Here is a 144,179-nt window from a genome sequence, read left to right as displayed (position 1 = left end):
AGTAAAGGAATCAGCTAGATGGAGTATGGAGTATGGTATTTTGGATGTCAAGAAGGAGAGAATTTCAAGACAAAAAAAAATGTGATCTCTAAAAAAAATCACAGTGAATTTAGGCAACACAATTTTCCATGATATCAAGTGTGAATAAGAAATAGAAATGTTGATTTGTGTCTTGACTAAAGGAGAATTTGCTTACAGGCTTACATGTTCTGAGAAGAATTTAGTTCCTTAAAATGGTTCTTACATTTCCTTACATGAACAGTAATAAGAAAAGTATTATTAATGTGGTTTGGGAAGAAGCCTGATTAGACTATGTAGGAAGTAAAAGAGTATAAAAACATATGAAGACCAAATCCAATGATGATTTTTATAAAGCCTTTTTCAGCACATGACCTTATTTACAACTAAATTTCAGGTAATTAATTTCAGGCCAATTGCATTCACATAATAGAGTTTCAGCTAATTTTCCATTATTATTTAAAACTATCTCAACTGTTATATTTTATTATATTCAGATATTATGTAATTTTAAAAGATTATTCTTATGACAAATGAAGTGGTAGTTATTATGATAGGAATATATTACCCAAGTGATAGTATAAACAAAATAAAATCCCTTGCTGTACACTGACACACACACAGACACACACACACAGACACACACACACACACACAAACTCACTGGAAAACAGCAAACAGATTAAGACAATTGATTATGTGACACCATGTAAACAGAGAGATAATGGTAATTTTATTGAATTAAACCAATGATACTGACCACATCAATTAGTCAAGAATTACATTACACAAAAAATGGTGGTGTGCTACTAGGTCCGGCATGAATCAAAATTCCAGATGCGCCTCTAATTTGGTTATTTCTTAGGTAGTGGAGTCACAAAATGCACTTAGGTAATAAAGAGTGAGATATAATCATAAAATCACAAAATGTACACTGTTCATTGGTCCAGAATTCAATTTCAATGGGACTGAAAGAAATAAATTAAGTTTGTGAGATAGTAAAATGAGCAACTGATTTTGAAGGAAATATACAAATTATTTGAAGGGTGAAAGGGCTTAATTGTTTTTATTAAATACATATCAGATATTTGAATATTTGTATTTCATAATAGTACACTTAGGTTATGAGAGGGATATAAGTTATTGATTGAAAGTATCTGGATTTATTATAAACAATATTTGTTCTGTTCATGCTATCAAAAATAAGAAAAACAAGAAAAAAGTCCTTCATCATTCAATGGCTTTTTCTGAATATATTTGACTTATTTCATCTAGAAAGCTATTCCTTTATACTAAAATTCATTGCAGACACAAAAAGATTTAAGATTAAGGAATCCATAGAGATGGAGAGAAATAAGAATTTTCAAACAAGCATCTTCTAAAAAGTTGAATGACCTTTTGACATGGTATTTGCCAGCAATTTTTCCACAGTAATATGGCAAGCTGAGAAATAGCAATAGCTTTGAGAACTTTCATCCTGCTTTTTAAAGCCTGCTCTGATGTTCAAGTAAATTAAATTTCTCTTTGGTGGTTTCTCTGCTGTCATTTTTCTTCATTGATAAAATATGTAAGAACTGAGCACTGGACATTAAACAGCATCCATTTATAAAATGATGTTCCCATTATTCTTTGAGGTTTGGGGGCATGCATTAAGGGGAGGGGAATTTTTATTTCCTGCACTAAACTCGACTGTTACTTTTAAATACTTTTATCTGATATGATGTAGTAACTCATCTGACTTTTCTTAGACATGGTATGTTAAGCCAGACTCATATATCACAAATGATGCTATCAGAGAATCTGGGATTTTAGTGGGAAAATATGTACCATGTGATTGTATTAAAAGTCAGAACACAACTACAGAGGTACAAAAATAAGACTGGAAACAACAAAAAGTACAATAAAGACTATTTTCTGAAAATTGATTTGGGATAAACAAGATTCAACTGAAAAGTTTACCCCACACTGTGTGGTAGTCTGTTCTTTGAGATCCACAGGTTAACATTAAGCATCTGGCTTAAAGAAGGAACCTTTTTGATAGTCAAAGGTAAGCCTAGGATGAACCAGAGTTCAGTTTTCTGGGTATTTATGCTTTAGAGTAATAAGTTTAAGCAGAGATGGAGACTTCTTCAGTGAGATCCAAAACTATAGATCAAGGTGTTGGGGGTAATCTAATCAAGATTTGTTAAATTATTCAGATTTATACATATCTATGAATTTCAAAGGCAATAGGCAACAGGGTAACTCACTGTATAGTCTCTGAGATATACACTTAAGGTGAAAACCCCAGTTACATGTAGATTGGTAAGAGTTGCTGAGTTCCAGACACCATCTGAAGCCCTCTTATACATCATAAAGCTTAAGTCCCACTACCATTGACATTGTTTCAATATTTGGGTTTATTTCTTCCTAAGTCAGGCCATGTCCTTCATAAAATAACAATTAGAAATATCATCAGCTTCCAAACTCATCATGGCTTGGGCTGTAGGTTTTGTTTGTGTGGAAGTGAAATCTATTTAGAAGATATAAGTAGTTGTATGGATTGTAAGATATAAGTGGTACCTTAATTCTGTGGCCAATCTTGATAACTTATTTAAAATGATGAATTTAAAATTGGAAGCTCCTCAAGCACTTTATCTCTGCCACTTTGATGGCAACAATATAGATTAATAATTAAGGAATATAAGGACAGCACTCCCTATTCTCTCAAAAATCAATGATATACAAAGTGTACCCAGCATTAGCTTGAATAATTGGGAAAATTCTATTTCTTAATCCACACATATTTAAGCCAAACCCTATAGAAGTTTCCCTGCAATGCCTTTAATCACCTTATGTTCTCCAAACACACCAACCTGGGCTCACTCTTAAGTACATAAACAGAAATATGCGTATATATGTATATGCATATATATGTGCACGTGTATATATATACACACACAGAGAAAGACACTGACACACATCCTAAAATTATTCTCTAGTTAGCATAGAAGTTACTCTGTTTAAATTCAACTCAACTTTATAATTATTAGAATGTTTGTGTGGAGTACAGTTGCCTTAAAGAACTGGAAAAAATGTCAGTATTTCAAAGTTTTAAAAACTGAGTTTAGTGAATACTTTCAATGCATTTTGCTCGCTCCATACCAGTAAGAAAACAGACCATTCATAATTCTTCTCCTATGATGGAAATAGGTTTTAATTCTGTCTTCTCATTCAAAAACGAAGGCAAACCCTCTTGTGTTCACACTGGCAAGTTGACTTCAATTTTCTTGGCATTGGGCTACTACTTTATCAGGGAGTCAGTGCAGATTATACCTATATGTATATTTATATCAACCTATAGATATCTGATATCAAAATCGTCATATAACACACCTAAAACAGTACCAAAGTGTTTCCTCTGATTGGCAGGCTACTCTGTAGTCCCTTTCTCTGTTACATATTTTAAGCAGAAAGATCAATCATAATGATTAGTCACAGAAAAGAGGACAGGCCTAATCAGTACTATGGATATTTATATAAGACCCAAAATACTGGTTGAAAATGAAACAAAAAAATGAAAGAATGGAAGAATAGAATAATCAAAGTGACAATGACTGGTAGAAAGAAATTAATGAGAGTAAAAGAATGAGGAAGAAAAAAGGAGAGAAAGGGAAGCCCAACCATTTATAAATTTGTTTCAACAAAAGTTATTATGGTGACTAGAACACAATAAAAGGAAGAAGAAAAAATAGATTCAAAGCCACATTTTCAAATACCAGAATATTAAGAGTTTTAGTGCTTATTTATGAATAGCAAAAAATCAATGGAAGAAGGCAACTTCAATCTATAAAAATAAACTCAAACTCAATTGAAAGGCAAGGGATGCTTACATGGAAAAGTTAGGATTGGGGTATGCAAAGAATATACTGTATGTACAATTACTTGAAATTAGAGAGGATATGTATAAACAATAATCTCTTTAATATTGTTAATATTTAGTGCCTAAAAGTTAAAGCAATGGGATTGCCTTTTAAAATTCTTTTTAAGAGAGAGTGAGAGAGGGGAGAGAGAGAGAGAGAGAGAGAGAGAGAGAGAGAGAGAGAGAGAGAGAGAGAGAGAATTTTTTTTAAGAGAGAGTGAGAGAGGAGAGAGAGAGAGAGAATTTTTTTTAATATTTATTTTTTTTAGTTCTCGGTGGACACAACATCTTTGTTGGTATGTGGTGTTGAGGATCGAACCCGGGCCGCATGCATGTGAGGCGAGCGCGCTACCGCTTGAGCCACATCCCCAGCCCCGCCCTTTAAAAATTTTATTGTGGGATTTCCATATTCTGCAGAGACAACTAAAGTTCAACTTCTGGGAATAGCAAGGAGAGGATGCAACTAATAGCTATATTTAATATCACCTTAGTTTGGGTTCCCCTAAATGTGGTTTAATAAGGATTTCAGTGTGAGTGGCTTATTTGGGACCTAAACTAAGGAAATATGGTGATAAATATGGGGATAAAGCCAAGAAGAAGAAAGGAAATCTAAAGGATGCATTATTGAGCAGTTTAAAGCCAAGGAAGAATAAACCTTCGAATCTTTGCACTGTGGAGTTAGGAAGTTGAAATACATATACACCAACTCACATGTCCTGCTGGTTGAAGATTGCATCTGGGGCATTCATTTCTCTCCATGGCGTTTCCAGACTCCTGGATCCATAGAATTAACACAGGAATCTATAAATTTGCACGGGAAGTTGAAATTGCAACAGCTTCTTTTCCCTTATATGTAAAATGTTGAAGTTTTATAATTTAGAGTTCATCTATGCCCTGAGATTGACTTTGCACCATGAGTTTTTAAAAATCAGAATTAGAAATGTTTAGGTAGAATGATTCCACTACAATGTAATACAATGTGATTTGCATGAAGGCAGATGTTTTTGTTTTTTCCTACTATTCATGTCACCTAACTCATAGAATATTTAACTCATATTGTTTGTCAGCAAATTTTTGAAGAAATGCATCAAAAGTCAAAGTCAATATAACTTAACCATGGGAAATGCATTATTACACATAAGAAATGTTCAAAAATAACAACTAATTTTGATTCCTTTCCCCAAAATTTCCCTGATTAGTCTGTACTAATGGTTGGCTTCACTGACAGATTTGGAACAAGAGAGCATACTCAAATCCAGGCCTCATATCTAAAAAAGACCAGAGAAAAAGAGAAGAGCAACTTCTGGAAAAAACTTCAAAAGGTTATAAAAGAGCTTTTCCCAAACCTCCCAGCAAAACTCTTCTTTGTGTCTCAGTGTTATAAAAGTAACACTGGCAAATATGAGGTTGCTCTTTCAACAATCAGCTTGGGAATTGTGGTCAAAATCTCCCAAAGCATATGGGATGCATGCTCCTCACTTGATACCTGAAGAGAATTGAAGCTTTCCTAAAAATAAGGGAGGGGAAATGGAGACTTAGTAAGCATACATTTATTGTATAAGCAACCAAGAACACATTATACTTTTAGATATTCTTGTTGCTAAATGGTGGCAGGATGTAAATCTATGCAAAATAAAAGAAAACCTTGATGGTTGTTATTATTTATTTGTAGCTCTTAGTCTAAGTTTCATGGGGTAAGTTAGGGTAATTTGCTATCATTTCACAATGTAGCACATGTGTGTATAAGTGCGTGCTGGAGATGGGCTTTTCCTTTTTGGCCATATGGAAAAGTGAAAATGGACTGAAAATTACTATCTTTCCCTTGACAAGTTAATTAAGCCTCATAATCAGTCACAGTCATTTTAACAGCATGGTTGCTGGAATGAGAATTAGTAGGATACCACAATGGACAAATGGGAAACACTTTATAGAAGGAAATCTCTTTGATGAATACATAAATGTTGTAAAAATATGATGAAAGAAAAACTATGTTTTAAAAGAGAAAAGACAACTGAGTTAGGCAATTGGGCAGATGTTAAGGAAATTTATTTATGTATCCAAAGAATAGAATTGTGTATACATTAATCTTATTCCACTCATTATATATTTATATCTATTTTCCCACTTGACAATGAATTTATTTATTTTTTGTTCCTTTTTTTTTTCACTAGTGTGGATTGAAATTAAGGGCATTCTACCACTAGTCTACATTCCCAGTCCGTTTTATTTTTTATTTTGAGACAAATTCTCACTAAGTTCCTAAGGCTGCCCTCAAACTTGTGATCCTCTTCTCAGCTTCTCACTTAGTTGGAATTACAGGCATGCACTACCTTGCCAGCTTTGACTACAAATTTCTTGAATTTAAGGACTGTTTTATCTTTTTCTCTAGTTCTAAGCATATTGTTTGTCATACAAATATATGTTGCAGTAAATTAAATTAAATAATGTACTTAATGTACTTTTATAAACCACACACTAAATTACTTTATTGGATTCTTCAGATTTATTTTTTTTTTCAAAAGTTCAGCTGCTGGTAATGACTAACATTAATATTTCCCTAATAATTCTCACTATTTATCTTCATAATATTGTTTTCTGGGTAATGAAACTGTGGAAGATTAAAATGTTCTGGTATTTTTCCCAAGATCATGTTTTACATATATTTGCATATAATAAATTCACTCATGCTCCGAATTTTTTTATAGGTAAATATAATATTATTGGTAGAAATGACTAATTTTATAACTCTTTCCAGACATTCCATAAGCTAAAACAAAATGGTTAACAAGAGACCTGATTCTTTCCATAATTATCCATGCAAATATAAATTTTATTAGTGTGCTATATCTTTGTTATGTAGTTTCAAAACAATTATTTTCCATGCCTTCACAAAGTGTAATAGAATTGCTAGACTATGATTTAAGAACTACTTCCCTGCTGTTCTATGTTGAGGATTTTCTCCCCAGTGTTTTTGTTTCTATAACCCAATGAACATGTTCTCACATGTGAGTTTCCACTGGGAAAATTCCTTGGTATGAATATAGTGTGTGATTGCATAGGTATACATTTATTTAGAAGGACCTCAATAGGGGCCTGAAGAGTGGATAAATCTTCTAGACACATGATTTGGGGGAAGAGCCCTTGGCCTCCATTTCCTCATTTATTGAAAAGAGAGAATAATAGATTCTGAGCTTTCTTATGATAAATCTCTTCGTTTGCAAAAAAGCAAAACAAAATCCCAGTAAACCACTCAAGTTAAAATTAACTTAAAAATCATGGGAATTTTAAGAAAAATCAAAATCAAACACAAGCTTACCTACAACTCAAACCAGAATGTGAAGTTTTTGTGACCAAATTCTCTTCATCTCACCATCTATTATTAAAATGTCTTTTCTTCTATTTGTATCTGTGTTGCTACACTCTCTGCATGCTGCCTTCCTTTTCTATTCTTGAACACAATCCATCATGGTGAAATGCAAATTAGGTCACTCTCAGTCCCTGGGGTTATATGACCTTCTGTGACTAACACTCACACATAACTTATAAGCAGTTCTGTCTCTAAATTCCCAGAGAATGGGGACTATGCATTCTGGTTGAGATCAGATATCTGTTCAGCCACAACCAGAAGAAGGAGTTACATGATGTTTAAGCTTTGCAGATTTCCACTCTTCTTTGTGTTAAAGAAGGAAATCCTCTGAAAAAGATATTCAGGTTGCAGGCATCCCAAAATGTATTATTTATAGTCTTATCACATCTGGTAAAGTGAATAAATTAACTTTTCTTTCTCTAGTATTATTCATCAATAATATTATCAATATTATGGATTTCATCCTTTCATAATCTTTTACTATGTCTAATTTGCAGGACACAGTGTTATATATTGTAGAAACAAACAAAAAATAGGGCATACTCTCCTAAATCATTGTTCGGTTAACTTGAGAGCTTGTTAGAAATGTGGAATCTACTGTATAAGAATCTGCATTTTGTCCAGATTCTCAATAAGTTCTGTAAGTACTGTGCTTGCATTATGTATTATTCCACTGGAGGTCAGAACATATGAGGCATTTAATTCCTGGCTCTGTTTCTAACCTAATTTGTTCAGTTCTATATCTATTTCTAGTCAATAACAAACTGATTGCTCTCAGTGTTGCTAGACCATGGAACAATTTTCTTCTCTGTGTATAAAGTAAGGGCGTTTGTCTTGATTACATAAAGTTCATCAATTTTATTTTGCATATGTGTTCCTATTGAAATCTCTGATTTGCAATTGCTCTGGTAGAAGTCAATGCAGTATAATAATGTCTAGAAATCTAGTTCAACTGTATACAACCCTTAAGTAACTTCCAGTAAAGATGTTATAAAGCTTCCATGTTTTCAGATGGACTGAAAATATATTTCGAACTAAATGATTACTAGCATGGATTTTTGTTGTTGTTGTTCGTAGTTAAACCAACTTTTTCTTCATGGAATTTGCATGATTTTTACTACAAATAAGAAAAATACGTATCTTTTTCCCTATCTGCTTGCTATAGTTAGACATTTACTATTTAATTCCTTTTAAGCTACCACATACATAAATTAATAGTCTACAGAAAAATAGGTTTTTTGGACCTTATATTTGTTGATTTTTGTCAATGTGTTCATTTCAATCATGATGACTTAATAGAAACAAATATATTTATGAAGCTACTTTGTGTAATAAGGGGTTTGAATTACATAATAAACGAATTAATTTCAACTATGACATTCATTTATTTATTACTTTTTTTGCTATAGCATTGAGTACCACTATCAGGGTGCAATGCCACTGGTTCTGGGAGTGCAGAAAATACACATCATAGTCTACAAGCAACTTTACCTGCCAAGGCAAAATGATTATCCTGGAATGACATTAACAGGAACAGCAAGGACATTCCTTTTGCCTTCTTCTTATCTTCTAATCTTTTCTGATGTCTTTTCTGGCAAAAGGTAAGTGATTTTGCTTAGTTCCATCTTAACTGTCACTTAGATGATTATTAAAGGGTAAATTTGAAGTGAGGTATACTAGATAAATGACTAGCATGGTTCTTCCATTTGGTTACGTGACATTAAATTACAAGCCTCACCACACATTACCACATATTTGAACTTCTATGCAACAGGAGTAATGACTTCTTCATGCTTCTGCTAACAATATGTGTCAATGCTTTGTACAAAAACACTCACCTCCTCTTTCCTAAAAGAGGAGTTACAAAGTCCCAATGGATGTAGTATATGTCAGTGTACAACATTAAATCCTTTTTTGATTTCAGTCACAATCTTATCTGAATGCTTGGATGAGAACATTCAGACTAAGTAGTAAAGTTAACTATACTCCAAATCCTCATAAATCATAGTACTTGAAAAGATAAAGAATGAAAAATAAACTAAATGACATGTTCATGTATACATATTTAAGAAGAAAAAAGTATGCATATCTCTTGTATTTGCTATTTTTTTAGATTATCGTAAATCCAGAATTGATATTTATAATTTTCTTCTACAACATTCCATATAATCTTTGTCCTTAACAGGTACTTTAATTAATTTGCATCCTTTATGACCCAAAACTATGTAACTAAAAGATATGTCTTCATTTTTGTAAATATATGCAACTTCACTATTTTTGTTTGTTTTGTTTGTAATCTGGAACAACAACTTCAGCCAGTGTGGTACCCAACCCCTTTATTTGTTCACTGGCTCAGAGGCATATCACAAAAATGTCCATGCATTTTATCAAAATGTATCTTCTTAATTCCTATTCATCAGGTCCAGTCAGTCTGATTTTATCAATACATAGTGGAATACTTAGTGGGTTCTCTCAGGCACATCATTATGAGCATCTCTTTCAATCTATTTATGCCAGAAAGTAGGTACATTGACATAGCCCTGCAACAATGCAATGAAAACGAACTTCTGCTACTGTTCCTTGCAAATTGGTATAGAGATAAAAGCATTTGCCAGATCAATAATTATGTACCCTTGCTGGGGCTGTGTTGATTTGTTCCAGTAAAGATACCACAGCTGTAACAGCTGCTGTAATTAAATCACCATCTCATTAAGTTTACAATAATTCACAGTCAGTCTCCAAGATATGCACAGGCCAAACAAGTGAGTTAAATTGAATGTATATTTCTCAAGTCTTTGATGACAGGACTCATCTCAGCATTTTCCTTTGGGAATCAAAAGTGCTTTTGGTTTATTTTCCTGGTGGGGAAAGGAGTCAAGATGCATGTATTTAGTTATTTTCTATCTTAACTGTCATTCATGGTTCAGGGAGGCAATTATACACTAAAGTACTGGAAAAAATACCACAAGGTAAGGTTTTGCTCTAGTAGCCCTAAGGGAGAATGACTTAGGCCAATTCTAATTTTATCACCTTACTATCATGTTTGCACAACATTTTTGTTTCCCAGAAATTATTGGCAATTCATATCTGTGTCTAGTAATCGTCATAACATCTGAACATTTCTCTTTCTTTGGTATGTAATGACATTTGTAAGTGAATATGGACCATCTTCGTAAGGCTCAAAGAGGGATTCATAGGACTTAATGTTGTATACTGACATACACTACATCTGTTGGTATAAAAGGTGCAGTTGCTAAAATTAGTCTTTATTCTGCCTTTCACATTTTATGTAAGATGTATTACATATTCAAAATATATTAAAACTAAATTTAAAATTACATTGCATCGAAGCTTTCACAAGTCTAAATTGCAATCAATCAATCAATCAATCAACCAGATAAAATTGTAGAAACATTTCCCCTTAACATGTATAATCCCTTGCTTTGGTAGGTGTATTCATATCAATAAATTCAGCTTGTCCCAATAATTTATATCATTGTAGCCTTAGATCTATCTATATAGAATCATATATATATAATCTGCCCCAATTTCATCTTTTGGGGGTTCAAACTAGAACATTCTGAAGTGTGATCTGGTCAAATAGTGGGTATATTTATATTAATATTCATTTACATATTCATGTGTATAATCATGCATATATATACAATCATTCATGTACATGTAACTGTGTACATTCATATTCCTATCCATGCACTTTTTCTTGTACACGAACATAGGCATATTCATGCACATTTATACATGAATATTTATGTATATGAATATGAAATATTTATGTGTATGAATATGAACGTGTACACCTTCATATTCATGTACACGTTCATATTCATGTACATGTATTGCCATTCATGCACATATTCATGTTCATTTACATGTAATGCTCACACACATTCATATTTATGTATATGTAAATATTCATATTCATATTCACACACATGCACATATTCATATCATACCTATCTTCATATTCATAGTGAGGCATATGCATATATTACTCATATTTATATTCATGCATGTGTACTTGTACACATTGATATTCATGTACATGCACGTATTAATATTCATGCACACATATCTATATATGATATTAATGTTCATGTACATATACATACTATTTCATGTATACATGCACATTCATGTAAATGTACTGGTCATTTTTATGTACATCATATTCATATTGATATTCATAAACATTCATGCAATACATGTATTCATACAAATACATTGCATATATATTAATATACATATTCTTGTACATATTCATGCCCTTATTCACATTCATATCCACCTATATATTCATGTACATGTACATGTACATTTTCACATTCATATTAATAGACATTCATATGCATATCTATATATGCACATTCATACACTCATTCATATTCCATATGTATGGTCACATTCATGTTCATGCATATTCATATTAATATTCATGTGCAAATATACATATTCATATGTGTGTACATACATATTTATATATTCACATAAATATTTATGTACACATCCTCTTTAATATTCATATTAATGTTTACGTTTATATACATATTCATATTCATACACATAAATATTCATATACACATGAATGCCTTCCTATTCATACTTTGAGGGTAGAATGGAAAAACTCTGGAATGAGAAAATATTAGAAGGGTTGTATAGAAATTAACACACCAGATTATGTGGATTATACATATTGTTCCCTCCCTCACCAGGTGGAGGGTATGGTAAATTATACTTTCCCAGGCATGAAGGATGTGGGGACCAACCATAACTACTCCTCTCACTTGTTGGAGGACATGCAATTTTATGCCAAAATCTAGGGCAGGTACTAGGGTATATTTCATAGATTCATCTAAATAGATTCATCTATATAGATACATCTTTTGAGAGTGTAAGTCTTTGATAACTTTTCTTATTTATTTTATAGAAATGGTCTATTTCTATTTTTATGTCTCTTCTGGGGTCTGACTTAGTAAATTTGTTTTTCAGAGTTACTCATTTATTCTGTGTTCTAAAGTGAATTTGCATAGAGTTATGGAAATTAGTTTACACTGATCTTGATAACTCCATTTTGTGTTTAATTCTTCTTATTTCTGTATTTGTATATTAGTGCTCCCCTGTTTTCCTTGATTAACTTAAGTAGTGATTTGTCTATTTAATTTTTTCTAATAATTAGATTAAAATTTATTTCTAGCAAACCCCATATCAGCAAGTACAGTTAACTCTCAAAATTTATTTTCTAATACAATTTGCTAATACACAGAGATGGGACTTATTGCAGAAATGGTTGACTCTAGGCCTGGGGCATTAACTATATAAAATATACCTGAGGCATCTTGTGGTGTCAGAAAGTAAGAAAGTTCTTAAAAAAAAGGAAGCAAAACCAAGTTGACTGGTGCATTTCAGGAGTAAATTGAAAGAGCTCCATATGGCCACAGTTGGAACAATTTGAGATACAAAGTAAATAAATTATTAGATTACAACTGAAACTATAGAGGTAAATATTAATGAGTTCATACTGATACAAAGAAATGATTGAGTGAAAAACTAAATGGAGGAAGAGACAAATCTCCCATGTAGAAGAATTTCAAATATAGTATGGAGATACTTCTTCCTTAAAGAGACAGAATATAATTCTGTACTATTTCCAAAGAGTCCAATATGGAAAGAAAAAAAAAGCCATTTTGTAGTTGATAAACTTGATTGTACCTTAGCCCGGAGATCAAGGCAAGCGAATATCAACAATAGTAAATCATACTAATAGTATACACCATTGATGTTTGTGATGATAATGATAATTTCCTTACCTGAGCTTCCTCCTCTGCATTAGTCAGGGTCCAATGAGAGTTAGAATCAATAGGACAGCTTTTAGATGATAGATAAACAGATAGATAATTTTAAGGAATTGTTTCCTCATTATTATAGAGCTTTAGAAGTTTCCATGATCCACAGGGTGAGTTTGAAAGCTGGAGACCCAAGAGAGCTGATAGAATATTTTTAGTTCATATGCAATGGTCTGAGAACTGGAAGAACTGATGGTATTTCTCCAGTGCAAAGACCGGCAGGATGAAAACCCAGAAAGTTCTGATATTTCAGTCAGAGTCCAAAAGCAGGAAAAATAATATGTTCTCAGTTTTAAGGCCAAGAATTCACAGGCAGTAAGAATTCTCCTTTACTTTGGGGAAGGTCAGGCATTTTGTTTTATTTATGGCTTCAGGTAATTGGATGAAGTCCACCAACATTAGGGCTGGCACTCTGCTTCACATGGTTGTCAATTTAAATTGAAATTTTACACAAAACTCCTTCATGATAAACACTCAGAATAATGTTTGACCAAATATCTGGGCATCTGTAGCCCAGACAAGTTGATATATAAAATTAACTATCATATCCATCAAAATCACAGTGTCAGCCTAATCATATAAAAAATATTAGACAAATTTCAAGTGGGCTACCCTAAAAAATACTGGAGTAATACAGGTAAAATCTTTGAAAGTGATTAAAGATGAGGAATGCCTGAGGAACTGTCACATCCTAGAGGAACCTAGGGAGACATGATAATTAATTATAATAGGGTATCCTGGATAATATTATTGACTAGAAAAGGAGCATTAGGGAAAACTAAGGAACTTTGAATATAGACCTTAGTTTGTAAAAATGTATCCAATTTGTTCATTAAGTATAACAAAGACACCATACCAAGGTAAGATGTTAATAATGGGGGAAACTGGTTGCATGGTATGAGAAGTTTCTATGTCTAATATTGCCAAATATGTTATAAATCTGATATTTCTAAAAATTAAAACCTCTTTAAATTTTTAAATATTGGACGGAGACAGTGGAAAGGGGAGTTCAAGTGAAATTCCCATCTTCTAAGGAAGGAATCATTAAATACTTTTAAAGATGATAAATTATGTTTTAGAATATTAGAAGCAGCACCAAAATATCTAAAAATAGAAGTGATCAAAAGGATTTCTTCTGAGAAGTGTGACTTCAAGTATTCCTTGGGGTGTCTTCCTATAATGTTTGAAATTATAAATAATAAAAGTTGGAATTAGCAACAACCATAATATTTCAAATTTTTATTTTGTAATTATTTACTTATTTATTTATTGGTAACGGCCATTGAATTCAGCGGTACTCGACCACTGAGCCACATTTGCAGCCCTATTTTGCATTTTATGTAGAGACAGGGTCTCAGTGATTTGCTTATTAACACCTCACGATTATTGAAGCTGGCTTTGAACTTTTGATACTCCTGTTTCAGCCTCCCAAGCCACTGGGATTACAAGTGTATCCAGCTCTATTACTAATGCTTATTTTATTGTGTTTTCTTCTCATCTAGTTACTTTTGTCTATTTTTTAATCTAAATTTTTGGGCCAGAGTATCAATTTGTTTCAATTTCAATTTTTATATTTATTACGTACTAAGCTCATGCATTTTCCTCTCAGCACTGACTTAGTCAGATATTGATTTTGAAAACTGACTTAGTCAGATATTGATTTTGAAAAATACTATTTGCATTATTATTGTTTGCTTGCCATTCTAAAATTCTAGTTTTATTTCTCTCATTACCTAGAGTAACTTACAATGTAGATTTGTAATTTCTTTGTGTTCAGGCCTACTTTCTTCTGACTTTGTTGTTTTATCCTAATTTTAATATATATTTTATATGAATTATTTTTGAAAAATTTTAGTGCATTTACAGCCTATTATGTGGCCAAGTAAAAATGGTCCATGGATCCTTCAATGATATGTGAATTCTCAGTCATAAAATAAGGGATATAACATATGGCCAAATATTTATATTAAAATAATATATATTTATATCTTCCATATATTTATTTTTGATCATTTGATTCTTTTTCATCTATAGATTATCTATAGATCTCCTTTCCTCTTCCTGCATCCCTTTGTGGTTTCTACTTTTTGGATACTGGAGCTGTGTAATCATTTGCTAGGATATTTTTACTGGGTATAACATACCAATTTTTGATAGGTAGAATCCTAAAATACATATGTGTACATGTATAACTTATGGAATATACATATATTTATATTTACCTAATTCTCTATGTGTAGAGACAATAATCTATTGTTGTTTCAGGATTATATCCAGATATAATTTTAAATTTCCCTTATTCTTTCACTAATTTGATTTTATTATTTGTGAATTTAATTGCCTGCATTTTGTGTATCCATTAATTTCCCTTGAATTCTTATTTCTTTGCTTTTCACATTTATATTCTCTATATTCTTCATTTTTCCTTTAAATCTTAGTTTTTGTTTCTGAAACAATTGTCTTTTTCTTTGTGAATTTTTCATAATTTTCATTCATTTAGTCTTACACCTTTTACCCAACTATCTAGCAATCATTTCCTTTCATCCAAGAATACTTTCTATGATTTTTTTTCTTTTTCTGTTTTATTTTACTCTTTCACAGATGTAGTTGTTGCTTACATGTTTTTTCATTTTATTTTGAAGTGTTAATTTACACGATTGTTTTCAATATCTTATCACTTGTGATTAACCAACATTTATAAGAAATCTGTGTGATCCATTTTCATATTTTTTTGTATGTTGTCTGAAGAGTTAAACTGAATTTTTATCCAATCTCTCATATTTGAAAGAGATGACAGTAGATATGTGGGTTTACTTTTCATGGATTTGCATTCTGTTCCATTGGTTTTTGTGTACATTTCTGTGCCAGTATGTGGTGTTTTGGTTATTACTGACTTGTAGCATAGTTTGAAGTCAGGAAGTATGATGATTATTATTTTTTCGGTTTGTTCAAGATGGGTTTGATTATTCAGGGATTTGGGAGGTTCCATGTACATTTAGGGATCATTTTTCTAGTTCTTTTTTTTTAATATTTATTATTTTTTTTAGTTTTCAGCAGACACAACATCTTTGTTTGTATGCGGTGCTGAGGATCGAACTTGGACCGCATGCATGCCAGGCGAGCGCGCTACCGCTTGAGCTACATCCCCAGCCCGTTTTTTCTAGTTCTTTACATAATTTCATTGCTTTGCATAGGGATTGCATTGAATCTGTAAATTGCTTTGGATATCTCGGGAATTAAAAAAATATTGAATTTTTCCAATCCATTGAAGATGGGATGTTTTTCATTTTTGTGACATCTTCAATTTCTTTCATCAATTTTATTAATTTTATTATAGAGATCTTCCTCATCTTTGGTTAAATTTTTCCTAGGCAGTTTTTTCTTATAGCTCCTATAAAGGCAATTACTTTTCCCAACAGTTTTTGTGTTGAAATCTATATCTCCCTTTCAGTCTTTTATTTTATTTGTATATATGGATGCTATGATATGAGGGATATATAATATATGTTATATATTAATATATTACACATAATATACTTTTATATATATTTGCAATTTGTAATTCCTCTTGTTGAATGGATCATATTGTTATTATGGCAATCTGCTTTACATGGTTGTCAAATTAAATTGAAATTTTACACAAAACTTCTTCATGAGAAACACTCAGAATAATAACAACCTTCCTTCCTACTTTTGATTTAAAGTCCATTTTACTTTTATTGTTATGTAAGGGTCCGGCGAAGCATCAGTCGGAGAAAGAGACCACACAAGAGACTGGCTTCATGCAATGAGCAGGAGGGAGTTTTATTGAACCAGCATGCTGGGGCTCCATGCCCACTCAAGAAAGGAGAGCAGCCCAGAGCCCAGAGCAGAGGTCAAGCAGAGCTTAAGTACACTTTTTGGGGAGGGCGGGGGGGCTTTGCATACATCAGAACAATTCATCATGAGGTGCAGGAAAATTGAACAACAACTCTGAGACATGATTAGCACATTCATTGGCGGGAACAGGTCGGGTAGGGGTGATTGGTCACTCCTAAGCGGGGTACACATTCAAACTGATTGGTTCGGGCCCTGTGACAAACTGCACAGGGCCCTAGGCTAAATGGCCAGTAGGGCGTTTTCTTAACTATCTCAGGAATTTCAGGTTCTGGCTGTAGCAGAGGAACTTAACAATACCTAGTATTTTACATTTTAATTCAGGCTTTGCAGCTTAGAAACTTTACAATGCCCGGTCTTTTACATTTTAATTCAGGGTTTGTGGCTTAGAAACAGCTTAGAAATTTTACCTTTACAGTTAAAAGTATAGCTACTCCTGCTTTCTTTTGGATTCCCTTGGTATGACTATTGTATTTCACCCCTTAACTTTTACTCTGTGCATGTCCTTATGAAGCCAAATTTAAAGATAGGTAGTTAGTGTAGTTAGGTAAATCTGGTGAGTAAGATAAAGAAAATGGAGACCATTATGGAGAATGGAGTCCAGGAAACCATAAAAATACCTGGGGAAATTGAAATGTTAATGTCCCCAAGTCCAGATCCCATCCTAAAGAACTGCTAATGAAATAGCTTCCAGCAAACTGGGAGGTGTTTATCAAACCATCCCAGGCCCTTTCTACCCAGATTACTCCTCCCTGCCCCATCTGTCCACCATCTCCCACCTTCTGGCCTTCCCACCTGCATTCTATCACTGCAGGATAGAGGAAAACAAAGGACAAAAATGTGGGAGGACTAAAAGAAGGCCTTAGATATAAAAAAACGAAGACCTCACCTTTCCGTAGTCTGCCTTTAGGTCTGCCTTTCAGGTTCCCTTTTCCTAGGGAGAGTAAGGGTTTGGCGAATTGTTGGAGAAAGAGACCACAAGTGACCAGCTTCATGCAATGAGCAGGAGGAAGTTTATTGAAGAGGATCCTAATTCAGCGCGCTGAGGCTCAAGGCTCACTCAGGAAGGGAGAGTGGTCCAGAGCCCAGAGCAGAGGTCAAGCAGAGCTTAAGTACACTTTTTGGGGAGGGCGGGGGGTTTTGCATATACCAGAACAAATCATCATGAGGCGCGGGAAAATTGAACAACAACTCTGAGACATGATTAGTACATTTATTGGCGGGAACAGGTCAGGCGGGGGTGATTGGTCACTCCTAAGCGGGGTACACATTCAAACTGATTGGTTCGGCCCTGTGACAAACTGCACAGGGCCCTAGGCTAAATGGCCAGTAGGACATTGTTTTAACTATCTCAGGAATTTCAGGTTCTGGGTGTAGCAGAGGAACTTAACAATACCTAGTCTTTTACATTTTAATTCAGGCTTTGCAGCTTAGAAACTTTACAATTCTCGGTCTTTTACATTTTAATTTAGGCTTTGCAATTTAGAAGCTTTACAATGCCCAGTCTTTTACATTTTAATTCAGGCTTTTGCAGCTTAGAATCAGCTTAGAAATTTTACCTTTACAGGAGGAAGTCTTCTCTGCTATCCTTTAATAAAGCCTTCCACTTTCCACTCTACACTTGCCTTGTCGTGCTTCTCTGGTGTTGTACTTCAGCATTTGGGAAGCAAGTACTCTTCACCGGTAAACAGTGGTAACACTTAGAAGTGAAGTGAGTTTCTTTTTAGTAATATATAGCTTGGTCTTGTAACCCATGGATCTCTAGCCAAGAGATTTTCAGCCATGGGGCTAAGACCAACTATTAGAGAAAGGATAGTCTTTCTCTGCTGGGAAAATTGGATATCCCCATGCAAGAGAACAAAACAACAGCCAACTCTTACCAGTTACAAAAATAAACTCAAAATGGGTCAATGACTTAAATTTTTTTAATATTATTTAGTTATCAATAGACCTTTTATATTATTTATTTATTTATATGTGTTACTGAGAATTGAACCCAGTGCCTCACACAATGACTTAAATTTTTAAGACCTGAAACTATGAAACTACTGGCAGAAAACAAAGGGGAAATTCTTTACGGAACTGCTAGAAAAAATATGCAGGGAGTGCTTTAGGCCATTGGAATGGGCAAGTATTTTGGGGAGAACAACCAACATGCATAGGAAATACAGAAAATAGAGAAATAGTGTGACATCAAACTAAAAAAAAATTCTTGACAGCAAAGGATATATAACACAGTTAAGAGATAACATAGAGAATAGGAAATAATATTTGCAAGGCTTACATCTGACAGGAGTTGATATATACAAGCAGCTTTGAAAACCCATCTAAACAATGAAATAAGCCAATTTTGAAATGGGTACCTGATCTGGAGAGACATATCTCAAAAATAGACATAAAATAGCAAAGAGGCATATGAAACAATGCCCAACATTACTAATTGTTATGGGTTGGATATGAGGTGTCTATCAAAAATTTGTGTGGGAGACCATGCAAGAAGGTTTATAGGTGAAATAATTGGATTCTGAGAGCTAAAACCAATCAGTGAATTAATTCTTTGATAGAAATTTCTATACAGCACAATATTCAGGCAGTGGTATAGGTCTCGCTGGACGATATTCAGGAGCAGAAAGCAGAATAGAAAGACTTGAAAAACTTGGACTTGAAAGGTGGGAGGGCTATGAAAGTTGCATTTGTTAAAGACTTTACTACCACTAAAAAATTCTAAAGACTTTTCCCAAAGACAATAAGAAAGATAACTTGAAGTTATCTCAGGAATTGGCAAGATCACACCCATCTCAGGCTCAAGGGAGTACAGGGAAAATTCCTTTGTGAAGAGACAAGTGAGGAATCCTGCTTACACAGGACAGCCTAGGGAGTGGTTTCAACATTCTCAGCCACCCGGGGGCTAGAGGCTGCTGCAGCCATGGTTTCTGGATGCTTTTGGGCAGCCAAGATGGCAGCAGACCTTGGCTGCAAACAAGGGTTGCTGGTACTGCAAGAAGGCAGGATGCTGAAATTAGGGGGTCATGGAGGCTTCTACCAAGATTTCAAAGAAAGTCCTGGGAGGATAGGCAAAGTGCATCAGGATCAGAGTCTGTGTGGGCTGCATCTGATAGGGTGATGTGTGAAGATCTGAGGAGGAAGTCAAAGCTCTGTGGAGACCCCCCAAGATTAAGAAATGCCAGTACCTCAGAACATCTGCCTAAGAAAGCTTCAGGAATTGATCAGATAGATACATGCTAAGAGAGAGAGGCCATCAAGACTGCAACCAGTAAAGCCATAGGTGTAGAGCTACACAAGCCCTTTGGACAGAATATCCAATGCCATGTGCCCCAATTGCTGGATATGGAGCTAGAAGACTTGTTCACCCAGCTATATTTCATTTGTGCTTTGGTTCCATCCCTTTTTTCTATGCTCCTATTTCTTCCTTGTGGAATGGAATGTTGTACCATGTGTCTTTCTATATAGGTTATATGTAACTTCTAATTATTTAGGGGGCTCACGCTGAGTTTGCCTTGAGTCTCAGAGACTTTGGACTTGATCTTTTGGGCAAAATTGAAACTGTTGAGACTATGGAGACATCTGAAAATGGATTAAATGTGTTTCGCATTGTGAGGTGGTCATGAGACTTTGGGGGCTTAGGGAGGAATGTTATGTTTTGTATGTGATATGTTCCCCCAAAGCCCATGTGTGAGACAGTGTGAGTCAGTCTCATTGGAGCTTTAACCAAGTCAGTGAATTAATCCTTTGATAGGGATTAACTGAGAGGTACCAGTACTCTAATAGGATGTGGCTTGAGGAGGTGGGTCATTGAGAGCATACTTTTGGGATATATATTTTGTATGTGGCAAATGGAGTCTCTCTCTCTCTCTCTCTCTCTCTCTCTCTCTCTCTCTCTCTCTCTCTCTCTCTCTCCCTCTTTCCTTATCTTAATGTCTTGAGCTAGCTTCCTCTACCACACTTTTCCACCATGATGTTCTGCCTCTTCTCAAGCCCCAAGGAATGGGGCCAGCCTTATATGGACTGAGACCTCTGAAACCACAGCTCCCCATATGAATTTTTCCTCTTCTAAAATTGTTTGTTGGGTTTTTTAATCACAGCAGTGAAGAAGCTGACTAAAAGACTAATAATCAGGAAATCCAAATCTAATCCACAAGGAGATATTTCTTCACTCCACTAAGTAGGGCTATTGTCACAAGCCAAAAGATAACAAGTATTAGTGAGGATATGGAGAAAAGGAAACACCTACACACTGTTGGTGGGAATGTAAATTAGTAAAGGCATATGGAAAACAGTATGGAAGAAAACAGAACTACCATATAATTCTGCAATCCAACCACTGAGTATATACCCAAAGGAAATGAAATTTGTATGTCAAGGGAACATCCACATTCCCATGTGCATTGTAGCCCTATTTACAATAGCCAAGAAATGGAAATAAAGTGTCCACAAACAGTTATGTGAATACAGAGAATGTGACATATATGTGTGAGTGTATATATATACACACACACACATACATCCACACAATGAAATGCTAGTCATAAAAATAATGAAATCCTGTCATTTTGCAACAATGTGGATGAAACTGGAGATCATTTCATTAAATAAGTTAGGCAAAGAAAGACATGTACTACCTGATCTCACACTTATGTAGAATTTAAAAAATTTGGCTGAGCAAATAACAGTGGTGCATGCCAATAACCCCAGCAATTCAGGAGGCTAGGGTAGGAGTATTACAAGTTTGAGGCAAGTGTCAGCAATTTAGAGAGACCCTAAGAAACTTAGTAACACCCTGTCTCAAAGAAAAAAATATTAAAAGGGGGCTGGGGGTTGGGCCAGGTGTTGAACCCAAGGGTTAAGTGTCCGCAGGTTCATCCCTTGATGCCCCCCCCCCACAAAAAATGGTTGACTTCGGTAGTTGATAATAGTAATATGATAGTTATTAGAGTTTGAGGAAAATAATGTTACTGTCTAGTTGTGCTGGGTTCATTGTTTCTTCTCAGCAATAAATTGAAGAACTGAATGCAGACAGCAAGCAAGGAGCAGGTTTATTACAAAAGTGACAAAGATAGACTTCTCCTGAGATAAGGGGCCCAGAGCTGCTAATCCAGTGGCAGAGTTTTGGCTTGTTATTTTTATGGTCTCTGAAATTTCCTCCTTTCCTCATCTCTTCCCCTATCTATGTGCCCCTCACTATTATTAATTGGTGTCCTCTCTATTCACACCTCTGTTTTAGCTTTTCTATTGGATCCCCTGCTTAGTAGCATGAGTGTGGAAATGTCTATCTGATTGGGTGTCTAGCTTATGTCTATGAGCACTTTGTCAACAGGCAGTTTTCCCAATTTTGACAACCATGTTAGAAGACCCTCTCCATGATCCTAGGCATCTTTCTCTGGCTGCCTAAACCCTTCTATACATCCCTCAATAAAGGGGAAAGAAGAGTGAAGAAAGTTTGATCAAAGAGGTTCTAAGTATGTGGTGGGAGGTTGGGAGGAACTGGAGAGGTGCTGGGGAGTAATGTTGTCTAAATCATATTATATTGTTTGCCTATACCAATAAGTAACAACAAATCCCATCAGTACATACAACTATAATGCACCAATAAAAATGTGGGTAAATGAATAAAAAGAGGTTCTAAGTTACCATTAGATAAAACAGAATGTTTTGGTGTGCTTTTGTGCTTTTTTAGGGAGACTATAGAGAACAATAATGTACTGTGTATTTCAAAAAATAGAAGAATGTTGTATGTTTTCACCACAAAGAAACAATGAGTATTGATTAGATAGCTATGTTTATCTTGCTTTAAATATTACATAATGAATTAATATGTAGAAACCTTACATTACTCCCATTAATATGCATGATTTTTTATGCATTATATATCAGTTGAAATAAATTTAATTAATGGAAAAGATAAAAATATATTACAAAGCTGTAGCAATCAAAGCAGCATTGTATTGGCATAAACATAGTCACTAACATCAATGAACACAATATACTCTTTAATTTATACAGAAGCTTTAAAAAGAGTAGAAATTTTTAAAATTAGAATTTAATCATTATAAATTGATGAAAAACGTATCTCCATATGCTTCATCAGGATATATTTTAAACTTTCAATAAATACTAAAATGTTATATGAGGCTTTGTTGTTGTTGTTTTTTGCTCTTTGTGGTACTGGGGATTGAACCCAGGAGTGCTGTACCACTGAACCTCTTTTTTATTTTGAGACAGGATCTTGATACATTGCCCAGATTGCCCTTCTCTCTCAGTCTCCCAAGTCACTAGGATTACAGGAGCACTCAGCAGTATAAGGTATTTTTATCAAGACTTGCATGTCTTGGCAACAGATATTTGACTAATACTTCCTGATGAGAATGAGTGCTGAGAAGATTCACTTGAGTATTGACTTGCATTTAAACACCATGAGTGTGTGCTAAAGTTGGAGAGTATCTTCTATAATTTTGTGCTAGAAAATATTGAGGAGCATTATTTTTTGAGTACATTTTATTGCAAAACTCTAGCTATCCTAATAAACAATATATTTTATAGTTCAAATATATTCAATGTTATGACATTATGGCAATATTAGGTTTATTTGTTTAACCAAACAATGACTTAACTTGGACTCAATGGAGCTGAAACATCTCCATGTTCCTGAATACCACAGATCTAGATAGATAATGAAGCCACATTTTCAAAAGATGGTATGTTTTAACCATCCTCCTTAGGGACATAGTGGACTATACCAAGTTTAGCAGGCTTCCACGAGTACTTAGACTAAAAGTGTACTTCAGAACATGCTCTCAATTTTATATGTTTTTGGTGATATCTTATGTCTTGAATCCCAATTTTGCCAACCATGTAAATGTTTGCTCTTCTCAGAACTGGTATAGGACGTGGAGAATTTGAGGGACTTAACGAAATTGATGTGCAATAATTGCACATATTTATGAAATACAGTGGGGTGTTTTGATAATATGTATCAATATGTAATGATCAAATTTGAATGATTAGCTTATCCATCACTTCAAAACATTTACTGTTTACTTGTGATGAGTAATTTTTGATAGTAATCATGTAGCTCGAAATTAAAGCCAAGGAACTCTTAGAACAATAATCTCTGTAGATGTGTTTATAAAATCTGGGAGTCTTGCTTTATAAAATATTATTGAAGTTTTCAATTCAGTGAGAATCTTGTGGGTGGAAAATCAGGCTTCTTGTCACAATTAGTGGGTAGACATTTCTCATATTCCTTATGTGAACCTAACTAGTTCAGACATTTTGTGTCTTGGAATTCAGAGGATAAATTGATAAGTTAGATTAATATTAATGGGTAATCTGTGGGAAAACTGGTATTCAAACTCAAACTTTCTCAAACAAATAGCTTATTGCTAATTCTTCAGTTTGTGAGATTATGAACAATATTATATCATCTCCTCTTGTGCACCTTGAAGAAAAGTTCTAATGTGTAGGGCGTACATATGCCCACTTATACCTATGTTTATTGCAGGGGACATTGCTGCAGAATAGTTAAGGTCATCGCTTCTAGTTTTTAGACACCTAGATTAAAATTTCATCTCTGTGTGTAGTTTTATGACATTGGGCCAGTTACTTAGCTACTTCATTTCTGATTTGGGGAGGAAATAAACAGCTGACATATATCATAGTTGTATTTGTGAAGACTGGACAAGATAAAACTTGCTTTGAATCCTTCATAGTTCAATAACTATGAGCTATTATTTTATGTGGTTGGCTTGCTCAATCAGTCCATCCAGACCATATTATTTGTGAACTATCTATGACTGTACAGTGACACTGCTGTTCTGAAGATGAAAGTGTGCCCATGATTTTAAAACATGGCTGAAAGTCTATTCATTCAGGATACTCCATATAGCTCCCTAAACTTTTCCTATTCAAGTATGAATTATTTACAACCTTACACAATGCCACACACTTTTTGTCTAGCATACTACATTACCCAGGTACATGAAATAAGCAATTAATAACTTTATAAATTACCTCCAAGTAGTAGTCAGGAGCTTCTAGAAACATAAAATGAAGGCATGTTTGTCTGATTTTGTCTAGGCTCTGCTACAGTAAGTCAGACAACTATAAAATAATACCAATATTCGATGGCTTAACACAACAAAAATCTATTTTTCTTGGCAAGGTAGCATGCAGGAATGATAATGATCCTTCAAATAGTTACTCAGAGATACTACTAAGAAAATAACTATTCTATGTTAATCTTATAATAGTTTTTTTTAATCCATAAAGTTTAACATCCATTATGTTTCATGCTTAGCTGATACAAGAAATTTGTGCCAGTATTCATGTGACAGCATATATAAAGACCTTTCCATTAATTAGTGGAGAGGTTTGGGTGATTTTAAATCTACCCAGTTCCCTTTTCTTTCATTTGAGCTAAATATTGACCCTACACAAAAGAAAAATCTTCTTCCTTTTTGTTATTCCTGAACCTGTTAATGGTAGTATTGACCTATGAAAAATAATCAGAAGGATGAACTTGTAAATTATGATTTAGTTTAACTACAGAAGTTATGGGCAAAAATCAATTCCTGAACTGAATAATTAAGTAAATACACTTGCATGTAAGTTGTCTTCTGTTTCATTTGATAATTTGCCTTTGCTTTGGGTACAATTGACAATTTTGATGTCTTTGATGATGAGCTTAGCATCCACATCAATCAGAATAGCATTGTGTTGTAAACTAAATTGACCCACAATGTATCATTTTAATTTATTTTTTATCAAATTTACATATGTATTCCACATTGTAGTATTTCAGACTAATTGTTCATACTCATTTAAAATATTAATTCTAGGACCATCACTTCAACTATATATTTCTTTTGATTTTTATGACTATTTCATAATTATAATTTATCAATAAATAGACTGAATTGCTTCTCCATGTGAATGTCAACTAACTGATCTAATTTTTCTGGATGTGATGGATATGTTTATTACCTTGATTGCAGTGATGGTTTCACTGGTACATACATAAGTCTATCTCATTAAATTATATTCATTAAATATGTACAGTTTTTACATATCATTTATACTTCAATAAAACCATTAATAATAAAGAAAAAGCTCAGAAATATCTATACATATAAGCACATACTTTGAATTGAAAGTAAATAATAAACAGATAAATAAATAATAAAAGCTCTAAGTACTGAATTTTATGTAGAAGTGGACCCACAGTCAGGAGAGAGAGTGTCCATCAGGGCATCCTTCCTGCAGGAGATGGGTTTTGAGTCAGGTGGTGAAGGAGTTTAAAGTCAAGGATTAATAGTAGGAATGGGACCTGTATCTCACAGAGGAATCATGGTATTTATTGCTCAGTGATGATGGGGACATTTTGTCCAAGGTGAAGTCAGTTGACTTTTCTGTCTCTCAGTTTCTTCGTCTGGAAAATGGTTATAGAAACATGTACTTTTGTTAACAACAGACAAACAAACCATAATACCCTACTTTGCCTTTTTTCTCATTTCCTCATCTGGAAAATGAATATAGGAACATCCACATTAATGTAAGGACTTGTTTTTTATATTATTAAATGTATACCAAAAAGAACTGGGAAGCAGTTGAGGAGGTTGGTCTGGAAAATCCTTCTCAGCAAAGGAGGTACTCACCTCCCTGTCTCTCTTGATTCTAAGAAACCCATCCCTGCAGAATTTGTGGAAATCCATATCTGATTTCTTCCCTTTCTTGGAGGTTGGGAGAGTGTGGGTGACTCTCAGGCCCCCAGGATAGAGAAGAAGGTAGGGAATGTCAGAAGAGGTACCACAGCCTTTCTATTTCTGCTCTAGTTCTTGTGGAATTAAGTGCACTCCCACAGTGTACTTGATACCAAGAAAGGGCCCCTGCAGAAGTGGGCAAATGTGGGCACTGTGTGCAGAGCAGAGAGTCTGTGTATAAGAAAGTAAGCTAGGTGTGTGTGGAGTAGCTGGGAGAGGAAGTTGGGCATGTAGGAGGATGCTGTGTTGGAGGGAGCCTCCTAGTCAATCTTCCAGGGTACCACTGGGCTGTGCCTGGGCCAGGGCTTAGCAACAGATCCCTACACTGAAATAGGCAGAGAGGCCTAATCAAATTGCATGTGACATTGGTCCAGGCCAGAGGTCAGCAAACCTTTTCAGTAAGGGGTCAGATAATAAATATTATACACTTTGCTTGGTAGCATCTGTTGGTCTTTTCTATTGTAGCAGAAAATCGACCACCAGTGCATTACATATGGAGCAAGTGAAGCTATGTACCAGTGAAATTCCACAGAGCAAGATAGTCATGGGCTGGAGTTTACCCAGGAGCCAAATGTTTGCCCACCCATTGAGTAGGAATTCTGAAAAGGAGTGTGGTTTAGATCACACCTCAACAAGATAAGGTGCTCCACTGTGCTGATCCCCACCCCTCCCATGCTGGGGTTCTCTTACCTGTGGAGTCTACACATTTCACAGTAGGGCCCAGCTTGGTTTTGCTCTCCTGTTTCTTGCATTTGCTCCTCCCGAGTTGCCTGAACCCAATACATTTCTTAAAGTGTATTGGGATCAAAAGCACTTCACAGACCACTGACCAAGAAACCCATGATCTGTTACTTCCTAAAAAGAAAAAAAGGGCTCTCCCCATACTGCAGGGAAGCAGTTCCTTCCTTTTCTTCCCTTGACTTCAAATTTCAGCTTAATATGGAGTAAGAACAGATTTGGGGACTCCTATGATGAGAACAGGTAATGAGAAACCTTGATAGAACACACAATTCTGAAGAGGTGACTTGGGAGCCAGGTAAGGAATGAAAATGAGACCCAGGTCTCCCTCAGCCGCTCCTTTCCTTCCTCCCTGGCTCCTATCTCCACAGCTCCGCCTCCTCTTAATCACCTGGGAAGCTCCAATGGCTCACCCTGGGTGCTGGGCTGATCCTGAAAGAGACCAGCACTTATGGCCATGAGTGAGAAGTGGTGCGTTTTTCTGGCCTGACCAGGAGAGCCCTCCCTACCCTTGCCACCTGGCATTCCCCAGTAGCTGGGAGCGAGCTATGCTGGTCCCTCTTGAACCTGCCTTATCAGTTAGTCCTCTTGAGTGTAGTGCAATTTGTTATAGTATACAAAGTGGTCTGTATTTACAGTTTTCAGTTTTGCAAGGACCCAGTAGGAATTTAAAAGAAGTTTTTCTAATTGTAAAAGCAGTTGGGAGACATGGCTTCCTGTATTTGTTTTTTGTTTTTATTTTTAAGTTTTGATAAATTTTCTGATATTATTTCATTGAAAAGATTGTGCATTTCAGTGGTTTGTATTTCTGAGCCTTCATCTATCCCAATAAATCTTAAGTTTGTTATTTTCATGTTGTCTCATATTTCTTAAAGTTCTATTCATGGTCTCTGAACATGTTTTCTCCATGGTCACCTTTATTTTCTAGATTACATGTTTTGTCTTCTTTTCCTGAAACTCTGTTTTCCACGTGGTCTAAAGTCTGTTGGTGATGGTTTCCATTGAATTTTTAATTTGGTTTATTGTTTCATCCATTTTGAGTATTTTCTACTGATTCTTCTTTAGAATATCTATCTAATTGTTGAAATGATCTTTTATTTCTTGTATTTTCTCTCTTAATTTATTCCTTACATCATATTTTACCTCATAGATCAGTTTAACTATGAAATTTCTGAATTCCATGTCTGACATTTCCTCCATTGTGGTGTCAATGGAGATTATTATTGACATATTCTGTGTTATTTTGGATGGCTTGTTCCCTTTCTTTTTCATATTGTTTGTGTGTCTATCCACCTATCTGGATGGATCTGATGCGTAGATTTTCTACCTTATGAGTTTATGGTGTCCCTTTATATTACTAGTACCTCATAGATTGGGGGGGGAGATCCCACTGATATCAACAATCTATGTAAACAATATATAGCAGTAGACTAGGTCTTTAGTTCCTATTTTGATATCTAGTATTAATTGGTACAGTATTTAGAGACAGTAGGATCAGCATTTCCATCAGTAAAAACAGTAAATAATTATGCATTATGTGTAGCTTAAAATCAAACAATAGGTGTTGTCTATGACTTTGGCCATATTAATTGTTGATATGACATTGGTGGTAGGGGCAGATGTTATTTATCTCTTAATACATTAGTATTAAGAAGTGAAGGATAGAGTTGAGTATGAGGAAAGAAGAAGAGATTGGAGAGTATAAAATTGTTTGTAATTTCAAAGGATGCATAGGGCAGATGCAGTGGTAACTTAGGATATATAGTTAATGGAAAAGAAAAATAGAATAATATAAAGGAGAATAGAAAGAATGGGATTTGGGTGTCAGAAATAGAAAAAAAAAAGAGAGAGGGAGACAGGGAAAATAGAGTCTGGAAAAGACAAAACAAAACAAAATCAAAATATGCTAATCAAAACCCCTAACCCTCCATATACAGAACATGGAAATATAACCCTTTCTGAAAAAAAATGAAAAGAGAGGTTAAAAAAAAGCTAGAATTGAAGAGAGAGAAACAAATATAAATATGTGATATGTGCAGGAGTTCTTGAATCAACCATTGCACATTCAAATAAAACAAAACCCAGTATAGAGAAAAAAAACAAAAAACAGAACAGCTACAACAACAAGCAAACAAGAAAAACTCAACAAAAAAATCTTGGTGAAATGTATCCACTATGGTGGACAAAATAGTTAGTGAGCACATGTCTTCACTCTGTGCCCAACTGATTTCCTTTTGGTTTCTTCTTGAGATATGAAGTAAGCGTGGGAGTATTGGCCATGGGTGGTGTGTACCTTTTTATTGTGTTGCTTGCTCACTGACTTGAAGGTTGAGGCTTAAGACTTCCAATTTCCTTCTTGTGAGATTAGTGTGGGCATGCCGGAGAAGCTGGGTTGTGGGTAGGTAGCAAAGTGGCTATTTACATGCGGGTGGCTCAGCTGGCCTAGGCCAAGTGGATTAGGGCTGGGTGCTGCATCCTGCAGGCCAGCAGCAAAGCAGTGTGCTGGGCAGGGTGGGTTGTGATATGGCTGGCCACATTCGGGGATGCCAGCTAGCCTGTGCTAGGTGGATCATGGCCAGGCACTGGGGTCTGAGGGCCTCAGTGAAGCTATGTGTTGCGCTGGGCAGGTCTGGCCAGGAAGCTGCAACATCCTGGCATCAGGGCTTTGGGCTGGCTGCTAAACTGCAGGCCTAGTAGGCAGAGTGGTAGGCCAGGTCAGGGCTAGAAGGTTAGGAGATTGCAGACTCTGGAGCCAGAGGACCCTGGTGGGTGCTGGACTGATGCTGGACATGGCAGGTCCCAGGCACCCAGGGAATAGTGGATGTTGAAGTGGCGAGGGAAGTGGTGACAGGGCTGGTTCCCAGACCCTCGGGCTGGATAAGCCAAAAGCCAAATGCTGTCACACTTACCTTTCAACCTCCAACCCACTATAGCTGGCCCTGTCAGCCCCAGTGAGCCACAGGACTAATGGGCTGGAGCGAGCTGGGATCTCTTCTGCCTCTCTAACCTGTGTCCCTCACCCCTACCCAGAGTAAATTCTCCCAGTTTCTGACTTTCCATGGGTTTGTTAGGCTCAGACAGGACCACGGAGACCTAGCTGCAAACTCAGGGATCTAGGTTTCTAGTTTCTCTTGGCTCTGCCACACCACAATCCCAAGATGTCCCAGTACAGTACTATTATTAGTGTAAGCATAAAAAGGAAGAAAACTTTGGCGAGACTTTCCATGGATTTGTTGGGTTTGCTTATAGAGAGGAAAAGGGTAAATTATGGAAGAAGGTAAAAATGAGCAATGGTATCCCTTGGAATTCATTAGGAGACAAGTTAATAGGCAGCAAATTATCTTGGAAAATTATAATGGGATATGATGCTGGAAAGCTAGATTAAGTTCAGACCAAGGAGGACATTCAACACTAGGTTAAGGATTCTCTACAGTGCTTTGGAGGTGTTCCAGGAGGATTATTTTTTAATCAATGTTTAAGGTGAAATGGCTTGGAGGGGGTGGAAGCAGGAGAATCTATTGAGAAGATGCATTAACTTGGGCTAAAGTACTATATACTCATACTTCAGTAAAGGCAGAGAAAATAGAGCTAAAGCAATGAATCTAAGAAATATTCAAAGGAAAAACTGACAAAGTCCATGTCAGTTTGTACTGTCTATGTAAAATGTATTATATTCATAGAGTTCCAAGTTTACAATGCGCTATCACATATAATAGAAGTTAAAAAAGGATTTTGAGTCTCAATCTTGAGTAAACAGAGTAGTGATAGAATCAATAGAAGAGTATACATAATATAACAGTAAGAAGCTTTTTTTTTCTTTTTGATGCTGGGGATGGTGCCCAGTGCCTCTTGATGCAAAGAATGCACTCTGCCACTGAGGTATAACCCCAGTTCAGAAACGAGTTTTTGTTTGAATGCAGGCAATAGTAAGACAACCAAGTTGAGAAAGCCTCTATCAGAGATATGTGGAACGGAAGGAAAAGAACAATCAGAGATGGAATTATAAATCTGTAAATAACATGCAGTAAGGTGATCAGTCTTCTCTACCACAGCCAAATCGGAGAAAAAAAAGTTTTGGTGAAGCCTTAGTTTCTGATTTCCATATTTTATAGGTGTCTATATATTATATTTCAGTAGGTTATATTCATTTAAGGGAATGTGTGTGAAAACAAAATACTTCTAAGACTACATGTATATGAAATGACAAAGCATAGATTTCTAAACTCAGGATAAACAAAGAATTCTTAAAACTAAAATGGAACTACATATATTTAAAGAAGATTCATTATGAGAACTTCATGAAATTTGGAGTAATTTTTACAATGTGATTTTTTTTCAAAACATTGCAGTTTGGCCTTGTCTTAGCTAGCTTTTGGTTTTTCAGAATATGATGGCAGCTTAAATCATGACTTAGTATCTTTTTTGCCTTTTTTTTTTCTTGTTAGTATTTTCATTATCTCAGGTTTTCATTGCTCTTTCTGGTATTAAGTCTATTTTAAATTCCAAATAATCCTTTTATTATTTAAATAATGCAGCATGTTTCTCAGACATGTTAATACATATCTTAAAATATTTCCCTATTTATAGCATTATTTCTATTACTCTGTTGAAAACAGAGCTATGGAATGTGTGTGTGTGTGTGTGTGTGTGTGTGTGTGTGTGTGTGAAATATCAGTGAAAATTTACTGAAACAATTAATAAATTTCAGTTAAGACCAATGGTCTTTTCATTTAACTTGATAATTACAACTGTTGTATAATATCTATTCTTTGAACCAATTGTTTGAATTATAGGAAATAAGATGAACACATAATTTTCTTTTTTTATGCTAAATAAAGAAGTAGTTTTATACACAGACCTGTTACAGTACCCAACTGGAATCTTTTATTTGTTCCAATTTATTTCTAATACTTAATGCATCAGTGCTGTCCTTCTCTTTTCAGAAGCCTCTTTAATTTCATTCACCATTACAGTGATTCATTATCCTTGTCCTCTTGCTTCTTCTGATCTAGTGCTTTATTGCATATCCTTATAATAGTTTTCTTCAAGCACCACTTCTAATGACTGTGCCTCAATCTCACATTTCAAAATCTGCCTTTCCTCATCAATTCTATGAGATTATAGTTACCTCCCATTTTAAATTTGAAGTTGATGACTTTTCATATTTCCCTTTATATTTGCTTTCTTATCATTGATCCACAATCATACAGCAATTGATAGAAAGTATCCACCATGCTCTCAGGGTTGTACATATAAGGAAAATTCCAGGGACTGTGGGCATAGTTCAGAGGTAGAGTCCTTTTCTGGCCTACACAACACCCTGTGTTCAAGCACTAGTACCACAAGAAAAGAAAAGGAAAATTCTGGACTCCAGAATATATAGCAGAGTTTCTTAACCCCAGAAATACTGATATTTAGACAGGATATATATATTTCTTGTGGAAGGATGTCCTGGACATTGTAGAAGTTTTAACAGCATTACTAGCCTCTATCTACTCCCACTGTAAGGTCTGACAACTAAAAAAATATTTCCAGACAATGCCAATGTTCTCTGGTGGAGGGGACAATTAACATAAAATTGGGAATTACAGATCAATAGGATCACTTAAGAGGATCTATTCACTTTCAATTTAGATTACTATTTTGGCTCATAGCTACACTTAGGTCTTTAAATATTTAGTGTTTTCCTTGGTACATTATCCTTATACTAGGCATAACTAGCCAGTGAATTTTCAATACCCTTTCATCATTAATTTGTAAAGTGATTCTTATCCTATTTAAGTTTTCCAAGTGATATCCATGGCAAAATGAGATTTAGTCAATATATGAAGTTTAGGATAGTAGGTTTCCAAAAGCACTAGAAATTAGACATGATAGATATTTTATTATATTGTGGGAAGAATATTGAGAGAGGAATTAGAGACATTGTATGCTGGTCTATAAACCAAGTTGGAACATTGACAAGAGATAGGGTCTTGTTTATCAATTATTCCAGAATGGATGATCTTAAGCACTATGTATGCTTACCTTGAATTAAAGCAAAATTAAGATATCTACATCTGTCATTCTTCCATTTTTCAAATGAGGATATAAATTTATATCATGTCTGGAAAGAAACTAACTTAATATACAATGACAGAACATAAGAACAATTGCATTTGTCCATTTAAACTTGAAGAACTACTTTTAACATTTATTGTAAGGTAGATCTGGTGGTGATAAACTCTCTACCATTTATTCTTTTAATCTAGAAAAATTTTATTTTTTCTTTGTTTTTGAAAAGCAGTTTTTCCAGGTATAGTATTGTTGATTGACAGGTTTTTAAAGAAAATAATTTCAGCACTTTTGAGTGTATCACTACCCTCCCTTCTGAGCTGTGAAATGAATGAAAAGTTTACTGATAGATTTTGAAGATTCCCCCACATGTTACAAGTCTTTTTCTTTTGTTAATTTCACAATACTTTGTCAATGACCTTTGAAAATTTGATTATAATCTGTTTTGGTATTGGTTTCTTTGGGCTCATCTCATTTTAGATCATTTGGACCTCACTGATCTGGATGTTTATAAATGGAATTTTACATTTGCAATAATCTCCCCAACATCTACCCTTCTGTCTGTCTCTCTAATTTCATCTTAAAATATCCTTTCCTTTACCTACCGAGGTGGTCTTTTTTAAAAGGCAAATATTTGAGGGCATTTTTTTTTTTTTGCTAAAGGTTAGACCCATGGCCCTCCCTGGAATTTGGGTTTCCTTCTTATTGATTCAATCAATCACATAAAGCAGAAGAAATGTCGTATGACCTTTAAGGATAGACTAGTAAAGGACACGAAGCTTAGAATATTGTCATAGTTCATTTTGGCTGCTATAGTACTGTAGACTGAAGACTTGAAACAATATATGTATGTGTGTGTGTGTATATATATATATATATATATATATATATATATATATATATGCATTTCTCATGGTCCTAAAGGCTGGAAAGTCCAAGGTCAAGGAGCCAGTAGGTTAAATGTATGGTGAAGGTCTGCTTCCTGGTTCACAGAGTTAGTTGTCTTCTTGCTGTTTCCACACATGGTGGAATGGCTGTGGGGACTATCTATGGTGTCTTTTATAAAAGCATTAATTTCAATCATGAGGGCAGATCCTACCTAAAGCCCCATCTCCTAATACCATCACAGTGGGGGTTAGGTTCATATGTTGGTCGGAATTTTTTAAGAATACAAACATTTAGTCTACCATCTGAAGGCTTTCTCATATTTCCCTCTCAGAAGTCATTCGGTATGCTTTTAAAGAAACTCAGCACACATGAAGAAACTACATGTTGGTGTGCTACTTGATAGTCCCAACTGAGCGAAGACTTCAAATTATCCAGTCCATTCACTAGATGTGTAAGTAAAGAAGACTCCAGATAATTTCAGCTACTGGTCAATGAATCATTCTAAGTTCAATTGCATCTTTACATCTAAAGCCATGGATAAATCATCTTTATTGTGTTCAGTATGAATTGCTGGCCTGTAGAATTCATGAGAATAATAATATGGTTATTGTTTAATGCCACTAAATTTTGCCTTTTTTTTAAAAATGAAGCCATACTAACTGTAATACTTCCTTTTTTTTTAGAGAGAGAGAGAGAGAGAGAGAGAGAGAGAGAGAGAGAGAGAGAGTTTTTTTAATATTTATTATTTAGTTTTCGGCGGACACAACATCTTTGTTTGTATGTGGTGCTGAGGATCGAACCCGGGCCGCACGCATGCCAGGCGAGCACGCTACCGCTTGAGCCACATCCCCAACCCTGTAATACTTCCTTAAGGACCCTAAACTTTCTTTTACTTTAGAGACTGTGGCAGATGTGGTTAACTGGGCATCCATTCTCCAGATGCTCTGAATGTTGGATCACAGCTGCCTCTTTACTTTGGAAAATTAACTTTGGCTGACAGGAATTGCTTTGCATGGGGATTGCATCTCTCCACCCCTGCAATGCAACCCTTAGCTAATGAATGACCAACACAATTATTCATAGGTTCGAAATGGCCAACCCTTTACCTAATGGAAAGCAGCACTCTGAAGTTCAGTTTATGCTCTAGAGTCTATTCCCTCTTGGTAGCCTTGATGTGAGGAACACATCCTCATTTAATTTTTGCATAATCCCTATTCTGCTTGTTCTGTTTAGAACGTTTTACTGAAAAACACTCTCAATAAATCATGTCTGTTCAAATTCCTATCTCAGGCTCTTCTAATCAAGAACTTAATCTAAGACAGATATGCACATGAGCTCTCTCTGTAGAAATGTTGTGCTCCCATGATCTTGCTAAGCAAATTCATCCTCATATTTTACTTTTCAGTCTGAAGTTCATGTCTTACGACAGGAAGAGTTTCCTGTCCCAACTTATTCCCTTACTCTCCCTACCCTCATAAATTTCTATCATATCATACTGTTGATTTATTCATAGAATGTTTTTTTTTCCAGTTTGACAGTCTTAACTTTATTGGTTTAACACCAGTAGAGTGTCTAAACCTTTTTCTTCTCCACTGAGTATAGGAAACATGGCATTTTCACTCAATATTGCACTTCAAATGCTATTAGTACAATGTGCAGTAGATATCAATAAATATATGTTGAATGCATAAATGACTAGAAAGATAAAATTTTGCAGTAACCAAAGATGTATACAAAGTTTTATTTCAAGTAATGTATAAATTCTATTTAAATTGTGATACTTGAGGCTCTCACACAGTAATGTGTCATCAAAAACTATATTAAGCAACCATTAAAATAATACCTTAAGATAATTTCTTGATTCTTTTAATTTAGGGCTGAGGGTGTAGTTCAGTTTTAGAGCACTTGCTTAGTATGCTTGAGGCCCTGGATTTAATCCCCACCCCCAGGAAAAAAAAAAGAATTTCCTGATTCTTTTAATTTAAAACACCTTAAAATGTCCATAATAAAATCTATTAGGCAAATCAGGAAGAAAGGATAAATACTATATAATTTCAGGTTAGTCTACATATATGCATATATTTGGAAAAACAGAATAGTGTAAATATGTCAATATTTAGCAATGGATATGAGTGAATGATAAACTGTTAATTTTTTATTTCTTTTTGTAATCACTTCTTAAATTTTTCCATTCTTCCAAATTATGTACAATGAATATGACAATCATAAATAGAAACAACTACCGATTGAAGCATTGTTTCAAGAAATATAATGCCTTAAGGCACCAGGTATTGTGTGTGGGGGAATTAGGAATATAACATTAGCAATAGTAGTAGCTACTGTTCTCTTTCTTAATGTAGTTTGTAAAGGGTTTTAGGTACATTTTTTAAACCATATGACTGAGAGTTATTCCTCACAGTAGAACGATGATAGGGAGTATGGTATAATTTTTTCCTAGAGAGAGTGTTAGAAGATTCCACCTTTGCTAAAACAATTAGCTATCTATCCAGAAATTCAGGAGCTATCTGTGGAGATTAGGAATGATGGGGATTCAGAAAAGAGAAGATTATGAATAGGTGAAACCACTCAGGATGGAATATTGTTGAGTTCTCTTAAGAGGACTAGATGCCTTCTTTAATAGTATTGGACAAGAGAATCTACTGGCAGTAAGAAATATAAATGATTACTACTTTTTATAGAAAATATAATTAGACATAGCTGATTGAGTGTTAAGATAGGATATTACCACTTGGCTATCTTTGGCCCTTGCCATCAGTTGGTCATCCATGCATCTTGAGGAGAAGAGAGAATTGTGTACATAAGGTTATTACAGCAATTGTAATGATTCCTCACCCTTTATCCTTGTATGATTTCAAACACTGGAATTTTAGGAAGTAATGGATGGTGGATTAGTCACCTGTGGTGAGTGAATTAATCAACATTTCATCACTGTCTCAAAAAGCCAGAGAAAAACAACTTCATTGAGTTTAGAACCCCCATGATTCAACAACTCCCCCAAAGTTCTACTTCGGAACATTGCTGCATTTTGAGGACCAAATTTTCAACACATGAGCTTTTTAGGGACATTCCAGATTCAAACCATAACATGATCTTCTGTGGTAACCTAACCCATTTCTCAAGGGCCTTACGTGTCAAGAAAGATTTTTTCATTGTTATGTGCTTCTATTAAATGTCACTTTGCTGCTTTCCTGGGGTATGAAAACACATTTTCAAAATAATTTCCTCAAATCTGAAACTTGGAATTATGCCATAACAATTGAATCTCCATTTGGGGACCAATCCATCTATCACAGTCAGTGATGATGTCTTATTGATTTCTTATTTATACAAAATCACTGAACCTTTCATGCATATGATAAACAGATGACATATTTCCATTTTTAATCAATAATTTGTTCACAAAAATATTTGGGATTAAAGTTACAAAAGATTTAAAATTTTTTTTCAGCTTTAATTTTGTGTGTATATTGTCTCCATGCTTTCAGAGTTTATATATAATCTTTTTCAGAAAGTTTTTCCTCTTTAGTTTTATGGAGATATGTTTTGTATTAAGATGATTGAACATGTACTGAGCACTTGCTGAGTTTTCATTTCTATAAAATCTTGCCTCTTGGCTTTAAACCTATTTATATTATTTCTTTAACTCCATGGCTGCATCAATTGCTTTCATTTTGCCTTCTATGAATCTGTGATAGCTTCTATTCTCAAAGATTCCAAGAGATAACCACATTTAGATACTTCAAAGTTTATTTTTCATTCAATTTTTAGAAAAAATTTCTGGTTAGTTCACTGCTGCAGATTAGAATTAGAATGGCATTTAAAATTAGTACTCAGGGGAAGTGATGAGAGTCTTGCTACCTGAGTTACCTCTGGCTCTGGCAGAAATAATATTTATGTGGAGAACAAAAAGATCATTTATCTGGTTTGTATTTGGAGTGGAGTTGGATGAGCTATAAGGCTAGAACTGAACTTAGTCAATGGAGTTTCTTTATTGAGGCACCATGTTGCTCTGAGCTGTCTGTCATACACTATAAAACTCCTACTTTTCCAAGAATTTAGGATGAAAACACATTTACTGAACTTCCAGCTGAGTAAGCTGTGTTGAAAATATAAGGATAAATATGACTCTTATATTTGCTCTGAAGTGTGGTTAAGGAACAATCTTTGTAAAAAGGCACAGTGGGGGTAAGTTAAGAGAGGGACCGACAGCAGTGTCACACTTCTGGGCATATTTGTGGAATGAGTAATCTGGGTCAGCAGAGTATGAGGATAAAGCAGAGAAGGATGGTTAGCCTCAAAAGGGAACATTTAGTTACTCGCACAGCCTGTGATTTTTTTTCTATAGTTTTGGGAAAGCCACTACAGGTTTGTAAGGCGTTTAGCCACAAAATCTAAATTTGTTCACAGATGCACCAGGATAAGGAAGGATTGAAAGAACAGAACCTTGGTAAGAGAATATTATATCAACCAATGAAGAGGAAATGAGATATAAGACTTTAACAGCAGGACATGAAAAAGAAAATGAATTAAATAGATTTTATAAAGACAGAATAAAGCAGAATCAGCAATTATTTAAATAGAAGAGTGTTTCATTTTCTGCAGAAACAGGATCATTTAAAAAAACTATACTAGATCTAAGTTTATGATACTTTACCATGGGCACCTAATATTCATGTATGTTATTTCATTCTCTTGCTTGTCTGAAAGTTTGCTTACTCTGTATCCCTGACTTTCAAGTCCTAGTATTACCCTTAATTTTCCATAGCAATGTTGAATGATGTATAATTTTTAATTCACTGGCTTATTGATATTAGCTTCCAACTTATTTCTCTATGACATGTTTTTTTTTTCTTAGTTCTACTAGGTATGTGTTAAAAGGACAAAAACATTGGAGTAAAATAGTTCACTTTTGATATGTTTGAGACATAAATTTGACATGGTTGAAAGTATTTGTGAGATTTATAATAAGAGTTATCCAATCCAAAGAATGATATGGACTTCTAGTTTAAATAAGTATTTTCATAAACTGTCAATTGCCTTTCAAAGGAAATATATATAATCCATTAAAAAATGATGACAAAAAACAAGCTGCATTGTGTTTGTTTAGCATTATTTTGTGGAAACGTGATTATTATAATTTTCTTCCTTGCTATATAGAAATCTATTATAATTCTCAAACTATTTTTGTAAAATCAACTAAATGTTATCACTGGCGTTCTACATTCATTTAAAGTCCCTCAGTGGTAGGACTCTTAATGGCAGGAATTCCACACAATTTATCTTATTAATTCTTTTTTTTTACTTTAATTTTTATTATTATCATTTTTTTGGTGGTTCCAGGGATCAAACCCTCAGCCTCTTGCATTCTAGGCAAATACTCTACCACTGAGCCACATATCCATTCCTCTTGTTAATATTTATATACACCATTACCTAATTTGAGTTCAAATTTCATATGGCTGGCTTTAATAATGAGCAGATATTTTAGAATAAACAAAGGGCAAAAATTTAAGATAAACAATGGATTTTTGTTGTATATTATATAAATATGCACATATATAGGTACTCCACCATTTCCCCACTTTTTGACTCCATTATTTAATTTTCATTAATTGACTTGTAGGTCTGTATTTATAAAAACATAGTGACAATGAATATGCAAGGAAAGAAGCTGTTACCTTCTCAAATTTATTTCCTTGAATATTGATGAAAACAATGTCTAGCAGGTGGAAGTAATATATATGAAGAAAAATCAGGCCCTTGATTTGGTGAGGATACCTTGGGTTGAATAATTTCCTTTTCATTTTGACAGGATCTCTAATATTGTATTTTCCACTCTCCTAATTATATGATTATTTTATAGTTCAAAAGTGTCAGAAGGATATTGAACTCAGTTATAAATTATAAAACTAGAATTACCATGCTTAACATAATTCCAAGTAGCTGGAATTTGTGTGTGCTTTTCTTCACTTTGAAGACCACATTATTTTAATAGTAGCAATGATATTTGTGCATGGCTTCTTTATCTATTTGAACCTATTATGTGACTATAAAGGAATTAGAATAAATAAATGATTTGATATTCATATTAGTTCCAAAATTAAGAATCATAGACTATATTATTATTATTATATTAGTTACCTAGGTGGTCTAAAATGTGAAAACAGAACCTAAAGGGATAATAAAAAACTGAGGGAGGGGCTGGGGTTGTGGTTCAGCAGTAGAGCACTTATCTAGCATGTGCAAGGCCCTGGGTTCAATCCTCAGCACCATATAATTATAAATAAAATAAAGAGGTATTGTGTCCAACTGTAACTAAGAAATAAAATATTAAAATAAAAACTGAGGGAAAGAAATTTTCCCTATCAGTGAGCTATAATTTACCAAAGTTAATAGTGTGAGGTTAAAGTCAAGGTGAAACTTTAACTTAGGCTAACACTTTCTAGTGCCATGTGCCACTGATTAATATAAAACTTAAGGCACAACAAATTGGGTCTACAAATAAATCTCTATAAGAGCATTTTCTTTGGATGACAGCCTATGGTGAGGGTTTGTTTTATTGTAAGATCTAAAAATCAATACAATTAAATCCATCAGGTAGTCTTGGTCCATAGTGAGGGAAACCATAATCTTAATTTCTATGGGATTGTATCATGGTAATCATGTGGGACTTCCTGGACTTCAATCCTGACTCGAATTCCCAGGAAAATCTTTGTGCCATGTGACACTGCAGACTGAGGTTAAATAATTTATTATTTTAGTTGATTAAAAGTGTAATTCATACTTCATGGATTTTGGAAAATAAGAGTTTATCTCAAGAATGAGAATCCATAAACTATTTTATAGCATACATTTAAAAAATAAATATCAACTACAATATTTTAAGTATAAAATATCATAAACTTATATGAAGAACTCAAGTGGCAATGTATAGAGAAACAAGTGGTATATCTTAATTTATCTATTTATTCAATCTGTTATTTGCCAGACTTTGTTCTAAGCAGAAGCTATTTATCAGTAAACATAAAAGATAAATGCCTATCATATTGATACTTACAATTAAGCAGAGGGGACAGTTAAAAAGATACACAAGTAAATTAGGCAGGAAGGTACAAAGTGAAAAGTACTGAGGAGAAAAATTAGGAAGAAAGCCAGGTAGGAAGGGTTCATAGTTCATATATATATTAAGTTCATATATATATATATATATATATATATATATATAATATAACTTAATATTTCACATATATATGAAATACAGAAAGCTGGGCAAAGAACACTATTAGTAAAAGAGCCATTACCAAGGAGCTGTGAGCTGAAAACTAATAGAGGTAGCAGAGGACTGGGAAATAATTGAGTTCTGAATAGACAAAATAAAGACACCTTGTTGAAGACTCATGGTATTCAGTAATGATCTCAAAAATGACACAAGGTAGATGTTATGCTAGTCTAGGCATTAAGGAAAGCCCAGCTTAGCTTTCTTTAATGAAGATTAATAATAAGCTTTAAGATGACCAATGTGATCTACAAGAAAATTAACTGCCTAAATAATATTCAATATTTCCATTAATGAAAAAAATCAAAATCTGGACACTCAACCAAATATGCATCAAAATTGTTCCTATAAAATAAAAAAAAACCCAACAATGTTATACATAGGAGAATGTGATTCATATCTTGGGAAAAAATCAAACATTAATAATAACTGCAAAATGGAGAAAATATTACATGTATATTAGAATAGAAGATAGGCTTAAAATTGGTGGTATAAATTGTTATTTTTTGAAACTAGAAAAAAGAAGAGGAAATTAAACTGTGGATGCGAAAGATAGATCCTGAAAACAATAATAAACAGTGAAATATACTCCTAAAATGTATAATAATAAAAAGTAACAATAAAATCAATGAAAACCAAAAAATTTGGATAGTTAACCTATTAATGTACAGGCAAAACCCTTATTAAGTGTCATAAAATTAAAATAGAAATTTTTAATGCATAAAAGCAAAAGTGTATATCAAAAGACATTAAAGCCAGAGTAATATCATATTAATAACTTTATTCCAATAAATTCAACAACTTGAATTAAATGTACAAATTTTTGAAAGATGAACACAAACCAATAAATTTGACAGAAGACTTGAAATCTGAATAGCCTCATATTTATGAAAGAAATCACCTTATGAAACCATTAGGATTCTGACACGAAAAATAGTGCCACATGAAAAAGAAACAGACTAGAACTCCTCATGCAGATACAAAAATCTCCTAACAAAGTATTAGCAAATGAGGGCTGGGGTTGTAACTTATTGGCAGAGCTCTTTGTCTAGCATGCATGAAGCATTGGGTTTGATCCTTAGCACCACATAAAAATAAACAAATAAAATAAAGGCATTCTGTCCATCTGCAATTACAAAAAAAATTTAAAATATTAGCAAATGAAATCTAGCAATATCTTACTATATAATGCATCATAAGACAGGTTAATTGTAGGAATGCAAGATTGTTTTAACATTAGAAACCAATTCACAAAAAATTAAATCAATTCAAAAAATTATATTTTTAGAATATAGTGGACTAATCACTAGATCTTCAATAAGTGAAAACATAGCATTTAGCAAAACCCATTCATGACTAGGGAAGGAGTGAAATTTAACCAAAGTTAGGTTAACAAAGATTTTATTCTTAAATGGGAACAAAACAGTCTGGATTTTCATTTATGTCAAAACTGGAAGTTTGAAGAGGCTGCATTCGGTCTCTCCAAATGGGTGGGGATATTTCTTTTACTTGTCATTTATAGGATCACAGCATTTGGAAAAAATTCCACATTGTCAATACCTTGATAGTTGTATGATTAACTTAGCCATGTGTGCTATTGTCAAAATGTATCTGTCTGTTAAGATCTGTGTATATTTTATTGTATCCAAATTTTACAGCATCAACAATTACACTGATTTTCAAAGAGACATAACAAACAAAACATACATTTTACTAAATAGGGCAACCCATAGGAAATAGTCTTTGATGAATCAAATCTGAAATGCCATAATGTATATGAGTATATTGGAGATTTGATAATAACATTTAGGATTTGGGTTCTGAGCCTAATTATATTCTCCAAGGCAGCACCAAAGACTGAGCCTATTAAGATTGTGCATTCATTCATATGTATGCATGTCTGTGAGTGTGTATTATTGTGAAAAGGAAACAATAGTTTCCATTCTAATGATTTAAATTAAAAAAATGATCAATATTTATCCAAGAGATGTTATGTTTTTCTGACAATTTTTTTTCTGGAAAATTCCAAGTTTTCTTTGTGTAAGAAAAGCCTTTCAGAAGATCACATATGTTGGTTTAGCTGGAATTTTTGTGAAAAGCTATACTCTATTCTGCATTAGTATTCAGGCATGAATTATCCATGCTGATTATCTGTTTGATCTACATTTCTAGTAATTTCTTTCATTGTGGCCAACTCCTTTTCATGCTGATCATATTCACATAAGCAAACTGATGGGCCACCCTCCTGACCCACATGATTATTTTGCCTGTCTTTATGATCTGTGCAGTTTATTGCATGATTAGTCCAGCTGTGACCAACAGAGCAGATTTTGAAGACGGAATTACTGAGTCAGCTGTGCCACAGTCTGCAGAAATGCAAACCCAGTCCATGTGTTGTTCATTTTTTAACCTTGGATTCCATGCTATTTTTTTCTATTTATATGGATGAAAGAAATGGATGTTTAATTCCCAGTTTGTTATACACTGTGAATATATAGTATCTTACAATAAATGTTTTATTGGTGCTGTATTTTATAAATAATAATGACCCAATTGCATATTTTTGCATTAATAGAAACCTCAATCAGTATAATTCATACTCAGTTCATTTTTGACCATAATAACATTTCAATCCTAGTTTCTTATTTTTATTAACACTATAACAATTTTCTTTGTGAGAGTTTAAAGGATAAATATAATCATAGGGTTTAAAAATGGAATAATGTGTTTTGTTCCTAGATATACTAAGCAATAGCTGTACTTTTTAATGGAACACTTTTGATGCTAATTCAAGTATTAAGGCATTTCTCCACATTCTTTGACCACTAGACAAATTATTATTTTCCACTTGTCTTCAAGCCAACTGAACATATACTCTCCTTTTTTCATGTTTTTGATAGAGCTAGGAAGATACATTCTTTTATATATCTTTATCTAAGAAACTATATTCATGATATTATCTTTATGTTCATATGCTTTTATTCCTTCAAATTTTATTTAATAACAAATTACTTAAAGAAAAGATTTATCTATATAATCACATATGTTTTAGCTGGGTGCAGTGGTGCATACCTATAATCCCAGTGGCTCTTTAGACTGAGGAAGGAGGATTTCAAGTTCAAAGCCAGCCTTAGCAATTTAGCAAGGCCATAAGCAACTTGGTGATATCCTGTCTCAAAATAAAGTATAAAAAGAGCAGGGGATGTGGATCAGTGGTTGAGTGCCTGGGGTTCAATCACTAGTCCTAAAAGAAAAAATAAATAAATATGTTTAACATTTTTCATTTTTTCCACTTCGCATATATAGCTACTGTGTTTATGGCCAGAGTGAAGACTGATATGAGTTTAGGTAGACTGATGATTGCAATTGCACAAAAAAGGTTTTCAGTTCACATGAGATTTCAGCCATCCTGTTATTCGTTTCTTCCTTTGAATAAGCATACTCTCTAATTTTGAAGTTTGAGCTCCTGACCTTAAATAAAAAATATTCTAAATTGTAAAGTTATGATTAATTCATGATTTTTCATAACTTTGAAGATTGATATTGACCTAAAGTTTGTAGTCAGGTTCATTAATACCTGGAATCAGATTGTATATGAGTCCTCTCAGAGAGGCTTCCACCAGAGAGACAAAAAATGGTAGAGAAAAGTATGTTCTTTAATTTTTATGATTGGTCTGTGTTTAGAAGCCCCTGGATAAAGGACTTTACTTTAAAAATTAGACATCCTTAGGGCTGGGGTTGTCACTCAGCCGTAGAGCGCTTGTGTAGCATGTGTGAGACACTGGGTTCGATCTTCAGCACCACATAAAAAAATAAATAAAATAAAGGTAAAAACATAGACATTCTTTTAATTCTAGAACTCACAACAATAATGAAAATAAGAAATTAGCTAAGAAGCACCCACTTTATAAAGTGAATTATATATAAATGCCTTACATATTAAGGTAAACAAAAATTTAAGCTTTAGCATTGCTACTTCTGATTTTTGATAACCATGGCACATTCTGTATTAACAGGAAGTAAAATATAATTTCAAATTACAGATAGTAGTATGGAATGAGAAAAATACATGGAATTTTATAACTTTTCAAATTCTTTTTAGATGCTAAAGGTATTATGATTCTTTCATAAATGATATACAATAATAAGTTCTTACATATACAAAGGAAATTAAGGGCAATTGATTCTCTGATACTAAGCAATAATCGTTTGTGAAAATGGAGGAATAGGGGAAAATGAGTTATCTTATAGGAAAAAAATAATTAGCAAATTATTCTGAAGGATGTTAAAGCTTCCATTTCACAAAATGTTTATAATCACGTTTTTTCAAAATGTAAAATGGATACAGGTCAAACACATTATTTAATTAATTAATATAAGAACAAATAAATAATATGATGCAACTACTTCAATGGAAGACTCACCCTATTATAAACAGTGAATGATGCTGATGAAATACATTTATAATAAGATGCATGTGTGGTTTATAGGGGATAGCAATTATTTTTATACTGTAAATAATTCATTTGTCTGTTTATGGATAAGAATCACTATAGCTGTCTGATTTCTTTTTTTAATAATTTTTAAAATATTTATTTTTTAGCTGTATTTGGCACAATACCTTTATTCTATTTATTTATTTTTATGTGGTATTGAGGCTTGAACCCAGGGCCTCGCACTTGCCAGGCGAGCATTCTACCCTTGAGCCACAACCCCAGCCCTGATTTCTTTTTTTAATGGTTCTTTTTAGTTATACACAAAAGTACAATCCATTTTGACACAATTATACAAGCATGGAATATATCATTCTAATTCAGTCCCCGGTACCTCTCCTTCCTCTTCCCTTTTCTCTCCCCTCCTCCCTGCTTACTTCTATTGATCTTTCTGCCAATTCCCCATAGTTATTATTACTATTATTATTATTTAATTAATTTCTGTGGATGTGCATGATGTTGAGATTCATTGTGGTGTATTTATATATGTATGTAGGAAAGTTATATCAGATTCATTTCCATTCGCTTTTTTTCCCATTCCTCTCCCCTCTCCATTGCCATCATTTCCTTTTGTCTACTCCACTAAACTTCTGTTCTTCTCCCTACACCCACTTATTGTGGGTCAGCTCCTACATATCAGAGAAACATTCAACCTTTTATTGGCTTATTTCACTTAGCAGGATAGTATCCAGATCCATCTATTTACTGGCAAATATCATAAAGTCATTCTTCTTTATGCATTCATCTGTTGAAGAGAACCAAGTTTGTTCCATAGCATAGCTATTGTGAATTGAGCTGCTATAAACATTGATGTGGCTGTGTTACTGTAATATGCTGATTTTCAGTCCTTTCAGTCCTTCAGTCTTGGATACCGAAGAGTGGGATAACTGGGTGAAATTGTAGTTTCATTCCTATTTTTTTGAGGAATGTCCATACTGCTATTCATAGTGGTGGCACCAGTTTGCAGTCCCACCGGCAATGTATGAGTGTACCCTTTATCCCACATCCTTAATGTCTGATTTATACAATTAACAGATTTCTAAAAGAGTACAAAGAGGCCGAGTGACCCTGAATTATCAGAAAATCCAATATTGTGTGCTTAAATAATGCCTAGCTTCCTTTATGATACTCCGTAATCATTTTAGAACCTGAGAAATGTTGCCAGTGGGAAAAATATCTGTGAAAACACATGAAAGCAAAAATTAACATCTAATTTTAAGATATTATTTGATAGTAATACTCTTTATGATTCCTAACATTCTGTAAAATATGCTACATACACAGATGATGTAAGCAAGTAGCATTTTGGGGGGTCAAGGAATGCACATGAGTTGCACAGCTGCACATAATGTAACAAAAGGAATTAACAGCAATAAAATGTGAGTTTGTTGTTGGAAAGTACTATGAGAATAAAGGTTCTAGTGTATTTGCATAAGTCTGGGGGAGGAAAGTGAATTTCCCATAGACTTAGGAATATTGAGCTTGAATAAATTATATATAAATATCATAGAGTGATGATAACTGCCGTCAGAATTTTAGTGCTTCTGTTAACTATTTATAACTTTCACTAGTGTATTTGCAAAACCATTAGTATTGAATGACTAATCCTGTCTTTTTTTTTTCTGTCCCAGTTTTTATTTCAGTGTGCTGCTTAAGAATATCTAAGCGAAAGTGCTTCTTTGTTTCTCTGGGCTATGCAAATCATATTGTTCCAGGCTGAGAGCTTCTTTAAGTACACTTTCCATCACTCAGTTTTCTTTACTTCTAGAATTATTCCCTGTATTTCAAACAGCCAAGAAGTTATTTGCCTATGGAAACGATTTTGGACTCACCAGTTGATCTGACATTGGTGTTTTTTCTTCCCTTTTTAACCGACTATGTTTCTCTCTATGTGTGTATGTCTTTTACATATTATAAACTCACTTCATAACATTTGATTCCCTGCCTATACCTTCCTTGTTTACTGCTATATTCATAGTGTGTAACAAAGGTCTGACACAAAATGTATTTTCAAACAATACTAGTTATACAAAATAATGCAGTAAAGGGTCAGAATCAGCAGTTGTTTACAAAGTTAGCTCCAGGGAATCAAATGGCAGGTAGTGCAAAAGATTTCTTTCTTCTCTATCTGTAGTAGACATATGTATGTTTGAGGCAAATTAATGAATTAATAAACTTGATGGAATCTTTTATGACTTTATATAATTTTTATATTTTAGCATGTTATGGCAGATACTTTTAGTAAAACATCCATGTTCAGCAATTTTTTCAACCCATGAAATGAATAGCAATCTTTATCTCTCATGTATGTATTTTGACAAATAGAACCTGTTTCCAAAATGGTCAACAGTGTGAAATCACACTCAGTAAGTATGAATGAGCATAAGGTTAATAACCTGGTCTTTCTGGTATTGTAGATGACTGCATGAGCATAACTTTAACAAAATAGGAACTTCTGGATTTTGGTAAATTAAGAGCAAGGATAGACAACAAAATAGTTTGATTCCTACTGGCACAAAATGAGCCATTCTGAGTACCTCTCCTTCTTGTTCTCAGATACTAGTTTATGCCATGTTCTTCACTTCTAAGAATTTTGTATATGAAACTATTGATGTATACATGCACTTATATTTGAAATTGGCAAAAATTGCACATGATAATTATATATCTTAGCAATATGAGCCAAAATTCACTTAAGGATGTCTTATCCATTGCTTAAATAGTTACTTTTCTAACAGAGCATAACTTTACATTTCTTTCCTAAAAGATGTCAAAAATTTAGAAGTTTGCATTTTATTGGGATCACAATCAAACTTTATGTGAAAATCAATATGATATATTAATGTTGTCAAGGACAGCCTCAATTTATAACTTCATAAGGGATTGCAGCTTTGGTATTACCGGCCTTTTAGCTGCCCTCTGTATCAGTCTAATTGTGTGCTGTGTGTTGTGTCAAACTGACTGAGCAAGGTGTTGTTGCATCCTGATTCTCTAAAGCTTCCAAGCAATTATAGAAGTTTTCCACTGAAATTTGCTATCAAAGTACCAAAATTGGTTTATTAGATGAGAGGAAAGATAGGGCAAAAAAGGTCATACAACCTACATTTTTATGTGTTAATTAAAATATTTTCTGACACAAAACTACAATTTTCTTCATGGCCAAGTTAAATTATTTTCATTTGAAAAGTCTAGTATGTAACAAGAACTTCTCTATGAATAAATATGATATTTTAAAATATCCAAGCCAAAAATGTAAATAAGCAACAAGAAAACCTTTCTATAGCATCTGTCCAATTTTGGCAAACTAATGTCACCAACATAAATAGATGAAGAAAATAAATATATACATGTCAATCCTCAAATAGTCACATGCTAATTCTACCCAACATCATATTGTTATGTTTCAGGGCAAAATACTCGTAAGTCTCAGAGTAGTGTTGTTTGATTGGAGTAAAATATGATAATATGAAATAAAATGATCAGGGTCAAATTTAAGCAATATTTTGAAGTATGCATCTTTATGTCTTTAGCAACCCCATCTACATTTCATCATGGTTATCATTTCTTCTCACATACAACCAGTTTTGTTTTGATGGTATTTGAATGCTAATTGATTCATTATAGCTACAAACCTAAACAAGTCTTTCCTCCTCTGTGACATGTTATGAAACAAATAGTGGACTTCTATTATGATTTTGCTATCCTTTACATGGGGTCCCTCCTTACACTTGGTCAGTTATTTTTTTTATCAATGGATTATGATTATTATACCTGCTATATTACATTTAGGGGATTGAAATATTAATACATCATTCCTCCCAACTGACTGGCATATATTATATTATATACACCTTCCAGGTGTAACACCAAAAATTTTTTTGAAAAGTCTAAATGTACACATAGTTGCAGCCAGTGAGAGAAAAAAATAAAGAGACAAATAAGACCCCTGAAACATTTCATGTACACCATATAGTTAGTGTATAGGCAGAAAATTATATGCTATATATATTATATATTTTTAATAATCTAATTCTGTCCCCTTTCTTTCTATATTACAAAATATTTCCCATCTCTTTCTGGCCTTTTTTCTTAAAAAATCCACTATTTCTGTTTAAAAATAAAAGACTTCTTAATGTTTCTATGAAATAAATTTCCACAAAAAAAGGTGAATATAGTTTTTCTCTGTGAGTTAAAAAAAAAGAAAGACACTCATCTGCATCTAAAAGCTTGCATATTTATTTATTTTTGCTTAAAGCTATTTGTACAACTGACAAAAATATTTAAGACACTCTGAATTCATACTATCTTATGTACATACATAAATATGCCACAGTGAATTTCACCTTTATATATATATATATATATATATATATATATATAATGTATAAATTTTCAAAAAACCTAAATAAATTGAAGACTAACAGAGTACAGGAAAAGGAAAAGAGAGGGAGAGAAGGGGAGGGAAAGGGGAAGCACTGGGGACTGAATTGGAACAAAATATATTCTATGTTTGGGTAATTATGTCAGAGTGAACCTGATACTATGTATAAGTATAATGTATGTACTAATAAAAATTTTCAAAAATCCAATCTTACACTTTTAAAAAGTAATGATCTTTAGTAAAGAGCATATGCTCAAATTGAATGACTAGAAGACTTTCCATGTATTGAATGACTTGGAAAAACAATTATTGGAAAGCTACTATGTATGAGATAATGGTCCAGGACCAGGGATAATTTTTTATCCTTCAGTTTATTGATAACACTAAATTTTATTTTATTCTTCATGGCTATAATCACAACTGAAAAATTCCTATAACATTACCAATTTGGATTGTTTCATTCTCTCAGGAATGAGAATTCCCATAGATTGTCTTATCTAGATTATATCTAAAAGAACATCTTATGTTTGTCTCTGCAAAAATCTATGCAAATTCTGTCTCAATGAATTGCTGTGGTGACTTATTTACACATCCAGTCAATCTTTTTGGCATTTATGGCATTAAAATTGTATTAAGATGAGGACAATAATTTTCATGTTTAATCTAGTGTACTAATGAGTGTCATCTTTAATATTTGTAAAATACTAGAATCCAATAAAATCTTAGAATTATGATATAGCTCTCTAATAATACCAGTGCAGCTTTACATGTGTTAATGGAATGTCATATATATACAAATCCATTTTTTTTTTATTTTGGTATGTTGGACCCACTAAACTGATGCTTTACTAGCTAAGGGATGTTGATGTTATTTCTCTACATAACATTATTTATTTAGGTACTTCTATAAGCTTTAGAAATGCTAGATATTGATAAGTACAAAAAGAAATTGGATTTTTATTGATTGTGGCTTCGTAAAGTCCACCAAGTCTAATAAAGAGTAGATCAATTATTTTTCTATGTAGACAAATTCAAGTTCTCCTTGCAATTGTTAAATCTCTCAACAATTTTGATTATAATTACCTCGCATTCATACCCTCTCCTTGTTCTTCATTCATTCATGCCTGAACTGAATCAATTCTTTTTTCCAGGGGGGTTGTGGGGGGATACCAGGGATTGAACTCAGAAGCATTCAACCATTGTGCCATACCCCCAACCCTTTTTTGAATTTTATTTACAGACAGGGTCTCACTCCATTGCTTAGCACCTTGCTTTTGCTGAGGCTGGCTTTGAACTTTGTATCCTCTTGTGTAAGCCTCCTGAGTAACTGGGATAAATCATTTCTCAATAATTGAGCAAGCATATGAGAACTCCAGGTCTATCCTTTGGAGCATGAATGACCTGAGTCCAATTCACTGACCAAGCTTATTCTTTCACTATCTAACAGATTCATATTTAAATATGTAATAAATTATATACCATCAATGGAAAAAGTAAATGCTAATAAAGGATGCAGCAATGTATAAAAAAAAAAAGGTAAGCTCAGGCCTGATTCCTGAGAAATGACTTCTGAGCTTGGACCATCATGGACAGTTTGTACTAGCTACATGATTTATGGCAAACACCTGTTTAAATGTGTCTGAATCTTTTGGATGAGGGCTAAGTGCATGGAGTCAATCACGTGGATGCTATTTTGTTTACATGACTGAACTGCAATAAAACCGCTAAACATAAAAGCTTGAGTAAGCCTCCTTGGTTGGCAATGGTTTCCTAGTTATACATCATTGCTTGGGGAATTAAGTGTCATGTGTTATTCTACTGAGAGAGGACAGTGGGAACTCACTCCTGCTTTCTCCTAGATCTTACACTATCAACCTTTTACATTTGCTGATATTAATCTGTATCCTTTCACTGTAATAAAAAGAAAAACTGTTTTGAATCATGAGTCCTTCTAGCAAATTATTGAACCACAGGTTAAATTTGGGCACAGAAAGTAAATAGGAATATATATAGTAGTGAGTATATATTATATAGTACTAGTACTATATATAGTAATGAGTATAAATGAATATATAATATATATAGCAATTAATATATAGTAAATGAGTATTAAATGTCTGTAAAAAATAAAAATTGTAGACTACTCATGATACATAGACTATTCATGCTATATTCATATATATATACATACTATATGGTATATATCTCTATATCACAAAGTAATGAGTAAAATATATCTGTTCATGCAACAATGTGCACGTGTGTGACTTTTGAAGGAGAAGGTGAATAGAGTTGAGGGACCTAACAACTACTGTGTATTTACTGTAGATAAAGTGTATTAAACAGTCTATCATTTTAGTCTTCAAAACAGCTATGGTAGTATGGTGTTATTATCTTTATTTCACAAGGGAACCTATAGTCAGAAAGATTAAGCAAATTATCAATAGAGATCAAAGCCAAAATTATTATTTTCCTGACTTCAAACCTGATCTTGCCAATGCTTTAACTTCTCTTCTGTGGCTAAAGGCTATTTTATTATTTCAAAGAAATTAGAAAGATAGCATGGTGATTAATTTTAGTGGAAAATATTTTCTATCCCCAAATCTGAATTTGATTCTTTGATATACATACATATGTATACATATATATGAATGTATATATGTATATATACACACATGTAAATATATGTATGTATATATATTCATATATGTTAGTTATAAATGGATCCTCTATTTATTTAGTTATTTATGTATATGTGGTCCTGAGGATTGAACCCAGGGTCTCACTCATACCAGGCAAGTGCTCTACCACTGAGCCACAACTCCAGCCCCTGAATTTGATTCTTATGGAATATTGTCCATAAGTTTATCTTTAGACTTCTCATTATACTTATTCCTGTTCTGTACCAGGTATACCCATTGAAAATAGGTTCTAATAAACAGACCATAAATTCTTTGACAGTGCCACAATTTTAGGGAGTGAAAATGTTAACATAGTTAAAATTGTGTAATTTTTGAAATAGTTTTAATTATGTTTATTATACTGGAACTTTAAAATAGTTCTATTTAAAACCATTTTCAAATAATAATTTTAAATTATTTCTATTAATAATTTATTTCAAATAAATAATTTTAAATAAAAATTACATTTAACATTGTTGTTGATAATATTTGCACATTTCAATTAGTTTCTTAGATCTATGTCTTATTATGATATTGCTTTGTTTAATATAAACAGATCTAAATATAAGGAATCTTATCATAGAAATACAAAAAGAAAACATGGTTCTTTTGCTCCTTAACCTCAATATGGTAGAAGACTTTCTAGTTTCTAATTCCAAAAATAATAAAAAAGATAGATATATTGAACTATGAATATTTTGTACCAAAAAAAGTATCTGAAATCAAAACAGTATTTTCAAATTGAAGGACAATATTTGTAGTACGTAGTACAAATAAACAGTTAAATGAAGGGTCAAAATGTGAGAAAAATGAGATAAATTCACAGACAATTTGTAGAAAGGATATGAATATGTTCCTTAAACTATGGAAAATATTTAAATTCATAATTGGAAAAAAGTGAATCAAAATATCTTGAGATACCATTTTTCACTATAAAGTTGGGAAAAGTTAAAAGGTATGATAACAAATTCTATTGTTGAATTTGGAGGTAAATAAGAATACAAACCTTATTTTGTTGGCCATTTTGTTTAGACAATATCAGACTACATAAAAACTTACATTTTGAACTCGCAATCCCATTTATACTCATCTACTTGAAGATATACATATAATAATATTAAAATACATATACAGAGTGTTATTGCACATTTTTTTGTAATGACAAGATATTGGAATCAACTAATGACCTTAGAAATAAAGCAATTTAATAAGCCATGACATGTATATATAAATAAGAGGTATATATTTTCCCACCCTTTCACCTTCAGTCTGTGGATGTTTCTTCCTGTGAGATGAGTCTCTTGAAGGCAACATATTGTTGGGTCTTCTTTTTTCAATCCATCTGTCAGTCTATGTCTTTTAATTGATGAGTTTAGGCCATTCATATTCAGGGTTATTATTGAAATTTTTTTGTATTCCTGGACATTTTGGTTTATTTTTGGTTTTTAACTTGTCTTGGACTCCCCTTTGATTGGCCTTTCCTTTAGTATAGTTCCTCCCTTTGCTTATTTTCATTGTTGTGTTTCATTTCATCCTTCTCAAATTTTTGTTGAAGATGCTCTCACTGTAAATTCTTTTAACTTTTGTTTATCATAAAAGGTTTTTATTTTGTCATCAAATCTGAAGCGTAATTTTGCCGGATGTAAGATTCTTGGGTGGTATTCCTTTTCTTTCAGTGCTTGGTACATATTAATCTAGGATCTCCTGACTTTGAGGTTCTGGGCTGAAAAATCTTATGAGATACTAATTGGTCTCCCTCTATATGTGATCTGATTCCTCTCTCTTGTAGCCTTAAGATTCTGTCCTTATTCTGTATGGTAGGCATTTTCATTATAATGTGCCTTGGTATAGATCTGTTGTAATTTTGTACATTTGGTATAATGTAATCCTCTTATATTTGATTTTCCAATTCATTCTTTATGTTTGGGAAATTTTCTGATATTATTTCATTGAAGACATTGTGCATTCCTTTGGTTTGAATCTCTGAGCTTCCTCTATCCATTAAATCTTAGATTTGGTCTTTTGATGCTATCTCATAATTCTTGGATGTTCTGTTCATCGTTTCTTACCATCTTCACTGTGTGGTCAACTTTATTTTCAAGATTGTATACTTTATCTTCATTATCTGACATTCTGTCTTCCAAGTGATTTAGTCTGTTGGTGATTTTTATTTGGTTTATTGTTTCCTTCATTTCATTAAGTGTCTCTAATAAATAAAAAGAAATTGTAGACTATTGAAGAACTGATGGATTTATTTCCAGCATATACTGGTAAGAAAAAAAAAAAACAAAGTGCAAAACGTACCTATAGTAGGGTATCATCTATGTAACAATAAGGATACACAGGCACATACACACACACAGTCAAATTCATTATGTAAAGGATAGGCCAGAACCTAATGAGGTTTGCTACCAGTAAGAGGTGAGTGAGATAATGTAGTAAGAATGGGGGAAGAGAACTAGGTATTCAGGATGGGTGGATGATACTTCTCTGATAATGTAATTTTGGATACATTGTACTTGCAACCATGTTAATGTTTCACATACTTTCAGAATAAATAAAATTAAGTTTTATAATCCCAGCCATACTAAGAGAAATGAGAAGAAACCAACAAAAGTGATTTGAAAAATATTATGTACATACTGTAAGCTAAAAGCACACAAAATTTGTGCATTAATACTGCACTTAGTAAATTTCCTTTCACAATTTCCTTTGCTTGCGTAAGGCAAAAAGCAAAGAATTAAGTATACTGTGGAGGACAGGCAGGCAGTTTTCACACTGTCAGATATTATTCTAAGAGATATAAACCACGCACAGAAGGACAAATAGTATATAACCTCATTTATATGTGGACTCTAAGAACATTGATATCATTAGTAGAGAGTAGACTGCTCAACAAGCTCTGGCGAGTATCGTGAGAGTGGACAGGGAAAGGGGAGGGATTGTTCTACAGGTACAAAGTCATAATTAGATACGAAAACAAGTTCTGGTGTTCAATTGCACAGCATGGTGTCTATACTCCAATGTAGCTAGGAGAGGAATATTGAACAATCTCATGAAAAAGAAAGGATAAATATTTGAGATGATGGACATACTAATTACTCTGATTTGATCATTACATGATATAAATATGCATCAAAACCTTACATTATAACGAACAATTTTTATTCAGTAATTAGAAATAAAATAAAACTTAAAAATGAGAAAGTAGTTGCAAATAAGTAAGAGAGAAGAGCGATTGCCATTGTAGCTCAGTGGTAGACCACTTGCCTGGTATGTGTGAGGCACTGGGTTTGATCCTCAGCAGTACATAAAAGTAAATAAATAAAGGTATAAAAAATAAGAGAGAAGATAAATGAACCCTCAGTGTCCTATTGTAATTGGAAGTGCCCATATATAGACATGGATATTATTGTTTATATGAATTAATAGGATTAAAAATAAATAGCAATATGTGTGTGAAAAAATTCAAACATATGTATATTTCTCTGCTCTGATGAAGGATTTAGAAGGAATGACTCCCTAGTAGCTATACATAGAGAATTTGTGTGGCCAGATCTTAGTTTCAATTAAATAAACTAGATATCCTTGGACAAATAGTTGCTATAAGGGGTGGGGTGGGAAAAAGATGAATCAAGATTATCATCTGGTATCACAAAGTAAAGAATGTGTTCACAAGTGGTAGGTGTATGATAAAATGCATACAGGAGCCTACTTGGGGGCAACTAGTGGCCAAATCTTGAAATAAATATCCATCACTCCATATTGACATAAAGAAATAATTGTATAAATAAGCACTTGGGCACAGGGGGAAGGAAAAGCTAGGTCTTACTGTAGAAATTCAGTTAATAAATATTGAAAGTGAGATGGCAACAAAATCATAATCAGGCAAGTAACACAATAATTATTATTACAGGCAGGGATCATTGATGGTACTAAAATTAGTGAGAACACAAGAAATAAGACATTTATATAGAATTAAAACATCTCCTTGGCAGGTGCAGTGGTGCATACCTATAATCCCAGCAATTTAGGAGGCTGAGAAATGGAGATCTTGAGTTCAAAGCTAGCCTCAGCAAGTTAGTGAGGCACTTAGCAACCTAGTAAGACCCTGTCTCTAAAGAAAATATAAAAAAGAGCTGGGGATGTGGCTCAGTGGTTGAATGCCCCTGAATTCAATCCCCAGTACCATTAAAAAAAAACTCTTATGTTTTATATATAAAGTACATATGTATATATTATATACCTTTAACACATATATTTTCCTTATTAACATGTATACTTTCCTTTTTAAAGTGTATTGTTTTACTTATGACAAACAGAATAAAAAACCTGGCTATCAAAACTTAACTATAACCTAAGTTACCACCACCATTAATAATATAAATTGACTTCACATAGCATTCAAGATGATACAGTGCCAAGGTCATATTACTTCTGTTATATTTTTGCTCAAAATGCTTTATCTTAATCTAATTAATTTTATAAAATAACTGGCTGTGTTCTTCAAATTGTCCAGACATTTAAAGACAAGTAGACTGAGGAACTGTCACAGATTAGAGGAGTGTAAGGAAACAAAAAAATTGATACATGTAAGATTTTTTAATTAATATGTATATTAGAAAAGGAAAATAAATTGAAAAAATGGTTTAAAAATACGTAGAATCTTTTAGGGTACTTAAAAACATTATGTCAATGTTTATTTCCTGATGGTGTAATAAGTTTATAGAAGATGTCATAATTTACATAGCTTATGCAAAGGGCCTTAGCTAGGGGAAGGATGTATTGTTTTTGTGGAGCACTGTGGTCACCAAGCAGCTCCTTCTAAGTGCTGCTTATACTTCAAGAGAAAATTTATTATTATGATGATGTTTTCTCATTAGAACTTCCATTACAGCATCACAAGGCAAAGCACAAGACTTGGCAGTAGCACACAGAAGTATACCAACAGCCGGTCATGAAGGATTTATAAGGAACGACATACCAGTAGTTATACATGGAGAATCTTTGCCCTTTAGAGGGGAGGAATAAGTTCAAGAGATCTTTTGTAAAGTATATGACTCTTCCAATTTTATAAAGCTAAAATATATACTGTGCAAAAGTTAAAATTCTGGTTTAAATGATAAATCAGATGAGACTCAAGGACAAGACATATGTCAGTATTTTCTTGGTGAATTGTTGTACATAGTCTCCTTGTATGATGAGCCTTTTTATTTTTTACACTGTATATGTAAGATATATGTTTAGAAATCAGTAGAAACAAAAACTACATAATGATAAAAATAATGTTTGTAACAATATACTGATCTAGAAAATCATTGTTGGATGACATTTAAGTTCTAATTATTATTTTCTGTACAATAATAAAATTCCAACAAAATCATAAATTATAACATAATTTGTTCTTACTAAATCCTTCATATATATCACAAAATCATGTTATATCATAATTATGAATGGGTTTAATTATCAAATATTATTAAGGGGAAAAATTTATAATTTTCCATTGGTAAATATTTCAATTTTTACCTTATGCATATTGTTCTATGCATAAATGCAAGTATTGTTATTTATTTTTATTACCATTAATTTTGTATTTAAAATTTTACTGAGAAAGTCTTTACAAACTTATTTTGGGGATTTTAAGTCTTATTTTCTCTAAGTAGCTGATTCATCCACAGTTTGATGTAAAATGCTAATATGAACTCCCAAAAATGCTAATATGACCTCAAAAAATCTTTGTTATAAGAATTTTTTTCAAATGATAGTCTGCCTAATAGCAAGAAGCAAAATAAGTCATACTTATATAACACTTTTCCTCCAAAGAACATAAAAAAGTTTCCATAATTATTTCACATTTTTAAAATTTTGACTTCTAAAAATAATATCTGCCTGAATGTTTTTCCATGTATATATATTTCCTAAGTTTTCATTTCCTTCTCATTCAACTTAGTTATCATCACTTTGACTAGTATGCTTCTCCTTGCCTAGTTCTCTTGTCATCTTTCACCATGACAAACCTACTTCTCCTTTTAATCTTTTCTCAGCTACATTCTGTTCCATTCTGTGTAGCATTGCTTTGCTAGAAATAACTTATTTTCCAAATCAGAAATCTACTTCCTTCTCTTAAAGATGTGACCCACTTATTCTGAAATTGCTCTCAAAAATTGGAAAAGGACAATATTAAGTGTAATTCCTTGACCATTTCAGAGTGATGTATTCATTTTATTTAGTTTTGTTATTATCCCACATTTTATATCTAATGTAAGTTTATGATTCCAAGAAATTTTGAAAATTGATGTTTGCATTAGTTCAAACAGTTGGCTATCAAAGTAGGTAGATATCATTACAACCAGACTAGCAGGGATTGAATCCTGTCTCTGACACTTAATAGCTTTGTGGACTTAGGATAGTTAGATAAATATGATATGTGCTGGAATAAGGACAACACAGAATAAGCCTGGAATTTCCTTTCACATCAGATACTAGGAAATATTTTTAAAATATGGATAGATCAAAAGAACACAGTCACCAAATCTATAAAACTGTGAACACCAAAATAAACCATAGTGTTTATGGATCCTAATCAAATAATGAAAAAAAATCTATCAGTCATGGGGTTGAATAAGTGAATAATGGAGCTGAAAAGGGTTAATGAACACAAATGTCAAGTATCATATGCATTCTTTCATTTGATCTTTTTATTATCATGTCTCTGGTTAAGTATATTCTCTTGTTATTCGTATGAAATTAGAGACTGAGGTATTTTGAGTAAATTTCTTTTTTTTCCACATTTTTATTGGTGCTTTATACTTATGCATATTGATGGGATTTGTTGTTATTCATATATGTGCACAATGTAACAATACAATTTAGCTAATATCACTCTCCATCTGTGTAAATTTCTTAATAATATATATCCAACACTAGCCAAATATAGGTTTACATGTTTTCAACATGACTTGGATCAAAATCTGAATTTATGCAATCTTTTAAAAATAAACAAGAGGCCTGGGGATGTGGCTCAAGCGGTAGCGCGCTCGCCTGGCATGCGTGCGGCCTGGGTTCGATCCTCAGCACCATATACAAACAAAGATGTTGTGTCTTCCGAAAACTAAAAAATAAATATTAAAAAAATTCTCTCTCTCTCTCTTTAAAAAGATAAAAATAAAAATAAACAAGATAAAACATTAAATGCTCAACTTTTTTCATCTAATGAAAACAATATTAAGGATATAAAAGTACACCCTTAGAAATCCATTTTGTATTTTGTAATTTTTTATTGAGACATTTATGTGACTTTATAGTCTACATTATGTTAATTCAGTAAATATAATAAAATCGCTGTAATGAGCACTTCCATTTTCTTAAAATTAACGATTTTGTATGTGTTAAAAATTTCAAACTGTTATACTCATTTGAAATTGCATTATAGCAAGTTTTAACCAATAGTTAACCTATTGTCGTATATAACACCAGAAATAATTTCTCCTATCTGTGTTTTGGTACCATTATTTAACTTCTTGCAATCTTCCCTCCCTGCTACCCTTCCCAGTTCCTAGTTTCCAGCTGACTGTTCCATGCTTCTTTGAGACAGATATGTTGGTTTCCATAAATGAGTGAGAATATGTGGTATTTATCTTTCTGTGTCAGGCTTATTTCACTTATACATGTTGCTACAAATGACAGGATTTCATTTTTTATGGCTGAATAACATTCCATTGTGTATATATACTACATTTATTTTTCTCTTCATTTTTGGAAATCAATGAACAGCAAAAAATATCTAATCACTTTGGAAGATTGAAATATTTGGAGCAATCTTGTTATTAACATCCATAGTAATAAAAATCAAGTAACCACCAACACATATACATACATACATCACATATACATGCTTTAACTTGTATTCTTTAATGATAGAATTGTAGTGTGAAATACAGCTAGGATGGATTGAATCAACATGGAGAAAATTTCTTTGTTTTCCCATGATTCCTTCATTGGGTTATAAGTACAAACTAGCTACCCTAGGTTTATATGCCTTGAAATCACATATTTTGGATGCGATCCTTGAGAATTTCATTCAAAAGTTACTTTAGTGGATCCATCTTGAATTGACAAAACCACATGATTTGTCGTTAATTCAGATTCTATGAGAGGGTAATAACTAGACTATAGAACTCCCAATATATTTAGAGGGCCAATAAAAACATCCCATACACATGAAATAAATTTTTGGTACTAAGATACTCAAACTTTGTATTTATTTTCACCAACTGATTACATAGTGTACCTTTTTTCTAGTAAGCTTCTATTTTGGTTAAACACAGATGGTAAAATATTTGGTATTTCTATTTCCATATATATATATATATATATATATATATATATATATATATACATATATGCAACTTTTTTACTATTCTATTTTTTTGCCTATTTTGACAGTTAGCCATTTGTGATTTTGTCACATCCCAAAAATGCCTTTTAAAATTGATTACTCACAATCATCTTTATTTTTAAATGATAAGTACTCACCAAGGTCAATTTTAATAAATAGGAAGAGCAAACAAAAACCTAAACATGTATCTGTGAAAGCTCTAGAGAATTACTACTAAATATTTTGTACATATAATTAGAAAAAATGATAAGAATTACCTAATCAAATTGGAAATTATTATTATTATTATATAGAATCTGTATAAAATCAACACAGCTCTAATTTATTTATTTGGACAATTTATTTCAATTTAAGAAAACATGTAACAAGAATAAGAACAACAAAACGTCAGTAATTTTCCTTTCTAAGATTCTCTATTCCCTCTCTCTCCTCTCCAACACAACTCATAGAGCTCATATCTATCTATCTATCTATGTATCTATCTATCTATCTATATATATATATATACACACACACACACACAATGTACATATATATATGTGTTGTTTCTATATATAGAAAGAGACAGAGAGAGAAATCTTTCTAATCAAAACCAAAGCTTTTGAAAGATTAAAATTTAGGAATATGTATTGTAAGTTCCTCTTATTTACAACACCAAAAGTATATTATTATTTGATTAAATATTAATAAATTTTATCCATTTAGTAAAATTTAATAAATTTTATCCATGGATGAAGTACCCATTTGTTGAATATCTTAGTTTTTAACTCTTCAGAAATTTGTTAATTTTTAGGTTTAACCATCAATTTCTTTTGTCTATTTATGGTATGGTATTGCATTCTCCTTATCATTCAATAGTACTTTTACTGAGTTCAAGGACACATCCTATGTGTATGGATGTGCTCTGTGTGTGTATGTGTGTGTGTGCATGCACACGTCTGTGACCTGACATGTATATTTCATGTGTTTACCTGACCTTTGCAATCACATTAATGAAAACTTTATTGAAAATATAGTTTATATATTTATATGACAAAAAGTGAATAACTTGGATTAGGCACATTCCTAGAACCATATAACCTATCAACTTCGAAATCTAGACAGACCAATAACATATTAGGAGTTTGAATCAGAATTCTAAAAGTCTCCCATCAAAAAAAAAAAAAAAAAAAAAAAAAAGCTCTGGACATGGAGTTTTCACTGCTGAATTCCACTAATATAAAATGAAAATTAAACTAATCTTTCTCAAATTCTTTAAAAATATTTAGGAGGACAGAAACCATCAAAACTCCTTTTATGAGGTCATAATTACCCTCATGCCAAAGCCAAATAACAATGCAAAAAGAAGGTAACATACATATCAATACCAATATCACTGATGAACCTAGATGCAAATACCCTAAACATAATACTATTTGATAAAATTAATAGCAAGAAAAAAGGATCATTCATAATTTTCGAGCAGGGGTCTTCACTGAATTTTCAAGATTATTTGACATGCAAGTCCATAAATTTGACAGAGCACATTAAATTAATGAAGATGATAAGTCATATTTGCATCTCAATAGATGCAGAAAAAGTTTGAATTTCAACATACCTCTAGTATATTTATACATTTTTTATTTTAGATTAGATTTTTTTATTTAATGGTACTACAGTAACAGAAAGCTATTACACATAGTCCTCTCCATGACTGCTCCTTTCTCTTTCTCATCACCCCATAACTGCCATAACTAAATTATTTCACTCACTTTAATGATTTTCTCACAAGCAAACCACATATCTGAATTCTTATAGCTCACATTTTAATGTGTTGATTGATCATTCTAAGCATTTATTTCATACCATAATTTGTTTTATTTTTTATTTTTAATAAATTAATATAATTCAGGAGTATAAGATTATTCTGACAATATTTGTGAAGTTAGTTATCATCAATATTGGTAAAGTTTAGAGTAAGGAAATAGATCCTGTAAAGGTTGATTCATAAAAAAAGTAACAGAATATATAAAATAGGTAACATATAAGTACTATATAAACAAATAATTCATGAAGAATAATCAAGAAAATTTTATTGCCAAAATGATGATAAAACAAGAAAATGGCTTGGGATTTAGATTAGATATGTGGTTCCCTTGTGAGTTATTGCTAAAGAGAGTCATCTAGTTATAGTGGTTAGAGGGTAGAGAGAATGAGAAAATTAGGGACTTTGGAGATAAATATGTGTGTTGATTAGCTTTCTGTTACTATACACAAATATCTAAAAAGAATCACCTTATAAAGAGAAATGGTTTGCTTTTGCTCAGAGTTTTGAGGTTTCAGCTCATGACTGGTTGGTTCTCTTATTTTGGGGTCTATGTTGAAACAGCACATCATGGTGGAAGTGTATGCAAAGGAAACCTCATTGGTCTCAAAGCCAGGTGTGAAAGAAAGAAGAGAAAAGGTCTAGAGTCCCCAAATTTCCTTCAAGGACATGCCACAATGACTTGAAGAATCCTCCCCCACCCACTCGGCCACACCTTTTAAAGTCTTCAGCATCTCCCAATAATGCCTTTAATACATGGGCTTTGGAGAGACATTCCTAATCCAAAGTATATCAGTATGTTAGGTAACAGAAATGCAGAGAGGTGACATAAACTTCTCATAAAGGGTAGAAACATATTGGAGAAAGCACACTGGGAATATGAAAGGAAAACCAATATTGAATTGAGTAAATTCTAGACATGTATGGATTGACATTTGCTTCAAGCAACTCAACCTTTAAACGTAGAATAATCTGAGGGGGTAAAAAACAAGAAACATTCCTAGAAGCTATCTACTCAGTATAATACATGATTGTTTATGTGTATGGTTTGTTTTCTATACATTTCTGTAAATGAGAAATGCTTTGTGTATTTAGGAGCGAGAATAAAAAGCAATTTAAGTTAGTGTATTGGTATTATATTATTTTCTTAAAAATGTAATTAAATGAAAGATAAAAATCATATTTTCATTTCTAATTTAATTATATCACATAATGTTACAAATGAGGAAGCTCAATATATAGGGATAAATGATCTTCACAAATAAATTTGTATTAATACAATCAATAATTATTTAAGAAGGATGGAGGGAGATTCAGAAGCCAATTTGAACACTGGCTTAATTTCCTTTGTAGCTCCTGGAAAAACTCTATGTGAAAAGAGGGGTATGAAAACATAGCAAGAAAAACAAAGCATGGAAGATTTTAGGAATAATGTGGAAAGAAATAATCCAGTCTAGTAACCAACTAACTACTCAAACAACCAAAAACACTCTAAAATATCAAACGAATAGAAGCTTATGATAATATACTATGAAAACAGACTAGAGTTATTTTAACCCATTTTACCTTTTTCTCACAGATTTGCAATGCCTATAAAAACTTAAATATAGCACACAATATGTAACGAATATAATTATATAATAATAAAAAGAATATAATTATAATACATATAGAATAAGTATATAATTATAATACATATATTTCAAACCATTGTAATGCACTTGTGTCTTGAAAATTTGGGATTTAAAATGTTTAATGAACTTCAAAAATAGAAGAAGAGAACTATCTGGAGAATGAGACTGGTTATTTTTACTAGACAACTGAGAGGGTAAAATGGAGAAAGTTACAATACACAGTTCATATTTGTTTCCTTTTTCTCCATCACAGAAAATACCAGTAAGAGAATATTTATTTTCAAAATAACCAAGATGATTGTGTAGAGATGGCTAAAGCTTATCTAGACTTTTTAAATGCAAGGAAATCTAGTCTGAGAAACTTGAAATTATTGTGAGATATATAATCTAGAGTAGAATGTCAATCAGATTGCCAAAGCTTAAAAATACAAGAAGTCATCTATCTCTATGGTATAAGATTGAATTCATAAGAATAATTTAAATAAGGGAAAATACATTTATTTTAAAATATTTTTGAACTATGAGATATGACTGGACATGTAAAATCGGATGTCAATATAATTTTTTAAAAAATTTAAAAATTGAAGTTATATTAGTTATAGGATTGGAAACCAGATAGTATTATTAATGGAAGTTCATTTTTGGTACATGAGAATAACATGATACCTCAGTATCTGATAATAGGATTTCTTGCTTATCATAAAATTATGGGAGAAATAAAAGCAGCATATATTCAATAAGATTTTTACATTTATAAAAGTATTACTAATCTTAAAAATAACCCTCTCATTGGTCTCAAGTATGGATACATTAGTGATATATTGTTGTATAACAAATTATCTCAAAATAATTTGTTGTTTTATGGCCTTAAAACAAAAACCATTTATTATACAAGAATTTTGGTGCATAAGGAGTCGCAACATAGCTTGGCAGGATCTGAGTATGTCTGGGCTGGGTGAACACATGACTAAGGGAGTATGTCTGGGCTGGGTGAACACATGACTAAGGGAGGAACTGCCTTCAATTTCACTTTCATAGATTTTGGCTGGCCTCAGGTGTTAATCTATAGGGTTATTGATAAAAGGGAGTTTGATTCTTAAGAGTGGAGAAAGACACATATACAGAGAAAGGGTACCTTTTGTTGCTTCTGAAAACAAACACAGAGGCCAGTGGATCATAAGAATGAAGATCAAATTTACAGAAGAATCTCTATTTCTTGTTTCACAGAATTGTGTTGTTCAATCCCTCTCTACCTCTCTCCCTCCTTCCTTCCTTTCCCTTCCTTTCTTCCTTCCTCACTTCCTTCCCTTCTTCCTAAAATTGAACCTCTGGGCACTTAACCTCTGAGCTATAAGCCCAGACTTTAATCTGCTTTTGTCAAATTTTAAATGAACTCAGAGAGTGTTCACAATAATTTTAGATAATAGAAATTACCTCCATTTCATCTACCAGCACTATCTTTTTTGAGTACTAGACCTGCTAGTAGATATTCTTCTGAGCTTATATCCAAATATCTTAATTGGTGTGTTTTCCAGAATTCCTTTCACAAATCAATAGTAATTTTCTGTCTTTCTGTCCAAGATCTAACTGAAAAATGCAATATAAAAAAGAAAAACACTAAAAAAAGGGTAAATTTTTTCAATATTTAATGGACTCAAGTTTAGTTGAGTCATCACTGTTTACTGCATTAAATGACAATTATTGTCTAAGGGGATGGTACTGTGTTTCAATGTGTGGAATGCCTAACTTTTCTACCCAAGGTATAATATCTCCTTTCCAGTAACAAGGTCCATGTCAGAACAAATGAATAATAAGAGTATTTTGGTAAACACTGAATCAGAAAAAGAAAATAATAAAGTCAAAAGAGATTTCATCCAGCGTGTTCCTGCACCCAAAATGCAATGTTTGAATTAACATTAGCAAATTCTTTCCTTTCCTTCCAAATTCCCCATGGAATACCCACCTTCAGTTAGTGTGATCCTTACTTATTGGGAATAAAGGTAATTGATATTTTTCATTTTTTTATTAGCTACAATGTTATTATTGTCCTGCCTCTCAGAGATTTAATTGGTAAAATGGTAAGGAAAGATGAGAGGCCATCAGTATTATCTTCTTCTGTCTAAAAGTTCTTGATAACCGCACAGATAACAGCCTAATATTACTCCTATTTGATCCTTCCTAATTTTATTCTTAAGAACTGGGGTTTGGGAGGAGGACATGCTCAGTTTCCTACTCTTTTGACTTGATACAGTAAGGAAAACAGACTCTTATTTGATCAGATCACATGTGCACTTACTTTGATCGCCACATTTTAAAGAGAACTTTTTAAAATTAGAGTATGCCCAGAGGAGAATAATCAGAATTTTTGAGATATCTCAAAACCAGGATTTATGAAGGTTGATTAAAGGTTTTTAGGACATTTGGCTTGAACAAGAGGAAATCTAACACTACTACTGCTATATTTTATATTAAGGCAATTATGTGAAAAGGGATTTATTTTGTGTAGCTAAAGATTTCAGACAGCGAATAGAACTGTAAAGAATCAGATTTTTGTTAAATAGAAGGAAGACTTTTTCTTTTAACAATTATACCTATTAAAAAATCAAACTAGTTAAATAGTAGTGATTTTCTTAAAACTTAATTATTCAAGAAAAATTCAATTTTTGTTATAAATCCATGAAACATAAAACAAATGGTCTGACTATATCTCACCTCGAATATACATTTTAACATGGAATATATGATCTCTAAGAGATCTTTGGGCTCTACAAACTATCTACACTGAAACAATTTTTATATTCATTTGTAGATTTTTCCTAAAGAGAAGATTAATATTATTCATCGGGTCCTCAAAATAGTTTTGATTCAGGGATAGTTTAGCAATCCTTGCTGTAAGTTCACTTTTAATTAAGTTTCCAAAATTCCACTCAATGTAAATAATGCACTTATAGAGTCATCTAATAATTACTTTTTTGATCTTTTATGAGTTTAGATAAAAATTCTTGCTTGTTAAATCCACATTGTTGTCGATTTATTAATGTATGTTTTAGCCTTTTCCCAGTAAGTATTTATTCTAGTGTTAATTGGCTAATTTTCCACAGAAAATACTTGGATTACTTATAATTACTTTAAGAAAACAGACTGTACATTTTGAGTCTTTGAAAGAGTTTATTGAATCAACACAATATACTCAGTATCTCAGGGGTTTTAAAAGTATTAAATAAAAATGATGAATAATTTCATGATTGGGCCAAATCAGAGGAAATAGACTTTAAACTGTTAAATAGAGCAGAGGGACTATTTAAAATGGCAACTAAAATGTGTTCAAATTAATTGAAAGATTTTTATTATGAATTTATGTATGGAAGAAAATGTGCCTCTGAGGGCAATTTTTTTCCCTACAGTATCCAATATCAAGAACTTTAGTGCACTTTGTCCTTATTTATAATTATTGCTGGGATTTGAAGGGCTCTGTTTTCTGTTAGCCAGTGGGAAAATGAGATGAAAATGACCTTTAAATAAATAATTATAAACTAGATTTCATTGCAATCTTCAATTGCTTCTCTCCTTTTGAATATACTTTTAATATATTTTTTCTGATTATTCTGAAGAGTAGATTTTGAATAAATTTGGTCTTTGAAGTACTTTAGAAAGATTTCTATCTAGATTTCACAAATCTGTAAATGAGAGAGGAATATAAACTGATGCGGCAGCTTAAGTACATCTGGAATAACCAAGAAAGAAACACATTAAAGTTAATTAGGTCCAAAAAAAAGCAGCTTTTATCTCATACTTATAGAGATGAAAATATGATTCTAAATTATAACTTATCTCTAGCTAAATTGGCCAAATGCATATCCAGGGAGATATAGTTTTTCATCCCGAGATTTATAGAACATTCAGCTAGATAAGCAGGTACACTGGGACTTACAGCTAACTGTGGGTTGTTGCTTCTTTTCCCTTTCATCAGAAATGAGAACATCTGTAATCATCACAGCAGGATGCTGGCCTATGCCTCTTGGATGACATCCAGCAAAGACCTCTGTTGAGCTATGTTTGGATAGTCTCACATGAGGAGAATAGACAATTACTGAGGAATGGCTGGGAGGAAGAAAACTCTGATTTTTGTAGAACAAAAATAGCCAATACTATAAATTAAACTAGAATGTACAATATGAAATGTGGCATGAAAATAGGATATACCCAAATTGAGAATCTATTTTATGAGAAAAAAATTAGAGTACATTAGAAAGAAATTATTAGGATGTTTTTTATCTATTACTACATAAAAGCAAATCAATAAAAAATATGTTCAAATCTAAATTATAGCCTAGGGTCTAGATAATGAGAAATATTTTTGAGTGGGGAGAAGTGGGGTTATTTCATTTTCCATGATGAAAATAAAGTGATAAACATTATGTGACAATATTTATGTTGAAGAACAGATATTGTGGTTGTGTGATAGGGAATAGCATGAAGGGCCAAAGCAGGGGGAAAAAGGTAAAGAAAGCCAAAGCAAATTCTGGAAGATAATTGAAATGAAGAAATATTTTTTTAAAGAGAGAGAGAGAGAGAGAGAGGGAATTTTTTAATATTTATTTCTCAGTTTTTGGTGGACACAACATCTTTATTTTATTTTTATGTGGTGCTGAGGATCGAACCCAGTGCCCCATGCATACCAGGAGAGCATGTTACCACTTGAGTCACATCCCCAGCCCAATGAAGAAATATTTTGAAAAACATAAAAGGAACAAAAGAGATAGGGAACAAAAATTAGAAATAAGAATGAAAAATTTTTGTTTTGTGACAACTTCATATCTATATTAACATACATGTCTCATATGTATAACTGTAGCCAACATTCCTTATTAGATTATTTATAATAGAGTTGTCTATTCCTTTTGTGAAGAACATAAGCAACAATGGCTTTTTCAAGGACACTCCCAGCTAGACTTCCACAGTTCTCTCAAATTACAACTGTAAGCCATAATTCAGATCAGATAAACATATACTTTTTAAAGTTCCAACAGTGAAAACCTGCAGAATGAAAGAGAAAAATATGTGTTACAATGATATCTATGTTCCAATTCCTAGAGATTTGACAATAATATTTTTCTCTTCTTGGAGGGTGGTTAAAATTTAAGGATCAACGACCCCTAAATTAATGCCTCTATCCATCCCTTGCCCTAAGTAGTTTTCCCTTTGCATCTAGTACCTCTACATAGATCATGATCCTTCATCCTTTATTTTATTCTCCTGAGTTTTCATTAGCTATGTTTTGCTCATGGTGTACTACAGAAGTAACAACCTGTAGCTTAGAAAAAAAATGTGAATATGAATCCTACTTCTTATTCTAATTAGCTTATTCTCATTAGCTCTGTGGTCTTAGAAATATACTTAATTTCCCTGTAAAATTACAATAAGGGTCACTGTGAAGTGTTATTAAGGCTAAAAAATTAAAGAACATAAAATTAGCACAGTCCTTGACATAAAAATTGGTCAATACATGTGGGCCATTGTTTTTTTTTAAATTTTTTATTTGTTTTAATTAGTTACACATGACAGTATAATGACTTTGACATATCATACATTTGAATCAGATGGGATGTAATTTCTCATTTTTCTGCATGTACAGGTTGCAGAATCACATTGGTCATGCAGTTACGTATATAACACAGCAATAATAATGTCTATTTCATTCTACTATCCTTCCTTTCCCCCCATCCCCTCCCCTCCCCTCCCATCACTTCTCTCTACCCAATCTAAGGTGACACAATTCTTTTTTTCCCTCACATCTTCATACATGTATTGTATAACAATAAGGTCTCCTTCCACCTTCCATGCAATTCCCCTTCTCCCTCCCTTTCTCTCCCACCTCTCTTCCCTATCTAGAGTTAATCTTCTTCCCATGCTCTTCCTCCCTACCCCATTTTGAGACACCCCCTTATATCAGAGAATACATTCAGCATTTGTTTTTTTTGGGGGGGGATTGGCTAACTTCACTTAGCATAATCTGATCTAATGCCATCCATTTCCTTGCAAATACCATGATCTTGTTATTATTTAGTGCTGAGTAATATTCCATTGTGTATAAATGCCAGATTTTTTTTTTATCCATTGAAGGGCATCTAGGTTAGCTCCACAGTCTAGCTATTGTGAATTGTGCTGCTATAAACAGTGATGGGCCATTGTTTTTATTCTGAAAAGTACTCTGAGTTCTCCAACTCAGCTTAATAGATTTCTCCTTAAGTTCTTTACTCTGGTCAAAATTATTACTTTTTCTCAGAGAGTGATTACATTTAACTTCTTGTAGAATTGGTGGCAGAAAACAAAACTCGTGCTATTAAGTTATGTACTTGAAAAAATAGACAATAAATAATCAAGCTTTACTGATAATACTGTAATACTTCCAACAGCATCATTTTCTGTATCACTCCAAAATGACTGCAGCAGATAATACTATGAATTAAAATGGACTCAAAGAATTAAAAATACCTACTTACTATTCTATTATTTTTATTTATTTATTTATTTATGCTTACAAAATTTCAGTTCTAGTGTTATTATATTACAAATAATTGTTTTTTGTTAAAGATTTCCACATTATGAAACCATCTTATTAAAACAACAAAACAAAACAAAACAACAAAACACCTCTCCTTATATAGAATAAGATCGGGTATGCTGATGCGCTGTTTTTGGAGTCTCAATGGTACCCTAGGAAAATGAGCTGGACTTGTGTTCTCACACAGAGTAGATACCAAGAGCCCTGCTAAATGCACTTTCATCTTGGTTCTATGTATTTACCCTAATTGCTGGAAAAACAGTCACTTAAAGGCTTCTAATTGAATCTTTGCCTTGCCCTCTGACCTCCTCATAAGCTTCTGAAGCATGTAATTGACCTTATTTAAAATGATAAATCCCAGTCTTCAATGAAGGATCCTATAAATCTGTTTTCTCTATTATTTTTAAATGGAATGTTTCATTGAGAACATTGTAATCACATGCTGTTTTAAGAGTTAATATAAAAGAGATTTGATGTACCATCTACATGGTTTCCCAAAATAACATTTTAGAAAACTACAGTACAGTATCACAACCAGGACATTAGCATTGATATAATACATCTATTTTATTTAGGTTTCCTTAATTTTTAAAAATATTTGTGTATGTTTTCTCATGTGTGTTTGTTTGATTTTATACAGTTTCATCCATATGTACCTTTTTGTATCTGCCACTATAGTTAAAATGCTAAGATTACATCACTACAGGAATTACTGCTATTGCCCTTTGATAACCACCACAACCCACCTTCCCAACCACCATTCCTTTTGCCAAAAATCACTAATATTTTTCCCTACCTTAAAAACTATTTTTATTGAATCAGGGATTAAACAGAGGGGTGTTTAACCACTGAGCCACATCTCCGACCCTTTTTTTATGTTTTATTTTGAAAGAAGTTCTTTCTAAATTGCTGAGGCTGGCCTAGAATTTGTAATCCTCCTGCCTGAGCCTCCCGAGCCACTGGGATTACAGGTGTGCACCACCTAAAATATTTTATTATTTGCACTGCATATATTAGTCATAGTGTTTTGTGGCAAAGGGGAGATTGAGGAAATAAATGGAGGAAGCAAGATTCTTCTCCTTTAGAATATTTCTAGAAGGAAAGATTGTCATCATCGTATTATAATAAATTATAAATACAGGTATAAAGTTGTGCTTCTTGAATCCATTATTACCTTTCATGCCACTATGTCTTTGGTAACTCTGTAATATGACTTTTATTTAATGTTATAATTTTTACTCTTAAGACTTATTTCTATGAAGCCTTCCCTGATCCTTGACCCTTTCTCACAATAGTGTAGACATGAGGAAAGTTCAGATTGACCCATTCAGGATGAAATCCTTCATTTCCTCTGCTGCTGAGAGTACTGATTGATGAAAGTCTTTAGTTATATACTTTTCAAAGCCTTGCCTTCTGCTATAGTGTGCTACAAAATCTATAAATGTTTTCATGAGAATATTCAAAAGTATACAGAAATAAAACCACCCAAGGATGGGAGAGAATAATTTTTTCTAATAAAATATAACCTTTATTTTTTATTTTTATTTTGTAGTACTGGAATTTTTTGTTCCTTTTAGATATACATAATAGTAGAGTGTACTTTGACATATTATACATACATGGAGTATAATTAAGATCCCATTCTTGTGGCTGCACATCGTGTGGAGTTTCACTGATTGTGTATTCATATATGAAAAATAGGAAAGTTATGTCAGGAGAATGATTTTTATAGTTTGTGCTCCTGGGAAGCAAACTTTGAAGATGATATATGAGTGAAATCAGTTCAATAAGGAGTAACCTCTGGATGAACAAGAGAGATAAGATAATTGATATAGTCTCAACCAAGGTCTCACTTAGCTGGTCCCACAGGGGAGCCCTGGAGCTGGAAATTGTTTGAGAATTGGCTTAAATCACAGAGAAGGGACATGGACTTTGATACCTCTATCTATACATTGACTAGTTATTTGACATAAGTTGTCTCTGAATGGTGGATGTCTGACATACAGGACACTAGAATTGACTTTTATCATCTTTACTTGGTTTCCTTCAGAAACAAAAAAAGGATCTGCCATGAAGGATTAGCATTTCTCCCATCATGACATGTTCCAGTACAGTGAAAATGGTAAAGGAGAAGAGGATATGGAGAAAACAACCAGATTTATACAGGCTGTGTGTAATTTTCCCACTATCTTTCTACAGGAAAGGCTGTGGTGCTTACTTCAATCAGTATAAGCTGGCATCATGTCAAATAACACATCCATGTTAGATGAAAAGGCAATATATCTAGTATAGAAAAAAAACAAATATTAAAGGCCTTGTTTAAAATTGTGAAATATCTTGATTTCCTAAAATGCTAGAAAGTGTTTATTATTCACTTAAACCTGAACATATGCTGAAATAATTAGTCATTAACGTCTTACCTGGGATTGAAAAATTTGATTATTATCGGTCTTATTTTTCTCTTTTTACATTTAATAACTATGTGATGAATAATTTACTTCTGTGCATTAAAAGGATGTGTTTCATTTTTATAATACTTTATAGACCATTTTATGTACATGGTAAATTATGATAAAATATTTATGATGATTTATGACATATAACTTAAAAAATACTTTTATGAATGTTCTGATTCAAAACTCAAAATCCACTAATCTTAAAAACTTTTAGCATGTGTAGAAGGAATGATGTTATAATATAAAAATACAAAAAAAAAATATTTATTTTTTTCTGGTAGTAGGGATTGAACCCAGGGGCACTTTACAACTGAGCCACACCCCCAGCCCTTTTCATTTATTTAATTTTTATTTTTGAGACAGGGTCTCCCTAAATTACTTAGAGCCTTGATAAATTATTGAAGTTGACCTTGAATTTGGGATCATCCTGCCTCACCCTTCAAAATCACTGGGATTACAGGCATACACCACCATGCCCAGAAAATCTAAACTTTTATAACCACTGAAAATTGTTCATAGTGGTTGTCCAGAGAGAAGCTTTTTGGACTTACAAAATATAGGACTTTTGAAAAGCCTTTTAATATCTAACCTCTCTATATTATATTGTCCACTATGATAAATCTGTCCTCTTATTCATATTTTTGTGTTGTGTTGTCAGAATTGTGAAAAATAATTCCAATTTATGAAATTAAAATAAATTCAGGTGGATAATAGAATATAGGTAATTTTTAAACTATTCTCTTAATAACTGGTTAGATTTTGAAAAGTTACATGAATATTTTATAAATTTTCATGGAGTCCTGGGTGAATTTGATAAGAAACTGTTGTAAAAGATGTTAGTAATACTGTAGTGTATTCAGGCTGGAATATACCAGAGCCAGGGTAAAGGGGCCTGATTTCAAGACTTCTTAGAGACCTCAAATTTGGTCAGGTAGGAAGTTCTCATAATTTGTCTTTACTGTGGATGAACAATCTCACTCTTTTTTTTTTTTTTTTTGTATTTGATTCTATATGCAAAGGGCAAGCAGAGATTCCTTCTAGGTGCACTAGTCATGGTCAATTGAACAGTTTTCATTATTTGATTTTGTGCCTCCTATATTCAATAAACTTTGAGGAGTTTACTCACTCTTCTTCAGAATTTCTAACTAAATAATACTCCATTGTGTGTAACACATTTCTTTATCTATTAATGAGTACCTAAGGTGACTCTGTGTCTTGGCTACTGGGAATAATGCCACAATAAACATGGATATCAGGTGTCTCTTTTGTTTGATGACTTTATTTCCTTTAGATATATATCAAGAAGTAGAATATCTGGACCATATAATAGTATTATTTTAAGATTTTGAGGAACTCCATACTATGTATATATGAGTACGTGTGTATGTACGTGTTTATTGTGAATGGGATTGCTTTCCTGATTTCTTTCTAAGCTATTTTTTGTTGTTGTTGTTGTTGTTGTAAAGAAAAGCTACTAATTTTTGTATGTTGATTTTTGTGTTCTGCTGTTTTACTGAATTAGTTTCCCAATTTGTAGTCTTTTGGTGAAGGCTTTAGGGTTTCTATATATACAATCATATCACTAATAAATAGGGATAATTTGACTTCCTTTTTACCTATTTTTATTGCTTTCCTTTCATTCTCTTGCTTGATTGCTCTGGCTAGAATTTCTAATAATTTATTGAGTAAGAATGGTGAGAGTGGACATCTTTGTCTTGTTCCTGATCTCACAGAAAATGTTTACAGATTTCAATATTTAGAATGATGTTGTTTATGGTTTTTCATATATAACCTTTATTACTTTGAAGTATGACCGTCCTCTACTTAATTTATTCAGGGCTTTTATTATGAAGAGATGTTGAATTTTATCAGTTGTTCTCTGCATTCACTGAGATAATCATGTGATTTTTAACCCTTGATTTTATTTATGTACTGATTATATTTATTGATTTGTGTATGTTGAATCATCATTGAATCCCTGGAAAGAAACCAGCTTTATCATGTTGTATTATCTTTTTTAATATCTATATTTTATTTATTTATTTTTATGTGGTACTGAGGATTGAACTCACGGCTAGGCAATTGCTCTACTGCTGATCCACAATCCCAGCCCTGTATTATCTTTTTAGTGTGCTATTGAATTCAATTTGGAAGTATTTTATTGAGAATTTGTACAAGCAAGTTCAACAGGAATATTGGTCCATAGTTCTTTTTTTGTTTGCTGTGTCTTTATCAGGTTTGATATCAGTGGTACTCACTTTATAGAACAAGTTTGGAAGGTTTTCTTTCTTTTCTATTTTGTGAAATATTTGAGGAGCACTGGTGTTAGTCCTTCTTTTAAAACCTGGTAAATTCAACAGTGAAGCCCAGGCTCTTATTTTTTGTATGACTTTTTATTACTACTCCAATCTCATTACTTGTCAGTGATATGTTTATATTATATTTTTTGGTTTTTTTCATATCCTCCTGGTTCAATTTTGGTAGGTCACATGTGTCTGAAAATTTTCCATTTCTTCTAGATTTTTCTGATTTACTGGCATATGATTTTTCAAAACATCCCCCAATGATCCTTTGAATTCTGGTACAACTGTTGTAATTTCTCCTTCTTAACCTCTAATTTTATTAATTTGGATCTCCTCTATCTTTCTTTGGGTTAGTTTAGCTAAAAGTTTGTCTTTTTTGTTATTTTTTAAAAGAACATACTGTTTCATTGATGTTTTGTGTTATTGTTTGGTCTCTATTTTGTGTGTCTCTTCTCAGATCTATATTCTTTCTTTCGTTCTACTGATTTGGGTTTGGTTTGTTCTGGTTTCTCAAAGATTTTGAGATGCATCATTAGGTTATTTATTGAAGATCGATCTCTCTCTCTCTCTCTCTCTCTCTCTTCTCTCTGTGATGTAGGCACTCACTGCTATAAATGTTACTCTTAGTACCACACTCCTCTATGTATCCCAGAGATTTTGGTAAGTTGTATTTCCATTTTTGGTCGATGCAAGAAATTTTCAAATTTCTGATCTGATTTCTTCAATGAGACACTATTTGTTCAGTAGTATGTTGTTCAATCTCCATGTGTTTGCATAATTTCTGCAGTTTCTCTTGCTGTTGATTTCTAGGTTCATTCCATTATGATTAGGTGTGCTGTAAATAATATTTCAATTATTTTGAAGTTGACAACACTTTTCTGTGGCTTAACATACAGTCTATTTTTGAAAAACTTTCATGGTTGGGGAAAATAATATGTATTTTGTAGATGTTGAATGGAATATATGGAGATGTCTGGTAAGTCCTTTTGATCTATAGTGTAATTTAGTTCTGATATTTCTTTGTTGATTTTTTTTGGGTCTGAATTATCTATCTGTTGGTGAGAAAGGGGTATTTATATCACCTTCTCTTATTATATTGGAGCCTATTTCTCCCTTCAGCTATCATTGTACTTGCTTTATAAATTCTGTAGTGAATCTCCCTCTGGCTTTTTTTGGTTGTGATTAGTTTTGAAATAGTGCATACCATATCAGAACTTGAGAGTTCCAATTTCTCTGTATATCTCACAAGAATGGGGTAGCCTCTGGTAATTCAGGATGCTATGATATAGGTAGCAGAGTATATTCTTTTTACCTACCATGGGAATGGAAGCCCCAATTAAGAGGTGAGTGTTTCCATAGGCACTGTTGATACTGGATCTCTTGTTTGAAAGGGATTCTGATACTGGCTATTCCAAATGTGATAAATGGCCTGAGGTTTTTATCTTCAGTTTAGACCACAGTTCAGTTCCTGGTGTTTCTATGAAGAGGTGAGAGGCAGTATCAGATCACTTGCCCTGTGGTACTCACATGCAGCTTTGCCAGTGACGTGCAATCTGAGAGGGTATGTGAGAAATCCTTTGCTCAGACCCTTGGACCCTTGTCAGTGTGGTTTCTTCAACAGTCATGTTGTTTCTTTTTGCTAATTAAAGTGGGGGTCTGTCCAGGTCTGTCAGACCCCTGTATCTGTGTCCAATTGGTGATACATCATTGACCAGGGGGCTTTTGTCTCCCCTATTCCTTAAGTTGAAGTTCCCATCAAGGTTCTCGTGGGAGTAGGTCATGGCTGAATCAAGGTGTAATTCATGTCAGCTAGGCTGGTTGTACAGCTCAGTATCAGAACACCTCATAAGTGTTCACAAAATCCCAGGCTTTATTTATCCCTTATACCACAAGAACAAAACAGAAAAATAAATTAGGATAAAAGTAAGAAAGAGAGAGAGAGAGAGAGAGAGAGAGAGAGAGGTGGGAATTGAAAAAATAATAATTGAATAGAAGGGAAACAACAGAAAAAAAGAATAGAGTTGAGTGAAAGCTAGGAGTTATTCATTCCCAATTATTTCTGTGTTGGTGCTTACCAGATGACTATGGGAATGGTTGGAGACTGAAACTAGTAAGAGTTCCTCTCAACTACTTTTCACATTAAATCAAGCTAATGTAGAATGTAGAACTTGATAGGTAATGATTTGCACCACATAGTTGGGAATTGGGTGCTCCAAGGTTGGGGCTAGTTTTGACTAGCACAGCAGTGTATTAATGAGCCATTTTGGAATGCAGATTCCCTAAACTATAATTCTTTCTGGAGCATTCTGTTCTGTTTATTACAAGGGTGAGGTCAATGCCAAGTCTGTGGTGTTTGAACTAGCTAAAGTGGAATTCATAGGTCATAAAGCAAAGATTTTGGATTGGGGGGGGCTCCATGCTCCAAGGGTGGGTAAAATACTGGTGCTTCAGTGTGTCATCAATCTAGGACAGAATTTGTTGCTCAGTTAGCTAAGATTCTCTCCAGAACTCCAGGGACCACATAACTCCAAGGGCAGGGTAAATGCTGGGGCATGTATCCAGGTGCCCTTGCAGGTGAGGAAAGTCCTCTAGACTGTAAAGATTTTTCAGGGGCATGGGTGCCATGTGATTTACAATTTTGGAGCCCCCAAATTTGGATCCCATGCAGTTATACTCAACTTTTAATGTCCCTGTGCTCTGATAGCACATTTCCCTAATAGGAGATTTAATAAGAAGTATCTTCTCTTTCTCTCTGCATTGCAGCCAGTGCTTCCCATCACACAGAATTCTCATGGTTTTTTTGTTAGAGTTACTTCCCTTCGGCCTAATATGTCTCAAAAAATAGTAGTTGCTCACTGAGCCAGTTACTGATGAGATACCATTGGTTCTCAGAGATAGAAAAAGCAATCTTCTGATCCCTAGTGCATTTATCAGATAATAGGACCCTCCCCAAAATGGCTTTTGGTTATGGCACTGACTATGGTAAAACACTGGGAAATGCAGGGAACTTCTGCAAAATGGTCTCATTTTGCATATCCTGGGTCTCTTGTTTGTTTAAATTGTATGTTTCCAAATGCCAGATTCTGAGCTTGTGGAGATCACCAGGATACTTTCTCTTTCACCTATACCCCTCCCTTAGGTGATTCCCTTTCTTCCTCTGCTGAGTCAACTCAGGTTACTTGTGCTGGGTCACTCTCTTTCTCTTATTATTTTAATATTCAAAGTTTTGGGGTTTCACTTGATCACTGACTCTACTTTAAAACTCCCACACTATGACCACCCATCTCAACATGCAGCTACAGATTCGTCATTTTGGTTCTATCTTGTGTAGAAACAGGTAAGTGCTGAATTTCTCTAATCTGCCATCTTCCCAATGGAAGTTATATCCCTCAATTCAATAATTCAGAAACACCGATCCATATAACTATAAGGATCTTAAACATTATCATGGGAAGTTGACTTTTAAGCAAATGCTTTCACTTTTTAAAAAAACATCAAACTTTCAAACTATAAGCATTTCAAAGTTTGGAGAACAGTTACCCACAGTATCAGCATCATATGGAAACTCTTCTATTGCTTCCTGTGGCTTTTTACATTAGTACATTTTTTCTTTCAAGTACCTGAAAGTATACTCTACCAATATACTTGTCTTTACTATGTCCTTGAGTGATGCTATTAAAAGTAGGATCAATAAAATACAACCAATTTCATAATAATACACCATTGCAGTGATGATTGGATCACATAGAAGAACATCAAAGTAAAATCTATATAGGGAAATATGGGCTATATATAAATAATTCAATATTACAAAATACAATATTATATCTTTTAGCTAAATGGCCCTCCCATAATTTATCCTTAGGTATTCCCTTTCCTATTTAACCATTCTCTTCCTTCCACTCTCAGTGAAACATGTCTTTAATCAATTTTCCATGCCACATCAACAGACATTCTTAACATTATATTTCTCAGATGTTATGTATACTTGTATTGATTGCTTTTAGGAAAATAAATGTTTTCTTTTAAGTCTACCTGTCTTATAATTTCTAAATTGATGTATCAGAAAGATTTGCTGAAATTGGAATGGGAAGATCAATGCTAAAATCTACCTCTTCTGTAGTTTGAAACAAAATTGGCAATTTATTTATCTTTAGAGCTTTGGTATCCTTATTTATAAAATGGAGACAGTATTTACCTCACATAATTGTTACTTTAAGATGTGAAATTTTATATGCAAGTAATCTGAATGGTAAACATACAATCAAATTATATACAGATAAATATGTCTTTAACCTCTAGATAATTTTGTAATCAAGGCCCATTTTATAACAAATGTAAAAATGGGAATTTGATGTGAGGCCATTTTTATTTTGCCCAAGTAAAATTGCCTCTAATTTTTTGATGCTTTATAATATTGAGAGCCTCATAAAATCGAGCAATTATAATATATATGTATGTGTATATATACACACATATACACACATAATTGCATTTGAAACCACAATTGACTGTATCTATGTTTGTTACCTTGGATTGCAGCGTGATCTCACTTTTTTAGTACATAGTGCTTTATTAAATAAAATATCTTGATATGAACACAATAGAGAAAATCTTTAGACTATTCCCAGGAAGGCCATAAAAGAACTAAATAACTTTGTTCTGTATAGTAAAGCATCAAATTTGAGCTTCCACAATTTCCCAGGGAGAAGACAAGGTTGGATTCCTGTGTGTGGAAGGATGACTTAAACAAAAGGTGAGACAGAAGTGAGAAATTGAGGATCAAGGGGTCAAGAATATTAAGCAAAGATGAGGAAGAGAAATGACCTATCCAAGCATCCTGAAAAATGATATGGACACTAGATTTTATACTGTGTGAAATATGACTGGATTTATTTCAGTCTTAAAGTTCAAGGTGAGTCCAGCAGGCTAGAGGATAAAAAGGTATCATGGCAATAGTTAGTTTTGACATAATGAGATCTACTACTCAGGATATCAGTTTTATCAGTATTTTCTATTCCATATGATCATATTCAAGTGATTTTTAAGAAATTTAGGTTTCAAAACCATAACATTATGTAAAGATAAATAATTTGGTTAACAATCAATTGGTTATTCATATGTGGACAAATGCATAAACAATCAGATAGGTAAATCAGAATGTATAATATCAAATGGCAAAAAAAGACTTTGGAGAATTGGAAAGGTCAAATATTCTGATTAAAAGTTTCACTTTTACATATTTAAATCAATATATAATTTATTTAGTGCCTTAGAAAAAATTAAAGATAAATATATTGTAATTAGCTTGTAATAAGAAGAATGGCTTATTTAAACATTTTGGAGAGATTTATTATTTATGTACTATAAAATGAAAAGATTTTTAGATATGAGGAGAACTTATATTTTAGAAAATGACTAGTCCTTAATTTGATGCCTGTTTTTTTTTTTTTTTTTTTAAAGAGAGAGAGGAGGGAGAGAGAGAGAGAGAATTTTCAATATTTATTTTTTAGTTTTCGGCAGACACAACATCTTTGTTGGTATTTGGTGCTGAGGATCGAACCTGGGCCACACGCATGCCAGGCGAGTGCGCTACTGCTTGAGCCACATCCCCAGCCCTGATGCCTGTTTTTAATTCTGTAATTTTTCTTCTGTTTATGATAGCAATGTTTTATAAAATCTTATTAAGTATTTCCCACACTTCATATTTAATCTAAATGCTTAAAATTGAACTTTAGAGATAAATAATTTTTCTCACATATATATTGCATAAAACATGTAAAATGACTTTTACTGATAGCATTAAAAATAAAAAATCAACTATTATATTTTCCTACGGCATAATAACTTTTAGTTTTAGATGCAAACTGCAAATGTAATTTTTATTTTTCTGTGAATATAAGTGATTCTAAAATCAATAGTACTTGTGTGCTATAGGATGGATATTTGTGTTTCCCCCATAATTCATATGATGAAATTCTAACCCCTATTATGATAGTACGGGAGGTGATAAGGTTAAGGAAAAAGCCTTCATTAGTGCAAATAGCATTCTTATAAAAGAGATGGAGAAAAGCTCCCTTGTGCCTTGCACCATGTGAGGACACTGTGAGAACTCAGCTGAATTAGTAAGTATGCCCTAACCAGGCACCAAATCTGTCAGCAACTTGATCTGTGTCTTCTTCCTATACATTCTATTGTATTTTTGTTGTAGAAGACCAAATGGGTGAAAATATTGAGATGGGACACGCCCAAATTTATTATATTTATTTCATATATATTATTTGTTTTAATTAAAAATTAAAAATATTTTCACTGTTATGGTCTCAGAACCCTTTCCCATTAATAGCTAAAACATATACTGTGTAAAAAATAAATGAAAATATTATCCTGTTCATTTTATAAAAAAGAGCTGGAGCTCAGAGAGATTGATTTTGTTTTTTACAATGTGTGTTTTTCAAATGTCATTTGATGTATGCCATAAAAAACTGAATTTCCACCATTGTTTCTCATTAGGTGGAAATAATTAGTGATTCTTACTGTATGACCTATAGCTATATGATTCCTAAAAGCTCTCATTTTTCACCAGATTATAAAAATCATGAAGAAAATGGTATTGATGTAAACTCTCCATCTAACTGTGAAATTCAGCGCTATTTGTTTTGAACTGAAAATCTTAGAAACAGAGGCCATTTTCTTCTAAACAATGAGCGTACAGTCAGGCTCTGCTGACTCTGGTGAGTCAGTATGAATATTAAAGTAAAGCAAATGTAATAATAAGTTATTTGTCCTAAATTTTAGACCATAATCAAATAGTTTCATAAAAAAATAAACTCTGGTATCTGTTAAATTTATTTTAATCCTGAAAGTGGCATGTAGTGTTTTGATACATCTACCCTCATTTTAATTGCTGAGTGTGTTTGTCATGTATAAAAACTTAGTTTTCACAGATCCAGATTATTTCTTTTAATCATCATATTGGATTCTTTAGAGGAGTTTCTTAGTTTAACCAGGACTTTAATATATATACTGTTATTTCAGTAATGTCCTATGCCAAAAATTTTTAATTATTATTATTATTCTCATTGGACAATTTGACAGATTTAGCACATGTAACATAAGTTTTATTCTGCAAGTAAAAATACATTCTCCTTATATAATTGTACTCAAAGAAAGAGTAATTAATTTTTAAAATAATTATTCTAAACATTTAAAAATTGTATTCTTCATCAAGTCGTATATAAGGCTGAGCATAGAAAACAAATTTTGCCCTATTCCTGTTTGAGATTTACTTATAATCCAGTGAGACAGAGTATTTAACAGATCACAATGTATTAAAAGCAAAAAAAATACTACTTATATGTAGAAGAAACTTTTATGATAGTTGTATAGTGTGCTTATTGAGAGGATAACTTTTGGATTCAGACTATGTTGAGTTTTAATGATTACTCTGTCACTTCCTATGTGATTTTCCATAGGGAGTTTAAGTTCCAAGTCTCTATTTCCAAGTTTTCATATCTACTATAATGGTATATGATAATTTTGGAAAAAAAGGACTTAGCCAACTGATACATGGCATATACTCAATAAAACTTTTGTTTGTTTGATTTTGTAGTGGGGATTGAACCCTGGGGTGCATTACTACTGATCTACATCCCAATTCTTTTTAAATTTTATTATTTTTTTTATTTTGAGACAGTGTATTGCTAAGTTGCTGAAAATGCTAAGATTAGCCTTAAATTTGTGATCCTTCTGCCTCAGTCTCCCAAGTTGCTTGGATTACAGGTGTGTGTCATTTTGACCAGCAACAAAAAAATTTGTATAGGGGGAGCATGTATAGCCTGCTATGGGAAGATTTTATTATGTGTCTGAAGAGAATAAAAATCTATATGTTATAGACACAATGAAGGGCATAGGGAAATTCGGTACTGAGAAAAGGCCTGGGGAGGAAGATGAGTTTGGTAAGGTATTTTGCAATCAGTAACTCATTATATGTATAAAATAAATAAGATGGAGAAGGTGAGGACACCCAGAAGATTTCTGCTTTGCCAATTTGGAAATATGATGATGGCATTACCATATTTCATTAAGTGTAGATAATATGTATTATAAGACATAACCGTAATGGATTTTTTTGCGTGAAAAGTACATATTAATTTTTGTGGATGGCGAGAGAAAGGGATTCAATTTCATTTTGTTGCATATGGATTTCCAGTTTTCCCAGCACCATTTGTTGAAGATGCTATCCTTTCTCCATTGCATGCTTTTAGCCCCTTTATCAAATATAAGATAGTTGTAACTTTGTGGATTAGTCTCTGTGTCCTCTATTCTGTACCATTGGTCCACCTGCCTGTTTTGGTACCAGTACCATGCTGTTTTTGTTACTATTGCTTTGTAGTACAGTTTGACCTCTGGTATTGCTATACCTCCAGATTCACACTTCCTGCTTAGAATTGCTTTTGCTATTCTGGGTCTTTTGTTTTTCCATATGAATTTCATGATTGCTTTGTCTATTTCTACAAGAAATGCCGTTGGGATTTTGATTGGCATCGCATTAAACCTGTAGAGAACTTTGGGTAATATCGCCATTTTGATGATGTTAGTTCTGCCTATCCATGAACAGGGTACATTTTTCCATCTTCTGAGATCTTCTTCTATCTCTCTCTTCAGGGTTCTGTAGTTTTCATTGTATAAATCTTTCACCTCTTTTGTTAGGTTGATTCCCAAGTTATCTTATTTTCTTTGAGGATATTGTGAATGGAGTGGTTTTCCTTATTTCCATTTCAGAGGTTTTGTTGCTGATATACAGGAATGCCTTTGATTTATGCATGTTGATTTTATAACCTGCCACTTTGCTGAATTCATTTATTAACTCTAGCAGCTTCTTTGTAGACCCTTTTGGGTCTGTTAAGTATATTATCATGTCATCCGCAAATAGCGATAATTTAATTTCTTTTTTTCCTATTTTTATGCATTAACTCAAAATGGATCAGGGAGCTAGATATCAAATCAGAGACACTGCGTCTGATAGAAGAAAAAGTTGGCTATGATCTACATATTGTGGGGTCGGGCTCCAAATTCCTTAATAGGACACCCATAGCCCAAGAGTTAATAACAAGAATAAACAAATGGGACTTACTTAAACTAAAAAGTTTTTTCTCAGCAAGAGAAACAATAAAAGAGGTAAATAGAGAGCCTACATCCTCGGAACAAATTTTTACCCCCCACACCTCAGATAGAGCCCTAATATCCAGAATGTACAAAGAACTCAAAAAATTAAACAATAAGATAACAAATAACCCAATCAACAAATGGGCCAAGGACCTGAACAGACACTTCTCAGAGGAGGATATACAATCAATCAACAAGTACATGAAAAAATGCTCACCATCTCTAGCAATCAGAGAAATGCAAATCAAAACCACCCTAAGATACCATCTCACTCCAGTAAGATTGGCAGCCATTATGAAGTCAAACAACAATAAGTGTTGGCGGGGATGTGGGGAAAAGGGTACACTTGTACACTGCTGGTGGGGCTGCAAAATGGTGAGGCCAATTTGGAAAGCAGTATGGAGATTCCTGGGAAAGCTGGGAATGGATCCACCATTTGACCCAGCTATCGCACTTCTCAGACTATTCCCTGAGGACCTTAAAAGAGCGCACTATAGGGATACGGCTGCATCAATGATTATAGCGGCACAATTCACAATAGCTAGACTGTGGAACCAACCTAGATGCCCCTCAATAGATGAATGGATAAAAAAAAATGTGGCATCTATACACAATGGAGTATTATGCAGCACTAAGAAATGACAAAATCATAGAATTTGAAGGGAAATGGATGGCATTAGAGCAGATTTTGCTAAGCGAAGCTAGCCAAGCCCTAAAAAACAAATGCCAAATGTCTGCTTTGATATAAAGAGAGCAACTAAGAACAGAACAGGAAGGAAGAGCATGAGGAAAAGACTACAGTAAACAAAGACGAATGGGGGGCGAGAAAGGGAGAGAGAAGGGAAAGCATATGGAAATGGTAGGAGACCTTCAATGATACATAAAATTATAAGAGGTTATGAGGGGCAAGGGGGAGGGAAAAAAAGGGAGAGAATTGAACAACAGCAGAGGAGGAAGAGAGGGAAGATGGGAGGGGAGGGGCGGGGGGATAGTAGGGGATAGGAAAGGTAGCAGAATACAACAGTCACTAATATGGCATTATGTAAAAATGTGAATATGTAACAGATGTGATTCTGCAATCTGTATTTGGGGTGAAAATGGGAGTTCAAAACCCAATTTGAGTCAAATGTATGAAAGATGATATATCATGAGCTATGTAATGTTTTAAATAATCAATAAAAAAAAGAAAAGTACATATTATATTTGCTCTTCACCAAAAATCACATATTTATAACTATATTAATTTTCTTCAGAAGCACCTAAAAGTATGAAAACAAACTTACAAATCAGTTTAATAAAAGCCTATTGAGCAAAATTCACAATATAATAAAGGGTATTTATTGAGTATTTACAATATGCTAAAATTGACCTAGGTGTGCTATTTCTTTATCTCCTAAAACTCTGAAACAGCCCTTGAGATAAATACTATAATGAGTTCATTTATTATATAAAAGTGCAAACAAGAAAGCATTACCAAGGTTATTTTGTAACCTTCTGATATTTATGTTTTCATGCTTTATTATCATTAGAAGGATTCAACAGGACGAAAAAGTCAAGACTTTTTGATTGCTCTTATAAAACTCAATCTAAGAATAGAAGTCAGATGATACCTTGAAAACTTTGTGTTTTATTAAATAAGTTATTATTATTAGAAGGAAACAAATCAACCATCTTTATTTCACTCACTTTTTTCGTTTCATTGAAATACCCATGAAAACCAGAGACAAATGCTATGTTAATCAAATATTTCCTGATCTCTGAATGAATGACTAGTGCAAATGAATAAAACTAAGAAAGATGACATACAAAGTATATGAAGTAAATTTCTCATACCTCATTTACATATCTGCAAAACCATCTTGGGATCTGAACTCGTAACCAGAAACCCAAGTAATGTTTGTGTTCTGGCATAATCGCTTTTCTAAAGAAAAAATAATTTCTCTCCACTGTTATCTTTGACTTCTATTCACAGCCAATCATTCTTTTAAATTTTCTTTTCATTAGAGCTTTGTACTAATAAATAGCAGTTGTGTTCTCTCAATGAACTCATACATGCATGGAAATCTGTTTCAGTTTATGATCCCCCTTTTCCCTTCTGTCTTCCCTCCCCTCTCCCATTCTCCTTACTCTACTTCCTTTTGCTTGTCTATCAATTTATATTTGATTGGTTCTTATCCTATTCTTCCCTCCCCCTTTCCTTTATTTTACTCTGACTTCTGCATATGAGAGAAAACATTTGGACTTTGAATTTCTGAGTTTGGCTTATTTCACTTAGTGTGATATCTTCCTTTCTATCCATTTGTCAACAAATGCCATAATTTCATTCTTTTTTATGGCTGAATAAAACTCCATTGTGTGTGTGTGTGTGTGTGTGTGTGTGTGTGTGTGTGTGTGTGTATCTCACAGTTTATTAATCCATTCATGTATTGACAGGCATCTGGGTTCATTCCATAATTAGCTATTGTGGATTGTGCTGGTATAACCATTAAGGTTGGCATACTATCACTGTAGTATGCCAAATTTATATCTTTGAGAAAATAACAAGGAGTGGGACAGCTAGGTCTTATGATGGTTATATCCCTAGTTCATTTTTTGTTGTTGTTTGTTTGTTTGTTTGCTTTTTTTCTTTTTATGAGACAGGGTCTCCCTAAATTGCTTAAGGCCTTGGTAAGTTGTTGAGGCTGGTTTAGAACTTGCCATCATCTTGCCTCAGCCTTCCAAATTACAGGTGTGTGTCATTGCACCTGGTTAGCCCTAGTTCTTTGAGGAATCTCTATGCTGTTTTCCAGAGTGGTTGTATAGTCTACACTCCCACCAACAATGTATAAGTGTACCTTTTCCCCCACAACCTCACCAGCATTTTCCATTCTGACTAGAGTGAGATAAAATCTTAGTGTTGTTTTTATTTGCTTTTCCCTGATTACTGAAGATGTTGAACATGTTTTCATGTATTTGTTGGTCATTTGTGTTTATTCCTTTAAGAAATTTTCTGTTTAGTTCTTTTTCCCTTTTATTGATTGATTTTTCTGTTTGTTTTGTATTGTGGTTTTTTTTTTTTTTTGGTGTTGAGTTATTTGTATTTTGTTTATATTAATCCCCTACCAGAGGAGTAGCTGGTCAAGATTTTCTCCCACTCTGTAAGTTCTCTCTTCATACTCTTAATAATTTCCTTTGCTGTGCAGCAAGTTTTTGGTTTGATGGCATCCCACTTTCTGATTGTTGGTTTTATTTCTTGTGCTTCAAGGGTCTTGTTAAGGAAGTTGGTGCCAGCACCTATATGATGCAGTATCGACCCCATGTTTTCTTCTAGAAATTGTAGTTTCTAGTCTAATTCCTAAGTCTTCGATCCATTTCAAGTTGACTTTTGTGCAGGGTGAGAGATAGGGGTCTAGTTTCATTTTTGTACATGTAGCTGTCCAGTTTTCCCAGCACCATTTGTTAAAAAGGCTGTTTTTTATCCACGATGTATTTTTGGCAACTTGCCAAATATCAGATGGCTCTAGTTTTGTGGATTTGTATCAGTGTCTTCTGTTCCATTGGTTTTCATATCTATTTTGATACCAATAACATGCTGTTTTTGTTACTACAGCTCTGTAGTATAATTTCAGATCAGTATTGTGATGTCTCCTGCTTTTTAGCATGGCTTTGACTATTTTGGGTCTCTTATTCTTCCAGATGAATTTTAGGAGTGGTTTTTCTAGTTCTATGAAGAATGTCATTTGTATTTTGATGGGGATTGCATTGAATCTTTACATTGCTATTGGTAGTATGGCCATTTTGATAGTACTCATTTTGCTTACTTAATAATATGGAATGTCTTTTCATATTCTAAGGTATTCTTCAATTTCTTTCTTCAGTGTTTGATAATTTTCATTATAGAGCTCTTTTAACTTGTTGGTTAGATTAATTCACAACTGTATTTTTGTTTTTGTTTTTGTTTTTAGGTTATTGTTAATGGAATATTTTTTCTGACTTCTTCTGCACACAGCCAGTGGTTCTTATCACATATTTTCTTCTCTTTGGGATCTAAAAATAGCTAGTAGTAAGACCAGGTCAGAAGCTAAATGAGGAGTATAATATCATACTATATTTTTAAATATAAAAATTACACTTGGCTAGCAAAAGGAGATAACTTATTATTTTTGTTAAATGCTTATCTATTTTCCTATTCTTGTGGAATGGAAAATCATCTGATAAGTTATACGCCACAGCATGACATAATTTTATACACATTTTCAAAATATTTCTAGTTTGCTGTTTTGAGAATATATATGTAGGAGAAGACATTAGTCATTTGGGAAGAAAATAATGGTGGCTTGGAAATACAGCCTGTCAGAGTTGATGATAGAGTAAATATGTTGGGAATGAAAAAGAGGTAAATGTTGAGGATTCCTCACAGATTTGGTTTTTCATGCCTAGGACCATTTACTAAGATGAAGAGTTAAGAGAAGCATATATGTAAAGGACTATATTCCTTTTTGGATAAGTTAATTTCAGTGGCTTCCTCTGTAACACAATTTGATACATTAGTTTACAGTTAAATGAAAGAAGAGAAAAAAGGGGAGGAGAAAATGAGGGAAGAATGAAGAGAAAGAAAGAGAAAGATTGCAGCAGGGCTGGGGATGTGGCTCAAGTGGTAGCGCGCTCGCCTGGCATGCGTGCGGCTGGGGTTTGATCCTCAGCACCACATACCAACAAAGATGTTGTGTCCGCCGAGAACTAAAAAATAAATATTAAAAATTCTCTCTCTCTCTCTCTCTCCTCTCTCACTCTCTCTTTAAAAAAAAAATATTGCAGCAGGCGGTGGGGGTGGAGAGAAGGGAGAGTGAATATTAAGTGAGTGGACTGTGGGATTTGTTAGCATATGATAAATAGTTAATGCTACTCCCCAAAGATAGGATATAGAATGAAATTTAAGAAAGTCAATTCTGAGAACTCAACCTCTGACATTTAGAAATAGGATAGAGGAAGACAGTTCAGCAAAGAAAAACCGAAGAGAAATCAGAAAGGTGAAAGTAAAGCCAACCAAGTCATATAAAAGCCATCATATGAGTATTGTTTTAAGATGGATGAAGTGAATAAATATGACAAATGCTGCTGGGAAGTCGAGGAAGAGGAGATTGGAATGCCATTCACAGACATGCCAACATGGAGGATATGGGTGACCTTAGTAAAATAACATCAGCATTATTTATCTTATGAATAAAAAAGAAAAAGAAAAACGCTGCCTGTTTAGCAATAAGGGTTCTAAAAGTAAAGGCAATCGGATTTTTTACTAGAATTGATAATAATTTCTCATGAATTTGTCTAGCTATATATAGCTAGTTCCCATAAGAGACAGACATAGATAAGGGATTATAAAGTAATTGTGGAGAAATCATAAAAATTGCAGATTGAACCAGGGATACACAAAATGCTACTACCAACCCTAGAATACAAAAAAAAATGGTGTAAAGAAAATCTATCTTTATTTTTGTATGAGGACGGAATGTGTCGTTATTTATGAATCATAAATATTTTAGAATGCTAAACTTAATTGATTTTTAAAGCAAAAATAAGAAATTTCACTGATACTAGTTATGCTGGGAATTGGACACAGGTGAAGAACACTGGTTTGAAATCTATCTATTGAGCCTTGGAAGTTAGATTGACAATAGAAAGACACAGTAACAAAGAAGGAAGGAGAAACTAAGAGAATATGAAAAAAAAGTAAAGAGTTATGAGTAAACTATAGTTAGTAGAGCAGTCATAGAATCATTCTACAGACACAAGCTAATACTGTATAAGTGAAATCAGTTGTACAACAATACATTACAGAATGAATATATATAGCTACTGGTATTTGTTCAAATTCAAAATTTGAAAAATAATTTTACCATTTTCTCTGTGCAAAATGATATCTTGCTAAACATAAATAAGTTAAACTGCTATACATATGTATCATTTTCTTTAATGAACTTAAGGACATATTAATATTCTGGAATGAATCTGACATAACTTTCCTATGAACATATATGAATACACCACAGTGAATCTCACCATCGTGTACACTCACAAGACTAGGATCCTAATTAGAATAAATCATATTCTATGTATGTATAATATGTCAAAATGCACTTTCCTGTCATGTATAACTAAAAAGAATAAATCAAACTTTAAAAAAATTTAAAAATAGAATATCTGATTCACTATCATATCTGTATTTACATCAGGAAAGTGTAGCTTCTAAATTTAAGTGCAAAGATTTGAGATTTTGTAGTTTTCTATGATGAAATACCTGGCAGATAATCAAATGTTTAATAGGTAACTTCTGAATAAATTATGATACATATTGTTATTATTTATAAATGCATTTATTGTAAAATTGAAGGCTTGATTAGAATGATATCATAATTGCTTTCAAATGTTTATGGTGTAAAGTAAATTGATACCAATAATAATAATACAAAAAAAATTCTGAAACTTACTAGAAACATATATTTAAAACATAATTTAGATAAATTTAACTGAAACACAAAGTAAAAGAAAAAACTCCTCAAAAATTCTATTTGTCATTGAAAATTTTTGGAAAGTGTTTAGTCAGACTTAGATAGTCTATTATATGTTTGGAGACAAATGAAAAATTTATGATACTTTTAAAATATTGTAGAATACATGTTTAGAAATTGCAAAATTTTACTTAAGATAGCTACTACATGGAAGCCAATGAAACAATATATATCTGATTAAAATCCCTGGCCTATTAGTTGTAAGAGCTCTATGTCATGGCTGAGTATCACCAGGTTTAAATCAAGTCATATCTTACCTAGTCAAATTGGACATATTTTGAAATGGATATGGACAATCAAATAGGCATACACAGGATATGAATGGGAAAAATATTTGAATTGAATTATGTGTAAGAGACTTGATTACAATGTCTTTGGAATGGATAAAAGAGGAACATGTATTAGAGCACATGGAGAGTTAAAGAAGACTATAGACAAATTTGCTTAAAAGTAATTTACAATCAAATGTCTTAAATGAGTTCCAAATATCCTTTTTACCTATGAAACTTCCTTATTATCCTATTTTAGCCCCAGAAAATACCTAGCTTTGATGAAGTTTGAATGCTTTGGTACTAATTCTGTTACAGAACACAATTCACAACATTAACAAGTAACATTCCAGTATCAGTATGTGAATATTTCTAGTGTCTCAGTGTGCACTTGATGACTACTGTCACAAATGGTACTGTTATGATTTTATAAGACATAAATTATAAACATGAAAAATTCCTCCATTTCTTCTACTATGCCAAAATATTCCAAAATGGTATAAATATTGGTAATATAAGCAAATGTCTCTGCAAAAAAAGGGAAGATATCTGATCTTTGTAGAGAGAACCTGATTTCATTTTTGCAAACAAATATAGTATAGAAAGAATATATAGTGTTAGAAAATAATTTGGAGGTTAAAAGTATATTGATATATGAAACACAGTGATTTGAAAAGAGACTATTTCATTTTTTTCTGTTTAGCAGTGAAATTATTAGATTATGAGAGCTTTAACCTCATTGTTGAATTAAACTACTGATATGGATTAACCCCGTAGTAACTGCAGGCAGGTAGAGTGTGGCTGGAGGAGGTGGGTCTTTGGGGGCATTCTTTTGGGATATATATTTGGTCCAAAAAGCTGAGTAAAACACAGCTTAACAGCAGAGCATCAAAATATATTATGTGGAAGACATTTATCTTCCTATTTCTGGTATTCTCCTGTTTTGTTTCACTATTAAAACTTTGTACACATCTGATCATTCTAAATCATGACCCTAATCAAGTTATTTCCTTTTAAAATTGTTAATGGCTCTTCCTTAACCTAAAGAGCTAAGAACAGTGCTTCAACCTGAATTTCAGGCCAGTGCTCAGTATGACAATTCATTCCACTTTACTCATTTATTTATTCCTGAGTTACTGCATACAAAATAGGCCATGTACTTTTTCAGCCTCCAAAGGTTTTGTTCTTATTTTTTAATACTGGTGCTGCTACTCCTGTCTATTCCAGACAACTAAAATTCTAGCCTTTCCTGTGAACAACATTCAAAATGCCATGTTCCAAATGTCATGCCATTTTTATGAATCTTTTTATTTACTCACAATTATTTCCATACTCTGAAGATTTTTTACACTTTAAAAAATTTGTAACATACAATATTCTACCTTATATTGCATCTCTATATGAACTTGTGTGCTAGCTACGGTACTAGATTATAAAATCTTTGAGGACATGGTTCAATCCTTTATGTGTATTCTGCACTATTTAGAACAGAGCCTCACACATAGATGGTGATAAAGTATGTTGGCTCAATATCATTGTTTTCAAATTTACATCAGTGACAGAAAAACTAATCCTCTTTCATGAAGATTTCCTGAGCATTCAGGTCCTTTTTTATTTCTCTCTAGTCTGAAATTCTATAGTACTCAATCTCTGCACCAGTTGTTTTAGCAGTTAATTACTTATTTAATGGTGCCATGTGTCATTCTCAGTAGTTTAAAAGTTGCTTGAGGGCTGGGGCAGTTCTCATTATCTCTTTTGTATTCTTTACAGTGCCTTGAATACATAAGTGATCCAATGAATACTTGTTGAATTAGATTGAACATAGTAGTCTTTCATCCTTCTTCCAAAATGCCACACATTTGGCATGCAAATGAAGCATCAATAAATTAGTGGACAATTGTGAAAATATAATGAAAGTTGCACATAAAATTCAGCTTCTGGAGAGAAATATTGCTCCACACTCATCCACATCATTTGGCAACCACACTCCAGCTTCATTTATACTAAAATTATCCATTATGAGGCAACAGTTTGATGTACAACTGTGATTTTGAATAACCATCCCTTTTCTCATCATTTAAATCTTTAGTTCAAAAGGATTTTTCTCTATTGCTCATTTTTTGTACTTGAGAAAATGTATGCATTGTACCTGCTGTCTTTCTTCACCTTCTTTTTGTGACAGAATTCCAGTCACAGTGAAATATTGCCAAAAATCACAACCATATTTGTCATTCCAGGAGAAAGTATAAATATGCCTTCCTTCATGTTTTCTCTTATTTCCCAATATGAGAAATATATCATTGAAATAATACTGAGAATAATTACAATGAGGATATAATTCTACCTCTTTGAGCTTTCCTTCCTCATTTATAGGTCTTTACAGTTGTATATAATATGTGACTTTACAAAGTCAGGCCGGTGCTATGCCTGTTCTTGAAAATTTGTAGTTTCTGAAAGCATTAGAATTAAAAGAATTCTATAATTGTGTTATAGAAAACATCAATTAAAACACTTTTTATATTTAACTAGTAAAACCAGTGACTATGGTATAAAGCACAGAAACTTACAATGGTTCTTTGAAATCAGTGGCAATTATTATTACTTTGTACTAATTATTCCTTTTATTTACTAATGACTTCTTAATTTGATATGTCTTTGGTGATAAATTTCTGTCCTGAATCATCATAAAAATTCCAAACAATATGTATGATAGGAAACCAGTAACTACATTAACCACATATATTTTGAATTACATGTAACATTTATAAATCAAATTGGTATTTTTTTCAAAGGGTTAGAGTGCTCAGAAGCATCTTTAAAAAAAAAAAATATATATATATATATATATATATATATATATATATATATCTTTATTTTATTTTTATGTGGTGCTGAGGATCAAACCCAGTGCCTCACACATGCCAAGCAAGCGCGCTACCACTTGAGCCACAACCCAAGCCCCAACAGAAGTATCTTTCATCAATTAAAATTAATCAATGTGGGGCTGGGGTTGTGGCTTAGGGATAGAGTGCTTGTCTGGTGCATGTGAAGCAATGGGTTTGATCTTCACCACACAAAAAAAATGAATAAATAAATAAAGACATTGTATCCATCTACAACTAAAATAATAATCAATGTACTAAATTCCTTAATTCATATACAAACACATATGCTCATAGAAAAACACCTTTCAAGTATGTTTTAAAGATTATAAAAAAAGCAAGAGGGAAATTTTCCAAAAGTAATTGAAAATAATATCTTCAAGTTTAAGAGAGCAGAGAACAAAGAGTGTAAAATTAATTGTATTGTTTTTCAGTGATGACCAGGATGTAGAAGTATAAATACTTCATAAAAAATGGCCTCATTTTCATTATCATTTTAATGTGCTTTTAGACATATGCAATATTCTTGCTATATTACTAATGGTGTTCTTTCAGGCTTGCCTTCACACCCAGTGCCTTTAAACTGCCTTTATAATGTTTTTTTTTTATAACAATTTCTATTTAAATGCAAAGACCTATGGGGCTAGACATTACTGGCTTTTCCTTTTTATGTGCATTTGTAAAATACAATTCAACTTACTATTTCCTCCATTTACTGACTTTATGATAAAAATAAAAGGCTCTAAAATATTTTGTAAATAATATTATTTTTGTATTTATTGCAAAATATCAGACTGGAAAATTAACATAGAAGTAAAAATTTTACAATTATTGGAACTTCTTAAAGATTATTGCTCACTTACTGTCTCTTAATCTTTTAAGCAAAGCCTCTATTTCATTGTAATGTCTAAAATGTATCTCCTCAGTGAATATATACTATGCATATTGCTTTAAAATACTATTCTCTTTATAGCTGTGAGCATCCATAAGATTATGCTATGGTTTGTAATATGAAGCTAAAATTTACACTGTGAGAATTCTTACTTGCTGGTAACTTTTAATGAGCTGCACAGGTAGACCAACATTCTAATGAAATTTTCAAAGTAAGAATGTAAGTTCTTCCCTACTCTGTTGTTTCACAATTTAAAATATTTTATTATTTTTTTTATTTTTCCCTTTCCCTTCTGTTTGGGGTTCTACAAGGCACTGCCTCATTATAATCTGTGTGCTATTCCTTATTGTCCATTTATATTTATTTATTTATTTTTAAAAACTATATTCTTTCTAAATTTGTATTTCCTGTTCAATTGCTAACTTGTTTCAGGTCCCCTTTATTTTATAGAATAGAGAAGTAGAAAGAGGCAATCCATGAAGAAAATAGTGAGAAGTAGAGAAGATAGCAAAATCAGGGGAAGAATCATAGAATGCTTGAAGGGGGACATTTAGAAATTTTCATTCTAGGTAAAATGAAGTAAACTCATTCCATTGCATTTTTCTCACTGAATCCTTCAGTAAAACCTGGATATATTACGTATTTGAGGTTCATAGTTTCAAATTTTAAACTTATTTGCTTATTTAGTTGACAGTAATTGTATATATTCATAGATTACAATGTGATGTTTTGATGTTTTTATACATTGTAGAAAGATTATATCAAGCTACTAACATATCCCATTACTTGTCTCCTTGTCATTTTTTGTGGCAAAACCATTTAAATTTATTCTTTTAGTAACTCTGAAATACACCATAATATTATTAGTATAGTTACTAGCCATTATAGAAAGTAGTATAAATGTTTCTCAAAAAAAAAAAAAGTGAAAGCTGAATTAACGTAACTATCTAGCACTCTGACTTCTGGGTGTTTTTACAAATGAATTGTAGTAAGTATCTCAGAGAGATATTTGCATTTACATATTCATTTAAGCATTGTTTGAGCTTTCTAAAGTTAGTAGTACTAGGCAAGTCAGCAAAGACTGGAAGTTGAAATACCTCCACATTAGTGGTAGATTTTATCACTTTTTCTCCAATTGTATGTCCCAGCATAGAGTCAATGAATCAAAATGGCACCGGGGCATTCTGAAGTTGATGGATAAGAGGAAGAAGGATGCACTCCCCAGGAGTTCCACAGCACAAAATTTAAACAGCAGGAAAACTGCAGCTCAGTGAGATGAGTGACTAAGGGAAATCACTGAAATTCAACGCTAGACAGTAAAATAATTACAGAGACACAGAAAGTCAGAAACTTTGAATATAAAATAAGAATACTATAGAGACTTGCCAGCTTGGCTGGCTGCAGCAGGAGGCTTCAGTGTCACAGCCCACTGCTGAGAGGAGAGGAAGCACAGGCAGAGAGAGAGAGAGAGAGAGGAAGTACAAGGCAGAGAGAGAGAGAGAGAGGAAAGTGTGGAGAATAAAATTGTCTTGGGAAATTGTGGAATAGAGAGGAAAGCTGATCTTAGGGGACTCAGAGATGTTTGGAGAAGTGGTTGAGTGAAAATCAACTAGAATGAGAAGCCTGGAACCAGAGTCATAGCAGTGGCAGGAGGCAATTTCAAGTGGCTTTGTGACAGTGAGCAGAGGTAGGAGATCAGGAACTCATGAAGAATCCAGCCTGACCCAGGAATCACCTGTTGTGGGGTCCAGAGTATGTGGTAGACCAGTGTGATTGTAACAGGTGCCAATATAATAGTGCCTAGGGGGATCCAGGCTCAGGACATTAAAGAATTAGAGTTCCCTTTGTTGCTGGTTTCATATAAGCAGTGGGAAGATGCCAATAAAAAGCCACATAGATGCATCTGCACACCAGGTCTGATCCTGGGTAATTCACATCCTTGGCAGTGAATATATGAGGCTGGTGAAAGTCTAGTTTTTGGAAGTGGAATTTTTGGAAGACTCCTAAGTCCCAAACAGCAGAGATTGGCATCTGCCCAGCTATAGGGGTTGTGGGTCAAATCTCAATACCCACAGACAGAGTTTCAAAGGTCAGCCAGGAATAAACCTTACCTGCTGGAACTTCTAATTTAAAACTCTGTCCTAGCCCCACTGAGGAAGTACATCACCTGTCAGCACTCCCCAGTTTATCCCATCCTATACTGTGAGATTGGAAGTCCAGAACTTCTATAGCCAATTTTGGCTCCTGACCATAGAGCTGGGAGCTTGGTAAGAAGCACAAAGAAGTGGGACTTAACAACCTCCATTTCTTGATCTAAGGGTCCCAGAACCCAAACATATAATGAATAAATAAACAAAAAATACAAAGTAAAGCACAATAGCATAAGCAATGAACATCTATCTTTGTCAACAGTTTTGACCAAATCAGTGAAAAAAAGTCCTTTACTTCTCATTAAGATATTTTTTTCCACTCTTTTCTTTTTCTTTTTTCCCCCCAATTTGCATGATTATGTTTTCTTGCTGGGCTGATATGTTCTTGCTGTGATATGTGTGTTTCATTTTAATTGCTTTATTCTTCACCCATTTATTATTCAGTTTTGATTTGATTTTACATGGATTTGTTTTGTTTTGTTTTTATATTTGTTTATTTGTTCATTCCTTGGTTTTGGTTCCTCTTATCACCCCTTCATGCTTCGCCCCCACTAATAGCTAATGCACCAGAATACTTGCCTAGCATGAGCGAGGCACAGGGTTTAATCCCCAGCACCACATAAAAATTAATAATAAATAAATAAATTAAATAAAGGTATTGCCTATCTACAGGGGGTGAAAGACTATTTTAATAAAGAAATAAACATAATGAGATGACACCAATCAGAACTCCTGGTAATGAAAGATACAGTGAATCAAATTATAAATTCATTGGAAAACATCACCAACCGATAAAATTGTGTAACAAATAAAATTACAGGCCTCAAAGACAGAACTTCATACCTAGAAGACAGGATATATGAACTTGAACAATCAGTATGTAAAAAAGGAAAACATAAAAGATCATGATCAGAATATATATAAGAACTCTGGGACAACATCAATTTGAGAGTCAGTGGGATAGAAGAGACTGTGGAGACCCAGGTTAAAGGCATTAAGAAATTCTTCAGTGACATAATAGCAGAACATTTTCCTAACATTATAAATAAGATGGACAACTCTAAACAAGTAGCATATAGAACTGCAAATAGGCAAGATTGAAAGAGATTCTCTAAGGCACATCATAATAAAACTTCCTAACATAAAAATAAGGAAAGAATATTTAAAATCACAAGAAGAGAAAAATATCGGTGACATTTAGAGTCAAACCAATAAGGTTCACTTCTGATCATTCAACTCAGACCCTAAAATCAAGAAAGGCCTAGAAAGTGATGTTCCAAGCTCTAAAAGAAAACAATTATCAGTCACAGTTGCAATATTCAGTAAAATATCCTCAGTATTGAAGAGAAAATAAAACCTCAAAATCCAAAATGCTCCAAAATCTTGAAACTTGAGTGCCAATATGATGTCATAAGTGGAAAATGCCACACCTGACCTCAAGTTACAGATCATAGTCAAAATGCAAATGTATTTAAAATATTGTATAAGTTCACCTTCAGGCAATTTGTATAAGTTACATACAACTATTTGGGATAACTGAAAAATAATGAGAGAAAAAGCAAAGTTTCAATATCAGGAATAAAAAATGAGAAAATATGACATGCCAGATAGAGGTTAACAACATAAAACATAAATATATTCTTGGCATTTGTATTGAAAAGTTGAATAAAGAAATGAGAAATAATAGAAAACATAAAGTATATAGTATCTGTAATTAACCTTCATATATAGAAACTCTGGGCTCAGATGACATGTTTTAGTAATTTTTCCATTAGTTAAGAAAGAAAAACTTGAACCTTAAAGGAACTATTTTAAAAACTGATAAAGGAAGAATACTTCCCAATCCACTTAATGATGCTAGCTAGCAGAACCCAAATTTGACAAATACAGTTTAATAAAAAGAAAATCTATTTCAGTATATTCTATAAAATAGAAGAAAAGTCCTAAACAAAATATCACCGTAAGTCAATGTTATATGAAAAGTAAAAAAAAAAAAAAAAAAGTGTGTGTTTAGTAAAAGAACACATGGTTAGTTTAGCATTTGAATATCTAATGATAAAATTTATTATATTTTATTTGTTTCTTCTAATTTTGAATGTTGGGACATGAAAGATATACTCAACAGGATTAAGAAACAATATTCATCCTGTTTTTTAAAAATAGAATTCAACTATAACAGTATATAGGATAAAATAGCATGAAATTTACATACTCATTTTCTCTACATCTTCACAATAAATATTTTTATAGAATAGTTTGCATTAAATTAATGCAGTCTAGCTTCCACTATGCTATTTTAACCTGCTTTTTTCAAATTCTACAACTTTCCAAATAGAAAACCTCAAAAAAATCATCATTGCTTACTTATTAAAAGTTCAAAATTATTTGACTATTCAGACCAATTATTTCTTTAAAAGTGTTTGAGTTCCTACAAGTGTAAAAAACTGCTAATTGTTCTCATTTTTTTTCTTTCAAGAAATATAAAACCAACCATCCACCCTACGTTTTGGCATGACAAGAACTTGCTAATCCCCTTGAAGCCACATGGAGCCATTTGCCTAATTTTTAACTATTATATGGTGAGTAGAAGTGATGAATGCAACATTCTTCTCACATTATTTCTATATAAAATTCTTTTTCCTACACTTTTTCTTACCCCTTCTTGTAGGCGAGAACATTGACATGGTTGCCAATTCTAACCGTTGCTGGTGAGACTGGTCAGTGGGGGAATGGGGAGGAGGTAAAGAAATAGCATAGAATAGCCCAATTTTTTTTCATGACACTGTGAAATCAAGCAACAAATTGAACCTGGAGAGCCCATGCCATGCTGGGCTTTTACATACAGAAAAATAAAACTTCATCTGGTTCGATATACTATGTTTTTGGTTATTTTTGTTTTATCATATTAACATATCCTAATTTATAATAGAAAACAAAACATTGCAATAATGATATTTAATTATCATTTTACAAGTAATTTAATGTTTTCAGTTTTGGCAAAATGCCTTAGCAATAGCAGCATATAAGTAGACTGTTTAAGTATTTATCCACTGTGCCATGTTTGGTATATTTTTTCCTAGGTTTATATTCTTATGATCCAAAAATGACTAAAGCATCTGTAACTATAATATTATCAAAATATACATTTCGATTAAAGGAAAAGGGAGCATAATTTTCCCTAAATGTTCAGTATCCCTTAAGTGGATTATATATCCACTGCTAAAAAGAAAGAAAAAGAAGGAAAAAATGAATAGAAAGAGAAAGAATAGAATGAATGAATTTTAAAAGCACTCATAAAAGAATAATGGGATCATTTTGGTTTATTTGTGTCAACTATGGTTTCTCTAAAGCCAGGAGAATGATAGTATATTGCTAATTGAATGAATTAGAGCCTTTGGGATTACAAGCATGTACCACAGTACCCAGCTCAAGAACAGAAACTAAGGAAGATGGGAGGCTGATGAGCCTTTAGGAAAATCAACAATAAAACATTTAAATTTATTTGCAAATTCAATATATTTCATGCGACTTTCACCAATGTAATATATTAAAATTTTCTTATACCATTTTCTCAATGCATTTATACCCTCTTAAACTGAGACATTTTCACAGACTTATCTAGTTACCAAATTTATCTTGAAGGAAATTATGTTTGGTATATGTACTTGTTCGTTAAGAAATGGATAATAATTAAGGTATAGCACCTTTATATAAAAATAAATTACCCACTCACTATTCATTTATTCATTATACAATGATGGAGAAGGAACAGAACAAATTTTTTGGGTAGGGAGTACAGAGAAGAAATCCACAATAATTTTTGGTTCATAATATGAATCCTAATTTATTAGAAAAGATTTATATTGATTCCTTGTCTTTAGATAGCTTATCAGCATGTAATCCTATATTTTATGGATGTTTATTTCTTAGCTATTGTCTTCCATGTTCACAATTAACATGGGTTCTGGGGGAAAGGCCCTTTTCAGTTATTAAAGCCTACTTGCTATGTTGAGAGTTATGATTCCTAGGTTCAGTCCTCATGCAATGAATAGTTAGTCTGTTGGTTTCTGTTCTTGAGCGGGGTACTGCGGTGCATGCTTGTAATCCCAAAAATTCCAGAGGCTGTGGAAGGAGGATTGTGAGTTCAAAGCCAGCCTCAGCAACTTAGAGAGGCCCTAAGCAACTCAGTAAAATCCTGTCTTTAGTCTCTAAAATATAAGAAAGGGCTGGGAATGTGGATTACTGGTTGATTGGCCCTAGGTTCAATCCCTGGTACACTCACTCACACACACACACACACACACACACACAAAAAAAAAAAAAAAAAAAAATTGTTCTTTATTGTGGTAAATTTTCCTAAACTTTTTGAGCTCTGGTCTCTCTCTCTCTCTCTCTCTCTCTCTCTCTCTCTCTCTCTCTCTCTCTCTCTCTCTCATCTCTCTTATCTCTCTTATCTCTTATCTCTCTTTTATTTTTTAATCTTCCATGTTTTAGTAACCACAATGTTATGGTTTGGATGTGAAGTGTCCCCCAAAAGCTCACATGTGAGGCACTGCAAGGTTTGGAGGAGAAGTGATTGGATTATAGCCTCAATCACAGAATTAATCCCTGATGGGATTAACTAGATGGTAACTGGGGGAAGGTGGGGTGTGGTTGGAGGAAATGGTTCATTTGTGGGTGTGGCTATTGGGTATATATTTTGTGTCTGGAGAGTGTAGTCTCTCTCTCTGCTCTCTAATTTCCTTGTTAGCTGCTTCCCTCTTCTGACATGATGTCTTGCCTCACCTTGAGCCCCAAAGAATGGACCTAGCTGTCTATAGATTGAGACCTTGGACTCCTTGAGCTGCCAAATAAACTTTTCCTCCTCTAAAATTTTTCTTCTTGGGTCTGAAAAAGCTGAATAAAACACAAAGCTAAAAATGTTTTTAGAGTGTTATCTGTAAGTAAAATGTAATTTTTTCCACTAGTCCTGATAAAGATTTCTCTAGTTTATTGGATCTTCCTGGATTTTATGTAGGCATATCCATGAATTTTTGTTTATTAAGCTTGTGTTCTATAACCTTGCTATAGCTACTATCTTCCCATTCTAGGTGTTTTTTATTTCATTTCTTGTCTTATTGCATTAAGTATGACTTCCAGTATCATGTTGAACAGTATTTGAGATGGAGATCATTGCCTTGTTTCCAGTAATAATGGAAAAAATATCTAGTTTTTCAGCATTAAAATTCTCTACATTATTACTTGCAACATATCTACATTAACACTTCCACATTTCATTTTGTAGATTTATTTTAGAAATTGGTACTGTAGCACTGTACTCATTTGAAAACTCTTAAAATTATTGTTGGATTTTGGTCAAGTGTTTCTGCATCTGTTGGTATGATCATGTGAACTCTTTTTACTTTTTTGCTGCAAAAGATTCATTTTGTTAATTAATTTTCGAGTGTTGAACCAGGTTTACATATCTGGAATAAAGACTTTTTGGTGTATAATTATTTTATATATTGTTGGAATTGAATTGTTAGCATTATTTTGTGAATTGTATCTATATTCATTAGAGATATTCATCTATAGTTTTCCCTTCTCATAATGTGTTTATGGAAAGATTGTAGATAACTGGAATGGTTTCTTCCTTAAAAATTTGATAGGATTCAAAATTAAACATATCTTGACTTGTTGCTGTTTTTAAAAAAAGTTATCAATTATTCATATTTCTTTGATAGAAATTGATTCATATTTCTTATTCAGGCTATAAATTTTTGTTGTTACAATACATGGTGTTCATATTTTTCAAGAAACAGATCCATTTCACCTAATTTATCAAATATGTAAGCATAGAGTTATTTATTGTATTCTTGTATTGCCCTTATAATGAGTTATGGAATCTGTAGTGATATCCTCTCTTCTGTGTTTTTTCCTTTGAGTCACTCAGATGTAGTGGCACCCCCTCCTTCACAGAAAATCTTAACTAAGCTTCTCCAGAAATCTTCTTCATGATTGATTTTAGGACTATAAGCAAAAGAGTCTCTTCAAACATAGTTCAATGTAAGTAAACTTCCTATTTTCCTGTTGCTCCATTTTCCTTGGCCACTGGCCTGGAAGAAATCAGCACTCCAGGAGCTGCACACCCCTTTAGTTGTTTTTCACAAACATTTATCCAGTATAGTAGTTTGTAGAAGTGTGTTTACAAATGAAAAATTTGATAATAAAAAGATAATTCTCTTTTTTTAATGTTTGCTCAGAAGATAATTCTTTTAACAAGGCCACTGGCCTTGATCTGGGGCTTCACAGAGATGTCTACATTGTAAGAGAAGTTACCAATTGGGCTCCATGGTAACAGCTGGCAGGGGGAGGAAAGAAAGAAAGTGCTCCCCTTCTCATGTGTTGTCCTTGAAGGGTTAACTTGCCCAAATCAGTGAAAGAAAAAGCTGCTTTTATGTGAACTTCTGCAGACTGTGAACTTCTGAGCCTCTCCCCTTATATGCTGGGTATAAAGTTCTGAAACTACCTGAACTCTAGGTTCAGGGGATTAATTGATTACAGCCAAAGCTGTGACCTCTGAACTTGGTTGTAGCCAAATAAAACTGTTCCCTGCTATCTTCAGTGCCTTGCCTCGTCTGTCCCTACAACATGAATAGAATATTATCAGTGTTAGTTAAATTTTAAAACAATCTGGGGTTTAATAATATTATCTATTGATTTTCTATTTATAATATCATTGATATCAGTTGTCATTTCTGATTTTACACTTTCATTTTCTTCTGCTTATTTTATATTTATATTGTTTTTTCTTTTGTTTCTTAAAGTGGAAACTTAGATAATTAAATTCAGATTTATTCTTTTCTAATATATACATTCAATGTTATAAATTCTATCTGATTTTTGTTATTCCATTTTTTAAATTTTTAATTTGTTCTAATTATTATATAAGACAGTAGAATGAATTTTGCCACATTGTACACAAATGGAGCACAACTTCTCATTCCTCTGGCTGTATGTGGTGCAGACTCACACCAGTAGTGTAATCATACATGTATATTGGGTAATATAATATAATTCTACTGTCCTTCCATCCCCATAGTCCCATGCCTCCTCTCACTCCCTTCTTCACAATCCAAAGTTCCTTCATTCTTTCCTACACACTATGCATTAGCATCTGCTTATCAGAGAAAACATTCAGCCTTTGTTTTTTGGGGATTGGCTTAGTTCACTTAGCTTCATGTTCTCTAATTCCATCCATTTACTTGCAAATGCCATAATTTTATTCTTCTTTCAGGCCAAGTAACATTCCATGGTATATATGTACCATATTTTGTTTATCCATTCATCTGTTGAAGGGCATCTACATTGGTTTCATAGTTTAGCTATTGTGAATTAAACTGTTATAAACATTGATGTGGTGCATCACTGCACTATGCTGAATTTATGTCCTTTGTGTATAAACTGAGGAGTGGGATAGCTGGGTCAAATGGTGGTTCCATTCCAAGTTCAATTTCCACAATGATTTCCATAGTGGTTGCACCAATTTGCAGTCCCACCAGCAATGTATGAGTGTACCTTTCCTCCCACATCCTCGCCAACACTTATTATTGCTTGTATTTTTGATAATTGCCATTCTGACTAGAGTGAGAAGATATCTTAGAGTAGTTTTGATTTGCATTTCTCTAATTTCTAGAGATGATGAACATTTTTTCATATGTTTGTTGATCAATTGTATTTTATATTCTGTGAAGTGTCTGTTCAGTTCCTTAGCCCTAACATTACATCTCAAAGCCCTAGAAAAAGAAGAATAAACCAACACCAAAAGCAGTAAAAGACAGGAAATAATTAAATCAGGAGCGGAAATACATGAAATTGAAACAAAAGAAACAATTGAAAAAATTGACAAGGTGAAAATTTGGTTCTTTGAAAAAATAAATAAAAGTAGTAAACACTTAGCTACACTAATGAAGAGAAAGAAATTAGTAAAACTCATGATGAAAAGCAAAGATCACAATGGACACTACTGAAATACAGAAAATAATTAGAATTTATATTGAAAATTTATACTCCAATAAAAATGGAAATTATCAAAGACATCTACAAATTTCCAGAGACATATGATCTACCCTAACTGAATCAGGAGGACATACCCAATTTAAACAGATCAATCTCAAGCAATGAAATAGAAGATGCTATCAAAAGCCTACTAACCGAGAAAAGCCCAGGACCAGACAGATTCTCATCTGAGTTCTACAAGACTTTCAAAGTAGAATTAACAACAATAGTCCTCAAATTATTCCATGAAACAGAAAAGGAGGGAACCCTTCCAAACTCATTCTATGAAGCCAGTGTCACCCTCATACCAAAATCAGACAAAGACAAATCAAGGAAAGAAAACTTCAGAACAATATCCCTTATGAACATAGATGTAAAAATTATCAATAAAATTCTGGCAAATTACACACAAAAATGTATTAAAAAATAGTGCAACATGTGATCATGGGGTTCATTCCAGGAATGCAAGGTTGCTTCAACATAAGGAAATCGATAACATAATTCATCACATCAACATACTTAGAGAAAAGAATTATATGATTCTCTCAATAGATGCAGAAAAAGCATATGACAAAATTCAGCACTCAATCATGTTCAAAACACTAAAAAAACTACAGATAGTAGGAACATACCTCAACATTTTGAAAGCTATCTATGCTAAGCCCAAGGCCAATATAATTGTAAATGGAGAAAAATTGAAAGCATTCTCTATAAAAATTGGAACAAGACACTGATTCCCTGTTTCACCATTTGTATTCAAAAATAGTTCTTGAAACTTGAACCAGAGAAATTAGTCAGACAAAACAAATAAAGTGATAGGAATAGGAAAAGAAGATCTCAAACTATCACTATTTGTTTGTAATGTGATTCTATATTTAGAAGATCCAAAAATTCTACCAGAAAACTTCTATAACTGATAAATGAATTCAGCAAAGTAGCAGGATATAAAATCAATACCCATAAATCCAATACATTTCTATATATATTCAATGAATCCACTGAAAGAGAAACTAGGAAAACTACTCCATTCATAATAGCCTCAACATTAGAGAACATTAGAGAAAGAATTTGAAGAAGACCTTAGAATATAGCAAAATCTATCAGTTTTTATCTCTAACAATTCCCCTTAATACATGCTAGCTCTTAAAACAAACTGGGCAAGTACTATTTTCATTTTCATTTATTTCAAAATATATTAAAATTTTATCTTGGGGCTTGTTTTAAACTCACATTCTATTTAGAGGTTTTTGTTTAATCTTCAATTACTTTGGGATTTTCCACTTGTATTTCTGTTACTTTTTAGTTGAATTCCATTGTGATCTGCTATATTTTGGATCCAGAATTTCCCAAAAGACCCCTGTGTTGTAAGTTTGCTGCCATACTTGGCATTACTGGGAGGTAGTAGAAATTTTAAAAGATAAGGTATAGTTGGAGTTTTTCAGGTATTTGAGGATATGCCTTGAAGGAAATCGTGGATTCTTAGTCTCTTTCTCTTCCTCTCTCTTTGGTTTCCTGGCTACTAGTGAACAGTTTTGTTTTATCATACATTTCCATCACAATGTGCTTCCTCATTACATGTCAAAATCAACAGGGCCAATGTGTCATGGCCTAAAACCTCCAGAACAATGAGCCAAAATAAAGCTTTGCTTTTTATAACAATCTCTCTAAGGTATTTGTTACCATAATAGAAAGCTGAATAACACTGGTCAGAGATCATGGATTTCATCATTTCTGTCTTTAAATAATTTGTTGTGATGTGTTTTATATTACAGAATATGATCTATTTTTATGAATGTTACATGTGAGTATGAGAAGACTCTGTATTCTTCTGTTGTTGGCTGAAATGTTCTATAAATGTCAATTAGAGGCTGTTGATTGATGGTGCTGTTCAGTTCAACTATATCTTTACTGATTTTCTGTCTGCTGGATCTGTCAATTACATATACAGGGGTGTTGAAATCTCCAACTATAATAGTATATTTATCTCTTTCTCTTGGAAATTCTATCAGTTTTGGCTCATGTATTAAGTACTATTACACCTTTTCAGAAAAGTGACTAATTTACTATTATGAAATGCTCATTTTTATCCCTGATAATCTTCTTTTTTCCAAAATCAACTTTATCTAAAATTAATATACCTAGGTAAGCTTTTTTATTAGCGTTATCATGTGCGTGATTTGTGTTCATTACTTTAATATGTGTATTTCTTTGTATTTTAAATGGATTTCTTATAGATAACAAATATTGTTGTCTTGCCTCTAGTCATTCTTTTAGTGTCTGATACATGTTTCAAGTGATTATTGGTATAGTTGGATAATTATCTTGCATGTTTGTAATTATTTTCTATTCATTGCTCTCATTCTTTGTTTATTTTTTGTTTACTTATTTTTTAAATTAAGAATTGTAGAGTCGTGCGGGGCATGGGACAGTGCTGAGGACCTGAGGCTGTGGCCAGCTTGACGCCAGGACTGACCAGCGAGTGCAGCGGAGGGGGAGACACCGAGACTGTCCAGTGAGTGCAGCGGAGGGGGAGACACCGAGACTGTCCAGTGAGTGCAGAGCAGTGGGTGCTGGCAGCTATAGTAGCAGGAGCCCCAGCCCCACCGCCTTTCGCGGAGCCCAGCAGAGCCAGCCATGGCATTGTCCATGCCGCTGAATGGGCTGAAGGAGGAGGACAGAGAGCCCCTCATCGAGCTCTTCGTTAAGGCTGGCAGTGATGGTGAAAGCATAGGAAACTGCCCCTTTTCCCAGAGGCTCTTCATGATTCTTTGGCTCAAAGGAGTTGTATTTAGCGTCACAACTGTTGATCTGAAAAGGAAGCCTGCAGACCTGCAGAACTTGGCTCCTGGGACACACCCACCATTTATAACTTTCAACAGTGAAGTCAAAACGGATGTAAATAAGATTGAAGAATTTCTTGAAGAAGTCTTATGTCCTCCCAAGTACTTACAGCTTTCACCAAAACACTCAGAATCAAATACTGCTGGAATGGACATCTTTGCCAAATTCTCTGCTTATATTAAGAATTCAAGGCCAGAGGCTAATGAAATGCTGGAGAGGGGACTCTTGAAAACACTGCAGAAACTGGACCAGTATCTGAATTCTCCTCTCCCTGATGAAATTGATGAGAACAGCATGGAGAACATTAAGTTTTCTACACGTAAATTCCTGGATGGCAATGAAATGACACTAGCTGATTGCAACCTGCTGCCCAAACTGCACATTGTCAAGGTGGTGGCCAAAAAATATCGCAACTTTGATATTCCAGAAGGAATGACTGGCATCTGGAGATACCTAACTAATGTCTATGGTAGGGATGAGTTTACCAATACCTGTCCCAGTGATAAGGAGGTTGAAATAGCATACAGTGATGTTGCCAAAAGACTTACCAAATAAAATAGCACTTATGAGAGAGATGTCTTCAGATCTTCCCCTAAGAATATGCTTTTCCTAACAGACTGCTCATCTTCCTATAAAGTAGAAATGTGTTTTGCATGAACATGCAGTTATTCAAGATTAGGATCAAGGGTAGAAAAGGTATAGTAGTTATCTTAAAATATACACTCCTAAGAAGTAAAATCCTCTTACCCTGCCAACAACCTTCCCTACCAATGGTGTCCTCCTCTCCTGTAACTTGGAGACACTCCATCACAAACCCTCCACTTGAGAGGCAGTTTGCCATCTCTCTGGAGTCCTTACCATTCTGTGCATACATGGCAGAGCTTTTGAGGTGCAGTGTTTAACTGTTAAGATAGTAGCTATGACATCAGTCAACTGCAAGTTGGTGCATAAACGTAGTACATGAAGTAGTCATGTACTTTCTGGAATTTTTTAATATTTAGTAAGAGTATATGAAATGATTGCTACTGTATCAGAGATACTTTCAATTGAGTCTATCCTAGATACGTCCTGAAAGACACCACCACCAGAGAAGAACACCTTGTACAGAAAGTCACTACATATTCTACTGTTCTTTTGTAGACAGATTTTTAGTTTTGCCTAAAATCATTTATCCTTCATACAAATTGACATCTGACACTATGTGGAAGGTGAAAGTTTAGAGGGAGGGATGCTACTCTCAAGATCGCAAACATTTTTTCCTTAGAAGAGAACTGATGGGCATCTGATACTCTAAATGTGTTGTTCTTATGTGTGTTTTGCCCAGTGCCATTCATTTGGAAGAGTATCACCTTCTTTATTTTAAAAAGCTTCTTTTTAAAATAAAGATATTTAAATTTATATATTTTTGAGCAACACTACATATACTGACACATAGTTGCCATAGCTCTAGCCGTGCAGTGATTAGTAATGTAAAAATTAATGAATACAGAAGTTAGTCTAAAGAATGTAGAGTGGGTTTGTCAAAATGTCAAGTACATTTTGTTTCTAAAGCATATTTAATGTAGATTAAATCTGGAGAGTGCATTATCTATTCTGTTTTGAGAACCATAAAGCATATATTACCAACTCTCGCACCACCTGTTTACTATGGGACTTTCCACAGAAGGTGGTTCACTTTGTATATACAGATTGCAGTGTTAGGGTGAGGGTATGTTCACCCACTTGGCCTGATCTCAGTCTCTGTGCTTCCTTGAGTTAAATTTTTCTGCAGCTGCATTAAATTGAGAAATAGCACTCTAGATGTGGGCTTTTGACTTTGTTATTTAAATTGGAAGTCCTAAATTAGAAATTATTTGTGCTCTAACAAGAATGAACTTGGTGTATTTATTCCAAAGAAAACAAACCAAGATGGACTTTCTTAATACTGCTCCAAAGACTGTGGTTGTGACTATAATAACATTTGTATACCTAACTTGTTTAAGATGTGCTATTTCTCATAGGCTTTTCTTTCTTTTTTTTTTTAATTTGCTTTAAGGATTTTAAGAATATTTTCTCCCCTTTGATATGGTGACATTTAGTAAGCACTGGCTTTATGGTAGCAACCTGACTTTTATAAGCACAACTACATTCTTTAACCTGTTAGTAATTAGCTTAGTATAGGAAGATAAGAAAAAGCTTTATATTATATCCATTTGGCTCAGGGAGATTCCTTTACCTTAACTTTCACAGTGCTCCTATTGCTGATCAAAAGTCTAAGCCCCCATCTTTTTGTTACAGTAGTGCATGATCTACCTGGTTCCAGAAAGAAGTACTGTCTAGCTCCCATCAAGAGTCTAGGTTGCAGTGGCTTTGGTGGGTGCAGGTGTCCCATCTGCCCCAGGGCACAGCAGGCCCCGCATCCTGCAGTCTTCACATTTTTAACATGACAATTTGGCCTCCAGGTGATACTAAACCACACCTGTTAGCTTAAAGCATGAGGGAGATTTGAGAGAATGGATGTCTGTTCTTTCAGAGAATGATGGGCCAGGCAGACAGAGTTGGAGCACCTAGAGGACAGCACTGCTGTCCTCCAGACAAGAGTTGACCTAGAACCCCTCAGAAACAGCTTCCTGTGGGCATCTTTTCTCTCTGTTGCTTTTATTCACTAATTATTACACTTGGCTGTCTCTCTGCCTGTCCAAGAAAAGCCAGTCTTCTGACTTTGATGAAGGCAGAATTATTTTTCTCTGCAGAAAGACTGATTTTATTTTTCTATCAAGGAAGTCAGAGAGACATAATTGAGTGGCAACTACATCACAGCTAGTAAGATCCTGCACAAGTTTTTACTCCATTGTGTGTCTGGGGAGGGAGCCTAGCACACAGTCTTGAGAAACTTGGGACATAACAATGTTCTTGGCAATTCATGTAGTATTTGGCTTGACGTAAGGAAATCATCTGGTTTTATTTCTACAGCTTTGTTATACTTCTTTGAGGAGATTGCAGTCTGAATGGAAAGTCTCACTATTTTCCAATGGACACTGAGAAATTTGTTGGGAAGCTCTGTACTATTCCAGTTGATAGACTTTCTTTTTTTTTTTTAATTTAGATTCAAATTTTCAGTAAAATTCAGATAAGGTTTTATTTTTTGGTAACTTTGGCTTTCACAACTTTAACTCTTTGAACAATCTGTGTACAATTAAGAGATTTCTGATGTTTATTCTTACAATGAGTGGATCAGTTCTAGAATTTAGTCATTTTTACTTCTGTTGAGTTTTGAGCCTCTCCAGAGTTGCATGCAGATAGCTTTTAAATTTCTGTGCATTAAATAAAAACCCATTTAGAAAGTATCTACAAAGTAAAAACAAGAGGAAATAGAAATTATTTTTTCATGAACATTTGATACACATTTCATCAAACTAATTGATTCACCAATTTCTTACACCAGCTATAATCAATATTTAATTCAATGAGAGGGAAGCATTCATTGTTGATATTTATTGGCTTTAAAAATTCCATCCTTTACAGAGCATCAAGGTTGGGGCATCCAAAATTATATTTTTATCAAGGGAGAAAAACAAAACTCCCCAAGCCATAATGTTAAACAGAATTGGAGTTTTTTCTTTAGAATTTCCTGAGTAGGCAAATGAAAGCTTATTATTGAATACTTGTATTTTCTTTTCTCTCTCTGGAACATCAACACCAGTATATTGCTGGCAGCTATTATATTCAAAAAATAAAATATATTTTCACTATCAAAAAATTGTCCATGTTTTATTTCCTCTCCTCACTTAGCATGTCAATCATATTTCTTTTGAAAAGATTTTTGAGTACTCACATTTTATTTTAAGAACTCTTGTGTACAATTATAAAGTATTATTGCCTAGTTTCAGAGAGGAATAGATTGAAAAAGAAGCAAGCAAGTTCTGTTTCCCATGTTGATATTTCCTAAAACAGTAAAGGAGGGAAGTGAATGTCTAATTTTGGGGGAAAAGAGCTAGGCATAGAGTCAGTAGTATAGAAATATCTAAGCCCTGCACCATTTTAAACACAATCATGGTCAACATTTTATGAAAAAAAAATTTTTGTGTTGTTGATATGGAATTTGCAATGTAAATACGTTTACAAGGACTTCGAATTTACTTTCAGATAACACTCTACTGCTTTATAGAGAGTACACATTCCTTATAACGTTTTTTTCATTTCACCCTACCCATCCTTTTGAGCAATGCTTTCACTCATTTCACTTATCCATAAGCTATAATTACTCAATACATGGTTGATGCAATTATTCTGAACATTTATCTGTTAGATTAAATAAGAAGAAAATATTCCATTTTACTTTCATATATTTATTTTTTAATGTTCTTTTTTATATAGATATGTTTCTGACATATTCTCTCTTTCTCTCCCCCCCCTTTCCTTTTTTTTTTTTTTTTTTTGTACTGTGGATTTAACCCAGGAGTGTTATATCACTGAGTTATATCCCCAACAATTTTTAGTTTTTATTTTGAAACAGAATCTCACTAATTTGCCTGGGGCCTCATTAAGTTGCTGAAGCTGGACTCAGACTTTTGATCCTTCTGCTTCAGCCTCCTGAGTAGTTGGGATTACAGGCATGCATCACCATATCTGGCAGTTTTGAAGATCTTATTTTAGTTTTTCTTTCAAGATTCTTCTACTAACAACCAACTTCCTCACTGTTTCTTGAGAAAGCCTTTCTTTCACCTTCATTTCAAGTTGTTATTAAGGTGAAAAACACCTGTTAAACAGTCATTCTTCAATATGCAACCTTTATCACCTTGCTTCTTTAATTTAGCATAAATTTCCAAGCTTCATTGACTGTATCACATACTTATATTTAATTTATTTTTATGACTAAATAACATTTCATTGTATGGGTGTTTCATAGTTTGTCAATCAGTACATTCATTGATGAACCTTGGGTTGTATCCACTATTTGGCTACTGTGAATAGTGCTGCTGTGAACATTTGTGTGTGTGTGTGTGTGTGTGTGTGTGTGTGTGTGTGTGTATATATGTATATGTATATATATATATATATATATATATATATATATATATATTTCTTTGAGTACTTGTTTTCAGTTATTTTCAGTATATATCTATGTGTTGAAGAGATGTGCTATATGGTAATTCTGTGTTAGACTTTTTGAGGAATTGCCAAACTATTTTCCACAGCATCTGAACCATTTTTCAATCAGCCTTGTACCAATGGCTCCAATTTTTCAACATCTTCGCTTATAGTTGATACTTTACTACTTTTCATATTATAGTTCTATGGCTTGGATGTAATTTGTCTACCAATGTTTCATGTGTTGGTCCTCAGTGTGGCACTGTTGAGGTGGTAGAACATTTAAGAGGTGAGTTCTAGTGCAAAGTAATTAGGTCATGGGGCTTGACCCTCATAAATGGATTAATGCTGTTTTGAAGGAATGCATAAGGTATGGTAGGAGTGGACTAGTACCCAAGATAGCAAGTTGTTATATAAAAAGTCTATCTTGCCATGTCACTTCACTCCCTTTTGCCCATGCTCTTGCTATTATGCCATCTATTGTAACAAAGGCTCTCACCAGAGTCCAAATAGATAGGGCCCCCTGATTTGGGAATTTTAGCCTCCAAAACCATAAGCTACATAATCTTACTTTCTTTAAAAAGAACCCAGACCCACATTCATGTATAGTTATCCTGGTAGTTATAAAGCTCTATACTATACTGGTTTGATTTGTATTTCCCTATAGACTGAAAATGTGAAATATACTCTCATGTGCTCATTGGAAATTTGTGTATCTTTTTGGGAAAATGTCTTCACATGCCTTTGTCCATTTATTAATTGGGTAGTTTATTTCTTTATGGTTGATTTGTAAGTATTCTTGGATATATATTGGATGGATATCACTCATATGTATTTGCATTTTTTTCATTGTGTATATTGTCTTTTCATTTTCTGTATTTAATGCTCAAAAGTTTTTAAGTTTGATTAATTCCTATTTATCTATTTTCTAATTGGTTTCTCATGGTACCCTATTCACAAATCTATTGCCAATCAGAGTCACAAAGATTTATCCCTGTTTTCTTCTTATATATTTCTGATGGAAAGTTCTTACATTATGGTTATTTATTCATTTTGAAATAATTTTGATATGTTGTTTTACATAGGGATATAAACTTATTTCTTAGCATGTTGATATACACTAGCACAGAATTATTTTGTAAAGAGATTATTCTTTCCTTATTGAATCATTCTTGCATCCTAGCTAAAATTCATTGACCAGAGTTTATGCACTCGTTCTGGACTTTCAATTCTTTTCACTGATCTATATGTCTATCTTTATGCTAGTGCCACTCCATTTTGATTCCTAGGTTTGCAGTAAGTTTTGAAATTACAAAGTATGAATATTTCAACTGCATTTTTAAAGATTCTTTTCTATTTGGGGTCCTTAACATTACTATATAATTTTGAGAATTGGCTTTTCCATTTCCCCAAAAATTCATTAGAATTTTGACAGGAATTCTCTTACCTCTATAGAAAATTTTGTGTAGTAATACCATCTTAATCTTAAGTATTCAAATCCATGAACATGGGATAACTTCCCACTTATTTAGTTATTCTTTAAATAGTTTTATAAATGTTTGTAATTTTCAATGTGTGAGTCCTTTACCTGCTTGGATATTTTTCTCTGGGTATTTTATTATTTTGAATGGTATTGTAAATGGATTTGTTTTCTTAATTTACATTTTTCATTACTTATTGTTGGTGTTTAGGAAAAAATATTTTTTAGTGTTGTTCTCATAACCTAGAATTTTGCTGAATGTGGTTTTGTGTGTGTATACGCTTTTTCGGAGATTCTATATAAATAATCATTAGATTCTGTTAGTGGAGATATTTAATTATTTCTTTTCAAATCAGATACTGTTTCTTTTCTTTCTTTCTTCTTTTTCCTAGTTGCTTTTTAGCAAGAATTCTGTTGAACATGGACATAATTTTCTTGTTCTTGATTTAGGGAGGAAAGCTTTCAGGCTTTCACAAATGAGTATGATATTTGCTGTAGATTTTTCATAAATGCCTTCTCCCAATCTTTACATATTGACCTTATGTTGAGACATTCTTTCAATAATTGGCTTGGGCATTAGTAACTCGGTTTTCCCTTTCAACTTTCTACCTACACCGAACCTAGAGTTCAATCAGCATTGAAAATGTAAGTTATTCTCAGGTCTTCACTGAGCATATACTCTTCTTTGGGTATGTGTATCACCTTCTAATTCATGAATTCATTTGTACATTTCTGAAAGTCCATTTTTTTTTTTCCAAATAAACTCTCCACCTTTTCCTATCTGGTTTTAATTATGCTATTGTATGCTTCAATCATAATCCTTAATCCTTTGTGCCAGGGTTGCCCATTTACATTAAAATGTCTTTGAAAAATGCCTAACCTGAGTAGTTACTACAAACAAAATTACCTCCAGAACCAGGGACCAGAATCCCATACTGGGATTTTGGATTGTTGTCATCAATATCACTGCTGAGTCATGGAGGGGGTTGGGCATAGATCAAATAAAAATGCCACCACAAACTTTTGTACCAATTTTAATTTTGTATATTTATTGGCTCAGTATTTGCTTGGTTACTGTAAATGTTTGACTGTGTTCCAGAGTTCTGACAGGGTTGATTCTGATAGATTTATTGTATGTTTGATATTTCTGTGGAGGGTTCCACCCTTGGAGCTGACTACTCTGCCATTTTCATTGAAGTTCATATTTCCCTCACTTTTGAAGGAGAATTTCAGTGGAGACAGATTCTGTGTGTTTTTGTTTCCTTTCAAACATCTTATTCTATTCTCTTGTTCTCGTGGCTCCAGAAGATAATTATAGTAAGGTCCTTTCACTCTTCTGGCCTATTTCAAGATTTTCTCTTTGTGTTTGATTTTCTGAATTTGAAATATGATACATGTAGATTCAGAATTTTTATGTGTATATTTATTTTTCTTATCTGGGCCTCTATTTCTATTATGTTTTCATTAATTTTGGAAAATGTTAAGCCATTATTGTTTTCAATATTTCTTCTGTTCCTTTTTTTTCCTTTTCAAATTCCAATTATGTTCATTTTACACATCTTGTGATTTTTCCTGAATTCTTACATATTCTGTTTCATATTTTTACATTTTTGTCTTTGATTTTTAATATGAACAGTTTTAGGTATATTTTTAAGAATACTGATTCTTCCCTCAAACTTGTCCATCCTGATAAGCCCAACAAAGACATCCTTTGTTTCTGTCATAGTGGGTTTTTATATTCCATTTGTTATTGTATTAGTATCTTCCTTTGTTCATGTATTTTTAATCTCTTCTTGCATGTGGTCCATTTTTTTCCCAAATATTTATTGTTATTTCAAATTTCCAAGTGATAATTAAAAAATCACTGCTCTGAGTATGGTCTAATGTTTGGTTTATCTCTTAAGATTGATTTTTCTTGCCTTTTAGCATGTTGTGTGAATTTTCATTGAAATATAGATATGATGTCTTAGGTGATAGGAATTGAGGCAATTAGGCTTTTAGCATGATCATCAATGTGACAATTATTTAGACTGTGCTTACTATTTGCAATAGCTGTATGCCAGAAGCTTTATTTTCTTCTAGTGTTCTTTTTGTCTAAAAATGATATCTTTGGATTTCCCAAGAAAATTATTTTTAAAAAGAATATGCCTTTAGTCTCTTATTGGTGTAATCTACCATTGTTACACTTGAGATCTGTTGATGTCATGGCAAGGTATTGTGGTGAGAAGGTTTTCACTAATCGTATGATTAAATTTAAATAGTTTTGTGGCCCTCAGTCTATAAAGTGTGATCATCAGAAGAGTTTCTTAGACTCCCCGCCCCCATTTTATGTGAGACAGGAATGCTCAAAAGGTGGTATGATGTCTTGTTACCCTTTCTCCTGGTCATATATGACTATTGGAAAGTAGTTTCATCAGAAGGCAGAACTTTGTAAAAGAGAATAAAATTTCCTAAGTACACTTGAAAATGGTTATTTTTCTCTTAGGATTGTCTTAAAGTAGTTATTTTTCCTTTCCCTTTCTAGATGCAGGAGAAATTTTTTATTTCTTCTCAGTTTTTTACCATGAGAACTTGATGGGGCTACTTAAGGCAAATTCACAAAAGTGAACTCTTCACTTAGATCGGGGCTTCAGGAGATTTTAATTTTCTATGCTCACTGTTCATCAATAAATCAAATACTATTTAAGTGTTCATACCAGTTCAAGGTTCAAAGTGGTTTCTGCTCCCATCATACTGCTACTTTATTTGATAGATTTAGAAATAGTTGTTGATTTCTAGTTTATCATCTTTGTTATATTTTGAAACAAATTCAGTCAGGGTGGTACCACTCTTTTCTGGATCTTTACTAGCAGGTCCAGTATCTTTTTCTCAGAGAAAATGATTAATGGTAACCTTATGTTAGAAAACGAGGTACTTGGTGGAGGAGGTGGCTCTCATCCATAGTCCTCAGCTTGGGAATGAGTCTTTGGCCATATCTTCTTACGCATGGAAAGGGATTCCAACATGGCGGCGGGCGCGGAGAGATACAGTCTCTGACCTCTTCAGCTGTGCAGGCATAGGGAGTTGTAAACAACCTAAATCTGTTTGTTCAGGATCACTAGGCAATGCTGAGCTGACGTGGATCTGGGGCGAACAGTCTGGGCCTCTCAGAACACACACTGAGCCCTGATCGGCTCAATTCAAGCTCCCGTTCGCCTGCTTCCCGCAGACAAAAAGCTGTGACTCAGCATTAATCCATCCAGCTGAAACAACTGGTCGGCCCTTCTCATCCTACGGAGGTAAATGCCTACTGAGCCTTCATAAGTAGTGGCCACAGGTTTGAAATGGGGCTTGGGAGAGACAGTAAGGACCCACCCGCTACATTGGTCGCCCGGCAAAGGGAAACGAACTGTCGCCATTTGCAAGAAACACCACTATGGCAGAGAACTGACGTCATCAGACTGCGGCGGAGGAGATAACTTCATTGAAACCTGCGGGTACAGGTGTGTAATCCCCTAGCCTTCCCTCTCCACACATCGGGGAAACCTTAAGGGCCCCTCCCAGCTCTCCCGTAAGGGCCCCTCCCAGCTCTCCTGTGAGTGCTACAGCCAGCCCGAGGGAATCATAGGTGGTGCGGGACCCGCGGCGCAGAACTACAGCTCCCACCAGGGCTGACTGCTGAGGTCTCTTGCACCAGCTACCGGGGGAGTGGCTACCGGAGGGCAAGTAAAATTCGCTGAGGATTCTCAGCCCCAAGCTCTACAAACTTAGGGTCTGAGGGAATGGCAAACTGGAAGAGTGTGCCCAGTCGTTCATGAAAAGAGGGCTCCCGGGAGCAGCAGACCTGGCATGTAGCCAGTATTGTGATGAGCGGCACCTGTGAGAGGGGCCTGGCTAGAGGAAAAGTGGGTAGTGACTAGACACAAGAGGAGGCCCTAGACACTCAGGATTGGAGACTCGCCCAGTCTGGGAGGAGCTGCTCCACAGTGATTGATTCCCGCGTATTGACAGGAGAAACTTGACCTGGTAGGCACAGCGCCACCTACTGAAAGAGAAGTTAATCAAACTCTAAGACTGCATTTATTAGTTTTTTTTTCTTTTTTCTTTTCTCTCTTTTTTTTGATTTGGGTTTTTCTTTCATTTTCATTTTTCTTGTTTTTTTAAATTTTTTTTTTACAATTTTTTTTAATTTTTATTCTTCTAATTTTAATTTTAATTTTTTTAAATTATTATTATTATTTTTAATTTTTTTCTTTTTTTACTTCCTATTTTTTTCTTCTTTTGTCTTTTCATATTTCTCATCCCCCCTTCCTTGAATTCTACCTGCTTACTCTCATTCTCTTTAGTGACTTCTTCCCTTCCCTTCTAATACCTTTCCTCCCAAGCATCAAATAAATTTATAGGAGTAAACAGTAACTCATCAGTCAAACAGAACAAGAAGTAATATGAGCAGCTTCAAAAAGCAAGGAAGAAAAGGAGTACAAACAATACAGGACAGCCTAAATATTCAGGAGGACCTAGAGTCATCAGAAAAATGGTCATATAAAGAACTCAAGGAACACCTTAGACAGATGGAATGGAACCTTAAAGAGGATACAAGACAGCAAATTCAAGCAGCGAAAGAACACATTGAGAATGAATTACATAAACAGATAAAAGAAGAAGTTAAGCATCTTTATCAGGAGATAGAGATTATAAAAAATAATCAAACAATAATTCTAGAAATGAAGGAAATGATAAACCAAATTAAAAACTCAATTGAGAGTATCACTAACAGAGTGGAGCAAGTAGAAACCAGAACGTCAGATAATGAAGACAAAATATATCATCTTGAAAAGAGTCTAGCCAACTCAGAAAGGCTGGTAAAAAATCACGAGAAAAACATCCAAGAGTTATGGGATAACATAAAAAAAACAAACTTACGAGTCATCGGGATAGAAGAAGGTACAGAGATTCAAACCAAGGGAATGAGTAACCTGCTGAATGAAATAATTACAGAAAACTTTCCAGAGATAAAAAAGGAAACAGATATACAAATTGAAGATGCATACAGGAAACCGAGCACACAAAATCACAGTAGACGAATGCCAAGACACATTGTTATGAAGATATCCAATATACAGAACAAAGAGAAAATATTAAAAGCTACAAGAGAAAGGAGGCAGATTACATTCAGGGGTAAACCAATAAGGTTAACAACGGATTTTTCATCACAGACACTGAAAGCAAGAAGGTCATGGAACAATGTATTTCAAACACTGAAAGACAATGGATGCCAACCAAGAATTCTGAATCCAGCAAAATTAAGCTTCAGGTATGACAACAAAATAAAAATCTTTCATGATAAACAAAAGTTAAAAGAATTTGCAGCCAGAAAACCAGCATTGCAAAGCATTTTGAGCAAAACACTACACGAGGAAGAAATGAAAAACAATAACCAAAACCATCAGTGGGAAGTGCCTCAGTAAAGACAGAGGGCAAGGGGAAAGATAATCATGGAGAAAGAAACTAAATTTTTTTAAAAAAGGATAAACAATCAAACATGGATGGAAGTATAAACCATATATCAATAGTAACTCTAAATGTTAATGGCTTAAACTCTCCAATAAAGTGACATAGGCTGGTATCATGGATTAAAAAAACAAATCCAACAATATGCTGCCTCCAGGAGACACATATAATTGGAAAAGACATACACAGGCTGAAGGTGAAAGGATGGGAAAAAATATACCATGCACACAGTCCTCATAAGCAAGCAGGGGTGGCCATCCTCATATCGAATAAAATCGACTTCAAGACTAAGTTAATCAAAAGGGATAAAGAAGGTTGTTATATACTGTTAAAAGGAACCATTCACCAACAAGACATAACAATTATCAATATTTATGCACCAAATAATGGTGCTGTGACATTCATAAAACAAATTCTCCTCAAGTTCAAGAATCAAATATACCACAACACAATAATTATGGGTGACTTCAACACTCCTCTCTCACCATTGGACAGATCCTCCAAACAAAAGTTGAATAAAGAAACTATAGAACTCAATATCACAATCAATAACCTAGACTTAACTGACATATATAGAATATATCAACCATCATCAAATGGATGTACTTTTTTCTCAGCAGCACATGGATCCTTCTCAAAAATAGATCATATATTATGCCATAGGGCAACGCTCAGTAAATATAAAGGGGTGGAGATAATACCATGCATTTTATCTGATCATAATGGAATGAAACTGGAAATCAATGATAAAAGAAGGAAGGAAAAATCCTACATCACATGGAAAATGAACAATATGTTACTGAATGATCAATGGGTTACAGAAGACATAAAGGAGGAGATGAGAAAATTCTTAGAGATAAATGAAAATACAGACACAACATATCGGAATCTATGGGACACAATGAAAGCAGTTTTAAGAGGAAAATTCATCGCCTGGTGGTCATTCCTCAAAAAAAGAAAAAACCAACAAATAAATGAGTTCATACTTCATCTCAAAGCCCTAGAAAAGGAAGAGCAAAACAACAGCAAATGTAGCAGAAGGCAAGAAATAATTAAAATCAGAGTGGAAATCAATGAAATTGAAACAAAAGAAACTACTGAAAAAATTAACAAAACTAAAAGTTGGTTCTTCGAAAAAATAAATAAGATCGACAGACCTTTAGCCATGCTAACGAAGAGAAGAAGAGAAAGAACTCAAATTACTAACATACGGGATGAAAAAGGCAATATCACAACAAATGCTACAGAAATACAGAAGACAATTAGAAATTATTTTGAAACCCTATATTCCAATAAAATAGAAGATAGTGAAGACATCGATAAATTTCTTAAGTCATATGATTTGCCCAGACTGAGTCAGGAGGATACACACAATTTGATCAGACCAATATCAATGGATGAAATTGAAGAAGCCATCAAAAGACTACCAACCAAGAAAAGCCCAGGACCGGATGGGTATACAGCGGAGTTTTACAAAACCTTTAAAGAAGAATTAATACCAATACTTTTCAAGTTATTTCAGGAAATAGAAAAAGAGGGAGCTCTTCCAAATTCATTCTATGAGGCCAACATCACCCTGATTCCGAAACCAGACAAAGACACCTCAAAGAAAGAAAACTACAGACCAATATCTGTAATGAACCTAGATGCAAAAATCCTCAATAAAATTCTGGCGAATCGAATACAAAAACACATCAAAAATATTGTGCACAATGATCAAGTAGGATTCATCCCTGGGATGCAAGGATGGTTCAACATACGGAAATCAATAAATGTTATTCGCCACATCAATAGACTTAAAGATAAGAACCATATGATCATCTCGATAGATGCAGAGAAAGCATTCGACAAAGTACAGCATCCCTTTATGTTCAAAACATTAGAAAAACTAGGGATAACAGGAACTTACCTTGACATTGTAAAAGCTATCTATGCTAAGCCTCAGGCTAGCATCATTCTGAATGCACAAAAGTTGAAGGCATTCCCTCTAAAATCCGGAACAAGACAGGGATGCCTTCTATCACCACTTCTATTCAATATAGTTCTCGAAACAGTGGCCAGAGCAATTAGACAGACGAAAGAAATTAAAGGCATAAAAATTGGAAAAGAAGAACTTAAATTATCACTATTTGCAGATGACATGATTCTATACCTAGAAGACCCAAAAGGGTCTACAAAGAAACTACTAGAACTAATAAATGAATTCAGCAAAGTGGCAGGATATAAAATCAACACGCATAAATCAAAGGCATTTCTGTATATCAGCAACAAAACTTCTGAAACGGAAATGAGGAAAAACACTCCATTCACAATATCCTCAAAAAAAATAAAATACTTGGGAATCAACCTAACAAAAGAGGTGAAAGATTTATACAATGAAAACTACAGAACCCTAAAGAGAGAAGTAGAAGAAGATCTTAGAAGATGGAAAAATATACCCTGTTCATGGATAGGCAGAACTAACATCATCAAAATGGCGATATTACCAAAAGTTCTCTACAGGTTTAATGCAATGCCAATCAAAATCCCAACGGCATTTCTTGTAAAAATAGATAAAGCAATCATGAAATTCATATGGAAAAATAAAAGACCCAGAATAGCAAAAGCAATTCTAAGCAGGAAGTGTGAATCAGGCGGTATAGCGATACCAGATTTCAAACTATATTACAGAGCAATAGTAACAAAAACAGCATGGTACTGGTACCAAAACAGGCGGGTGGACCAATGGTATAGAATAGAGGACACAGAGACTAATCCACAAAGTTACAACTATCTTATATTTGATAAAGGGGCTAAAAGCATGCAATGGAGGAAGGATAGCATCTTCAACAAATGGTGTTGGGAAAACTGGAAATCCATATGCAACAAAATGAAACTGAATCCCTTTCTCTCACCATGCACAAAAGTTAACTCAAAATGGATCAAGGAGCTTGATATCAAATCAGAGACTCTGCGTCTGATAGAAGAAAAAGTTGGCTCCGATCTACAGATTGTGGGGTCGGGCTCCAAATTCCTTAATAGGACACCCATAGCACAAGAGTTAATAACAAGAATCAACAAATGGGACTTAATTAAACTTAAAAGTTTTTTTCTCAGCAAGAGAAACAATAAGAGAGGTAAATAGGGAGCCTACATCCTTGGAACAAATTTTTACTCCTCACACTTCAGATAGAGCCCTAATATAAAGAACTCAAAAAATTAGACAATAAGATAACAAATAACCCAATCAACAAATGGGCCAAGGACCTGGACAGACACTTCTCAGAGGAGGATATACAATCAATCAACAAGTACATGAAAAAATGCTTACCATCTCTAGCAGTCAGAGAAATGCAAATCAAAACCACCCTAAGATACCATTTCACTCCAGTAAGATTGGCAGCCAGTATGAAGTCAAACAACAGCAAGTGCTGGCGAGGATGTGGAGAAAAGGGTACACTTGTACATTGCTGGTGGGACTGCAAATTGGTGCGGCCAATTTTGAAAGCAGTTTGGAGATTCCTGGGAAAGCTGGGAATGGAACCACCATTTGACCCTGCTATTGCCCTTCTTGGACTATTCCCTGAAGACCTTATAAGAGCATGCTACAGGGATACTGCCACATCGATGTTCCTAGCAGCACAATTCACAATAGTTAAACTGTAGAACCAACCCAGATGCCCTTCAATAGATGAATGGATAAAAAAATGTGGCATCTATACACAATGGAGTACTATGCAGCAATAAAAAATGACAAAATCATTGAATTTGCAGGGAAATGGATGGCACTAGAGCAGATTATGCTTAGTGAAGCTAGCCAATCCCTAAAAAACAAATACCAAATGTCTTCTTTGATATAATGAGAGCAACTATGAACAGAGCAGGGAGGAAGAGCAGGAAGAAAAGAGTAACATTAAACAGAGACATGAGATTGGAGGGAAATGGAGAGAAAAGGGAAATTGCATGGAAATGAAGGGAGACCCTCATTGGTATACAAAATTATATATAAGAGGTTGTGAGGGGAATGGGAAAATAAACAAGGAGAGAAATGAATTACAGTAGATGGGGTAGAGAGAGAAGATGGGAGGGGAGGGGAGGGGGGATAGTAGGGGATAGGAAAGGTAGCAGAATACAACAATTACTAATAGGGCATTATGTAAAATTGTGGATGTTTAACCGACGTGATTCTGCAATCTGCATTTGGGGTAAAATTGGGGGTTCATAACCCACTTCAATCTAATGTGTGAAATATGATATGTTAAGAGCTTTGTAATGTTGTGAACAACCAATAAAAAAAAGGAAAACTAGGTACTTAATGTTGATCTTTGCTCAATGTCAAGCTTTATTTTAAATTCTCTTTTAGATTATCCAAATACCATTCTCTCTTTATAGAGCTTAAGAAAGAGACAACTCAAGACAATGCCCTGAAATTTTCCCACCTCTAATTATATGTCATCATTTCATATGTAGTCTGCATCACAAAATATAATAGGAGAATATTTGACTATATGTTTTTCTTCATATATAAAAGTAATAAATTCACCAGGCACAGATAATTGGGTCATCATTCACCTCTAACTAACCTACCTTACTCATCTATATTCCACAATTTAGAAACTATTGTTTATACAGCTCAATTTTCAGTAATCAAGCTATTGAGTAAGAGATGTTTGGCTAAAACAACAAGTTTCACTAATAATGGCTGAAATCATTAAGTCGTCAAATTCTCTGAGATATAATCACAGAACTTTAGTCTTTTGTCAGAACCCGGAGAATATTCCCCCTGGCTACTCATTGGTCAGCACATTGTCACAAGTTAGTCCATAAAATAATCATCAGCAAAGGAGTATACAATAAACATGTTTTAGTTAACCCAATCATGAGTCATAATATGAGACTAGAGATATTTTATCCATTCCCTGCATCTTGTTGACTGAACATGATTTATCTTCTATAATTTAAGTAAAAGAAGGGACTGACTATTAGGAGAGAAACTAACTCTCTCAATCATATAATTATTTTGTTTTCAGTATGTCATATTCTTCCAAGTTTTCTCCCATTTCTCTCACTATTAATACTCATTCATTTTATGAGATGCTCTTCTAATTCTCAAGCCCTAATGTTGCTTAGAACTGTGACTTTTGTACTATTTTCATTCTCCTATTCCTCAGACTCCCCTGTAATATTCACCTAGTCCCATGGCTTTAATTATTCCACAAACGAGATGCTTGCCAGGGATATATATTCAATTAATATTTTCTGCTATTCAAAAATATACATCTAGTTGATTCCTGAATATAAATAAATCTGAATAGGTACTTCAAACTCACTTTGATCAATGGTAATTGTTACTTTTTTATAAAATAAATTATGGTATCATTCTAAAAATAATTCATTAAATGCCCCAAAACTTAGATGTCATATTACATTTCTATTTATATTGTTTCAACATCCAGATAAATCACTGTCAGAATAAATTTGGTTTTGAAAACATAGGCAAATATAATCTCAACAAAAATTATATATAGAATAAGAAAGATCTAGTATAAATCTAAGAAATATTAATAGCCATGGAGAGGAGCTCCAAATATATAAACAAGTGACAGAAAGATATGAAGAGAAAATATGACTTTGTGAGAGGCAAATGAAGAAAAACTTTTAAGAAGGAGAAAATACATACACAAATATAGCCCAAAACATAATACAATCCCAGAAAAATGTCTATTGGATTTAGTAAAAGAATTTGGGCTCAAAGTCTATTTTTGGTTGGCTGTAGAGTAAACATGGAAAAGGCCTTCAGGGATATGAGGGGATATGGTGGGCTGAATACTATTCTTTTTAAAAATATATATTTATTTACTTTTTTCGTTGTAGTTGGACACAATACCTTAATCTAATTTATTTATTTTTATGTGGTTCTAGGTATAGAACTCAGGGTTTCACAGGTTCTAGGCGAGTGCTCTACCGCTGAGCTACAATCCCAGCCCTGAATACTATTCTTGATTTGTTATTGCTGTCAATACTTTGGCTGAAGGATCTTAACAATCAAAATGGACTTTATATTAATGTTTATGAGAAATTTTAGATGTATCCAGCACATTTCCTACAAAATTGTAGGTGTTAGAGTTTGTTTTTTATAGCAAGTCATAATCATCCTCTAAAACCTGAGGCCAAGAGTACAAATTCCCAACTATTCCAGGGACCAAGAGTTGCAAAGCCAAAGGACATCTAAGCATTGAATGTTTCTGCGTGCAATCTTTGAAGAAACCATCTTATCATGAAAATATAGGCAAACTCAAAAATTTTTATTATTTTTGAAATACATTAATTTTATTTAGGTTTCGGGTTACTTAAGAGATAACTAACCCTTTCTTATAATAATGAAGAAAAATGTTAGTTGGAATACTTAAAATGAAGAAATTGAACAAAAATTATATCTGATATCACAATAAGGTAGAATATATTAACCCCCTATCAAATCTGGAGATTATTGTGAAAAATATACTTAAGCAAATATTTAGTTCAAAATATCATCTTAGAAATATAGCACAGATGTTGAACAAAGGGTGAGAGATGATTCATTCGATAAATATGAATAAGTCAATGAAAAGAAGCAATATTCATACCAAAAAACAGTATTCCATATAAGAAACAATTACTGTTATGAGAAACAGAGGGTCCCCAACCCCCAAAAATATACCTGCCCTAATACTTATACCTTGATGTTCAGTCCCTAATTCCTTGCAGTGAAAAAGAGACTTTACACATGTGACCAACATTAAGGATCTCAAAGGGAGATAATTCTGGATGATCCAATAGATAATCTAGAAGAGTCCTAAAAGCCTGACAATTATTACTATCTATAGTCAGATGGAGATGTGATAATACAAGGATCAAAGAGATACAACATTACTGGTTTTAAAGATGTTGGGAGACAGTCTTTAGTCAAGATATACGGGTGCCTTCTGGAATCTGAAAAAGTATAGTAGAAAAAAATCTGATTTTTCCTTAATGCCTACAAGAAGGATCAGATTTAATTTAAGTCTACTGGGACTTGTGTGAGTGTTCTAACATATAGAGCTGTGTGATAATGAATGTGTATCATTTAAGCCACTAGTTTCATGATGTTCTAACAGCAATAGAAAACAAATACAGATTTCTATAATATTACAGCGAATAGTCAACATATAATACACAACTTTTTTTTTTTTTTGGTACTGGGGATTGAAAACAGGGGTGCTTAACACCTTATGATCCTCCTGCCTTAGCCTGCAGAGTAGCTAGAATTATAGGCATTGGCCACCATGTCCAGCAAAACTCTTAATGTTTATGTACCAAACAAAGAAGAATGAAGTGAGGCATGGTGGTGCATGCCTATAATCCCAGCAACTCAGGAGGCTGAGTCAGATTGATCCCAAGTTTGAGCTTTCCTTGGGCAACTTAGTGAGATCCTGTCTCAAAAAAAAAAAAAAAAAAGGAAAAAAAGAATAGCGTTACCTTAGATTTGGTAGAGAGAAGTGATGGGAGACGAGGGGAGGGGATGGGGGGATAGGAAAGATAGTAGAATGAAACAGATATTATTATTACTGTGTGTATATATGTGACTGCATGACCAATATGATTCTGCAACGTGTACACTCAGAAAAATGAGGAATTATTTCCCATCTTATTCAAATGTATGATATATCAAAGTCATTGTACTGTCATGTATAACTAATTAAAACATTAAAAAATTTAATAAAATGGAAAGGGTCGGAAATATAGCTCAATGGTAAAGTGCACCTATACCACCCGTCCAAAAAAAAAAAAAAAGGAAAAAATAAGAATAGAAAGAAATAAAAACATAAAGCACAAATTCTCAACAATTCCAAAAAAACAGAAATAATTGTTATGATTTTTAATAATTCAATAATAATCTGGTTTTTAAAATTTTAATATACTTTCAAAATATGGCTTACAAGGAGCCATGGATTATTTTCGGATAAGCCAAAATGGCTGCTTGGGATTTACATGGTACACTGAAATTTTTCTAAGATGAGCAGGAAATAGAGGGGATTCTCTCTAAGAATTTGTTTTAAATTTCTACTAGAGTATACATCAATCTATTTCATTTGTATAAAGCTTACATACATCAATTTTGACCTTGGCTATAAGCAAAAAATTAAATACATGCTCCTAAATGGAGGTATTAATAAGTCATATTTTCAGACTATATAAAGTCACATGTCAAAAACAAAGATTACAACAATGGCATGATCCTCTGATTATCATTGTTCTCTAGTAGAAAATAATAAACATTCATCAATGTTACTTATGGATTAAAGAGCATATATATTATTTTTGTAATAAAATAATAATGTAAAAACCTACTGGGTTAAAATGGAGTTTCTTTTGTATTTTCTAAGGCTGTATATATATTTGAAATATGCAATTGTACAGTTCATGTGTGATTAAATCTGTCCTTTCTGGGTGATTGGTATTCTCATTTCATTGAGTAGTCCTTTCTTCTCTGAGTATTAATAAATTTTCTCACACAGCACAAGAAATTTCAACCTGATCCATTTCTAATAATCTTATTTGTATGAGGTAGGCATTATATAAGATATTCCTTAGGCTATATACCTTAAAGGTATCACATCAGGAAATATGATTTCACTTTTTCCAAATTCAAAATTGGCTTAAAACTTTAAATATAAAGTAGAAATATTTAAATATATTTGGTATTTCTCATAATTTGGAAGATAATTTTTCTGTCAAAACAATTAAAAATTAGTTGCCCAGAAATCAACAATATTTTAATCTTAAATTTCAAGGAGACTGAAATAATAAGACTAATAAAAAGCTCCTCCTCCTATTCCCAAGTATCCAATATCTGGGAGAATGTGTGTGATGACCTATACAATGTAGAATTTCCTCAATTCACTCACAAATCACTCATTTATAGAGTAAAATGAAAGAGTCAAAGCAGGTTTGCTTCTCCTATGGGATTTTACAAGGATTCACTTCCTACATAAAAACATTCTTGTGTAAACAACAGGAAAAATCATCAATTATATGTTTGGGATCATTCACCACAATGCAATTTTCAGCAAAGAAGCTAGAAACAATAGCCTTGACACTTCTTAGAAATCTGAATGTCTTAAAATCTTTTGAGACTTCCAAATAAAGTTTTCTTATTCTAGCAAAAAAAAAGAATAAAATAGCTGTCAAGTTACATCTTACCATCTAGAGAAAGCTGAAAGCAGAGTTTAGTGGTATAAATAGGGATTCATTCACTTTTAAGATTAAAACCTCATTTTATATCAAATGTATTAAATAGCTTATAGGCAATGCATCAAATTAATGTGTATTATCCTTTACATTTCAGGAATTTAATTTTCCTGAAAAATGCTGCAAATATAAACACTGAAATTTTCTTGCTCGAGAATGTGTCACTTTTCTCAAGCAATCAATGCGGGAAAGCTCAGAATTATTTTCTACTTACATAAGAAAGTACACAAACTTTTAAAAATTGATAGGATTGTTCTTGAAATTTCTCCTAATTATTTCCCTTCCTTTCTTTTCCCCTTGCCATTGTCCTTGTTCTGAACTATATTAATCTATAAATGGATTGCCACAACAGAATATTAGCTGAGTATTTTTGACTGGTCTTCATTACCTTAAAGGTCATCTCACAGCCACTGATTAATCATCCTTACAATATAAAACAACTTCAGTATAAATGAATCTAATAGAAGACAATTCCAGGAAAATCTCAAATTCTCAATTACTGAGCATCTTCAACTTGCCTCTGAGTCTTAAATAGCTCAGCATCATTTCTGGGGCACAGTAGTAGGTATCATCTTCAATTTACTAAAATGCATGGGGCTACTACTGTCATCAAAGTTTCATATGAAACTGTATTTGGCTTCCTAAGTTAATTTAACCATTCATATATTCTGGCCAACTTCTTTGAGGAATCTCTTCACATACATGTTAATTTTACATAAAATGTGTGTGTTTGTATATGTTGGTATACACTTATGTATATATTTAAGCTTTTCATATACATGTACTGCTAGAACTACAATTATTTAGTTAATTATATTGTCATGTAAAACACAAACTTGGTTATAAGCATGGAAATTTGTAAATCTTTCAATCAATTTCATGGATCTTACTCTGGTAATAGATATGATGGCTGGGGATCCTGCAGACATTATTGAGAATTTCAGTGCCATGCAGAAAAGTATAAAGACTGAAATACAAAAATAGCCTAAGTCCCTGAAGTCTTAGAAAACAAGCTTAGCTCTAGACTCACCACACCACAGTTCTTTTTTATGTTTAAGTCATTCTATTTAGGTTTCTGGTGAGACTCACCATGAGCTATTCCAACCAATCAGGCGCTATAATCTAACTTGCAAAAACATTAGAAACCATTAACAGTCATACAAAATAGCAAAGTATATCATAAACATCAATATATTTTGTTAATAGATTAAGAAAATTTATTTTGTGTGAATTAGCTCCTCATTCTCGAGTGAGACTTATATCTCATCTCCCACCTAATCCTCTCTTTATGTGCAAACTTAAATTACTATTTATGAAGTATAGTTACAAAAATATATACATTGTATATTTGCTTTTACTGAAGTTATGCCATATTATGCCAAGTATCCATTAATAATATAGAAAAATACTTCAAATTGTAGGCAAAAATGGAAATAGTTATGTTAAAATGGTAAAATCATGACTGACTTTTAATTTTTCCTAAAAAGTGTCTGATATTATCAAAGCTTTCAAATTAAACATTCCAATGGGGAATTGCTGAGAGCCACAGCCGAGTCAGAATGGCCAATAGTATTGGTTGAAAGTCGAGCCATTAAAATGATGCTGGATTGATTCAGTTGTATATTAGACATTTACTGTTCACCTCGCCCGCTACTTTGGAGTTCTTGCACTACTTTGGAGTTCTCGTGGGGATACCTGGAGAGTTGAAATAAAGTAGTTGCTGTTTGAACCTACAAGGCTTTGTGGCAGCTCGGTTATTCATGCCCAGCCAGACTGCAGCAGACAATTACTGGACAGTGGCCCTGAACTGCAGTATGAGAGATTTTGTAGCAGCAAAGGACAAATGGAAATCATTAGTACTGCCTCTACCTATTAAAATAGTAAACCAGAAGCAATAACTAATTTTTTTTCCATTTTTTTTGGTGCAATACAATTACTCATAATGGGATTCATTGTGACATTTGTATACACACATATTTGATCAGTCTCGTTCCCCAGTAGCTCCCCTTTCGCTCCCCTCCTCTCTCACCTATATTCCCCTTTATTCTTCTCCACTGGTGTCTCTTGTATTACTTTAAAATATATATATATATATATATATATATATATATATATATTTAGTTGTAGATGGACACTATTTATTTATTTATTTATTTATTTATTTATTTATTTAATGTGGTGTCAAGAATCAAACCCAGTGCCTCACATGTGATAAGCAAGTGCTGTGCCACTGAGCTATAACCCTGACCTCTTCTATTACTTTTAAAAAATCAGTGTATTATGATAATGCACACAAATAGGATTCACTTATGGTTACTGCATAATTTCGTCCCCAAGTAATTCTTCCTTTCCCTTCCCCCCAGGTCTGCTTCCTCTACTCTATCAGTCTCTCTTTGATTTTTGTGAGATCTTTTTTGTTCCTTTCTCTATTACTTCCACATTTGAGGAAAAAAAAATAAAGGGACTACTAATTGACCTCCTAACCATGTGAGCAAAAATCATTACCCACTAAGGGGTAATGAGGGCAATCAAAATACATATAGTTTATTACCTCATGAATGAGTTATTGTGTTTGTTTTACTATTTTCCTAGGAATAAGAAGTTCTAGTGGCTTCTACTTTGCTTCATACCGTATCTTAGGAAACTTAGGCTTGGATTCTACTAGTTTATGGGTATAAGTATTCCAATTATAAACATGCATTCCAGAAGCATGTGAATAACTACAATATGAATTTGAGGACCTCCTGGACCCATTGTTAGTAGTATCTGAATGAAAATTCCATTTATTACCTAACTTCCATAAATTCTAGTCCAACTGGTAGACCATAGTGAAATTTTGGGTCTCCTACAATTAGGCTCAATTTAGAGCTGTATTCAGTAATTGTTAAACATATAGTTATTTACATTTCACCAGTGTGTAGTTGCTCCAGTAAAAGGGACAAGGTAGCAGAGACCCTTCTCAAGGGGATCTAGAATCACTTTTATTCAAAGAGCTGAACTGCTGAGAAAATGAGTTGTTTCAAGAGAAAGTTTGGAGTAAATAGCTTTAAAAACTCTGTTCCTGCCATTGTCTCTCATTGTCTTGGGACAATTTTTTTTAATATTTATTTTTTAGGTGTAGTTGGACACAACACAATACCTTTATTTTTATGTGGTGCTGAGGATTGAACCCGGGCTCTGCCTGTGCTAGGCAAGCGCCCTGCTGCTGAACCACAATCCCAGCCCATCTTGGGGCAATTTTAATACTTCTTCCTCTGAGAAACGACCCACATAAGTAGGTCCACCAATACTAGTGACTGAAGTATAATATGGGAAAATAAAAAGCCCTGCAGGGATAGGAAGTTCATGAACACAAGTGAAGTCTTTCTAGAAACCTTCAGGCTTTCTTTCTTTCACTATGTCCTTAGAAAAACTAGAGTGTGCCTGCTACCAATATTGATTCCTTCTTAGGCTTTAAAGGTAAATGTAATGACTATGCCTCTTACCTGGTGAAAGAGCAGCCAAAAATATTAAGCAAAAGTGTCTTGAAGGGACTTCAGTTTCTGAATATGATTGAGTTATTTATGAAAAAAATCTTACTGGCACAGAACATCTAAAACAGATTTTGAAAAATAATTTCTATTCAAACATACCTTCAAAGGTATCTAATCAGACTACAATTGAACCTCACAGAGCTTTCGGAGTCAAATTCCTTGAAAGAAGGGAAGTGATATACAGAGCAGTGAGCAGATATTCTCTGAGTTAAATTTTCCTATGAATATTTGCCAATTCTTGGCATAGAAGAAGATGCTGCAAATCTAGTCAAGTGGTGTTGCTTAGAGGCAGAAATTCCAACAGAGCTTTTATAAATTCTACAAAGCAATAAAGACAAAAATTGAAGTGTGTAGCTGCCAAATTAGCTAGGACTTGATAGACCAACATCTTTAATGAAAAGAAGGGGCAGAATGTAAAGTCAAGTTTCAATTGAGTGTAATTTACTATATTTTTAAAATGTTTCAGGGGAAAAAACAGACAAACTAAGATGAAAGCTGCTAAAAGCTAAGGAGTAGAATTTTCAACAATCTGAAGGTTGGGAGACAAAACTAGTGTTTTTTTTTTAAGTATTTTTTTTGGTTGTTAAAAGACCTTTATTTTATTTATTTATATGTGGTGCTTAGAATCGAACCCAGTGCCTCATACATGCCAGGCAAGTGTGCTATCGCTGAACCACAGCCATAGCCTTATAACTAGTGTTTTGAATACACAAAGAAAAAAGAGTCCTAGTAAACTCCCTAGGCTCTCATTTGAACTGCAAAATGCCTACTCTTGAGATCAATAACAATCTATATTAAAATAAGTGTATCCTAAAGTTAACCTCTATGGTAATGTTCATTTTCTTAATCTGGGTGTTGATTACATCAGTTTATTCATTTGTTTAAGAAAAATTAATAAAGTTATTACATAATCTACATACTTTTCATTATAGCGTTTTACTTGAAAAAAGATTTTTTTAAAGTAATTTTATCATTCATTAGACTTTCTACCTGTAAATCAAGAACCCTCTCATTAGATACACTTAAATGTACAAAAAATAATTTTGGATCTTTGACATCTCCCAAGCCACATTCTTGTATCTCATTATGGAACATGAATTTGATAACCTAGGAAAACACAAACTCAATGACAAAATACTTCAGCATTTGCTAATATCTATTTTGAAATAAAAACCAAAATGAACAGCACACAGCATCAATACCAGAATTATTTCAAATAACAGTTAAATAATTTTAATCAATTTATATGATGATAAAAATATAAAAGAATAAGCAAATATAAAAAGCAAGCAACTACATGCATCAGGCAAGAAAACCATAGTAGTTAAATAATAATAACCATAACTGGGAAGTGGCATGAGCAACATGGTTGACTAGAGGTGCTAACTATACTTCCCTTCACAAAAAGGCAGTGAAATACACACACACACACACACACACACACACACAAATAATTTTGCACTAGAGTTTTTGAAGCAGAGTTCCAGAGTGCAGTGGGTATATGGCAGAATGTCAATGAGCATGGAAATATGCAATGGCCTTTTTAAAGAAGATTAGTATAGTAGTTGTCATGGGCTGGGGAGAGGGGAAAATGTGGAAGTGCAGTTCAAACGGTATAGAGCTTCAGTTATAAAAGATGAGTAAGTTCTAGACATCTGCTGCACAGCACTCTGCATCTAGTCTACTGTCCACTTTCAAAATTTGTTAATAGGGTATATTCATGTTAAGTGTGTTTTATAATAATGAAAAGGAAAGTTGGTCTTCAATATATGAAAGGAGAATGTCTATATTCTTGGATAAAGAAAAGAGAAAGTGATATCATGTTAGACAACTTTAGTGAGAATGTAATACCTTTAACCCATGACAAGAGGAATGTTCTAGATTTTTAAATGAGAGCAGTTGTTAAATTTTGCTAATGGGAAACAAATGAAAGATTAAAATGAACACTCCCATTTCCCTAGATAACTATGTAATGGATTGAAGAAAATATGGACACATTGGAAGATAATATGAGATAGTTCAGTAAACAATATTTCAGGCACTAATTAGTAAGATTTAAAATGTTGGAATAATTTTAGATGATAGTGGTTCATGCCAAGAGGAAAATGCTAGGGAAGTAATGAGGTAATGACTCTATAGCTAGTCATAGTGAAAACAAGGTTTATTAAAGCATTAATGTGCAGTACCATAATTAATCATTTCATTATGTGGTTGCAATTTGGAGCAGGAATGACATGAAACATTGTTAGTGCAATTATTCTACTGAGTCAGTTGACAGTAGGCAAGCAAATGATCTGTGAGATATCCAAAACAAACCAAACATTAGATCTTCATATTTCCCAATATGGGAAACCAAGGATGCTAAAATGGAAAACTCATTAGCCAGGAAAGCAGAAGAGGAAAATGTTGACTGTGTGCTGTGCTTCGAAGAAGACATAACTGGATTAAAAAAAATCTGGTACAAAGTAGAAATCCATTTTAAAAGTCAGTATTTACAAACTCAAGAATTTTCAGGTAATTTTCAGTGTAATCACTGGCACCATGTTATAAACAAGCCACACTCTTCATTAGTTGTGAGCTTTATTGTTAAACAATGATTGAATTTGTGAAATAAAAAGCAAGAATGTACTGTATACATCTATAGGAAGAAGGCTCTTAAGAGTTAAACTCCTCCTGATACCGTTTTTTGCCTTTTGGTTTAGGTTCCATGATAAACCAACAATGAGTGGCAGTGTTTTCCCTTGTCATTTCCTTTGCTGCTGTGGGGAATATTGGAGGAGGAGTGCTGTGTGTAAAGGCATGCAATAACATAACTATTTCACTTTTTTTTTTCATGTATTTGTGTTCAAGTTTATTCACAATACTGATAAAAATGTCATTATCCTCTTTGCCTTTTTTTTTTTTTAAGTATGACTACAATCTGAACTGAACTGAAGAGTCTAAGGGAAGGTGGTGATTCAGTCCCATGAAGCTAATATAATTTTTTTAAACTTTTTAATTTATTTTTTATTTTTTATTTTTTTTTTTTAGTTGTTGCTGATTCACTGATTAAAAAAAAAAAAGTTCACAAACTCGACAGAACTTTTCTTTGCTGGCTTCACGGCCTGTTCTGTTCTCTTAGGCTCCACATGAGGGCGGGTGGGGCGGGGGTTGGTACCATGGGGAAGTCAGGGAACCAGGCTGAGTCGACAGTGGGGCAATGGGAGAGCACTCCTGAGGACCTAGGGCACCAGGAGGAGGCGGCAGCAGCAGCAGCAGTAGCAGCAGCAGTAAGGGTCGCTGATCCAGAGCTATCATCTACAGTGCCCAGCTGGGGCAACCATGCCATCCTGTTGCTGGTGCTGTCGTGAGGGTCCTGACAGTCCCCCATTTTTGGCAAGTATGGACATCGTGGCTTGGCACTCCTGGCGATAGGTCCCCGCCGGGCATGGGCTGGAGGGCTCGGCTGGCCAGCTCTCTCTCACTTCTTTTTTTCAGCAAAAAGCAGTCAAATTATTTTCTTTCAATTTTAAACACAATTAGCCTTATTAAATGTACTTACATTGGTATCACTGACCAAAATATTAACAAAATTCATAATATTTCCTTTCCATCCACTCATGCTGATGTTAAAGATATTGTTGCTCTAAATCTCTAAGTACTTACAAATGCATAGCTGTGAAATTTCTTCCCAGTCAGAGTTATGATGTTATAATGCACATAAATCAAATTTGTGTTTCACCTTATGTGAGAAATTGCAGGTTTCTTCTCATTCATGATGTTAAAAAATTACATCACAAAATAAAGAATTTGGCACTATATGCCTCTCTTCTAGTTCTTTAAACTCAAAGAAAAAATGGTAGAAACTATTAACCAAGAAGATATCTACAAATACACAATTTGTAACTATTTTACCTGCTAGAAGATTATCATGCAGGATTTTTACATTATAAATTAAAAACAAGTTTTATTACATGACTAAAAACTTCCAGTAAAGGGCAATACAATAAAAAAATTGTGGAGAAATATGTTATAACTGTGCTTTTCAGGTTGAAATAATTAGAGTTTTTTCCAGAAGCTAATGAGAGAATTAAAGTAAATAAGTACATGTCACCAAAAAGACGCTAAATGGTAAAATTTAGCAAAAGATTCATGAAGAAAACTGTTTTTTCTATTTCGTAGACTCATTATTTCATTCACTACAATGTTATTTATTTACAATTTACAAGATGAAGTTTAAGATCAGGTATTTTCCTAAGAAGAAGACCATAAATATAAGAAAGTTCTGTAAATAAATATATAATTGAGTTAAGTACTGTAATAGAAACAGAAAAAGACAAAAAATGTATCAAAATTCAGAAAGAAGGAAACAAAATATATTTAAAATGCAAAAAGCATTTTAGTTCATAAAATCTTTTGATTTTGTAGGCTATGAGTTAAAATTATTTTATCAATTTTTATTTCTTATAAAATAATACCAAATCATGAGAAACAGGCATTTTCATAATCATAAGGAAATATAAATAAATATTCAAGCCAAACAGCAATATTTAAAGCCTCATGGAAATGTCAGTATAGAAACAAAATATCATCTGTTCCATTGTTCTTTAAAAAACAATTTCTGTTTTCAAAAAGTCAGGTGAATATTCTAAATGTTAATGTGTATAGACTTTCGAAGTAATGAAATATCGAAAAGAATATGTAAACACAGAAATAGAGAAAATAATTGCAAATGGTCAGGTAGGAGGAGGATTGTCATTACAATAGTAATTTTAAGCAGGAACAAATGAAATCTTCCAGAACCAATGGTCTGATGCTGCAATGATGTTATGGATTAACAATCTTAATGTTTCTAAACACTGAAACCTGGAAACATTTGAATTGTTTTATGAAAGACAAGCAATTATACCCTGCCACTCTTATCTTCCTGTCTTTATATAAAGAACTAAAATGTACAAAATACAATCATATTCTAATGAATAAGAAGAATTTCAAGGGAAAATGATGATATCTTACTATGTTAATTTACTAGGTATAGCCAATCTTTGTCTATGCATCATAGCAAGGACTCTATCTGGAGGATTATAAATGAGCACCTCTGAATAATGAAGACACTAATAAAACATCTACAGGTTGTAACTCCATCTGCTCTTCTGTTCAATTTGCCATGTGAATTAGATGGAAGACTAAGAATCAAGGTGTGATGATGGAAAATTGCTTCAAACCATCCCAGACAGCTCTATAAAATTCTTAACAGCTTCAATTTGTACAATTTTGTATAATATGAAAAAGAAACTTCCAAACAGTAAAGAAAATTAATAATGCATCTCCATGAAGTTTACTTTCCCAAAGAAATTGGTGGCAGGAATTTTTTTTTCTAATGAATAAAGCATCTATTACAAACTGAACCTAGATTGACTAAACAGTAAATATAAATGAAAGGAAATAAAACATGATATATTAATCCCTCATTTTCAAGTAATTCTGGTAGATGCTTTTCTAAGGTTTTCACAGCAAGGACAACGACACATATGAAAATGCTGTTCAAAATTGAATTCATTAATTCAGCAACAAATTTATTGGGGCAACAAGTATGTGTGAGGCAATTAAAGTAGAGGGTTACAGGGCTGGGGATGTGGCTCAAGTGGTAGCGCACTGGCCTGGCCTGCAAGGGGCGCTGGGTTCGATCCTCAGCACCACATACAAATAGAATAAAGATGTTCTGTCCACCAAAAACTAAAAAATAAATATTAAAACTCTCTCTTTCTCTCTTTCTCTCTCTCTCTCTCTCTCTCTCTCTCTCTCTCTCTCTCTTAAAAAAAAGTAGAGGGTTACAAGAATCAACAAAACAAGCACAAATACACAAGGATCTTACAGTCCTGTGGAGACAGGATAGACTGTAAATTAAACATATAGGTAAAATGGAGAATGTTTTTTAATTAATGCTACAGCAGAGAATAGGAAGAAATGAAAGAAGTATGAAATTTAGAATAGGGTGATCAGAGAAGTCTTTCTGAAAGGCCATATTTAAGCAAAACCCAAAGGAAGTAAGGGAGTAAACTATTTTAGAACTAAGCAAAGAGTTGCAGATAGAGGAAGCCAAAAGTACTAAAACCCAGAGTCAATAACATCCCTGATTTGACAGAGTTCAAGGAGACCAGTTTGGTTGGAGAAAGTTAAGTAAGGAGGAGAGTGATAGGAAATGAGATTAAACACATAGTATCTAAACTTTGAGAGACTTCTAAAACCCTGGCAAGGTTTCGGTTTTTTAATTTGAGTAAGATGATAAGTTACAAGACGTTTATTTAGTTTGCAGAGAAGCCAATTATTTTTAAGGTTTCCATAGAATAACTTTGTACTGAGAGTAAACTGCAGGAGAAAAAAGTGTAAGCAGAAGTTATTAAATTTTTATTCTGATATTTTTATGTAGCATCAAACATGAATATTACATGAAATACAATTGACAATATTTCTGTGTCATTATGTTAAATTTAAATATGAGATGAAATAACTAATCTTCTAAAGTAGTTTCTTGTGATTTAAATATTACATGTAATAGAATACAACTAGTGATTTAAGCTGTTTCACAATATGGAAAATATATGTTATCACAAGTATTGGTTAAACGGCTGGGTATAGAGCTCATTGATAGAGAATATGCTTAGCATGCACAAGGCCCTGGATTCAGTCTCTACTGCCTCTTCTCAGATGTACTAATTAAATTATTTAAACACACACATATGAATACATACTATTAGGCAAATGGAATAATCCAAGAGAATGATGATGTTGACTCTGTACAGTAATAGTGTCAGAGTTTTCTGACAGATTGGAAATAATGGTATAAGAGAGAAGGATCAAGGATGGCTTAAATTTTAGGGCTAAATAACTATTGGGAAGTAATATGAAGTTGCTATTAACTAATATGGGAGGACTGTATGAGGAACAGTTTAGAAAGGAAAAGATCAAGTGTTCTGCTTTGTACTTGACTTCAATATGCTTGTTAGTTATCTTAGTTCAGGTGATGAAGATTCAGTTGAATATATAAGACTGGTATTCTTGGAAGAGATCAAATTTCCAAGATGGAAGTATACATATGTAATAGGTGTAAAGATTGTTTTTAAAACAATGAAACTGGAAAATATCAAATCTCATGGAGGAGCAGATAATGGTGAATAGAAGAAAAGGTCCCAAGGAACTTAATCCTCAGATATACTGCAATTAATGAAGAACATTTAATTTTGGGAAATTTCAATATAGTAACTTCAGGTAACAACAAATACCTTACTCTGATGGAATTATTATATGTGTACATATGTAGAATCACACTGTATATTATTTTAAATAATAATTACTTGAGGATTGGCAGTGTTTCAATACATGTAAAATATGTTCAATTATAATTATTTAAGAATAGCATTTTAAATGCCTGTACATTAAACTTTCTAAATGACACACTTATTTAACTAAAATCTGTGACATCATTCAGATTTTCAGAGTTCTGATGTTATTTTTCATTCCAAAGTCATATCACATGATTGATTTAAACATGTTCTACCAGTTCCTATGCCTTCTCTCACTCTTCCACACACACTCTATAAATAGCCTATAAATAGATATCTTTGTTTGGCTCACTGGTATATTCTAAGCACCCCTTCCCCCAAATTTCCCAGTACAGAGAAGGCAGAAATAAATATTTCAAAGGAAGGAAGGATATGAGGAGGTTGAATATTTTATCATCTAATTAATTTGGCTGCCTATGTAATTTTCTTTGCTTTATTCAGAATTCATTTTTGTGTCTTTCCTGAAGCTATTACTTTGAGAAAGGATCTCCCTCAAAGGAAAGGTATTTTCTTTCAATGATATATGGGGAAGGCCAATATCAAACTTAAAACAGAGGTAGAGAAAACTACCCATCTATTTTGGAAATAGAAGTAGTTTAGTGGTTAAACTAAAGTCTGTTATTATCATATTTTTGCAACTAGTAACTGGAGTTGTATCACCAGTGGCTGAGGGAATTGACTTATATCTATGTAGTGATCTAAAATAAGCCAAATGATTTCCCAAAGTTTCAAGTTTGTTTCTTTATGGGATGGATGAGATCCTAAACTGAAGTTATGACATCTTCCTTCTACATCCCAACATAATTCATCTCCTTACTCACTGGTTAGCATTAATTGCTTCATGCCATTATAACTATTAAAAAAAATCCTGAAATTCATATGGAAGAATAAAAATCCCAGAATAGCTAAAGCAATTATAAACAATAAAAGTGATGTGGGAGGCATCACAATACATAATTTTAAACTGTATTACAAAGTTACTGTTACAAAAACAGCATGGTATTAGCATAAAAACAGACATGAAGACCACAAGACTAGAATAGAAGTCCTGGTGACAAATTGACATAGATACAGTTACCTGGTCCTTGACAAATATGTCAAAAACTTAAGTTGAAGAAAAGACAGCCTTTTAAACAATCATTGCTGAGAAAACTAGATATCCATATGTAGAAAACTGAATTTATATGCCTGCCTATCACTCCTCACAAAAAAGAACTCAAAGTAGATCAAAGACCTAGGATTTAGACCAGAAACACTGTGACTGCTAGAATAAAACATAAGCTCATCAGTCAAACATATCTATATGGTCCCCAATTTAACAAGACTCTCAAAGCTCAAGAAATAAAACCAAAAATCAATAAATGTGACAACTTCAAATTAAAAAGCTTCTTCACAATAAATTTAACAAGAGCATAGAGAGACAGACTATAGAATGGGAGAAAATTTTTGCTAACTAGTCTTTCAATAGGGGATTAATATCCAGAATATATAAAGAAGTAAAAAATACTTTAACACCAAAAATCAAATAACTCAATCAATAATTGGACAATTAAACTAAATAGACATTTATCCAAAGATAAAGAACAAATGACCATCAAATACATAAAACAGTTCAATACCCTTATCCATCAGGGAAATGGAAATCAAAATTATACTGAGGTTTCATCTCACTCCATTTAGAGTGGTAATCATCAAGAATACAAATAATAAAAAGGAATGGGGGAGAAAAAAGGGGAAGAAAATAGAAGGTACTAGGAATTGAATTGGAACAAATTATATTTCATGCATGGATGCTTATATCAAAATAAACCTCAATATTATGTATAACTTTAATGCTGGCAAGAATGTGGGGGAAAATGTACAATTATTAATTATTGTTCATACTGCAAATTAGTACAACTATTTCAGAAATCAGTATGAAAATCCATCAAAAGTCTAGGAATGGAACCATCATATGACCCAACTATTCTACCCCTTGGTATTTATCCTAAAGTATTAAAATCAGTATACTATAGGGATATCTGCATACCAACTCACAATAATGATTCAATTTATAGTAGTGAAGTTATTAAACCATAACTTGATGAATGAATAAAGAGTACATGATATATATGTGTGTATATGTGTGTGTGTGTATGTGTGAATGATGATCAGTCATCAACATGAATGAAATTAAAGGATTTGCCAGTAATTAGAAGGAACTAGAAAACATTATGCTATGAATGGTGAAATAAATAAGCCAGACTCAGAAAGTAAGAGTCAACTGTTTTTTCTTAAATGCATAAGCTAGAGAGAGATAGAGAATCCCATGAAAACAGAAGGGAGAATAATAGAGGAGAGGAAAGGGCAAAGGGAGAGAAAAGAGAGATGAGAAAGGGCAGCAACTGCAGAATAAAATTGACCAGACTTTGCTATGTGCACGTATAAATGTGTCACAATTAATTCCACTTTTATGTATAACTATAATAAGACAATTCAAAACAAAAAATATAAGAAGCAATATCTGGAGAGGAGAGAGGAAAAAGATCAGGTGAGGAGGAAAAGGGGAAATACTGGGGATTAAATGCAACAAATTAGGAGATCCAAGATGGCGGAGTAGAGGAGATCCCATTCTGTGTGTGAATCCAAGAGAGTGGTTGGATGGTTTCTCCACAGGGGCTCGCCCTGAGGAATTTGTAGCTTCTCGGATTGTGTGACGGGATCCCAAACAGCGGATCTTCGCAGAGTACACCAGAGAGTCAAGCACAGCACAGA

The 144,179-nt window shown here is 33.3% G+C and overlaps 1 protein-coding gene across 1 annotated transcript; it reads left to right on the top strand.

Moving 5' to 3' along the window:
* Positions 1–109,038: 109,038 nt before the first annotated feature.
* LOC308639354 (chloride intracellular channel protein 4-like) lies at positions 109,039–109,852 on the top strand. The gene has a single exon (XM_081277625.1). The coding sequence runs from the start codon at positions 109,075–109,077 to the stop codon at positions 109,834–109,836; it is 762 nt and encodes a 253-aa protein (XP_081133751.1). The 5' UTR covers positions 109,039–109,074; the 3' UTR covers positions 109,837–109,852.
* The last annotated feature ends 34,327 nt before the right edge of the window (positions 109,853–144,179 follow it).

This window comes from Spermophilus citellus (genome assembly GCF_964194105.1).
Source record: "Spermophilus citellus genome assembly, chromosome: X".
Taxonomy (NCBI): domain Eukaryota; kingdom Metazoa; phylum Chordata; class Mammalia; order Rodentia; family Sciuridae; genus Spermophilus; species Spermophilus citellus.
The sequence above is the reverse complement of the archived record's forward strand: the minus strand, read 5'-3'. Positions and strand labels throughout refer to the sequence as shown.

Excerpts from the sequence above, each read along its gene's own strand:
- LOC308639354 (XM_081277625.1), top strand. The coding sequence starts at position 109,075 with ATGGCATTGTCCATGCCGCTGAATGGGCTGAAGGAGGAGGACAGAGAG.